The sequence below is a fragment of the Misgurnus anguillicaudatus genome, chromosome 5 (assembly GCF_027580225.2).
Source record: "Misgurnus anguillicaudatus chromosome 5, ASM2758022v2, whole genome shotgun sequence".
NCBI classification, from domain to species: domain Eukaryota; kingdom Metazoa; phylum Chordata; class Actinopteri; order Cypriniformes; family Cobitidae; genus Misgurnus; species Misgurnus anguillicaudatus.
Genome location: NC_073341.2, coordinates 19,314,505 through 19,448,307, shown reverse-complemented (window position 1 = coordinate 19,448,307; position 133,803 = coordinate 19,314,505). Strand labels below are relative to the sequence as shown.

The 133,803-nt window shown below is 37.8% G+C and overlaps 5 protein-coding genes across 6 annotated transcripts; 4 read left to right on the top strand and 1 right to left on the bottom strand.

The window, feature by feature from the left end:
• The first annotated feature begins 12,397 nt into the window (after positions 1 to 12,397).
• On the top strand, positions 12,398 to 68,174 carry LOC129413541 (uncharacterized). 2 transcript variants are annotated; one of them, XM_055167241.2, is made up of 13 exons: positions 12,398 to 12,723; positions 21,104 to 21,197; positions 22,139 to 23,456; positions 24,552 to 24,630; positions 26,321 to 29,491; positions 29,619 to 29,741; positions 53,740 to 53,855; positions 63,727 to 63,880; positions 64,045 to 64,216; positions 64,359 to 64,498; positions 64,837 to 64,970; positions 65,176 to 65,261; positions 66,638 to 68,174. In XM_055167241.2, the coding sequence occupies exons 3-12, from the start codon at positions 22,147 to 22,149 to the stop codon at positions 65,255 to 65,257; spliced, it is 5,481 nt and encodes a 1,826-aa protein (XP_055023216.2). In that variant the 5' UTR covers positions 12,398 to 12,723; positions 21,104 to 21,197; positions 22,139 to 22,146; the 3' UTR covers positions 65,258 to 65,261; positions 66,638 to 68,174. The 2 variants fall into 2 exon arrangements, with proteins under 2 accessions (XP_055023216.2, XP_055023215.2); XM_055167240.2 differs by having other exon boundaries at positions 65,176 to 65,265.
• Positions 68,175 to 69,776: 1,602 nt separating this feature from the next.
• LOC129415073 (GTPase IMAP family member 8-like) lies at positions 69,777 to 77,027 on the top strand. Its single transcript, XM_055169245.2, has 5 exons — positions 69,777 to 70,034; positions 71,456 to 72,157; positions 74,062 to 74,757; positions 74,834 to 75,511; positions 75,634 to 77,027. Exons 1-5 carry the CDS (start codon positions 69,998 to 70,000, stop codon positions 75,843 to 75,845), a joined length of 2,325 nt encoding a protein of 774 aa, XP_055025220.2. The 5' UTR covers positions 69,777 to 69,997; the 3' UTR covers positions 75,846 to 77,027.
• A 1,728-nt stretch (positions 77,028 to 78,755) lies between these two features.
• Positions 78,756 to 80,045, bottom strand: crybb2 (crystallin, beta B2). Its single transcript, XM_055168590.2, has 5 exons — positions 79,891 to 80,045; positions 79,694 to 79,812; positions 79,426 to 79,558; positions 79,173 to 79,315; positions 78,756 to 79,063 (listed from the first exon to the last, which is right to left on the bottom strand). The coding sequence occupies exons 1-5, from the start codon at positions 80,002 to 80,004 to the stop codon at positions 78,895 to 78,897; spliced, it is 678 nt and encodes a 225-aa protein (XP_055024565.2). The 5' UTR covers positions 80,005 to 80,045; the 3' UTR covers positions 78,756 to 78,894.
• Positions 80,046 to 81,983: 1,938 nt separating this feature from the next.
• On the top strand, positions 81,984 to 86,845 carry kazald3 (Kazal-type serine peptidase inhibitor domain 3). The gene is made up of 4 exons (XM_055169250.2): positions 81,984 to 83,012; positions 84,914 to 85,074; positions 85,294 to 85,441; positions 85,537 to 86,845. Exons 1-4 carry the CDS (start codon positions 82,517 to 82,519, stop codon positions 85,620 to 85,622), a joined length of 891 nt encoding a protein of 296 aa, XP_055025225.2. The 5' UTR covers positions 81,984 to 82,516; the 3' UTR covers positions 85,623 to 86,845.
• Positions 86,846 to 92,909: 6,064 nt separating this feature from the next.
• Positions 92,910 to 120,316, top strand: dok2 (docking protein 2). The gene is made up of 6 exons (XM_073867680.1): positions 92,910 to 93,068; positions 98,101 to 98,232; positions 98,731 to 98,898; positions 105,218 to 105,323; positions 115,578 to 115,756; positions 117,629 to 120,316. The coding sequence occupies exons 1-6, from the start codon at positions 93,009 to 93,011 to the stop codon at positions 118,631 to 118,633; spliced, it is 1,650 nt and encodes a 549-aa protein (XP_073723781.1). The 5' UTR covers positions 92,910 to 93,008; the 3' UTR covers positions 118,634 to 120,316.
• Positions 120,317 to 133,803: the final 13,487 nt, after the last annotated feature.

The window sequence follows — 133,803 nt, the reverse complement described above, 5'->3', positions numbered from 1 at the left end:
TTTACAACTTTTGTGCAACTTAGTTGTGTCTGTCATTGTACTTCATGACAAACATGCATTCACTTTTATGCATTACAAGAATTTAGATTTTTTTTACAATTTCTGAAGAAACTGTTAGTAATAAGACGACACACTATGCTATTGTAAAAAGTGACAAATTGGATCAACCTATAAAATTACTTCAAATGGTAACACTTAAATAATTTTGATTTATTAAAATTAAATTAAAGTTTGACTTACTTAAGGTGAAGGTGAAGTGTTTACCAATTCAAGTACATTTTTAAGTTGATCCAACTTTTTACTTTTTAAAGTTTACAGTACTTTTTAAAATACTATATCAAATATATGTTAAACATATTAATTAAACACAAATATCAGAGGTCAGAGGAGAATGGCCAGACCGATTTCAGCTAAAAGAAAAGCAGCAGTAACCCTAACCTATTGGGCCAAAGCACTACACCTGATGAGGCTATAGTTGGCATAGGCTTACAATCTGATTTCCTGAATTACTGATCTGATTCTCAATTTCTATACTGCAACATTAAAATGATAGTGTCAAAATGTACACGTTGAGTGGCCTAAAGTTCCTCATAGGTCTGCACTGCCTAAAGACGAGGAGGAGGTTCACTTCCAAGTGCTCCCTCTGCTGGCTACAGGAAGTATTTTCTGCTCACAGTATATCTTGATATGTAGTAGATAATATTTGCATGTAGATGCATGCAGGTTTGTTGTTCTTTATTAGACTTACACAAAGTTGGTGGTACACAAATACTGTACATTACAGGAACACTTATAACATTATAATCTTAATTGCTAGAATAAGAAAATATAGCAGAATTAAATAAAATTCTACTTCTCAGCATGTTGTAACATTTCTTATTAACAGGGTCTCAAATGCTCAAAAGTGTAATAAATTAGTCGTCAGAATGCTTCAAAGTTTTCTGTGTAAAATTTACTTGTATTTACAATTATAAACACAAATTTCTAGTAAATCTAAATGTTAATTATTAGGACCTTTTTTGTACAATGTTTTGTTTTCATGTTTGTGTTGCAACTATAACTTCACTCTCATCCTCAAACAGCTGTTCCTTAATTTCACAGGAAAAACTTGTTGTGCTTCTTTTGGAATCATAACCTGAGTCAAATGATGTGAAAGATGATTTTCGTACTGTGAATAAAAGATAAAAACAGATTAAACTTTGGCTTGGAAAACTGAAAAATTAGGAAACTGTAAAGTTACAGCAACAAAATTAAATAAATAGAGCATAAAATAAAAAAGAAATGAAATGTATCAAACCCCATGAACCCATGATGTGGTATATACTGTCTGGCTTATATTTGGTTCTCATTAATGTTATGTGATGTGTTTGATGTCAGTTAAATACTCACATGTATCACACTTCCATTCTGCTCTGTATTTCTCTTGCCCTCCTATTTGGTCTTCATTAAGAATCTCTGTGTGGATAATGTTGATGATTGTCACTATGGACCACAAAAATATCACTGTGCAAAATCTGAAAATATTCATTGCTAGAATTATTTTTTTTAAATACATTTTTTTACGTTTTAATGTCCTTTCCTTTTAACATTTTATTGCATTTGAAATAAGAAGATAACTTACGAAATAAACCATTACAATGTGTACAATTTGTATCACAAGTAAATGTAAAGAATTGTTCTGTCATGCTGCACAGAATTGTATGTTTTATAGGCTCAATTTTGTTTGATTAATATTTGTATATATCCATTAAATCTAATATGACAATACATTTAAATACAAACAAACAGAGCAGATTTTATTCTAAAGAACAAATAAACTAAACATTTAATTATGTCATACGCACCACAGTCACATCCTAAATATTTAGTATATAATCTCAGATCTTCTTTCGTGATAATGGGTCCTGTAAAAGGCAATGATGTGCTCTTTGCTTTTACTAGAAAAAAAGAGAGACACAGGACTTTTTTCTTTGGTTTTGTTTTTACCAACCCGTCTATGTCATCTAATATATAATGATTTTAATTTTAATTTTTAGGTTTTGGCATTTTAAAGTTTGATATATTATATCAGATCTTGTAATATTTTGAGATTTTTGATCTTAACTGATTTCTCATCCACTCTGTGAATGATATAATAGATGTGATCATCAAAAGAAATGACACAGAAGTCTACTTTCCAGCCAGAAGAAAATTAACGTGAAATCTGTTACAGTGGACAACAGATAGTGAAGATTCTTCAGCATTTATGGAAATATATAAACAACATTCATAAATATATGTATAGTGAGCCACATACAAGGGTTTATCCTGCTTTACAACTGTTTGTATTTAATTATCAAACTATAAAACTACCTAATTTCAGTATGCAACACGCTACACGTGGTTTGAAATCCTCATTAATCCCATGATGGTCCAGAGTGGGCCAGCTCATTCGGGCCCAGAGCAACTTTGGACCTTTGGGCCCATGCAGGTTTTGTGTTGGCAGCCCGTTCTGTTTGGCCGCTTTTGAAAATTTTATGTAAAATTCAATACAACCTTATAACTCTGCAAAAAATTAATTCATTTTTTGTGCATAAAATTGTGTCTACAAGACAATGCATAATTCCTTTAAAAACCATAAACAGGTTGCTCTTTGAGACAGAGTGCACTCTTTCACTGGATGATTCAGTATTCAAATGCATTTAGATATGGGAGAGAAAATATATTTATTATATAATTTTATATAGTTCATAAATTACAAGAAGAGAAATTTTACAGTACTTTAAAAAAAAATTAAGAATAATTGCAAATAGGACATTTTTAGTATTTTCCTTCCTGTTAGACTGCCTATCCAGGAATCATTGGTGGGTGTTAAGTTGCCACTAGGACATGGATGTCTAAACTTGCTCCTGGAGGACCAGAGTTTTGCTCCAACCCTAATCGTTTAAGGTCTTCCTTCCTTTAAGTTAGGTTGAGGGAAAGTTTCAGTTAAACTCTGCAGCACATCGGCCCTCCAGGACCAAGTTTGGACATCTCTGCTGTAAGACAATGCTCCTTTCAGCCAAAGTACTCCTGATTCTGAAGTTTAGAGTGAGATAAAGGTGTAGTTGTGGAATTCAAGACTGACCGGGTGGAGGAAAGGAGTGTTACCACCATCTGTTTAGTTTAGAGACCTCGAGGGAAGAGTGACCTCTGTTAAAAATATGTCAAAACATAAAAATATGTTTTGGTGTTCTAAAGTATTCACTGGCAAAGCTTATTTTTTGTTAATTTGTATTATTTTATATTTGTATAGATAATTTGTAGTCCCTTTCAGGGTGTTAAAATTTAATTAAATTAAATTACTTTTTTTGTTTCGTATTTAATAAATCCATTGGTATACCTAAAAATTAGAGGCAGGTGTGTTGGAGTGAGGACTGCCTGTGCTGGGTCTGTGTGGGCCTGGTGAAGGCTTTCTGGGGACTAAGTGAGGGATGCCCATGCCGGGCCTGTGTGGGCCTGGTGAGGGCTTTCTGGGGGCTAAGTGAGAGCTGTGCAGGGCCTGTGTGGGCCTGGGGAGGGCTTTCTGGGGGCTAAGTGAGGGCTCCCTGTGCAGGGCCAGTGCTAAGGGGCCAACGTTTTGCCGATGAGCGAAATCTCAGGGGCCATGCACTGTCAGCCTGCTGGGGGCTCTAAGTTGGCCAATAATAGGCCATCATAGGCTTGCTTGACGGGCAAGCTCCTAATTGGTTAACGTGGTACGATTTTCCGCCAAAATTAAAATTTTTCAACTCGTGTGATTTCCGCAGCAACACTCAATTCGTGAAATTCTCGCGAAATAGACGCGCGGATGAGGCGGATTCACTTCTACTGGGCTAAACGCCTCATTTACACCACGAGACCTCCAGACGCGCATATACGCATCTTTACATAGACTTAACATTGAAATCACTCGCGTTTGACGACTCTACCGCGGTTGGTGTGAACACAGCATGAGAGTGTGAACAAGGTCTTAGTCTTGATAGAGAAGATGCAAATAGCAGGGAACATGAGTAGGTTGTAAGCTAATATTTCATAATAAATGTCCACAGACTTATACTGGAAAAAAAATTATCAGATTGCTGTATCCACTTGTGCTGGATTTTGAAATCAGATCAAGTTGGATCCTGACGTGGGATCAACGTTGGATTTTGACATTAGGCCAAAGTTCGGTCGTGACATCAGGCCATGTTTGGATTTTCACGTCAATACCCAATGTTGGGCAGATGTCAAGGTGAATTAAGACCGGGGCCAATCCTACCCAGTTTCCTGAGGATGCGTATAAATAGCACGAAGTGTAAAACTTGTGCAATACATATGCCAAATTCCACTTTGGCATGCATATGATACGCCAGTCCTTCCCATTCACTTAAACGGTGCATCTTTTTTTGTCATTTTATTTATTGGTTTCTCAATTTTTTTCTCTTTTTTAACCCATTTTTGCTTGGGTTTAGGGTTAGATTTCAGATTTGCTTAATGAGGTTATTTAATATACAGGTTTCTCCATGTTTTTGTCCATATTTAAGCCATGGTCACTTGGAGTTGGGGTTAGAGTTAGGATGTCATTTTTATATAACAAAAAGTTGTTCTAAGTGAATGGAAAGGACTGGCATATCATATGCACGCCAAAGTGGAATTTGGCATATGTATTGCACGAGTTTTACACTTCGTGCTATTTATACGCATCTAAAGGAGACTGGGCTGGCCGTGCACAGAGATTTTGAGGGGCAGTGGTCCAAAAAAATGAAAAGGACACTAATAACCATAATTAATATGGTTTTAATTAAATGTGATTATTTTTATAGATTACTAGTAGCAACTAATACAAGTGATTATAATATACTTAATAACAAGAATTAAAGTGTGACCAACTGCTAAATATTTTATATGATTTATCTGCTGGCTTGTTGGAGCTTTGAATCCATGTTTGCAATGTTGAACTGCCTTTAGCAGCCATCCTTTCCACCCTGTCTTCTTTTTAGTGAAGGCATTTGTTTTTGTATTTTTTTGTCTACAAAGTGTGCCAACAATCACAAATTTTGTGATATTTATGATTGTGTATTTTAATTTGACAAGACAAGCATGTAATGTAATTCTAAGAATGTGAATATATTGTTGTTAGTAGCACACATACATCTCGGATATGTCTATTTGATGTCTGCATTTACATCTGCAAAATGTAGTTTTCTGATTGTTTGCTCATCTGCAATTTGTCTTATCTGCATTTTCTGGATCAGATTCGGCTCGTATTGATAAGGTAGTAAAGACGATATTAACTCCTGTCAGTATTGCATTGGGAGTTGATCTTCCAAACATGGTAAGGACCGTCACATTTTGGGTGACGACAGAGGTATTCAGGCCAATCACAATATTCTGGTTATCTGGCCAATTAGAGGACACTTCATTTTTCAGAACAATGAGCTTTGTTCAAAATCCGTTTCAGGGAGGCAGGGCATAGAGAAGCAACAACAATGTATGTTATGTGGACAATAATGTGTGTTTTTAACCATAAACCACGTGAACACATGAATAACACCAAATACACAAAATAAAGTTGAATTACACCAAATAAACAAAATAATGTTGTTTTTAGCAACGTAATAGGTGCTCTTTAAAACCATATTTTTTCCCAGTTAAACTGTAGTTTTGTCAACCATGTTATGAAATATATTAACCAAAATAAACCCCAACTTTAATATGATGTGCCATATTGTTTGGCTTACACTTGGAGTTTATTGTGATCATGTGTTTCATGTAAGTTGAATACTCACCCATATCAAACATCCATACTGCTCTGTGTTTCTCTTTCTCTTGTATTTGGTTTTTATTTAAAGTCTCTGTGTAGAAAATGTTGATTATTGCCAATTTGGACCACAAAGATGTCACTCAATGTGATTTTTAAAATATTCACTGGTAGAATATATATTTTTAAATAATTAAAAATATATTTTAATGCCCTTTCAAGATAACTTAAGAAAAACATCAAATCACTATACATAACCAACGGAAGCTAATGTTAACAGTTTCACAGAATTGTGTCTATTATGGCTAATATGGCAATACATTTAAATACAGTACAAACAAATACAGCAGGTTTTTAATAAACATAATATTGGATTTCCTAATGTCATACACACCACAGTCACATCTTGAATATTGAGCATATAATATACAATCTTCTTTTGTGATAATGGCTCCTGTTATGGGCAGCGATGTGCTCTCTGCTTTTACTAGAAATGAAGAGACACAGCACTGATAAAAATAATATATTACACATTACTATAGTATAAGATTATAGACTGTTGTCACGGTGAGGCAGGCAAGATAAGGCAGCCGATCCAAATGCAGTAAAGTTAATAAAATCCAAAAGCTATACAAACTAGAACAGGACAAAGATTGGAACACAGGACACAAAAACACATGACAGCAAACAATACTCGACAAAGGACAATTGAAACACAGGGGCAATATATACATGTGGGTAAACGAGAAAACAAGACACACTTGAGAAACAATCAAGAACAAGGACCAATGAACAAAAGTAAAAACTACAAATATGAATGACAGAACAGAACTTCAACATAAGAGACTAAGACAGGGGAACACAAGGACAAGACTGTGACAACTGTACTGTTATCAATCAGTGAAAACAAACAAAACAAATGTAAAAAACAAAGAAAGCAGATTGGTTAAAAATAAAAAGAAATGAAATGATATGATATTCGATATTCGATTGTCATACGCACCATATTCAGTTCTAGAATTTGTACTATGATATTTGACCTATGATATTTATGCATTTGGCAGACGCTTTTATCCAAAGCGTCTTACAGTGCATTACAAGCTGTACATTTTTATCTGTATTTATAATAATAACAAAGTTTTCGTTTTTGGGTGAACTATCCCTTATTTATTGCATGACTCACCATCAAAATCAGTGTCCATGCTTTTTGGGATTTTGGCTTCTGTTATTGGCAATGGTGTGCTCTTTGCCATTACTAGAAAAGGAGAGAGACAGCACTGATGAACAACATTATATCACACATGAATATATTAAATGATTACATTTGTGATTAAAGCCTACACGCAGTAACTGTTATTTATTGTATGACTCACCTGCAAAAGGATTGTCCATGCTCTTTCTCATTTGTGTTTTTGTTTGTACCAGCCCAGCTATGTCATCTAATATATAATGAAGAAATCATAAAGTTACATTTTTATTTTTAGGTTTTGACATTTTAAGGTTTGATATATTGTATCAGGTCTTGTAATATTTTGAGATTTCTGATCTTAACTGATTTCTCATCCATTAACTCTGTGAATGATATATAATAGATGTGATTATCACATTATAAAAGGAATGACACAGTAGTCTAAATTCCAGCCAGAAGAAAATGAACATGTGAAATCTGTTACAAGTGGACAACAGATAAAGATTATTCAGCATTTAATGTATAAACAACATCCATAAATATATGTTTAGTATTTATTTGTTTAATTATTGGTTAGCCAGGAGTTCTGTGTCAATTTTACATTTAGCAGATGCTTTTATGTAAAGCTACAGGGCATATTGCTTTAAATTTCATCAATCCATATGTTATGTGGGAATTTATCTCATAAACCCATATTGCCAGTGTTAGCGCCATTAAAGACAATTTGAGGTAGAGGACCAACAGAAAAATTATCTTAATTTAAATTAAACTTCCCATCCACAACATTACATATTGACCAAATAGTTGATATCAACTTAAACGTTTGCAGGACCTGTACAGAAAATTCATAAGATTATCTAATCTACTACATGAAATTAGATCTTGTTTTGGGACACTCGCACCTTCTATGGGCTGTGATGCGTTCTCTGCCATTAATAGAAAAAGAGAGACACAGCACTTATGAAAAAAGATTTCACACATAATGTACTTGCTGTAATGAATATATTGCATACGCTGCTTAAATTTGTCAAGAAACCCTTATAGCAATGTTTCAAGATCCAAGTATAATAAAAAAATGGATGATTTGGATAACACATAATGCATTATTTCTGTTCAAGCCCATGGTGAAACTTGACTTGGGCTTGAGTTTTTACAGCCCAGTCTCACAGAGTTGCGTATAAATAGCATGAAGTGTGAAAATCGTGCAATTCATACAGCAAATTCCACTTTGGCGTGCATATGATACACCAGTCCTTCCCATTCACTTAAACGGTGCATCTTTTTTTGACGTTTTATTTATTGGTTTCTCAATTTTTTTGCTATTTTTTTACCATTTTCGTTGGGTTTAGGGTTAGAACAACTTTTTGTTATATAAAAATTAAATCCTAACCCATACCCCAACTCTAACCCCAACTGCAAGTGACCATGGCTTAAATATTAACAAAAACATGGAGAAACCTGTATATTAAATAACCTCATTAAAGGATTAGTCCATTTTCTTAAAAGAAAAATCCAGATAATTTACTCACCACCATGTCATCCAAAATGTTGATGTCTTTCTTTGTTCAGTCGAGAAGAAATTATGTTTTTTGAAGAAAACATTGCAGAATTTTTCTCATTTTAATGGACTTTAATAGAACCCAACATTTAATACTTAACTTAACACTTAACAGTTTTTTTCAACGGAGTTTCAAAGGACTATAAACAATCCCAAACGAGGCATAAGGGTCTTATCTAGCGAAACGATTGTCATTTTTGACAAGAAAAATAAAAAATATATACTTTTAAACCACAACTTTTCGTCGTGTAGATCCGGTCGTGATGGGCCAGCTGACCCCACTACGTCACCGCAATACGTCATGACGTCAAGAGGTCACAGAGGACGAACACGAAACTCCGCCCCAGTGTTTACAAGCGTCTTGAAAGAGGACCGTTCCGACGTTGTTGTATGTCAACTGATACTAATTAATGTCTTTGTGGCAGTTTATTGTTCAAAATGGTCCGCAAATGTGCGTTTTATATATCTAACACGTGACCTCCCTACGTCATGCATTTACGTTAGGTCTCGCTGGACCGGACCTTGACGAAAATTTGTGGTTTAAAAGTATATATTTTTTATTTTTCTTGTCAAAAATGACAATCGTTTCGCTAGATAAGACCCTTATGCCTCGTTTGGGATTGTTTATAGTCCTTTGAAACTCCGTTGAAAAAAACTGTTAAGTGTTAAGTATTACATGTTGGGCTCTATTAAAGTCCATTAAAATTAGAAAAATTCTGCAATGTTTTCTTAAAAACCTTATTTCTTCTGGACTGAACAAAAAAGACATCAACATTTTGGATGACATGGGGGTGAGTAAATTATCTGGATTTTTCTTTTAAGAAAATGGAATATTCCTTTAAGCAAATCTAAAATCTAAGCCTAAACCCAAGAGAAATAAAACTATTATTTTTTAGTTCTGAGAGAATAAATAGTGTCAACCAATTTAAAACTATACAAATCACATATAGATGTTTAGTTCCTTTTATATAACTGGCAGTGCAGGTTTACATGAACTTGAGACTAGTTATTATCATGATCATTATCAGAACAACACTAATGCACACATATTTTACATGTCAAGTAAGCATCTGTACAATGGTTCTAAACTAAAAGAATAAAGTTTGAATTCTTACCAAACTTTTAAAAGGCAAATCACTCTGAGTAGAGATGTATTTTGATCCAACAACAAACTAGAAGGAAATGAAAATTACTTGCTCATATGACCGGTTCAACTGGATAAACAAACTATAAGGATTTTTTTTCTGTAAATGACAGTGGTAATGTTTCAGGAACTAGAATATATAGACAGCTCCAAAGTTCATGTTGTTGAATAATATATGTTTTGATTTAATATAAATTAAGGAATGGTCAAGTGTGTTTGAACCTCCAGCTGACCAAAACATGGTTTTGGCATGTTATTTTACACAAAAGCTGATGGACGGGAAAGAGTAATGGTCACTAACAAAGTTGTGTAACAGAACTGCATTTACTAAAACATGTACACATAAAATATTGGAAAACTATTTTTAATAAAATTAAAACATATTTTTAATCAAGTATAACATGATACTGTATGTGTTGAATCAGGAAAATTATGCATTTGTTTACGTGTTTAAATGTGATATAAACTATAAACTATATATAACTTTTTTCCTCCTAATAAAATGTGTTTTTTCAACCCCTAGGCCCTAGGGAGTCAGCCGACGTTGGCTTAAAAGGGACGTTTCACAAAGCTTTTTTTTAATGCAAAATAATTTTTTTGTGTCCCCATGTGAAGTATGTGAAGTTCTAGCTCAAAATATTAAATAGATAATTTATTATAGTATGTTAAAATTGCCACTTTGCAGGTGTGAGCAAAAATGTGCTGTTTTGGGGTGTGTCCTTTTAAATGCAAATGAGTTGATCTCTGTACTAAATGGCAGTGCCTTTGTTGGATCGTGCAGATTAAGGGCCGGTATTATTGTTAGGAACGACAAAGGACAGAAAGATTCCAATGCAGAGGTAATTTATTGAATCAATGAACAGAGAGAGAGATGAGTAATGTCAGCCGCCAGATGAGGATATTCCCCAACAGAGCGAGCGCTGTTCTGACGTCACCAAGAGGGGCATCCCAGCGATAGAATGGCAGGGTGACAGTCTGTGATGTAGATACGCCGTGGAGAATTTAACCAGCAGTGCTGGACCACGGCAGACGACCCCAATGGATATGCTGGACAGCGCTACAGGCACCAATGCAGCTGGAGCTGCGGCAGAGAGAGAGAGAGAACAGGAGTTAATGGGAAGCCCAGGCAACGGACAATCTGTGGGGAGAAACCCCAGAGCTCCTAGTCCACTCGATGGAGAGCTGGTGACAAAATAGTAAATCCACAATGTAGGCAAAGTCTTATAGAAAATACAGATAATCCACAATGCAGGCAAAGTCTTTGGGGAAAATACAAATAATCCTCAATGCAGGTAAAGTCTCAGACTGGAAACTGGGAAACTGGAAACAGCAGATAGCACAGACAAAAATATACTTTCTCAAAAAATCGGATAACTAGACAAGACAAGACTAGGCGACGAGGTACAAAGACAAACTCGCACAGAACAGAAAACTGAGGGAACTTAAATAGCAAACCGATTGGGCGATCAACGAGGATCAGCTGTGAGATGACGTGAGTGAGAAATCAACAAGCAAAAGGACTCACCTGTGGCGCAAACGTGACCTGTCAACAAAACACAACAAACACAGGAAAAGCAGAGTATACGGCAGCCGGTAAGACAGAAATCATGACAATTATTCCCTTATGACATCACAAGGGGAGCCAAATTTCAATGACCTATTTTTTCACATACTTGCAGAGAATGGTTTACCAAATCTAAGTTACTGGGTTGTTATTTTTCACATTTTCTATGTTGATAGAAGCACTGGGGACCCAATTATAGCATTACGACATGGAAAAAGTCTGATTTTCATAATATGTCCCCTTTAACACGGAACACTCTTCTATACGTTACATTATTACTATGCTCGCTAGTACGGTTTAATCTTAACCACTGTCATATCCTACTTTTGTTGTCCACTGATTTTTCAGTTTTTTCTTCTTCTTGCTTTTATTGTTGTAAACATGCTTTGAAACAAATAAACAATTGTGAAAAGTACCTTATAAATAAAATTGAATTGAATATAAATGTACACATAATATAGCTGTTTAAAGGTGCAGTGTGTAAATTTTAGTGGCATCTAGTGGTGAGGTTGCGAATTGCAACCAATGGGTCAGTCCACTGCTCTTCCCTCGCTTTTAAAACGCATAGAGAAGCTACGGTAGCCACCACCAAAAAATATCATCGACGCAGACAAATTAGTAAAAAAAACGTTTGTCCGTTAAGGCCTTTTGTAGAATAGAAACATGGCGGCACAAAATGGCGACTTCCACATAATGGGACCCTTGTGTATGTAGATAAAAACGTCTCATTCTAAGGTAATAAAAACATAACGGTTCATCATAAAAAGGTCTTTATACACCCCTGATAATATAGTTTTGTATATTATTTTGCATTTCTGTCAAAAATTACACACTGCACCTTTAATCATTTAATTTAGAAAGTTGCAACACTTTGTAGATTACAAATAGTTGAATACTGTTTATGCATTTTGTAAAGTTTAACTAGATTAATCTAGATAGCTTTGATGGGATATAATCAAAACATGGAAACTGATATCTAATAAAAACAGTAAACAATGCTTATACTGTATAAAACAGTGTTACTTTGAAGCATTGGTAGAGCACTGCGTTTGCAATGGGTCATCATGGGTTCAACCAAATCAGTCTGTCTTTTTAATATTGTATCATCCTCCACAAGAGGGCGCAGTCACACTCACTATCCCTCCACACTGTCCCAGACTGGCGTACCAAAACAAATCCTCCATCCTTCCGTGCAATGTGATCCCACACACCACCTTCCGGCTCCCTCAGCAAGTTTGTGTGAGACGGGCTACGATATTGTTTACAGAGAGACCGCACTTTTGCCAAAAGACCCGCCAGGATAAGCGTTCAGCTTTAAGGAATAACATCTCACTGGGAATTATGCGGGATAAAGCGCCCAAACAACCAACGATCCCCCCGCAGTGAAGACAATCATTAACCCGCGATCAACACAACTTGCTTCGGTCTATCCGAAACACAGTAACGTTAGCGGAGTTTGGTTGCGCTCTGATCCCAAACAGCACACACAGGTGGGATAGCCAGACGACTAGTTGAAATACTCAAAAAGGTGGGTAAAAACAGATTTTACATAGTGCCGTTCTGCTATTGTGAATCAACAAGGTTTTAAGATTGGTGATCGCAGTTAAAGCAGGCTAATCAGCTAACAAAGAAACTTAAATGGCGAACTCTTTACTTTTCTTTCCACAACATTATTTACCATGGTTACCTCAGTTTCCGCCAAAATCAAAATTAAAGATTCAATTTATTACAGTTAACGTATATTACTTTATTTAAACTGGTAACGTTAAGTTTTCATAGGAAGCATATGATTGTATCAATAAAATGCTAGCGCTGACAACAACGTTGATTATTATAATGTTGATTAATTTTTAATTACATCAAAATAAGATTGTGTAAACTTCAACACTTTCATCTTTATATTTTAAAATTTTAAATGGATTTTTCAGTGGGAAAAAGCTGTAGTAACTGTGGTATCTTGGATGATGGTTACCATGGTAATACTTTCTTAGGGTCTGCGTCTTCATTAAAAAGCCTAAAATGGTATTGTTTCTACAGTAAATAACAGGTGAGTCTTAGCTGTGTGTTTCTGGTTGGTGTTATTCATTCAAACATTTCCGTACTGTACATTATATGGTCTTTAAAGTCCCCATGAAATCAAAATAGAAGTTTTTGACTTAATACAAATATGTTAGCAGGGCTCAACATTTAAGGGTTAGTTCATCCAAAAATGAAAATTATGTCATTAATGAATCACCCTCATGTCGTTCCAAACCCGTAAGACCTCCGTTCATTTTCGGAACACAGTTTAAGATGTTTTAGATTTAGTCCGAGAGCTTTCTGACCCTCCATTGAAAATGTATGTACGGTATACTGTCCATGTCTAGAAACATCATCAAAGTAGTCCATGTGGCATCAGTGGGTGACATAGAATTTATTAATGCATTGAAAATACATTTTTGTCCAAAAAAATAACAAAAAAATAAGACTTTATTCAGAATAGTCTTCTCTTCCCGCTTTGTTGTGAACCGCGTTAACTATACTGCAGTGACGCTGCTGACGTACGACGCTGCTGACGTGTTATCTGGTGCGCCCGGGCTTCGTTTACAGTGTGAGGGATTAGGACATCTGCGACATGCACACTTATGCACCATTTAAAAAATACCAAATACAAACAATGTAGAATAGCTTGAATACATCATGCATCAAAAATAAGTAACATATTTATATATATAACAACATGTAAGTGAAAACATAACTCCCCAGTCATATGAGAGGCATAGCAAATAGTATGTTTGTTGGCTAATGATGATTTTCTACAAGATGATAATGATAATGAGGTGGTGTTATTTCTTAGGTTAATTTCTGGTTAATGAGTACAAGAGTACACAATGGATTTATTAAACTGATTTGGCAATTAATGATTCAGTATTAATGAGATATTAGTCGGTATAGTGGTAATAGGTAAAGTTGTTTCAGTTTTTAGTGTATTTAGGTTTCTTTCTCTTGCGCAAACTCGCTCTGTTTTGCGCACACACATTTTGTCTCTTTTTCGCTCTTGCACGCACAGACTCTGACCTTTTTCTAGCATTTTGTCTCCCTCTCTTGCGCAAACAGACTCTGTCTCTTTCGTGCATTTTGTCTCTTTCGCGTGCACAGACTCTGTCTCTTTCGCGAATTCGATTCACATTTGTTCACAACCGCGACTCATAGTTATGAGGGAGAGGGAGGTGTCCGCCCCCCACTATCTGATTGGTTTAGACCACAATGTGTCGTGTGTATCTGTTGTTGAACCAGAAGAAGACTATCGAGTTGTGGAGACTTTTTTCACTTGAACAGCTGGTCGCACTGGTGCAACCTCAGATTTTTTTAAAGTCACACCATTGAAAAACTAGATCGCATGTACGACCAAATTGGTCGTACTTTTGAGCCCTGTGAAATGACTTGTGGATTAAACTAAAAACATTTTTTATCTTAACGTGGTCTTAAAATGGTTCTGACGCTCATGCACAAATCCAATGTTAAATTGCATATCAACATATTTTTTCATTGCATCTTACTGACATCGTGTTGAACCGAATCGAAATTGGACTGCAGTGCATCGTAATGAGGTGTAGCATCGGTAACTGCTTTATATGTAACTTTAATGCATTAAATTCCATTTTTTTATCTTTTAAAATTTGTTCTCATGCTAGATCTGTTTCCTCCAGACCACCACTAGTAGGTGCAAACCATATGTTTTTTGCCATCTCCAACAGTTTGCAGTTTTTAAAGATGATTGATGAAGCGGGGTCGAGTGCAATGTTTTAAGGACATTTCATTGTGTGATGGCATAAATGAAAAAATGAATGACAATACATTATAAATACAAATATATATGAAGAGTTTGGTTCCAAAACGAGATAACTCATGTCTATTAACATGTTTATTATTATGTTTTATTATTACTACTATATCATGTTTTTATTGTGTTTTATTGTGCTACTAAGTTGTATATTTTAGTTATGAAGACAGTAAAAAAGTATTTATATACAATTTCAAAAGAGTAAGCCATGTTAAAAGAACAGTAGTATTCAGGAAAGTTTGATTGAATGTTTGTTGATTTTTGGTGATAAATTAATCGTTTAGAATAATCGATTTATCAATACATTTGTCAATAGATTAGTTGATATAAAAATAGTCATTAATAGCAGCCCTAAATATGTCCCGCCTTAAGGGCTCATTGTAGTCGTGCGCAGGTCCTACGGTGTAGCCGCGACGGCGTAGGTTCCGCGTCGGTTTTTCATTTATACTTTGCGTCGTCATCCGCGTCGACGTGCAAACACACGCGCAAGCCGCTGGTAGGCAGTATCCACGCGTGTAACCACAGTAGCAGCGCGACCGTCAGAGAAGAAGCAGCTTGGCAAGTTAACCCACAAACGAAGAAGAAACAGCAACTTGTTGTATATGATTTGAGAAGACCAGTAATGATGGAAGTAAATAAACAGTTACTTTTGTTGCAGTTTGAGTTAAATCACTCCTCAACTTGGCTCATCTTTGGTTTCACCGTCGCAAACGGAAATACCTATGACGCAGTTTTTTTACCTGACGGGAGGGGTTCTGGTGGACCAATCACAGCGCTTGCATTCCACGTGGAACTGACTCGCTGTTAAAATTTTTGTAAGGTGCACTACGGATAGCCTACACCGTAGCTACGCCGTGGAACTTACGCACGACTATGAATCGGGCTTTAGCTTCTTGTGTCAGTGGAAATTACGTTAACACATCAAACAGAGCTGTGCATTTCAAGGATCTTCAGTGGGTATTTACATGGGATGGTTCATATATGCATTTACGATTTAACATTTTGTTCAAAGTGACTCTATATAAAATATATTTCAAACTTTTTAAGTCAGTGTATGTGTTCTACAAATTGAGCTACAGAAACGCAGTGTTAAATAATTTGATAAATAGATACAAGGAGCTGTATCTCAGTTCTTTGTGGAAGTTGTTGTCGGTCTTGTGATGCACGAAAAATGTCCCCAAACCCATTAGTATTTCCTTTACTGGCACAGTCACAGCATAAATGGTGTTTTACTGTCAGGTAATTTACACATAATGTTTGTTTAAAGAATAAGGTGAGCTGTGCGTTCATGAGCAGGTGATGGCTCACACTAGATCATTTCCTGTGTGTGTACTGAAGCATTGCTTTTGTTCTTGCTTCAGGTAGAGCATGGAAACTATTTTCCTTCAGCAAAACTGGCTGAACCAGAGTGTCAGTGGCGCACATGCATGCAAACTGAAAACGGACAGAATCACGTTGGAGTAAAAAACCTTTAGGCCAATCAGCTAGTTCTTGCTTATCTAGGTTTTAGTTGACAGTTTAGTTGTGGAAAAGCTGAAATAGTAACATTCTTACTGTCCAAATCCTATTATTTTACTTTTCTTTGTGTAATTCACTTGTATTGTTACTTATTATTAATTAAGTTTAAATAGTAGGCCTATTAATGTAGGTGTTTTTAATGTGTACTCTAATATTTCTGACAAGCAGTTTGGCTTGTTCTCCATTGTATTTCAGTTTGGATGGCACAGATTTTCTTTACACAATGACGTGGAAAGAGGGTGAGGTCAGTGTTTTTGTTGTCTCCTATTAGAATCTTTTGCATCCAGCAACTGGTGTGTTACTGTACTTAAGATCTGGCTGGTATTACTATTTAAAGTGCACTTATGGTCTGAATCATGATTTTACATTTCCTTTGGTGTGTAAGTGTGTATTAATACATAAAGTTACAAATCACTCACGAGTTATCGTTTCCAACATAAATAAAATTTTTTGGACTACAACAAACACACGGATTGCAGGCAACAGTTTACTTCCTGGGCCTGTTGACGTGAACAAGACCGACATTATCATAATTCCTCCCGCTTTGGTCTTAGCCTGTAAGTTAACTCCTGTTAGCATTGCATTGTGAACGAATCTTTCAAACATGTTAAGGAGCGTCACATTTCCAGCTGACGTCAGCGGTATTCAGACCAATCACAACGTACAAATTAGCTGGCCAATCAGAGACAGTGCTTTTCAGATCGATGAGCTTTGTACAAAATCAGTGCGTTTCAGGAAGACAGGGATATCTGGACAACAAAAATGTTGTAAATAATGTGTTTTTGAACCATAAACCAAGCGAACACATTGTATTATACCAAATAGATAAAATAACGTTGTTTTTTAGCAGGTACATTATGTCATATGCATTGCATACACAATGTGAGCATGTGTGTCTGTTTGTGTGATTTCAGTTGCTCTTTTTCTGCCACTCCTTGTTAAGGAACATTTTAACATCCCAATGCATGAGTCACTCCTCTTATGGTCCTTATGAAAGTTGTTTTTGGATGGAAAGCTAATACAGTGCCTCAGATTGATTTTTTTTTTCTTTGACTTTGAACCCAACTTTGATCCATTGATTTTATTACATTAATTTATGTTTCTATCGGTAGTTAAGGTTTAGTTCAAAATGTTAACATTAATTAATCTCCCACACCCGAAAGACCTTTGTTCATCTTTATTTCATGAAGTGACAAGAATAGTTTTGTGCTCATAAAGTCAGTCTCTGATGCGTATTCACGAAAGCTCCGCATGCACCCTAAACATTTTAATTCGATTAAAATTTTAGTTTACATTTACATTCTAATCCGAATCGAACATCTGCGCACGCGTACAGCCATGGTTGCCAGATTTGCGTAACAAAACCATCCCAATGAACCTTTAAAACTTTCCCAAAAGCATCCGAATGACTATTCACAGCCCAAATACCAATAACTAATCAATGAAATCCTTTCATTTTTAACCAGTAGAAAAAAACTACCTGTGGAGACAGTTTAAGCTGTAGTACAAATCTGAACTCGAAAAAGCAGAGGACTTGGCAACGCCACCCAGCGCACAGCATCTCTTGTCGAGTTCACGTTTTATCTTGGATAAATGTACAAACAAAGTTGAGTTGGAGAAAGTTTTTCTTAAGAAGTTTTCAGATATAGGCAATGAAAATAATTTTCACAAAAGGCACAACGCTATTTTATTGCTTTATGTAGCCTAATGTTTAAAAAGTATACATGAACACTGCAGAATGTACAGTGTGTGACAGCGCGTGTGCCATACGTGTTGCAATTATTGCATGTTTCTGTGACGTGTACAGTAGGGTTGTAAAGGTATGAGATTTCCGCGGTATGATAATCATTTTAGAAACTTTCACGGTTTGGCTGTATTAAACAATTTAAATAAAAAACAAATAGGGTTTTTGGGTTGAACATATGGTTTATTATGTCAAACTAAAAAAAATAAAAATAAACTTTGATTCTTAATTTATTACTATTTTTAATTTTATTCTTTTAAATAAAATAATTAAATACTCATTAAATTCTTTCAGAGCTGCTCTGGATATATTCATTTGTTTACATCATCAAATAGTTTTTATTATATATCAACTATAATTAAGTATAATCAACTTAAATTGATCTGTAATATAAATCACTGAAATGGGCTTTAGTGACTCTTTTTGCAGCCGCTCTTCGTCCACATTTCTTGCAAACTGGATATCCATCTTCAAGGACAACCCTGCATTCGTTTTTGGATAGCCAAAGTATTCCTATACTGCAGATTTTGACATTTTCTCTGGTATAAACGAGTGGAGTCTAGCAGTCACGCCGAATGAAGTTGCATGTGCGCAGTAGCGCAGGTGAGATCTGCTTTATTATTTTTTCCTCAAAACCGTGGATAAGCAAATGTTTACGGTATGATAATTGTGAAAGTTAATATCATGATATACCGCCATACTGGTATACTGTTACAACCCTACGTGAATTATGTGATCAGTGTTTCCCATACATTGATTTATTTGTGGTGGCCCACCACAGAATCAACACTGGCCCCCACAAATAGAATTTTCATGATTCCCATTTAAATTTTTATTTCACCATTTAAAACAGCTTAAAGGAATAGTCTACTTATTTTCAATGTTAAAATGTGTTATTATTACCTTGGCTGGGAATTGTTGGTGCATCCCTCTGTCGTCTGTGTGTGTGCGCGTGGGCGCTGGAGCGCGCTGCGACGCTTCGATGGCATTTAGCTTAGCCCCATTCATTCAATGCTACCATTTAGAGATAAAGTTAGAAGTGACCAAACACATCAACGTTTTTCCTATTTAAGACGAGTAGTTATACGAGCAAGTTTGGTGGTAGAAAATAAAACGTAGCGCTTTTCTAAGCGGATTTAAAAGAGGAACTATATTTTATGGCGCAATAGCACCCTTGGGAGTACCCCGACTCGCCTGAAAAGTCGAAAAGTCCGCTCCCCTTCTCACTCTCATAATGGGAGAGGGAGGGTGTTACTGCGCCGAGTCGAAGTACTCCCAAAAGTGCTATTACTGCTATTAATTAAAGTGTTTACATGAAGGCTTTTCAATACGATTGAACCATCAGTACGATTACAAATGAATTATTTGTTTGCATTTAAACATAGCTAATGTTTAACGCATGCATTTGCTGTTTTCATGAATACGCATTAAAGACTGAGGGCGAGAAAATTAAGAAAAGGTGAACTAATGCTTTAAGGTGCTAGTTTTGCTTTCAGGTTGGGAATTGCACACATCTTGGAGGTGTAACACCTCAGTGGTCTTTATTTAATTTCCTCTGTATATAACTCTCACATCATACAAAGAAATGTCTGGGTACTATACAAATCAAAAGAAAAACAATAGTAATGAAACTATAACTTATAGACCATTTCAAAAAACGTAAACAACACTGGTCCAGAAGCACTTCCTGTTTCAGTTTTTTAACACTATAAACATTGGGATGAAATATGTCCAACAGAACACATAGAACTGAATCAAAAAGTTAAAGAAACATCTTAAAGATAATGATATATGTGAAATGAATAAAAAACAGTCACAAACTGAAACAGGAGGTGTTTCTGGACCAGTGTTGTTTACATCTTTTGAAATGGTCTATATGAAAAATATCTGTAACATATTAACAATATTTTCACCCAGACACAATCACTGTCACTGTTTGCAAAAATCATAATGATCGTTAAAAGGGCTTTATTTCCTTTATGCAAAATATGTATTCATTGTGAACCATGACTGAGTTTCAGACATGTTTTGGAAAGTTTTTGTGAGATAAGCCTTGATTTCTCTCTGCCAAGATGTATAAATCGGCATCTTTGCAATTTTGCAATGTAATGTCATGTGCAGTAAGGGCTAATGTATATTCAGGAATGTAATGTTAATGGCTAGATAGTGTTCATCTGTAAATGTTTTCCTACGGGATGTCAGAGCTACTTCCCTAAACACTCTGGGTTTGAAGCCTTAGATTTTAAACATTCCAGCTGCATTGGCGTTTCCTGTCAACAAGCAGTCCACTAACTCTGACCAAGATCCTCCTTCTCTCCTTCCTACAGCGTCTTTGTCCTTTTTTCACCCTGGTTATCTGTTTGCCGTTCCCTCCTTCCGTGTCACTACTTTTGTCCCCTTTACGCAACCACACAGCTAAGATTTCACTAACACGGCCATATCAAATGTGTTGAAGCGTTTGGTACAACCTATAGATGTAGGTCAATGCACTGGTAAATATCTTGCTCTTCGGTTTGCTCCCTGTGTTGTTCATTTGTTTGTTGAGTAGGCAGATCAAGTCTTTTTGCATGTTGCATAAAATGCGTTGCATTCGGATACCGTTTGCATCTGCGCTGTGCCTGTGTGTGCGTTTTTTTTCTCTCAAAAGTATTTGTTTACAATTTTGGTCCAGTTATGATGTTTAGCAAGTCCATCAAGCTGTGATCTACCCTTCGGGCAACACATGTTTGTTTAAGTATGTGTGTTGAGGCTTTGTAATAATTTCTAAGGACACTATTTGTGCAGAAGTAGCTGTGTCTAACCATGCTGTGTTCCCTGCAACAGAGTCTGGCTCCGCCTCCTCTCCATATGATATGACATCACTCTGCGGTTACCACAGAAACCAGGGCTCCACTGCAGACGGCTGACAGCCAGGCAGGTGAGTTATTGTTGTGGTATCGGAAAACTGCATACAAAGCACTATTTGATAACAACATTGGGACGCATGCCGTATACATGTGCATTTACACAGGTATGTGATTGTGTTTTGAAGCACGTTTTTGTATTGTGTGTTAACTGTGCTTTTCGAAAAAGTCTGCGTGCCCATCTGAGTGTGAACACGTGTGTGTTAGCGCGGGGCTTCAAAGAGCAACATTTGTATTGCGTTATCGCTTATGGCTCAGTGGATACTCCTGTGAATAATTTTTCTTTGATGTGTATTTGTAGTTGCAGACTCATGCAGAATTTTTACGCTCAATGCACTCTTAATTCAGAAAATTGATCCCTCCCTCCTGGGCAATGTCCAATCATGCTGATTTAATACACCCACAGACACGCACACACGGAGACACTGTGTCTGATTAATGGTGTGTCAGTAAAGCGCTGGATGTGCTCCTGTGAGCTTTGTATCTGCCAAGGCAAAGTCCACGGTAGTGAAGAAGAAGAGGGTTAGAGAGCATTTTTCTTTGGGTTTATAGACACACCCAAGTACAATAGGATTTGAATACTCTTGATTTTTTACTTTGATGTGATGGTGTAGGAATTATCAGAAATGTAAGGGGTGTATTTTTACAAATATTAATTTGTTAATGTTGTGTTCGCTTAGTAATCGTAACTATGTTTTTTGAAAAGCACTGAAGTGGTTGGAAGCTTTCGTGTACATACGTAAGTTGGCGTGCCAATGCAACTGGTTGGCAGAAATAAACTACTCTAAAAGAACTCTGTTGTTATTGATTTGTTGTGGATGTTTACCGGAAGTAACGTGTGTTCCACAAACGCCGTTTGTTTATGTTGTTACTGCTGATACCGTCTATAGCACTGAAATTGTATTGCTGTAACTCAATATGATCTAACATCATTCATGAATTTTTTTTGTCCTAGGTGGTGTGATGGCTGCCCAGGTGGAGGTTGACGCTGGGCGGCCAAGTATAGTCGGGGCTCGCTTGCACCTCAGCCCTCTCATTGACTCTAGCAACAAGGGCTTGATGGAGGGTTCTGGTGGCCCCCAGGGGCCACTTATTATTCCCTCAGAACCTAACAAGCCTGTCCCAAGCCCCAAGCCCAGACTGACTCCAAAACCTTTCGCTGTGGAGAGAAATCCTACTATACGCCCAATTCTTGCCCCTAAACCACAGCCGAAACCTAGACCTGAATCCATACAAACAGCTTCCTACAAGCCAGACCCACCCAGCGCACCTAAACCACAGCCAACCAGCAAACCCAATTTACCGTCCACAAATTCAAATCGGCCTGAATCCACTGTTTTTAAAACTGCCCCAAAGCTCACTGCAGGACAAACAAACAAACCAGTGGCACAGCCCTTTAAACCAGCACCTACCGTTGCCTCTACTGATATCAACAAGTCTAGACCGACCCAAAGTGGAGATGTACCAAGAAGAACAAGTTCTGGATACACGCCGACTCGACCCAAGACTGATTCAGTTCAGTTCTCGACTCCTGGTGCTGACTGGCCCGTTGGGTCACGAAATAAACAATCTGGCACGTCAATCGCTCGTGCTAAATCAATGGGCTTCCTAACAGAGATCGGGCGGAATTCCGAGAACACAAAAGAGGATTCTGGTGCCAAGGATGAGAGTTCTCCTGTTGTTCTTCGGCCCCATTCTAAAGGTTCGAAACCCCGTCCTGTTTCAGCTGTCTTTCCAAACCCTATTCAATCTGAGTCTCAGGGTGAGTCCCCTCGTTGGGCAGAAAGGCGTCCGCTTTCCTCTGACCTTACTTCAAGGTTTGAGTCAATTGGACTGTACTTACACCGTCGACCTCTTAAGGAGGAGAGCAAAGAAAACACTCCTGAACTAACAAAGGATGTTGGAGCTGTTAGTCCACGAGAGAAAGAAAATGTTACAGAAAAGGCCGAAGGCTGGAACAAGCCCCCTGTGCCTGAGAAAAGAAGTCAAAAGACAGAAATTAAAGACCTGGACTCTAAACCTGAGGATACAGGAGGAAGCAGTATAAAGAGGCGCATCAGCCTGCTCTTGGACTCTTCATCCTTTTCGGTAGCGCGTGTGGATACACAAGGGGCAGAGCCTCATTCACCGGTGCTGGCGGTCTCTGATACTGATGGAGGTGTGGGGGTAAAACAGCGAATCAAAGAACTTACTGAAGAAGTGCCTACAGCGCTGTCACCACCCCAGAAGCCACAATATAGGCCACGCTACCTAGTATCTGACCGTACTAAAAGGTAAGGTTTGGTAGTTTTGCAGATTTAAGGGCTGTTATGTATGTTATAGTTGATCATAAAGTGTAAATTTCACATTTTTATAAGTGTGTGATGAAAATTGATTTTGTGGGAAGTTCTTATTTGTGAGTATTCATAATTGCAATGTGTGCATACTTTTTTATGGTCAGAATAATAGGGAATGTGCATTAGGTGTGAAAATAAAGCTGTTTACTGTTAATTAGATAAATATAATTGGCTGTGCAAGTCATTTTAACTTGCTATTTTAATTTGACTACACTACACTACACCCAAAATTGAAAATTCTGTCATGATTTACTCACCCTCAAGTTGTTACGTACTTGTATACATTTTTTTGTTCCTTTGTGTTTAGAAAAACTACGAAATTTATACTGGTTTAGAACAATTTTACGGGGAATAAAAGACAGAATTTTCATTTTTGTGTGTGCTACCCTTTATATTTATTAGATTAAGTTAAGCAATTTTATTTTGTTTGTATGAGTTGCTTTTAAAACAAGTTGAAATTGCATAACCTAATAAGGTAAAGTGTAGTCTTTGAATTTAGAATAGTAAGTTTAAATGACGTGTACAGCCAAACTTTCAAATTTAAGGCAGCTACATTTTTTGCAGTGCATGCATTTTATTATTCTTGTACTGCCATAGTAAATGATGAAAAATGTAGTTTTGTTGTCACATAAACTGACTAAATGAGTAGTGTTCTCTGGCAAACTTTCTCATTCTTCATCAAAAGTACATTGCCAATGTGCAAGGAATAATTGATGACAGGCTGTTGAATGCAAAACGACACGAACCTCAGTCAGTTTGGTCCACTTATACCACGGTTACCACAGAAATTGCTCTGGTGGTTATTTTGAGATATTTGACCGCTTTAGGTGTGCATTTATTGAAAAATAATGCATACCCGTGGAGCATCTCTCAACCAATCAGAAAAAAGCATTCAACGGCCCAGTGGTATAAATACTATTAATGTGCACAGCTTAATTGTGAATTCAGCATTCTGGCTTCATGTGAGTTCATCTTGTACATGCATTCTTTCTGACATGATTTGATGGCAGCATTTGTTGACTTTGTTTTCAGATTTGAGGCAGACCATGACAGCCTTAGTTCCAGTGAGTCCAAAAGTCCCCAAGAGGTTGAGGAAGATCCCAACAAAAAGGTATAGGATATAAACAATGCAATTAATCATTCTGCTGGAAAAAGCATCCTTACAGCATGTAGTAAGCCATACCTTACGTACTTGGGACTTTCAGAGTACAGCAAGTCAAAGTCACATTTAAATGTTTGATTATATTACAAATAACAGCACAGTATGCACAATTGCCTATCAAACTAGATAAACTAATTGTAATTAATTTGTATGCCATTAACTGTTACATTTTTGACCAATAACCCTTTGTAACAGATTAAATAAGACATGGTGTGTATTAAAAGGCTTTATGTCCAGCTGCACTACTTCCTGAACTTCAGCCAGCTCCTTGTTTCCTGTCTGCCATTATTGGACAAACTGATTAATCCAGGTGTGCCTGACCTTAGTAGTCACAAACAAACTGATTAATCCAGGTGTGCCTGACCTCAGTAGTCACAACAACAATAATCAGACACACCTGGATTAATCAGTTTGTCCAATAATGGCAGACAGGAAACAAGAAGCTGGCTGAAGTTCAGGAAGTAGTGCAGCTGGGCATAAAGCCTGTTGTACTCCAAAACGTTTGGTATGTACTTATGTGCTGTTATCCAAGTACAGTTGTTCTTATTATAGTCAATAATTGTTTTAATTATTGGAAAATCCTCTTGAAAAATTCACGCAGACTTTTAGAATATTCCAGCACTTGAAAACTATTATTTTGTCAGTCAGAGCCAAAAATGGACTTTAAAAATAAAGAGATATTTTACTGTGACACAAAGAGGTAGGACAAACAAATGAGGTTGAAAAAGGCACTTCTGATGTCACGGGAGGAGTGGCACTCCAAATATGCGTGTAACCTGAGTTAGTCATATTGTGATTATAAAACATGCACTCTACCAAGGAAGGGGGTGGGAAAGGTCAATTTGTCGCTTTGATTATGGTCCCTTCATGCCTCACCCTGCTTTATGAGCTTTGACAAAGAGCATACAGATCCCATTTCACTGTTCTCAGACACAAATTGTCCATCTCCTATCCCTTTTCATTTGTGTTTAATGTTTGTCTCTATCTTTTCTGTAGTTTCTCAGTTTATCATATTCTTTCATATATAGTCATTTGTGTTACAGTTTCCATTTGGCTTTTTATCTAAGCTTCCACCTCTTCTGTTATCATTTTAGTTCTCTTCTCTGTAAAACCACTTGGAGGCAAGATTTCATACTTCATCTACTTGTTTATTTGAATTAGTCTATATTGCATTCCAACTCCACTTTTTTATTTTTGCTATGCACATTTTCTCTGCTTCTCTGTCTCTCTGGTTGCATTTAAACTCATCTTCTCACTAGATCAGAAGCTTCCTACATTCTCTCCTTTGGTTTGGTTCCAGGTCATCTTTGCAGTATTAGCTTCACAGACACAGACGCCCTACTGTAATGGTAGCTCATATCTGAGCAAAGAAAATGTTACCTTTGAATGCCACACCAGTCAGTAAAAGCCATAATTACATGCAGGGGTTATCAAAGGCTGTTTCTTTAAGGATCAGACTGAGTTGTAGACAGAGCTCACCTTGTGCGAAAGTTAATCTCAAGTATAGATTCTTTCCTACTCTAACATTAAGGAATATGGACAGAAGAGAATCTGAAATAAATTCCAAGTTTGTTATTTATTTAGGATTGTTTTTATCATCAAACAGTATGTTACAAATGTACTGTATTTTATCTTATAGCACTTCAGTATTGAAGGACAAACCGGAAACAAACAGGAAAACAAAAAGGTATCGTCACATGTTATTCAAGATTTGCCCTCCAACTCCTCTTTTAATAGTGATGCCGTTCAAACGGTACGAGCTGCTGTGTTTGACCATGTGGTGGAGAGGCATAGTGTTCAAATGGTGGAGGATATCATCTCACAAGGTCCAAGAGGACAGGAGGAAAGCACAGTTAAACCCATGCCCAGACGCAACCATTCTTTGCGAGTTCAGAACAGTCCTTTTAAAGCTCTTGAAGATGAAGATCCTGGTAGTTTAGTCAAAGCAAGCTATAGAGAGCAAATTGTACCTCCTAGCCCTGTACGTGTAGAGCATGTCTTTGACACTGTGGCTATGGTTGGAGAAAACTGTGCTGTTAGTGAATCTGTACCATCTGCTCAGCTGGAGGACAAAGCTTTAACTCTACGTTCACGTCGATCAGCTCCTCAGGAGAATGTGGACAGACCCACCCCTGAGATGAGTAATCTTATTAAGGATGAAGACCACACATCAGCTGCCTCTTTAATGGATCCACGCATTCCTCGTTACCTCCGAGTGGGGGCGCTACAGCAATTTGCTGTCACAGACGTGGACAGAGAGATTAAAACTGAGAAGGAGCGACAAAGGGAGATGGTAAGAATGATGGAAGAAGAGATACAAAAGCAGATGGAAGTGCATATGTCTGCGGCAGCAGCTTTGGAGGAAGAAGAAGAAGAGAGTGAAACAGAAAAGATGAAAGCGATAGAAGCACAAAGAGAAAAGGAGAGGGAACGAGAGGAAGTCGCAGCTCCAAAACGGCCTAAGATGCTGGACACAGATGAGCAAATGAACAAACCTAGAGCTACATACTTTGCTCTCACTGGTCAGATTCACGAGGCCTTGCACCTAGGTGAGAGAGTAACTGAAGATGAGATATCTGGGAGAAGCAAGCAGGCAATGGTGGGTAGAGTGGACAGAGGGGTAAAGGAGGTGCCATGGGCTTCTCAGAATCCTGTTGCTTCATTTAAAAGAAATCCTTCATTGGATGCTGCCATGCAGAGAAACTTGGATGAGGAACTTTATTTTTTTGACGCTGCACATAGACCTGATTACAGATTACAAGACAGGGAACGAAACAAAGCAGTGAAGGAGATGGAAGCAGAGAAACAAAGATTAGCAGAGTTTGAAAGGATGAAACAATTGGAAAGGCTGCAAGAAATAAAACAAAGAGATATGGAGATTGAGAAACAAAAGGAAATTGAAAAAGACAAAAGGAGACAGATGGAGATACAGAAAGACAAAGAGAGACAAAAGGAGTTAGAAAGACAACAAGAGCAAGAGAGGGTAAGACAGAGGGAGCTAGAGAGGCAAAGGGAAATTGAACGACAGAAACGAGAAAAGGAGCGACAAAAACAAATTGAATACGAGAGAATGAAGGCTGCGGAAAAAGAGCTTGAGCGCCAGAGAGAGTTTGAGAGACAACGTCAAAAAGAATTTGAACGAGAGAAGGAGAGAATGCTTGACCAGGAGAGGCTACGGCTTCGAGAATTTGAAAAACAGAAGGAGATGGAAAGAGAAAGAGAAAGACAGATGGAATTAGAGAGACAGAGGGAAATTGAGAGACAGAAGCAGAGGGAACTTGAAAAGCAAAGAGAGATTGAGAGGCAGAAGGAGTTAGAAAGACAAAGGGAATTGGAGAGACAAAGAGAACAGGAGAAACAGCGAGAGCTTGAAAAGGAAAGATTGAGACACTTAGAAAGGCAAAGAGAACTGGACAGGCAAAGGGAGCTTGAAAGGCAGCAGGAACGAGAAAGACAACTGGAGATTGAAAGACAGAGGGAAATGGAGAGGCAGAAGGAATTAGCAAAACAGAAACAGAGAGAGTCTGAGATTGAGATGTGGAAACAACAGCAAGCAGAGGACAGGGAAAGCAGAAAAAATCAGGATGAGCTTGAGAGGATCAAGGAGCTTGAGAGACAACAGCTTCTTGATTTTGAGCTGCAGAAATATCGTGAGAGGCAACTCCAGCAAGAGCAAAGGAGACATAAAGGAAAAGGTACATATGAAGAAGAGAACGCACAACAGCAGCCTGAACGACAGAGAGGAGCGGAACGTCAGTGGACCGAAGTAGAGCAAGAGAGGAGAACCTCTACGTCTCCACTTCGGCCCAAAGTTCTAGATCTGGACTCTGTCTCTTTGGGTATTCGGACTGGTTCGAGTAATCTTGATAATAGCCCGACAGCCAGATGGAAGCAGCCCTCACTTCGTCCTGATGAGCTTTACAAACCAGCAATCTTAGACATTGACTCGTTCAGGAATCAAACCCAACCTGATTCCTTACCCCTAACAGGCTTAAGAGGTTTAGAGTCAGGAGGTGTCAGTTCAATGACTTATGCTCGTCCACAACCCACACAGACAAGTCCTCTACAGGCTCAAACAGGACCTCAAGGTCAGTCTCTTCCACAGCCACAAATCTCCCCTCAGTCCCAAGCATTCTTCCAGCCCTCCCCAGCAGAACGCATGAGAACTCAGCTTCCCCCACCTTTGCAACCTCAAATTCTGCACCAAACCCAACCAAATTCACTGCCCTTTGTTACAGAAAGATCTAAGCCACAACCTCAATCATTGTCTGAGAGCTCAGATTGGGCCTTTTATGCTCGGCAGCCCAGCTCAGCTTTGCCTCAACCCCAAACTAATCTTTGGGGACAGACAGAGTTGGCGGTAGATGAGCCTCTGTGGTTGGAAGGTTCCAGAAGACCTATTAGCACCAGACCCGCCAGCCTTGAGCAACAGCTTTTTTCTCCAGAGGCAAGAGGATTAGGTACCATTTTAACACAAAATTCAACTGCTACCATGCCACCTGTCTTTACTCCTGTACAGCACACCTCGCTTGTAGCCCCCTTGGTTTCCATTCAGACTCCTTCACCAACTGTACAATCAAATTTTGGGCCCTCTGTTACCCCTGTTCTAACCCCAGAGAAATCCTGGACCTCCTCACCTAGTGGGTCTTTGGCGCCTTCTGCAACACCATTAGTTAAGAAAGACACCTTGGTGCCCACTAGTCAAACTGTGACCTCATCTGTGACTGATCCTAAATGGAGCCCAAACCGGGAGCAGGTACCACAGGGTCAAAGAGAGAACCGAGCACTACGAAGGGACAAGGTTCAACAGGTAAGAAAACATGCCCTCTTGCATGCATACACACAAATGATTCCACTTTGTTTTTATTATTTTTTTGTGCTGTATACAAACCTTGTCTGTAAATGTACTAAAGTGCTCCTTCTGTCTGTTTGTGTAGAAACGTTCAAGGAGTATGTGTCGGAAGTCTGCACCCTCAGAAAGTTCTGAGGATAGCTCCCTTGTCCATGCAAGAACTCGTAGGAGTCGCAGTGCACACAGGGATAAAAGTGAAGAGAGACCGGTAAGAGCATGCTTAGATATACTATACTTGACTTCTACTGGAAGAGACCATTCAAAGCTGAGCAACATGTCTGGCTCTTTCTATAGAATATGTATAGGCTTTATATGATCTACGAAAAGGCTAACTTAACAGGATAGTTCACCCAAAAATGAAAATTCTTGTCTCGCCCTTATGTTATTACAAACCTGTATAAATTTCTTTGTTCTGCTGGACATAAAAAAGATATTTGTAACAAGCAGGAAACATAAGTACCATTGACCTTCATAGTAGGAAAAAAACTGCTATGGAAGTCAGTCAATCCTGTTCAAAAACGCTTTGGTTACAAACATTAGTCAAATATGTTCCATTGTGTTTATCTGAACAAAGAAATTAATACAGGTTTGTAACAACATGAGGGTGAGTAAACAATGACAGAATTTTTTTTTTTTGGGTGAACCATACCTTTAATTTTCAAATTCCAAAAAGTGCACAAACATTTCAGAACAATAAACATTTCATATACACTGTTTTCATGGTACATTTAAACAAATTGAGTATTTCTCAATGTTTGATGCAAATTTGGACAAAGGGCTGTAAAAATACAGATTTCATTTCTCGCTTGTATTACTTGGGTCCTAAGTTTTGCACACGGACCAGCGTACATCTTACATAAGAGTTCTTCTCCTTGTTCTAATAGAAATGGTACAAAACAAGAAAGCGATTGCTTGGTGGTTATGGTGATGTCATGAGCTTTCAGAGTCCAGATGTTGGAGCAGCTCTTTACAATGTGAAAAACAGCTGTCATGTGACCCTTTCTGATACGCAGCTCTTATACTGATGTTTACTAGGCTTTATCTGATGGTGTTCTAGGCTCGTATAAGATCATATTGAAATCTTGGTAGATGTTTTGGAGATGTTTGTATTTGTTTTCATTTTTTTTAACTGTCGGGTATGAAAGCTGAGCCAAGCTTATGTTTTTATGCATGTGAGAGAGTGGGTGGTGCAGGAATGCAGTCAGAAAACAGAAAAGGCGTGCCTCAAAAGTTACTGTGTAATAGCTGAGCTATTCTAAACCCTTTCTTTCAGAATGATGACGGATAGAAGTAGATATAAGAATGTGTAACAGACAAAACAGACTTGATTAATGTTCGTGTAACAAGTCTCAGGTCAGGTTCATATTTAAAGGTGGGGTTACCCTACAGTTTCTGCATTGTGTACTAAGGATAAAAATAACTTTATTGATCTGGTTGACTTTGTAGAAATCAGGTTAATGATAAAGATTGTAAGGCGTTAGCTTGAAGAAGAAAGTGTTTCTACGTACTGATTTATTTTCCAAGGCAGTTGTTGTGGTTTGTAAGGTTTTTCTGTGTGTGTATATATATTGCCATCTACTGTATGAATGGCGTTATTACAGCCATGATTATAAAATTCACTGACCCGGTAGTTGGTATATCCTCTTTCCTTTGATTCTGTTTTAAATAGAAATCTCTCAATACAGGGAATACAGTCGTTTTATTATATTATAGTAGTTTTTTTGTCATGTAAAAATGAATATAGTTAATTGTGGTAGCTTTTTTGGGTCTGTGATCAAATAAGAGCTTGTTTGTTTACACATTAGCTTTTTTGGACCGTTTACGTGGGTATGTGCATTTGGTCTTGAAGAGGAAGCTTGTTTTTTCTCTCTCTCGCGCTCTCATCTTCTCTAAGTATTGGTCATCGTATAAAGAGAGTCATTTTGCCATCACTATGTGCTCATGGGTACAGGAAGAGATTTATAACTATCGAGAGAGGTTGAGAAGAACACTCGCATGAACATCTCAAATGTGAAAGGATATATTCTGTGCAATATACTATTGGGCTAACAAAGTAGGAAGATCTGCTTTAAAAAATGTCTTATCACATCCTTCCTGATTGCTGTTGGTGGCTGTGGGTAAGCATACTTTATGGTAATACCATTACAAACTAACCACATGTTTCCAGGAGGCACATATATATATATAGTAGGCGGAAAGCTTTGACTTCTGAGTCTTTTAACCTTAATCAATGACTGTGGGACAGTATAGACAATGCATTAATCCTTTATCCCATGTTTCTGATGTTATTTATATAAGTGCATTATAGCTTTTATGTGAATGGATTGGTGAAGTTGCTTCTTCCTCATGGATATGAGTATTTTGTTCAATTCTTTTATCTTTTTATGACTAAGGTGAGGCCACTGCGGGGGCTTTCCGTGTCAGACTAAATGTAACCTGCCTTCAAAAACCCATTTTTTGTGATTTAAACTAATTCATCCTACATAATGCAAAGAACATTCTGTGAAAATGATATCTTCATCATTGACTGAGTAAGGTCATGTCAAAGATTGAAATCAATGACTGAAGTCAAACTTTGGATTATGAGACTTTAGCCTGGATTGTGTGATTGACAGGGCCAGACTAAATCTGCAGACTTTTTTGCTTTTTCTGTGGAATTTTTTTTTGGAAAAATCTGCTGAATGATTTTAAATGTTTTTAAAGATATTAGAGAATTTAAGCTATAGATATTACAAAATTGCATCTAAAATAATTACTTTTTAAAGGCTTCCAATGAAAATGAATACAGTCCTCTGAATTAAATTGGACCAACATAAACCAGATAATGTGCATGTCAAGATAGAGTTATATATTTTGTATATAAAATTACATATATATTATTGTTTATAGTGTTATATATTATAACAGAATAAAAAAGCTTGTGTTAATACTTTCTTATGAAGATAATTTTATAAAATTTTTACAATGCAATGGTAACTTTATATTAAACGTAACAAGAGCATTTGTCTTGTAAATGTAATGAAATGATCATGTGTTGACTGTCGTGCGTCACATAGACGACAGAGTGAAGTGAGATCTGCTTAACTCAGCGATAAGTTTTATTTCATCTCAAATATCAAATGGTTCGTGCTCTCTATCATTAAAAACAATCACAGTAAACAGCACACGCTAGGTTTATGTACTTGTGTACTTGTAAAAAAAGTGATCTCTGTAGACAGCCCATGCTCCACAAACTGCAATAAAAACAAAGTGGCCAAACCTACAACCACAAAACATAACAAAGTGTTCCAGCCAATAAACGACAAGAAGGATTTGGGGGTGGGGGTTGGGCGCGTTCATGAAAGCATGGAAGGGAGGTGGAGGAGGAGGAGTTAGCTACGCTCCATTTGTTTGAAAACAGTTCAAACATCAAGAAAAAGTGACGTCACACAGATTCGCTTAGAGCGCCTTTAAAGAGCTTGACCCATACATACAGTCTATAGCTCAAATAGTTCAAGACTCACTAAGGGGCTAATCACACCAAACGCATTTTAATCGCCTGCAAATGCAGTGCAGCGTGACTTTTTATATTGCTAGGCAACTACCGAGGCTGCTGTCCTGTCAATCAAATATTGAATCGTGAGCGTTCTTTTGCTGTTAACTGTCATATTAGCGGAAACTTTAAAAAGAGGACGCTTGCGCTGACCTTGATCGAAGGTGAGAGGTGCACAAACACGCAGGAGAGAGTGAGTGAATGCAGTCCGGTTGTTCCAAACAACTTCCGTCACTACAACGGAAGGCCTGATGGAAAGACGCGAATGACGTCGGGCGCTTTTCCGCTCTCAGCGCTGTGCCAGGAGACAAAAAATGTATTCGGCATGCATAAACAGCACGCATAACACTCACTGCCCATAGAAAATCATTTCAAAAAGGTGCCTGCAACTCCCAAAAACGTGTTTGGTGTGATCAACCCCTAATGCAGCTTTAGCAGCTTTTGAGTACATATGTACATACATATTTTAGGTTGTTCTGTTTACAATGTGCTCGTAATATCTAATAAATGCACACTCTAAAAACGGACGTGTTAAAACAACATCAGTTTTATTTTTGTGACAACACTAAATGCACACTATTACATCTCTAACACATTTTATGTTACTTTTAACACAATTAGTGTTGTAACTTTTATTTATCTTAACACAAAATGACTGTGTTAGAATGTGTTAAATAACATAACACAAAACGTGTAAAAAAAAGTACACATGCTTTTTAAAGTGTAAATTGGTATACCCTAGATAGCTTATAAATATTAAACACTAGTGAATTTAAAATGTCTACACATTTTTTTCAAAACTAAACACGTGTATTCAAACAAAAATAAGCACATTTTGAGTTAAGAAATCTGTTTCTTAAACACTCAGCTTTGCTTTTGCTGTGTCAGAGGAGCAGTCAGTTATAGCACTATGAGTCAGAATACAAGAATAATATAAAGCAATGTCACTATGTCATCTTTGGTCATCAGCTTACTCAATAATATTGTTAAAATATGATCACACAGCCAGATTGTGTTGTTGTTTCTTCAAGCCTGAATGTTGTAATGGTATGAGCAACATTTTAATTAAAGCGTGTGAAGGTTTGACCAAGAGGAAGTAGTGTCAGGCACTATTAGTCTTCCTGTATGGGCCACATGTGGTTTTCAGGGGTACATTAGAACTTTCAGACTACTTATTCCGTTTTGTTGTTTGAATTGCTCTTTGTTATACTAATATTGTTTGCACAGCAATGCCTGCTAGCGTTATAATGTGATGTGGTACAACCCTTTCAAATGTAACTGGTACATGAAACCTTTGCAGTTTGATGAAACTTTTTAAGGTTAGGTTCAAGGCTACACAGACATACAAAACATATACATGTCTATCATAATGCAGATATCTGATATGTATATCTGATATGATTATTTTCTAAAAAACAAAAATCAAGATTAAACTATTTCACATATTTGAGAAGTTCATTTTTTAAAATAAAATCTACTATTTTTACTTAAATTATCTAAAATTAAATCTAATTCAACAGTATCATTTAACGACATATGGGGGCTTGTGTGAGCTCATAGTAACATTAGCTCTTTATGAGGAAGTGTTTACAGCTACCTATAATGTATGAACACTTCCTCTTATGGTCATTATGAACTTATCACACTGCATTAATGGTGTAAGAGGTCTAATATCCCATCTGTGATAAATCAAATTTGAGTTTAACTATTATTGATTTAAAACTGAGCATGTGACTTAAACAGTCATGGGAGGAATCCTGGAATCTGCAGATCTCGGTTCCTCAGCTCACTTTACCGTTAGGCAGATGGCAGTGTCATGACTCATGAAGGAGTCATTTCACATGCTAATATGATAGTGTTCACTGTCATCATTTGACCACTCAGCAGAGTTTATATTGTGTCTACATTTGGATAAATTACCCAGATTTTTCTCAAATTAGAGATTTTTTATATAGGTTTCTTCTGATTTTCTTCTACTATGCTGACATTGTCTGATGTGATGTATTGTTTGTCACACAGGAAGGACAGTAGATTCGATACAACTCTTTCTTTGTCTATACAAGGAACAGAAAACAATTTACTATTGATTGTCTTTTGACATTTATAAGACTCTCTTGACTTGATGTTCCTTAATCTAATCTTAACGTGATATTTGTTTTGTGTGCCATCTGTACCTCTGAAACTGGAGCATTTAATTTGACTTTTAAGCAGAAAGCTGATATTGCCTGTTACAAATGTATGCTGTATGATCAATACAAATACAATGGAGTCCAGAAGTTTGAGATTTTTTGCATTTCTATTTATCTCAATTAATAATTTTTTATCACAGATAGCATCACAATTTGAGTGAGTTTAATAATGCATGCATTAAAGGGCCAATATTATGCCCATTTTACAAGATGTGGTATAAGTGTCAGGTGTGCCTAGAATGTGTCTGTGAAGTTTCAGCTCAAAATATCCTACAGATCATTTGTTATAGCCCATATTTGGACAGGATCAAAAAGTGCTGTTTTCACAAGTGTACCTTTAAAAGCAAATTGCCCTCACTCCCTTACCAACAGACAGTAAGTGCTTTTGGTTAAAAATAGATCTGATTTCTGTGATAAAGTCTGGGACAATAGTATCTTTAGCCACATTAGTGCTACAATGTGCTAAAAACACATCTAGAAAAGCTTTTGAGTAAAGTTTTGGATAAAGTAAACCAGTCAGACAGTTGCTGTGGGGGGCTTTGTCAGTGTGACATCACATTAACAAGATGATTCAAACAGCATGTCTAATGAAATTGTAAAAAAAAGGAGTGCACTGCAATCTTACTTAGTATTTTTGTCTTTTTTTCAATAAAAATATAAAACATTCTTAAATTAAGATGTATTTTCTTGAACAAAATGACCTAGGAAAATAAGTCTAATTTTTAGACAATAAATATAAAATGTAAGCGAATTTGTGCTTAAAACAAGCCAAAGTGTCTGCCAATGGGGTAAGAAAATTTTTCTTGAATAAACTGTTTAAGAAAAAAGTAAACTTATTTCAAGAGTTTTTCTTACACCATTGTGTAGACTTATCTAGTCATTTTGTTCATCAAGAAAATACATCTTAATTTAAGAATTTTTAGATATTTTGTACTGTGTACTGTGTAATTATTATGTATATTTAACCACAAACAGATTTGTTATTTATATATAATTTTTTTAAATGTATATATCATATAGAATAAATATAAATAAATATATAAACATGTAAATGTTTCTTAAATACATACAGGAATGTGTGTGTATTTATATGAATAATAATAATTACACATGGCACACACTCATTATACATTATGCAAAAAAATCACTTTTATTTTGTATGCGATTAATCGCTATTAATCTTTGTCTAGTACTTATTTTTTACTGAAAACTAGACAAAACTACTAAGTAAAAAAAGTCATTTTTTGCAGTGTGGGTGGAGTTTTATCATTGTAGGGTGTTTGTGTTCACACACTGCTAACACATATGTATGTCCAAACACTTTGTAAAAGTGGATTTTGCATAAAATGGGCCCTTAAAAGTCTTAATTGAATGTGTTTGATATGTCTGATTTAATGACAGTATGCACAGTTTACACTCAACCTAACATGGACTCTATACATTAGTGTGTGAAACCTGATGGTCCACGTTATCCCCAAATAATTTGACTGTGTAAGTTTAAAGTGCAGTGTGCCTCAATGAAAACAAGAAATCTTTATCTTTTGTTACAAAATAGTTTAGTGGCCTGTGTTTTTAACATTCTCAGATTAGATGAATTATGTATGGGATTAGAAAACGCTCCTAGTTATACTGTTTATTTATTTCTTTTGTATTAACATGTTACAATACAATGCACTTTCAGTCCATTAGGGGGCGCTGAAATACCGCTCAACAGGCTCTGTCCTCTCATTCTTGCTTACCGGACAAATAAATTAAGAACAAATAATACATCCACTAATCTGTAATATACAGTACATACATTTAAAGTTGTAATGTTCATTTCACTTTGTTTATGAACAATGTAAAAATTCATAGCATAAGTGATATGAAAAGCATGACAAGGACAGGACAGCAAGGTTTGGTTAGTCTTTAGTGATGTTTGCATGACAGGGGTGTCAATTTGCAAAGCAAACTCAGTCATAGTACCATGTGCTCCTGTCTCTTCGTCTGTTTAATGCCAGAGCGGCTCTCTGTAATATACACATGTATTTTTCCTAGTATTTATTTGTTTCTATTGAGTATTTCTTTCTGCCATCTTTTTTGTTTCCTTTAATCAAACACTCTTTTTTTCACTCAGCAAATGAGCTGCTGACAGTATTGCATAACAAATGCACCCCCCTCTCTCTTTTCTTTCATCTGTAAGCTGAACACTGCAGTGCATATATCTTTCTCTCTGTCTCTCTCTCTTGCTCTCTCTCACTCGCTCATATCACTGGCTTCCCTCACCCCTCCCATCTCACTCTCCCTTTGCTTTCGTTTTTCTCCTCCCTCGGTTTTCTCCTTGAGCACAAGTCCTGTAGCACAGGGGAACAGCAGCAAGGAAAGCTGACGCATTTCTGTTCTACCTGCCAGTACCTGCAGGAACGTATATTAGGGAACAATGGAACCAAAGGAAGAGACAACCTCAAAATAGTGTTCGGACATCCGCGAAACCAACTGGATACTTTCTGCTTCAATAACTTTACGTGTACAGACTTTCGACCTGGACCCCTGTGTACTGCATGTTCTTAAAGCGAAGCAAGGTGTCTGACCTTACGCCTGAGGTTGTAGATGCTTCATGAACTGACAGGTGGACGGCGTTTTCAATCTGTGCGTCAAAGGTTTTCGGACGTGTGATCTGCAGTTCTGAGACGCGACTGGGAAAGTGTGCGCGTGTTTGTGACAGCTCTGATTCATGGGTTGTCTAGCGTTTGTTTGAATATATACGACTCTGCTGACAGATCCACTCAAAGACCCCTGGACGAATATTTATGTAGGAGTTCACTTCCAGTTTAGGACTGACGCAGCTGACAGCAGCTAGGAGTTATTTCTCTATGAAATGTAAATTAGATTGCTGGTCGTTCATTGAGGCAAGTGCAAGATGCCGATATGCTTAGCTTTTCGTATCAGACGTAAATACAGAGGAACATGATTTGGGAAATGCAATTGTTAAGGTGAATGGTGCTTTTATGACATTGCGCTGTTTTGGGATGTGATTGCTGGTGGTTCTGTGGTTACATAATTGCAATAACTTGCTGTTGTTTTGCCGTTGAGGCATGACTGCTGTGGATAGCACTATGACCTATTGGAAAACCCGGTGTCGTGTATTTCCGCTCTTTCTGTGATATCTTGGAAAATTGTTGAATAATGACGTATGTGAGCCTGATAGGAAAGCCCCATGCAATTTCATTGTGCTGCTTAATCCCTGAGATCATGCATACTATACATCTTTGTTGATGTTAAATTTAGGTACACTACTTGAGCTACTGTAGATTCATACTAAGCATGGTGGAGAGTTGAACGTCAGATGGTGCTTCGCCTCTTGCTGCAGTGCAGAAACATCTGTCCTGCCTTTGCTCTGAAAACACAGCGTACCAGAATGACGATTTAGTCCCTGGACAGAGCTAACGTGAAGGTCCTCTATGCCATAAACTTTCTTTAAATAGGCAATGACTGCTCTGCTTAGTGGTACACAAGCATGGAGTTTAAACGCAGATGTGCTTTTAACTTCCTCAAAAGTGGAATTTAAACTTCGAGACTCGTCTCTATGTGAGGGATTTGTTTTGGATGTCACTGGGCGTCTCCAGCTAAACTGACCCTATTGAAAAAACTTCATAAGAGCATACACAAAGATTACTCGCTCCTAGGGATGGAGTATCTGGGTGACAAGTTGACGGTGGCCCACTCTCACGTGTCGGGCTGGATGGGAAACGTACGTCGTTCTTTCCAAGGCGCCGTCAGCATGGTGTCCAACAGCGTGGAGAGAAGAACTGGTCGAGGTGGTGAAGAGGAAGGAGGTGACTTTAAAAGGGCCGCTTCCCTGCGCAGCCTTGCCAATCGCAGTCGAGAATCCTTTCGCAGATTCAGCCTGCGCAGCCAACAGCGCTTCTCCGTGCGGAGACGAACAACCTCGTTGGCTTCACCGAGCACGCCGTCCTCTGTAAGAGAAACTATACACAATCTCTCCATACACTAACATCATCATCTCATGAACGGCCACATCGCAGACCACAAATACATAGTAGTGCATGTACTGGTATATTTAACTTGGCATGCTGTCTTAGAAACGCAATGCTTCAAAAAATAACATGAGACATTGTGGCCAAAGCAAGTACAAATGTATATTATGAATTATGCATTATGCCAGCAAAAGCAGAGTTATAAAAGAAAGACTTTAGCTGTAGATGCTTTAAAGAGGTTGAATTTAGAGACACAACTTCTCAGACAGGGTTTAAGAGTAGAGGCGTTATACAGGTTTTAGTGTACTGACAGCTATAACTGTCAGCATGCAAAACCCTTTCGTAGAAGTTGCGTCTGTAAGTTGCATCCCTTTAAAAATAAACTGCACAAGGGGGGAGAAAATTAGAAAAAAATAGACAAACTGTTCTTACCCTTGTTAATTTTGTTTGGTTTGCTAGTGTTCACTGCTGAAAAACATATAGTCAAGACCTTTTTGACTGTTTGCCAACATTTGTTGGATTAAGGTGGTCTCTCAGTCTGGCCAAGCTGATTTTTTTATTTAGGGCGCACTCATATTATACTTAAAGGCGGGGTGCATGATAGTTGAAAGCCAATGTTGATATTTGAAATCACCTAAACAAACACGCCCCTACCTCAATAGAATCTGGACCTTCTTTTCATAGACCCGCCCCACACATATGCAACCCAGGCAACGGTGTCAGTTAGTAGACACGCCCCTTACTGCTGATTGGCTACAAGTGTGTTTTGGTACTCGGCCCGACTCACAAATCACGCACCCCACCTTTAACCGGACCAAACAGTGCTCGTATGTGATTGTCCCCCTGCCACACTCCCAAACAGGCTTGCATTTACACTGTACTTCTATCCATCTGTGCCCGAGCATGCTTTCGTCACTAGGATGCGATTTTTTTAAAGAAATGGGAAGTGATGCACTCTCTCAACACTGGAGCCCATTGTAATGTTATGTTTGTGGCTGCTATTTTTTATTGTTTGAGACGCAATGACAAACAACCCTGTCACCATGCATGATTTGCACTCACACTGCTTTCCGAGGCCACCTCTGCAAACGCGTCAGGCTGCGATTAACCAAACTGAACCCAGGCACTGTACAAAGCAATCATACTAGTCAAACAAACCAGGTTTTGGGGGCGCAGTTTAGTTTAAAAAGTGTGAGTACGCTCTTACCTGGTTGGCTGATTAGCTGTGCCCTGAACCCTTTTAAAATCAACAAAGTCCACCAGCCAGACCAGGCTCAGAAACTAGCCAATACCTGCAATTTAACTAACTTTTTGTTTAAAGTATCTTTAGAACAGATAGACAATCCAGACAAAATAATCTTAGTAACAAAGACAGTCTTAAAGGCGGGGTGCATGATCTCTGAAAGCCAATGTTGACATTTGAAATCACCTAAACAAACACGCCCCTACCTCAATACGCAACCCAGGCAACGATGTCAGTTATTAGACACGCCCCTTACTGCTGATTGGCTACAAGTATGTTTTGGTAGTCGGCCCGACTGCCTTTTCCAAAGTGTTTTTCAAAAATCACTTATACTGTCCAAACCAAACCATGCCCCAACGCGATTGTCCCCCCTCCCTACTCCCCCAGAAGCACGCACTCACACTGTACTTTTACAATCTAAGCCCGGGTGCGCTTTTTAACGCACGCTTTTTTAGTGCTCTCTTAAAGGAATATTCCATTTTCTTAAAAGAAAAATCCAGATAATTTACTCAACCACCATGTCATCCAAAATGTTGATGTCTTTGTATGTTCGGTCGAGAGGAAATTGTGTTTTTTGAGGAGAGCATTGCAGGATTTTTCTCATTTTAAATGGACTTTGATAGAGCCCAACATTTAATACTTGGCTCAACACTTAACAGTTTTTTTCAACGGAGTTTCAAAGGACTATAAACGATCCCAAATGAGGCATAAGGGTCTTATCTAGCGAAACGATTATTTTTGATTTTTGACAAGAAAAATAAAAAATATACACTTTTGGACCACAACTGCTCGTCTAGATCCGGTCGTGATGCGCCAGCATGACCCCACGCAATACGTCATGACGTTAAGAGGTCACAGAGGACGAACACGAAACTCCGCCCCAGTGTTTACAAGTGTGTTGGAAGTGGACCGTTCCTACGTTGTTGTATGCCAACTGATACTAATTAATGTCTTTGTGTCAGTTTATTGCTTAAAATGGTCCACAAACGTGCGTTTCATATATGTAACACGTGACCTCCCTACGTCACCACGCATTTACCTTAGGTCGCGCTGGGCCGGACCTAGACGAAAAGTTGTGGTTTAAAAGAGCATATTTTTTATTTTTCTTGTCAAAAATGACAATCGTTTCGTTAGATAAGACCCTTATGCCTCGTTTGGGATAGTTTATAGTCCTTTGAAACTCTGTTGAAAAAAACTGTTAAGTGTTAAGTATTAAATGTTGGGCTCTTTTAAAGTCCATTAAAATGAGAAAAATCCTGCAATGTTTTCCTCAAAAAACATAATTTCTTCTCGACTGAACAAAGAAAGACATCAACATTTTGGATGACATGGTGGTGAGTAAATTATCTGGATTTTTCTTTTAAGAAAATGGAATATTCCTTTAACACTGGAACCCATCGTAATGTTAAGTCTGTGTTTTTTATTCAAAGTCGTTTGGTGCACAATGACACACAGCCCTCTCACATGCCATAATGTTGCTTAGATGATCTGACGCGTGTGCAGCTCGGACATTCACGTAACCCTGCTGCGTGCATCATAAGGTTTTTAATAAGGCAGGTGAAGGTGAGTGGTCGCGCAATTGACGTCTCTCCTTTTGCAACGCGCTCTGGTGCGATTAGTGATCACACTGCACCTAAGCCCAAGTGAACCGTGCTCCAGCCCACCTCAGCAAGCCGGCCAGGGCGCGGTTTGGTTTGAATAGTGTGAGTGCACCCTAAGTCCAAAGTTCCAGCAGCCGTAAGGTTTTATAGACTTGTGGTCTTTGCATCTTTATGTATTTTTTGTTTGCTGGTGATCTGACCTTCAACAGTGTTAGTAGAGAAGCTACTATGTTGGATTCTCAGTGAGCTTAGAAGTGCATTCTGCGAAACTGAATGGGTACCTTAGAAACGTCGTACCAAAAACTCCTTTAGTTTTTTCTGTGGAGGTATTCGTCCACGTATATTTTAAAGCTCATTCTTGATGTTTAGGCGTGTGCAGGCCAAGGGCAAGGGGTGTTGTCCTATGTGTGCCTATCAAAACAACAGTAAGTAATCTTAAAAGCTGTTTGTTTGAGACAGTGATATGGCGTGAAAGAAGGGAATGCTGGTGGGCAGGTTTCTAACTCTGTTGTATTCCCACTGATAGCTAAATTTTAGTCACGTCACATCTAATAATAATCATTCATTCAGCTCTGTCAATCATAGGCCTCTCCTCCGTCACTCACTCACTGTATGTGTCAAAAATAGTGAACCAAAGTACACACACACACCACATATGGTTCTACACAGCACTATGCGGTTCTTCACAGGTGCTTCACAGGTGCTATATGGCACTAAAAATGGTTCTTCTATGATTACGAGCAAAGAACCACTTTTGGTGCTATATAGCACCGTTTGTTTTTAGAGTGTAAGAACTGTCCTATAGATTTGTCCAATGTTTCTTTGTCACAGGAAGCGATCTAAAATGGGTATATAATAATAGTAACAGAATTAACTGTCCATAACGCGTCGTTTCCTGTGTCCTTCGGCTGTTGGCACTCTCATGGTGAAACACAAAGGCACACTGCTTCATCTCCCCTTTAACCGTATTATATATTAGCATACATGAGCAAGCTTTAACATGTATTCCTAACTGGTATAGAAACTTGCCCTTGGGATTACAGGTTTAGAATTGTGTGCGTCACATGCCTAAATGTCAGTGTATAGATAGACAACACATCAGATATTATAATCTTTGTGGACAGAAGCTCCGGCGAACAAAACTGCATGACCTGCAATTAGGCATGGACCGGTTACCGATTTCAAGGTATAAAGAGCACCTATGGTCCGATTTGCGATTTTAAATTTTCTTTGGTGTGTAAGTGTGTATTAGTACATGTTAATGATATTCAAAAGGTGCAAACCCCAAAGTAAATAATGACGCTAGTTATCGTCTCCAACATTAATTTCTTTTTTTGGACTACAACAAACACACGGATTGTAGGCAACAGTTTACTTCCTGGGATTAGTGATGTTGAGAAGACCGACATTATCATAATTCCTCCCGCTTGGACTCAGCCTGTAAGTTAACTCCTGTTAGCATTGCATGGTGCGCGAATCTTTCAAAAAATGGTAAGGAGCGTCACATTTCTGGCTGACGTCAGAGCTATGCAGGCCAATCACAACATACAGATTAGCTGGCCAATCAGGGACACAGCACTTTTCAAATCTGTGTGTTTCAGGAAAAGAGCTACAAAAATATTTGGTATGTGGAAAAAAATGTGTTTTTAACCATAAACCATGCAAACACATTGTATTACACCAAATACACAAAAAACATTGTTTTTAGCAATGAAATAGGTGCTCTTTAAGGGGCGATTCAAATTTCACGCTTTTGCACGCTCAAGTTTGTTATTTCAAATGTAGGCACGCAGTATGTGCGCTCATGTTCGCTACAATGGAAGTGACACAGTCGCGACGCGCACACTGTAGGACAGGGCTATTCAATTGGCGTCCCGTGAGCCAAACCCGGCCCCCCAGGTAATTTGATCCGGCCCTTTATATTGTCTGTAAAAAGACATCTCTAGAATAAATTTAGTAAGTTAGACAACGGGCCCTACAGTTCCGAGTTGATGCGCGTGCGTCTGTTTCATACAGCATGAGCTGCAGAGCGCGAGTCACGTGACTGGTGCGAGCAGCTGTGTCATGTGTTTATATTCGCACTTGGTCCACAGGTTCAACGCGATCGCCTCCCCCGCTCGCGCCCGCGTCTCAAGATGCAATAGCTGACAGTGGTGAGTTAAAGGAATAGTCTACTCATTTTCAATATTAAAATATGTTATTACCTTAACTAAGAATTGTTGATACATCCCTCTATCATCTATGTGCGTGCACGTAAGCACTGGAGCGCGCTGCGACGCTTCGATAGCATTTAGCTTAGCCCCATTCATTCAATGGTACCATTTAGAGGTAAAGTTAGAAGTGACCAAACACATCAACGTTTTTCCTATTTAAGACGAGTAGTTATACGAGCAAGTTTGGTGGTACAAAATAAAACGTAGCGGTTTTCTAAGCAGATTTAAAAGAGGAACTATATTTTATGGCGTAATAGCACTTTTGGGAGTACTTCGACTCGCCTGAAAAGTCCGCTCCCCTTCTCCCTCTCATAATGGGAGAGGGAGGGTGTTACTGCGCCGAGTCGAAGTACTCCCAAAAGTGCTATTACGCCATAAAATGTAGCTCCTCTTTTAAATCCGCTTAGAAAAGCGCTCTAAAATTCAAAGCAAACGAAATGCTCAAATATTATGCGAGTCATCGTTCTCAAAATATAACATTAGTATGTTTAAATGTAGGAACATTTATATCTCCGGCCCCTCATTTGTGATGCTTTTCATGAACTGGCCCCCACGACAAACTAATTGAATAGCCCTGCTGTAGGACATGCTTGTTTTTTCCAGCCGTGTCCGCACTGCATCAAGTTAAAAAGATTTTAACTTTCTAGAATGCTGCAAGCGCACCGCAAGTCATGTGACAAGAACGAAAAGACAGTAGCGTTTTCCGCGCGGATTTAGACGCGAAATGTGAACCGCCCCTAAAGAGTCTTTTCAAAAGAGTTTTAGAACCACCAATCTGTGTTTACACAAAATTAATTAAGTCATGTAATTGATTTGATATTTACATTTAATATATATATATATTGCTTTATTTTTACGCAGACCACCAGTGCTGTGATTGGTCTGCTGTAAAAAAACTGCTATATATCATTGCATTTTCTTATACGCTTTTCGCTTGCGTCAGTGAAAAAAGATTGACCAAGCTAAGGAGAGATATTTAACAACTCCGGCTGTTACAAAAGTTGCTGTTTATGTGAATAGTTTATGTGACGCATAGTCTAGGGCGTAGAGGGTACGGTGTAGGTCTGATGCAGAAGTATAAATCAGGCTTTAGAGGCATATCAGTTAAAAGTTCAAATTGATAAGAGATTATGATTAAATCTGTATTGATCATCTTCAATTGTAGGTAAATGCTGTAAGATTGTATGCATTTAGTGTTTTTTGATAAAGAATAGCAATAATATATGTTACTTATTTAGGTGATTCATGAAGCAAACTACTTCTGCAACAAACCTTATTTACCATCACTGTCTGTAAAAGCATGAATGGTCAATCGAAGTCAAGATCAAATCCATAAAACATCTAATGTTCATCGCTGGTTCTGGACTTTTTAGTACAACATGACTTTGCATCAGCCTGAGTTTCAATCTTTACAACAGATTCTGAGCTGTAACTATGGTATCCTACAAAGCTGACTCTGTGATGTGTAGACATGTAGAGATAGGCCTGGTTGTCTCAAATTTGATAAGCTTTCAGTCTTTTATATTTAAGGCGTCCTACTCGGCTCCATCATAACGCAAGCAGTCAGTTGTTAATGTTTGATGTTCCCTAAGGAGTATGTAGCCACGCCTTTGGTGGAATGTGGTGAGAATGCAAGATGAAAATGTATGTATGCGCACACACTACTAAAAACGTACGTGTGGTAATGAAAAAAGATCGATATTTACTAGCATAGAGTATTACATTGACACTTATAGTAGTAGATTTGAAGTTGTGGAGATGAAACATGCACAAACACCAACTTTTGTTTGCGGTCACAAGCCAACATCAGTTGTGTTAAAGTCATGACTACCCTTCTTCTCATCCTTTCTTTCCATCCGTTTATTGTTCCTTCGCTTCCCCTGACGCACTCTTCCTGTTCATGGCGAGAAACTCTCTCTCTCTCTTACACACACACATATGCTGTGTGTGTGTGTGTGTTATTCCCACACTGAATGCTTTAGATAAGAGTGTTCTTATCCACAGTATTGCCCTTTAAATAAAATAGTGTTATTTCTGCGGCCTACACCCTTACATTGTCAATGTGGCCCTCTAGCAACTATAACTAATGTTACCTCACCTATAAGTGTGTGTGTGTGTGTGTGTGTGTGTGTGTGTGTGTGTGTGTGTGTGTGTGTGTGTGTGTGTGTCTTTGGCAGGAACCGAACAAAATTTGCTCTCCATGGACTAGCCAACCAGGCCTTTCAAGGTGTGTCCTCCTGTGAAATGCTTCGCTGTTAATATCAAGCTTCGTTTATAAGACTTTAACCTGACATAAACCTGAATTGTCTACGTAACCAAAACCTAATGCACTTTTAGCCAACCACACCCATTTGATGACATTTTAAGAAAGGATATATGCAAAGATTTGCAAAACTTCACACAAATACTCTGCTGATGCAATGTTTGCACTCATAGCTGATGCAAATGAGTTTGTGCTGAAGCTTTAGGTTATTAAGGCACCAGCTGTTTGTGGCATTCCTCTCGGCTTTCCTGGTCAAGCGCCTAACATCAACAGCATAATTTAATCTCGTGTTTTGAATTAATTCACATTTAAAACCTGCTGTTCTTTAAGGGGGCGTGCACACCAAAGCTTTTACACCCGCGGCGGGCGTATGTCTTCAATTGTTTCTAATGGAAACACGGCATTTTTCAAAAAAGCTAGCAGCTAGCATTTGTTCTGCATTGAAAGCCTGCGCTCGGCGTTTTTTCCGAAACTTCACGCTGAGCGCCGAGAGTTAAAAAATATTACACTTTTGATGAAAAGCTCAGCTTGTCAATATCAGTTCTCCAATCACAGTGGAGGAGGGGCGGGACAAATATCACAACAACCAACCGGTGCATCGTACAACAAAGTGGAAGTATCAATAAAATTCAATTCAATTTTATTTATATAGCGCTTTTCACAATACTTAATTGTTTCAAAGCAGCTTTACACTAATAGAAGCAGTAAAAGCACAGAAAACGACAGATAGCACAACATAATACACGATAGCATAAGCAGTCAAATTTGCTGCGGCTATGACTCGAACATTATAAGCGAGCGTATTACTAATGTAACGTCTAGAAGAGGAAGCTAAGTTAAGCCCAAGAAGGCTGCTTCCCCGGGGTAAAAAACCCCTAGGATAAAAAAACCCCGGGCTGTTTAGCCGAGGAAATAAAAAAAAGTCCTAGGAGGGAAAAACCCTTGGGAGATATATATGTATTTACACACATATAAACGGATAAGGAGATTAAGCGGGTTCTGCCGGTGATCGTTGGTCAGGCATCAGCTGGGCATCACGTTGAAGGACGACCAGTAGATCAGAGGTGTGCTGACTTTCACATCTACCGGAACTGGGTCTGTTTGTCCCGTTGTCCTCGGGGTCGAGGACGAGACAGGGAGAGAAAAACAAAAAACAAGTATCATAGCAACCAAAGCGCTCAGCTGGCATTCGGCGTCCTCCAGGCGTTTTCAGCCGCGTTTAAAAGCTTCTGTGTGCACACCCCCTAACTTTGGACAAAGATAAAAGGGAAATCTTAAAACGTATTTATTGGTTGATCTTAATACTTTTGTCCTTCAAAAATATCCATTGTTTTTGGCAAATCTATGGTACCGTTTTATGCAGTCTACTTCAGCGTCCTGTCATCTTATTGAATGTATTAATTGATAGTGGTGACTTATATTTAGTTACTTTAGTTGTGTCGTTGTTCCAATAATTTAGTCTAGCAGTCATTATTTTAAAGCTGTCTGAGCCATTGTGCTCCTTAGTTTTTGACCTGTGTGCCACACCGATATCTTTCACACACAGACTCCATTGCTGTTTCTTTGTCTACTCCAGTTTGTGCTTATAACAAGTGGTCTTTTTTTAATGGCCGGTAGCAGGAGTGATATCTACATAGCGAGCAGGTCCGCACAGTACTGCGTTAAAACTTCCTCCTAACATTCAGAGTATCAAAAGTATTGAACCCGTCACCTTTTTTTAGTAAATTTATTCCTAAAGGTGCTATAGACGTGAGATTACACCAGATGTTGGTAACAACTCATGCAATCATCACATGCAAAAGAATTGGACCCCTAAAGCAAAGGAGGTGTATACGGCATGGAAATCCAAGACAGTCAGAAATAAACAGCAATCCTGCCCTTTTGTCAAGGCAAATAATATTAGCTGGTTCAGTCCCAAATGATGGCCTATAAAATAGTGTATCAATGCTTAAATGATTGCAACATTATCAAAATCCCTAATGCATGGTTATATCCTTGTCGATATGTACTTAATGCAATTTAATATGGCAAATGAGATAAACACAGAATTGTTGAAATGGAAAACTGTAATTGTGTATCCATTTATAATACTGATTCAATTAATTTGTCTGGACGATAAGTCAGTATTTCATTACCTGTTATAGAGTAATTGTGAGTGTGTGACTGTCAGTTTAAGTAGATGTGTCAGATATGTATAGATTGTGTTTCACTGTTTTCTGTTGCCTGTTACTTTTCCTGACAGGAAAGGCAGAGCTGATGAATGACATCCTGTGTTGTGTTGTCTAATGCAAACAACCTCTACACACACTTTCCTCACACCCACCAACAAACAAACACTGTCATTATCTTAATGCTCAGGTTAAAGCTCATCATTTTAGAAAAATAGTTCACCTACTAAATATGAAAATATTTACTCACCCCCATGCCATCCGTGATGTAGGCCTATATGACACAAACATTTTATATTAAAATGCTTTTATGTTATCTTCTCATAGGGGTCAACATGGTGAAGCTCCAGAAAGCACATTAATCTAGTATATGTGTGTTGCATTTAGATAATCGACACCAGAACAAATGGGAATCTCTGTTATCAACGTGCCGCCATATTTGACATTATGTTGCCATTAATACATGACGTATCATCCGCTTATATTAATAGTTTCTCTGTGTCTAACACAGACCCCTATTCCCTACATTAGTTTGCAAATGTAGTCCACTGGAATAAGTGAATAAAAACCAGTGAGTGAATTCAGACATTGGGGGAAGCACCGCAGACGCCATCTTGTGTCAATACGCTGGAGTTCATTTATAGCTCACATAACACACACTGCATTTCTGATGTTAATCTGGAGTACCTATAGAGTAGTATTACATCCCTTATATCTCCGAAGAGTCTTTAGTTTAATCAGATCTATAAAAGAAAGATTAGCTTTACCGATTCTTTCCGATAACGGACGAAAATATGAAGAAGGAGGAGTTACTACCGCGGGAGGAGCGAGTACGAGTCATGCAACACTATAAAACACTGTTTAACTTATGATTCACTACATGTTCCTCTCATTTATATAATATGCACGTGCCTAATTCCAACATAAGGCAGAAGTCTTACTTACAGCATGCAACTCATGACCCGGTTGGGACTTTTCAATGAAATCCAGCGTTAAACAAACACACACGCAAAACTCCGCTGCTACCCCGGATAATAAACTATATCCATTGTTTCCATACGGCTGACTTTCTTCTCCTTACATCCAAAAACACACTTCTTATTTTGTGCCATTGTTGAGTTTTGAAATAAACAAAGCTGTGTCGCGTGATGTGATGTTTGTAAGTTCTAGCATCTCCCACTGATTGACGGGCATGCGGGGTTTTCCGGGGGAAGTGCCCATAAAAATAAGTGATGCTTATAGAAAACCCCTAAAATGTCAGCTGGACCCGTAACTGGAAAAAACTTTCCAAAACTTGTACGAACCCTGCCGAAGTGCATTCGGCACAGAAATACTCTGTAACACACCCAACTGCTTTTTTGACACTTTACCTACGTTTAGCACGAGGAAACAACTCTATAACTGTGTTAATAAGTCAGAATGCATGAAATACCATTGAACCACCCCTTTAAAGCGGTGGTAAATCTGTCATTTATACTGTTGTCTGAGGTCTGCTTATGACGGTTGCGTGTTTTTTTACATTCTTAACCATTAAAAGCAAAAAGTAATAGGCTGTTTTGTACCCTGCTTTTGAGGCTGGCTCGAGTAACTTTCTTTCCGAATCCAATTTGAAGGAATAGCATTGCTTTTTAATTGCAGTCTCTTAAAAATAAACTTCAACCACGCATTCCTAATATCAGATTGCAAGGGAAGGTTATGCAGTGACTGTGTTTTTGCTTTCACAACAACTTTTGCTTTTGCAGTCTTCAACAACCTGTTTGTTGGATGGACTTTCCAGTTTGTGCGATCCAGTGGGCGGAGCTTCTGAAGTAGACATTAAGTGGAGGCGGTGTTTAAATGATTGACTACGTCACAGATAGGGACATTCCAGAACCTTGGGTTTTTCTGGGCTTGGTGTTCATAACAGTTGACCGTAACAATAACAAGGACGTTTCCAGTTCTGAAACTTACAGGATGTTTGTTCAAATACCATGACCTCATATATATATATATATATATATATATAACAAAAGCTCAAGTTAAAATTGATTCCTCGATTCACCGCTCCTTAAACACATGCTTCACAGTGAAGGAGTAGAGGCTTGCCATCGAGTGTACATTGGTTGCGATGCATCATGGGATTGAATAAGTGCACTCGATAATGTCCACTATAATTTCGGACACCACTACAAATTGCTGTCCCCCCTAATAGTTAAGGGTGTAGGAAGAAATTTGGAATACAAACATTGTATCATTGCTTTTAGTCCCACTAGATTCATTTAGATTACTTCAGTGTTGTATGTATGTGCTTTTCGGCCCTTTACCATGTTGACTTCTAGATAAGAATTTTTGTGTATAACCGAAAAAAGGAAGTCATATATGATGGCATGAGGGTGAGTAAACAACAATTTTCATATTTGAATGAACTATTTCTTCAAACAGACACGCTTTGTTTCAAAACTGACTTGCTGCCTAAGTAAGCTGCTTATAAAGATAACATCATGGTCATTATTGACAGATTTGGACCGCTCTGCATAGACAGCATCTCGCTGCTCCACACAAATAGTGCTTAGCATGGCAGACTTGATTTACAGTTAAGTTTATTGTTAGCATGTTGCTAAGCTAGCCATGTTGTACTCCAGTATGCAGAAATGTAAATAGCACACACAACTATTTTGTAAAATAGATTGTTTTTAATCGAACACTGAACTATTCATATTTCAAGAGGTTATTATTTTCAGAGCTGAATGAAAAAATCCTTTCACACTCTCATAATAAAAGATAGAAGAAGGTACAAAGTTGCCACTGGCTCTGTACATTTTCAAAAAGTGCACTTTTGTACATAAAAGGTGGATATTGGTAGCTTAGAGGTACAGTACATAGAGGTAAAGGTACACATCTGTACCTAAATGGTACATATTCAGTTTTCAAATTGACAGGGGGGGCTGGGGTGGTCCCGGACCTCCTATAAGGCACAAAAATATAAATTGGGGGGTCCCCTGGTTTTTATCTAAAATTAAAATACTACATGAATTTAAAATTATTTTGTGTGCTGCCACAATGCGATAGTGTCCATTATTTGTCCCAATTTCACAATATACTAATCCCAAAAAATTCTGTCGGAAATAAATGTAAACTCTCAAGTGTGCCTCACACTGTTTTCTGGAGGAATTGACAGATTGTTAGATTTATATTTAAAGAGCACCTATGATCCGTTTCACGATTTTACATTTCCTTTGTTATGCAAGTGTGTATTAGTACATGTTAGCAGTATGTAAAAGGTACAAACACCAAAGTAAACGATGACGCGAGTTATCGTCTCCAATGTAAATCTCCTTTATTGGACTACAACAAACACACGGATTGTAGGCAACAGTTTACTTCCTGGGATTGGTGATGCACTAAAGACCGACATTATCATAATTCCTCCCGCTTCGGAATCACAGACTGTAAGTTAACTCCTGTTAGCATTGCATTGTGAGCGAATCTTTCAAACATGGTAAGGAGCGTCACATTTCCGGCTAACGGCAGAGGTATTCAGGGCAATCACAACGTACAGATTAGCTGGCCAATCAGGCACACAGAGCTTTTCAAATCGATGAGTTTTGTACAAAATCGGTGCGTTTCAGAAAGACGGCAAAAGAGCTACAAAAATTTACCGTATGTGGAAAATAATCGTAAACACATTGTATATACCAAATACACAAAATAAAGGGGTTTCGTTGATTAAAACGCTGATCCAGGACCAACAAAATATCCAGGATCACATCTTACTTGTGAAATCACAGTGACCCTGTAATGACGGGGGCTTAGCCGGGGGGCTTAGCTAGTGGACCCCCATAATCTTTGACATAATTTGAACAATGTACATATTAGGACTTTTTAGAAAAATTACTGTCCCAGTGACAACCTTTGTACCTTTTTTCTGAGAGTGATAATTCAGGCCATAATCTTCAATTTAGCATTACAGTGAATTCTGGGATTGGTTTACTACAAAGGACACTTGTGATACTGCCTTCAAATTGGGTTAAAACGGTGCATTTTACATATCCTATTAAGTTTTTGAACAGAGCAACAGTCACATAGTGCATAGTCAGTAATGTACATTTGTAAACTAAGTTTTGCATGTGATCAACGAGTTGATAACTTCTTGTTTCCGTGCGGTACACTGTACTCTCTGTAGTCTCCTCATTAAAAGTGCCACGGCTGAATGAACACCAGTTCAACCAGTATTTTTCTATGAGGTCATCCCAGTACTTTCACTGGAACTTACTGTCTTTTTGCTAGCATCTTCCCGTTATTTTTTTCCAGTCATTCATTTTTTCACACCAACAGTTTATCACAGATTCTGCTTTACTTGCAAGTCATTTGCACATTACTTATTTCATGCCTCATATAACAGACATTTTCCAAAACCATATCATTGGTTTAATGCTGACTCTAAATCAGTTTCAGTTGACTGGTGTTTTCAGGCCAGTTCGTTAAAATGTGGTCAGGGTTTAATGGCTCTAATGGGTTTTGTTCTGCTTTTTCTGTTCTCAATGACACACGCCTGCGAGAAAAGGTTTATGCTCCCATGGGCAGGTTGCATCTCTATACTCCATGATTGGCTAAAGTCCAGCTCTGGTCACACCCAAAGGGAGTGGCTGAGATATGACAATAATTTGTTCCTTGAGTGTATTCAGCTCCACCTGGTGGTTGTGTTACATTGCATAATAAGTCAATTGCAGCTTAAAATCACATATCTGGAATCTTAATGATATATAGTTGTGTATTTGTATTAAATGTTGTGACAGAAATCACTAATTTACATGGCCTGAATAAATTTGTGGAAACTATAACTAGCTGTGGTCACTGGCTCTCAGTTCAGGGAATTTTACAAACAAATGCATATTAGCTCAGGTTTTAAACCTTTAAATCTTGTTGGATGCTAAACGAAAGCTTACACCTAAAATGGACTTTTATGTTTTTTGTCACATCTCAAGTTATCACATCTCAGGTTATCAAATGAGATTAAATGTTTTCTTCTTCCTCCCTACAGGAACTGGTAAAGCGGAGTGTAATCGGACGCGATGAGAATAAAGACACAGACAATCTGGTGCAGGAGACAGACAGCCAGTATGGCACATGGGAGACAGGCCTTCGCACAGATGATAGGTGAATACACACAAACACACACGCACACCCCTCCTAAACAAATCATGAATCAAGCGAGAGTCTCTGTGCATTACGTTCAATGTGCTTTAATATTAAGCAGTTGTCTGTTAGATCAGCCCATTCCATAAGTTATCATTTGGGGGGAGTGTCTTTATGCCTTGTGCTACAGTACAAAAATTAGGCTTGCTCTTCAACAGCAATCTATATATATGTGTCTATATGATTAATACATCCAAAAGTGGTGCCTTGTGACCAAGAAATAAAATTTTAACTTTATTAAAAAAGCTAATTTTAAGACAAAACTGCATACGATAAAAACATCATGCTTTAACTGGGTCACCTTGGTGATATTCATTCAGAAGTGCTGTGAAGCTGCTATATTTTGCTGATCCTTTGTGCTTAAATGCACTTGCACTATATACTGTACACTGCACCAGCAACTTCTGATCCTCTGATACTGTTTGTAACTCTACACCAGAATCAATAGCATCTGTTGAGAGTCTCATCTTTACCCAAGCTTTTTCTTTTGTGGCTTTGACCTTACCAGATCCAAGCAGACGTATCTATTATAGACCAGACTGGGCTTGTCAGAAAGGTTTTTGTTACTGCAATAGAGATTTAATTAAAAATAAGATTGGAGCTGCTGTAAGTGTATCACCGGGTGGATGGACTGTATATTGCTACTTTTCCGTGCTTTAAAATGACATTTGGACGACCACAGGTTGGGTTAGGCATTACTTGTACTGTTAGGAAAAACATCACCACCATGTGGCCACAGTGTGGTTTGCAGTAAATGTTTCTGAAAACTAGTTAGTGATGATTATTCATGATTTATTTTCCGTATGTCATCCCAAACTTGATATTTTGAAGACAAAATCTTGAGGCTGTCAATCATTAACTTTCTGCATAGCAAAAATATGACTGTTGCTTGTACTTCGTGTAAAAGTTTTGTTCAGATCTTTAACCAGCTCATGATCATATAAACATAACAGACTAAAATGTTTCTGGACTGTTCAACCATAGACTGTTAAAAAGATGGACGACAAGTCTCCATAGACTTCCATTGTAAAAAAAAAAGTGGAGACAAAATATCTTAGAAATGGCAGTGATCGTGAGGTTGACCTGCATGTTTCAAGGCCCGCCCATTTTCCATTTGACCTCAATCACAAACATACAAATCAGGTCATTACACCTCTTTTTAATAGCATCATAATGGCAGGCTTATGGTTAGAGAGCCGGGCTTGTAACCCTAGAGTTGCCAGTTTGAATCTCAAGGCAGACAGCTCGCCACTGTGGAGCCCTTGAGCAAGGCACCTTAACCCTAATTGCTACCCAGGCACTGTAGGGATAGCTGCCCACTGCTCCAGCTGTGTGTGTGTTCACTACTCACTGAGATGGGTTAAATGCAGAGGTCACATTTCAAATATGCGTTGCGTACTTGACAAGCATGTCATCTAAAAACTAGGTTTTCCCAAATTGGGGTTATCAGAGGAATTTCAAGGGGTTCGTAAGTTGAGGAAAAATTATTAATTACAATTAAATCATAAAACAATAAAATAAAAATCCAAATAAAACACTGCATGTCATGTGACCATTACAAAAAACCACAATATATCACAAAACTATGAACTCATGCTAAATGGACAGGTGTGTTTTATGCCCCAATAAAAGAAAATTACCATATAAAGTTCCAACAACATTTAATTATAACAATAATTATGAACAATTCTTCTGATAAAAAATAGTGCTGGGCAAAGATTAATCACGATTAATATATAAATAAATATACCGTACTGTGTAAAAGTCTTAGGCCACCATGCCACAATTAGATTTGTTGTTTTTGAAATGTTATAGTAATCATATATAATTATTTCTTAATAATAATTATTTCTCTAATATACAACCTGAAAATACAGGAAATGTGTATGTAGTATTAAATACTGTATAAAAGTATAAGCTGATGTGTGAAGTTTTCTACTTGAGCAATAGCAGGAAACTGCAGGATCTCTTAAACCTAAATAAAATGAAATCCTAATTTCTAATTTTAAAGAAATTAATCTTTGTACTCAAGTGGTCAACATGTGTTTAGTGCCAAGAGAGGTCACGCTAAACACAGACGATGCCTAAAAAAGACATTTTGGGGCGGTTTCCCGGACAGGGATTAGACTAGTCCTAGACTAAAACATTTTTAAGAGCTGTCCAAACTGAAAACAACTTGAACTGACATACCTTAAAATACATCAGTGCCCTTTGTTCTGCCTCAAAATCCACACAAGTAGGGCCCTATAAAATCCGTTTTATTTTTTCCCAAATTCCGTTTTATTTTTTCCCAAATTCCGTTTTCTCCGTTTTAATTTTTGCAAATTCCGTTTTATCCGTTTTAATTTTTGGCAATTATATTTTTTACCCTTTACTTTTATTTTAGTCATAAAAAGAGTGTGCCTTTTAATGTTGATGATTAAAATGTAAATGATTTGGGGGAAAAACTGGATAACAGGATTACTTTTAATGACTATAAAAGATGCATTTACACACGCACATGCACACGCGCGTGCACGCGCACACACAACTCAATTCAATGCATTGTTTTTTTTAGTGTTGTTGCAGGAGGAGGCTACAACAAGGTGTCAACGCAGTGGTGCCTTCAGAAGTGCCTTAAACACATCAATCCAGCGGAACGCGATCCATATTTTATACACAATCGCTTGAAATGCATATAACTCTACAAACATACACAGGATCTGACTTAGGACAGCATGAGCGCGCGGCTCTTTGCACGAGCGAAAGAGAGACAGAGAGCGGCGCCATGATGCAGATGATTATATTTTAAATGCGAGGGATAGTTAGTTTGCCTCAGCTCGCTTGAAATGCATAAAACTGAACAAACATACACAGGATGGTGATCTGACTTAGGACAGCATGAGCGGGCAGCTATTTGCACGTGCGAGCGAAAGAGAGACAGAGAGCGGCGCCATGATGTAGATGATTATATTTTAAATGCGAGGGATAGTTAGTTTGCCTCAGCTCGCTTGAAATGCATAAAACTGAACAAATACATGAGGATTTGTGTTCGCACTTCGGACAGATGGGTGAGCGCGTGCATGTGAGAGAGGTACAGTGAGACAGACATGGATGAGAGAGTGCATGTATCTTTGCGCTCACCGTGAACAGAGTGTTGACTAAACTTCCAAACTAACAGTTCTCCGGTCACATAAAAGTCATGTGAGACCTGCTCGGAACTAAGTGCTTAGCGTCGAATTTCTTATTTTTTTCGCTGACGAAAGCAGAGTCGTGGAGAGCCGCTTCGCCATGGTTTCAGTGTTTTGGAGGAGGTCGAAACGACGGGAGGGGGCGTGTCGCCCAGATTTACTTCCCCCGGTCTGCATTTCCCACAGACATACGTTCGTCTCCCACACAAAAACATAATTTTATTCAAAATATGTAAAATTCCGCGAAGTTCCGCGTTTATACTAGATTCCGTGTTAATTAGCCAATTCCGCGATTCCGTCCGCGATTCCGTGATCGCGGAAATTATAGACATCGCCAGTGTGTCGTCATCATGACGTATTCCCAGTGGTGAACGCAAAGCATTTTGGGAATCCGCGGCACGAACGTACAGTCGCCAGACTTCTTTGCATGGAGGAAAGGACGCAGTGTTCAAAATGCCGTCTATACTTGCTGTGTTATAAACTGGAATAGTCGTTCTCATGATACGTGCCATAAAGCTTTAAAACGGAAAATCCTTTTATCGTTTTCAAACGTGGAAAAATATTACTACAAGCCATGTTTCAGAGGTGACAAAAAGGCGACGAATGGCATGGATAGCAGCAGTAAGGAGACCCAAGATAAAATATTTTTTATTAATAAAGGCAAAGAACCAGAGTATTTGTAGTGCATTGACGACAATTGTGTATACTTGTTTAATAATTAAATTAATAAAAAGACTGAGATGTTTGGTAATTGTATCTGAACGAAATTTAAATTAATTTGGTATATTTCATATCAATATATTTGTTTCCCTTAACATTTTAAAAAACACTAACTTTATTCTCATCTTAATTATAAAAATATATTTCTGTATAAAATAATAATACCAATTAAAATACATTTGAGAGAGAGTTTTTGGTTAAGTTACAGTTTGACAAGTTTACAGTTTGACAAAAGCACAATGTTGTGTTGAGTGTACAAATATGTGTAAACACTTTGCAGTTTGAATGATGTCCTGACTCCTGTATAACCAAAATTACGGAGTATGTTACGTTTCCTGTTCGATCGCGACCGTGCCTCTCTCTCTCTCTCTCTCTCTCTCTCTCTCCTCCTCTTCTTCTTCTTCTTCTTCTTCCTTTATTTCTTAACGCCATTCCAGCATGTACGGCTATATTCATGGCGAGAACCAGGTAATCCATACACAAGTTTTATTCAGACAAGTTGATTCATACAAAAGTTGGGGGAGGGACAATTTGCCTAACTTGCGTGTTTTTGGCATGTGGGAGGAAACCGGAGTAAACCCACGCTCACGCTGACACAGGGAGAACATGCAGAAACTTCACACAGAAAGGCCACCTGCCCCAGCCGGGGCTCGAACCGAGAATCTTCTTGCTACCCTCTCTCTCACTCACATATCTCGTCTTTGTATTAGGATTTAGTTTTAGGCGGTATGGTGTGAACAATGTTTTCTTTAGCCTGCTACATTTTGTAGGATTATATTCTGTTTTTCACGCTAATTTTTCGTAATTTTCATGCCAGAACACTAGCCTGCTATGCCAGTCCATGTAAACTGGCCAAACATACCCATAATTCTTTGCGTTCTGATGACGTTGCCGCCCAGATTGTCACGTGTCTTAGCGAGGTCTATAGGGCCCTACACAAGTAATGTTTTTAGTAAGTCATGTTTGTTAAAACTAGTTATATTTCCTATTTAAACTAAGGCCTAGTCCTGGATTAAGCTAATCCATGTCCGGGAAACCGCCCCTTTATGCTGAAAAAATAAATATAGACCATTTCAAAAGATGTAAACAACACTGGTCCAGAAGCACTTCCTGTTTCTGTTTTTTAACACTAGATAAACGTTGGGATAAAATAAACCAACAGAACATATAAACCTGAATTAACTTAAGTTAAACAAACATCTTAAAGATAATGATATATGTAAAAATAAAAAAATAACTATCACAAACTGTAACAGGAAGTGTTTCTGGACCAGTGTTGTTTACATCATTTGAAATGGTCTATATATATATATATATATATATATATATATATATATATATATATATAATATATATATATATATATATATATAGGGGAGAGTGGGGTAAAGTGAGACATCGGGTAAAGTGAGACACCCCCTGTATCTAGGCAACGGAACACATTTGTGGTCCTATGACTATTATGTTTTTAAGCCCCTCAAATTTCCCCTTGGCCATGAAGGACAGGACCTCATGCTGCTGTGGTTAGCATGTTTTTTTTACAAAAATATATTTTTTACTTGTAAAAGTAAATTTTCTTGCTGTCAACTTAATCAACTGTTGGGCCAAAGCAAATTGATTCAGGTAGAAAAACTTATATCACACATGTTTATGAACTACCAACATATAAAACCTTGTGTTGATGCTAGCTGAAGATTAGCCTGAATTTCCAAGAGAGAGAGTTTTTTTCCAAAATGTGGCGGTGGGGTAAAGTGAGACAAATGCTGTGGGGTAAAGTGAGACATGAGGCACAAGTTCAGTTTAGTCTAAAACATATTTTTATGTAATATTACATCACATATGTTTTATTTTTAATGTTATAAACATTGCAGAAAAACCATTATGCCTAGTCAATACACCAGGAAGACAGCCTGGGGAAAAACACCCCTTGAGGGGATGGAGAGTGCAGCTGCTTAGGTCAAGGAAGGAAATAAGTCTCTAATGCTTCGTACACACCAAACGCGAGGCATCATGGTACTTTGGGTTCACACCAGACACAAGTTCAACAATTTGCGCAAGTAGATTACATACAAAGTCAATGCAAAGACGCAATCAGACACGTCCTCGTGTGTGGCGATGCGAATGACGTGATATGGGTGGCGCGTTTGCCACGAAAACACGCGCTATTCGCCGCAAACACGTCTTCGCCCAATTTGAAAATATTCAACTCGAGCGAAAAATTCGCATGACACAATGTTAAATCCTGCAATAGTTAAATCTAGTAATCTAGATCAAGTAACGCGATACCCCACATTTGGTGTTTACGTAGCATTACTCACTCTAGATTACTCACGGGATTTAACATTGTGTCATGCAAATTTTTCGCTCGAGATAAATATTTTCAACTTGGGTGAAGACATGTTTGAGGTGAATAGTGCGTGTTTTCGCGGCAAATGCTCTGCTCATATGGCGTCATTCGCATCGCCCCGGGCGAGGATGCGTCTGATCGTGTCTTTGCATTAACTTTGAATGTAATCTACTTGCACAAATCGTTGAACTCATGTCTGGTGTGAACCCACAGTAAGAGCAGCTGCAAGGGATAGAAATATTGATAGATGGTTCTGATTGTCTTTTGCGCTGACTCGCAGACACTAGCTGGCTCTAAGGGTCCTTTGTTCTGACCCCCAGACTGCGTTCTAATCTAACTGGTTCTATATGTCATTTGAATGTTAATTTAAAAAATTTGAATTGTCGGAGCCAATGGTGTATAGTGGGCAGCGCTCCGACATGTGGTGCTTTCACATTTTCTGGGACCCGAGTTCGATTCCCGACTCGTGGTCATTTGCCGATCCAATACCCTTCTCTCCTCCCTGTCCTTTCCTGCCCTCTCCAAAACTCACTGTTCAATAAAGGCAAAAACTGGCCAAAAAATATAACTTTTGAATTATATTATGTTGTATTTGATTTTAGTTCAGTGTTACTGTACTTTCAAGTGTTTAGAAAAATAATGTTCTTAATTGACCAATCCCCTTGATTCTTTTACTAGTCCAACATTAGTTCTGGAATGTGTGGTTGTCAAGCTAGCCGTCAGGATTTTATCTGTTACAATATGTGCTGTTATGGTAGTTTCAGAGTGGAAAAAGTAAGTGGATCAGTTTACCCCGATCTGGTTCACTTTACCCCCTTGATTTTTCTGGTCTGTCTCAGTTTACCCCTAAGCTGGGGTAAAGTGAGACACAAGACCACGTTTTTTAAAACAATCATATTTTCACTGCTCTTTGTCCTGAATACATTCTGGTAATTTCCATAGCTAGGAAACATCCTGAATTAATGGGAAATGTGTAAATTTTACTGATATATCGTTTTAGTTCACTTAGAGGGGAGCAAATGTAAAAAATGTCTCACTTTACCCCACTCTCCCCTATATATATATGAAGAGTTTGGTTCCAAAACGCAATAAATCCATTTTGACAAATTTTGGTAAAAATGTGTTTTCTATACCAAGAAAGTGACAAGATGAAAACAACTATTTTCTGTTACAAACTTTCACATAGCATCTTTAGGTTATAAAAACATAAAAAATTCAAACGCATAAGTTGATTTTCAAAGATTTATTATAAAAACGGATTATTTTTTCCACAAAATGCAATAAATCCATGACAAGTTTTTATTCAAAATGTTATAAATCTATTGAACCAATAGCCTATATAAATGTGCATTCATCTTTGCCATGTTATATTCATTTAGTTGACTAGTTGTACACACTAATTAAAAATATAAACATTAATGTTATTAATCAAAACACTTACTTTGTCATATTAAGAACCCTGTCATTGCGGTTACTTGACGTCTTCGCTTAACGTCTTTCACAGCGATCAGCTGTAAAATGTTTTTGGTCCTGCTTGATTTTCGTTGACTTTGAGTAAAATTATGTAAAGTTTTTCAGAAGATCCTCTGGGGTCAATGTGTTAGCATGAGAAGCTTGATGCTGTCGGGAGAACAAGCACCCGTCTCCCGAGTGCCTTTCAGGGAAATTATTAGATGTTGATGGCTTACGCTTCTTTCCCATCACAGAAAACCATCACAGGTTTATCAATGCAATTAAAGTATTATTTTGTTTTGTTTGTTGATCACAAAGTACAAAGTAGATGAGGAAAACTAGGACTCCGTGTACTCACCGCGCCGCCATGTTTGTTTACATTGCGTGAATGGTGCGCTGTGGGATTTATTGCGGTCTGTAAAAAAGGGGGAGTGGCGTTTATCGCATTTTGGGAAAAAGGGAGAAAAGATGACAGAATAACACGGCGGATATTGGATTTTGCGTAAAATTAAGAATTTACTTTTAACTACTGACCTGATATAATGCTGATTTTGGCAGTAACTCATTTTTTTTTTTAAATGGCGTTTATTGCGTTTTGGAACCAAACTCTTCATATATATATATATATATTGTACATATTTCCTGTTTGTATCTTAATAAAATAGATTGAAAAATAAATATGGATGGAAACTTCTAAAACAACAAGTCTGGTGGTGGTGGCCTGAGACTTTTACACAGTGCTGTATATACACATGTAAATGTTTCTCAAATATATACGTGAAAGTGTGTGTATTCATATATACATAATAATAACACACAGCAAACACTCATATATTATGCAAAAATTACCTTTATTTTGTATCCGATTAATTGCAATTAATCTTTGCCCATCACTAATAAAAACTTTAACCTGATAAGGAACACTGTGTCGTACACGGCACACCCCCTCCCTTGCACGTGAGGCTGCATAAACGTCATTGCATTAAATCTTCAAAATATACGGTCATGCGGCACATCGTTTGAAAGCTTAGACTTTCGTGATTCCATTAAGCGCACACACAAAGCATCATATGATTTATAGCAGTCATAAAACTGTAATCAAGTTGTTAGTTACCTGAACCGGGCGGTGCCGATTTAGGATATTTACTTACCTTCAAAAGCTTTCCTTTATCCGCTTCGGTGAATATGTCCAAAACAAATTGTTCATAAATCCCCAAAAGTCCAAGGAAATGGAATATCCAAAACTATTTGTTCATCTCACAATCTTGACGATTCTGACCGAATTACGATATAAATAGTGTATTCAATTAGTTCACTAACGGACATTCCTTCGAATCTCACTTTTCATTCACGATTTATAATAAATATATTCAGATGTCACGTTTATTGTGCAACGTCTGAGGAACAAATACGCCCCCTTGTGGAATTTCAGCCGTTCCATAAGAGGCTACAACAAATAAAAAATAAATGTTTTTAAAAATACACATGCAAATGTGCTATTAAATTATTTTAATATTAACTGGTGGTACTTCAAGTAAATCATTTAGGCCAAGGGGGTTCGGCTGACAAAAAAATTGAAAACCTCTAACTAAACCAAACTTATTGGAAAAACGAACACAACATCATCAACATGATAAGAAATAATAATTGGGATTTTTTTAAGTAATTTGTTTTTAGATTTGGCCCCATTTGTTTACATGGAGAGGGGGGTGTTTATCTAAATGTTTTGGCTTTTCTTTCAGGATGTGTGTGGAACCCTTGTATTCAACACGTTTATGTGTAATAGCAGTAATAATACTGGACACTTTATAATGCCAACAATATCACTTTTGCAACTGGTCACTTTTTTTGTCTTTTGCAGCAATTATTAGTTATTTTTTTGTAATTCTTTTTATTGCACACTGTACATATGACAACAAATTTGACTTTGAACCCTAATTTTTATGCTTTGTCCCACAACTCGTATAACCTTAGCAACCGCACAATGCACAGTAACAGCCAGATGGCAACAGGGTAACAATTAACCACAATATCTTAGCATCCGCAAGTTTGGCACAGGCACGTTAACTTTTTATGACTGAACAACTATCATGCCCGAACAATGTATATTAGTATTAAAAACACACATGTTTATTATCCTCAGCCTCACTCCAGCTACACCTTCATCTGAAGGCAACCTCACCCCATCTCCACGGAAACCCACCACACCCCAAATATCAGAACAGAACCTTCTCATTGACACAACAGACGACTCGTCCATCACTCCTCAAACACAGACGGAGCTCGCATTTCCAGAGGTCAGTCTTGACAAATCCCCCAATCTTAAAGGGGCAGTTCATCATTTTTTTACCTTGCAATTAAATGAATTAATAGAGAATAATTCTGGCACACAGTTTTATCAACATAATTATCAGATATCATAGCAAATAACCAAGCTTCATATGCCTCTCTATCTGTGTAGACACCTACGACACTATTAGACAATAGTGCGCAACGTGCAAAAGCCCAGTTGAGGAGTAAGAGCACTCGCAGAGCCCCGCCCTCTCGAGCCGCCCGTCACAGCGCCCTTTTATCACAAGTACCCGAAGGGACTGGAGTTGGAGCTGATGAATGGCGCTTCAGAGACACAACAGGTATCAAACACATCCTAACAGCATTTCCTACAGCTTTTTTATAGCATAAAGTGACTCAAATGTAATTGTCTCTAACCTGTATTGTAAGTTAAGTCAATATAATGCCCCACACTCACTCCAGTCTCTTTCTGCCTGTCTAAAGAGCACAAGACTGATTCCTCTAAGCAGGACGACTCCGACTCCGAGGAGCAGGCCAAGGGAATAGAGGTCCGCACTTCATCCATCTCTTCTCAGCCACAGAGAGTGGCTCTCTTCCCGGGCATGGATCCATCTGCTCTAAAGGTGAGGGAATGATTGTTTGAGTTTCATATCTTGCCGCCTGCGTGCACTACGAGATAAAGCAGGGTCACTTGTTTCATAAGTGTCAATGCATCAGATCACAGACCAAAATACAATGTGTGCACCGCAACAGAAGAGAGTATTTCATTGGCTGTATATTGCGACTCTCTTGCTTGTTGGGACAGCGCACACACCTGATCTGTGGTCGGACGGATTTCAGGCAGGTTTTTAAACAGGTTTGAAATCTGAATAGGAGACTTTTGATGTCAGGCACATGATGCAACCTGTGGGTGTTTGATTGAGTCTGGTAACGTAACATCGAGTACTGGTTGTTGTTTCAGGCCCAGCTAAAGAAGAGAGAGTCAGACAATCAGACAGACGGTCCATCGCCCTCTCAGCTCTCACGCTCGCCTAAATCCCCATTCTTGCCCCGAGCTGCTCGTGTGCTGCCTCCTGCTGGTGGAAAAGAAAATGGGTGAGTGCACATATGATAAGAGAACAAAGACCCCCTTCACATCTGGATAACATCTATCTCGGTTGATATGATCGCAAGTGTTAAATGCAGATGATAATGGGATCCAGAATGTTTTGTAGGCAGTGGGAACATGTTGATTTTGTCTGCCATTTAACACTGTGCTTGTTTTGCCTCTAAAACTTTTTTCTTCTACATCGCCCTTCAGAGAAGAATCCTCACCTCAGTGGCTGAAGGAACTAAAGACGAAAAAACGTTTTAGTCAGTATGAAAATGATAATACAGCCTGAACAGGCAGGTAAAGTGTCTCATGTTTGTTGCTATTACAAAATTATTACATATTAACTCTTTCACCGCCAGCGTTTTTAAAAAAAGTTGCCAGCCAGCGCCAGCGTTTTTCATGATTTTCACAAAAGTTTAATGCCTTCCAGAAAATGTTCTTCTTCAAATATATAAACATACAATATATCAAATGAAAGAACAGACCCTCTGCTTTCAAAAAAAAAAAACCCGTTTCATCCTACCTTCAGTAGTTTTTTTGTAATCAGCTTTTGAATATGGGTAGGTTTCTGCAAAAACACCACATTTTGACCAAAAAGCAGAGATAATTCCATTTTTGTGACGGACTTTTCATAGAGATCCCATTCAGAGCGATCTTTAAAACAGACACGGACATGCAGCAGCTTGTCATAGGGCAATACTTCCGGTTTTAAAAAGTTGCGGAAGGCCACCTAGTGGATAATAGTGGTGTTGCGGAAAGACGGAAATACTCGTCATTGGTGGGGAAGCGTTTTCTCTTGATTGACGAGATATCTCGTCAATGGCGGGGAAAGAGTTAAGACGTATATTGGTAACACTTTACTATAAGGATGTATAAGTTAAAGGGACACCACTTTTTTTTTAAGTGTGCTTATTTTCCAGCTCCCCTGGAGTTGAACATTTGATTTTTGCCATTTTGGAATCCATTCAGTTGATCTCCGGGTCTGGTGCTAGCACTTTTAGCATAGCTTAGCATAATCCATTGGGACTGATTGGACCATTGGCGTCGCGCTAAAAATGGCCAGGGAGTTTTGATATTTTTCCTATTTAAAACTTGACTCTTCTGTAACATGGCTGCAGCAGGCGTGGTGATGTTGCGCACTGCCCGAAAATAGTCCCCTGCTATTGAAAGTAACCAAGTGGACTCTTTTCGGACACTGCGTAGTATCACTGTGCCTCCAGCAGGCATGTTACATTAGCAAAGTCCTTTATTATTATTACGCCAGAATGAGAGTATAGTTCCTAGCCATATCTGCCTAGAATATCACAACTTTTAATTTCAGTCTTAGTACACGATGTAACTACAGAGGAGTCAAGTTTTAAATGGGAAAAATATCAAAACTCTTTGGTTAATTTTGGGCGTGGTGCTAATGGTCTAATCAGATTCAATGGATTATGCTAAGCTATGATAAAAGTGGTAGCGCCAGACCCGGAGATCAGCTGAATGGATTCCAAAACTGTAAAGATCAAATGTTTGACTCTGGGAGAGCTGGAAAATTAGCATATTTTCTAAAAAGAGTGGAGTGTCCCTTTAACTAATACCTTATTGTAAAGTGTTAGCCATATATTAAGTTTCTCATATAATAATGTAATAACTCAAACTGTGTGTGTGTTGTTCCTCAACATCCCAGGATGCCTTAAAACTGCAGTATCTGTAGCTGTAATTCATGACAGAAGCCTTAACATTTGAAGTGGAGATGACGGGAATTCTGCTGCTGCTGACTACGACATCATTTTGTTTTCGTTTGGTTTACTATCCTGTCGTGTACATGTGCATGGTGCCTTTCTAAGAGATTTCTGGCAAAGCAGAGATCTGTGTGCGGAAGTGTGTGTATGCGTTGGAAACGTTTCTCCGTTCAGTCCTTCGTCGTACAAGAGAATTATTTTTTCACGGAGCGAGAGATCACAAAGTGAGACTGATGTTTCCAGCTTGTGTTATTATTTCACCTGTGGGACCACACACACATCTACAGTAACCTGAAGTGCTTCATATAACTGGAGTATGGAGCGGTTATCGACATTATAGCATTATTTTTATACTAACACAGCTTTCACATTTCTTACTCTTTTTGTGCACTTGATGGTTATAGGTGTCAGTTGCACAAGCATCTCCATAGACATCATGATTTTCTTTCTGAACTTTAATAATCAACAAATCAATGCTGAGCTAGCTGACAAGCTGACTGTATAGAAAGTGTATTTTATAGTTACGACAAATGTTAATGTAATCACAAAACGGTATATTTGTATTAATGAAAAAGTCATTGACGGAGGAAAATGAGTTCTTCATTTAAGAAGACGCAAACGTGTGTGTTAGTTTGTGAATGAAAGAATAGAGGGGTTGAATCTGTTTGGTTGGGCCATTGAATGCGTTTAGTGTATAATTTGTTTGCACATGTTCACTCCTAATAACTCACTAGAAATTGGGGTTTTTAAACAAGCAAATGTCTTACTGTCACTTAATGGATGTTTATCTTTTAACATTCCATTTCTCATTTATACTAATATCATAAAAATGCAATTCAAGCGCATGTACAATCAATCATTCCCTATATTTCCATTTTTTTATTTCTATACTTGCTTTAATGATGGGCCAAAAATGAATATGAATAAATTGCAAGTCAATCTGTCCTGTAGACCAATCACCCAGTTTTAAATGTAACATAGTATGAATACAAAGGGAAAATGTTTATTTGTGTCTCTAACACATCTTGCTTATGATTTTTATTTACCGGTAGCTTAAGCAAAATTTGAAATGTCAACGTACTGTAAGCATTGTTCACATTACATTGCACATTTGTGGTCACTGTATTTTTGAAAAACACAGGGCCACGGTATCACTCCCACTTAAAGTAACAAGCACTTTTCACCTGTTAAAGAATATAGTACTGTTTAGTGGTCAGAACTGACAAGTAGTCACTTTTAGCGCATGAGTTGTCACCCGTGATGTGAATATTGTGATGTTGGTATGCTGAAGGTATGTGAGTTATGTGTCTTTTGTTTTTGTTTTTTTTCTAATATCAGCTTATTTTTTGCCTACAGTTATAGTTTGTTTAAGGGTAATTTGTCCTTTTTATTTTAAATTTGATTGTAAAGATGTTTATTGCACTGTCTTGTAATGCCAGTGTCCAGGACTGTAAATTCATAATAAAATTTACTATAAATTCACTTGCTTTATTATTCTTTCATGTAAGAGGTGGACTTGCCAAGAAAGCAGTCGACAAATCATTTTGTTGTACTTTTATAGCTTATATATACAGTTGTCGGGAAAAAGTATAATAAATGTTAGAGTGCAGTGGACTCAAACCGTTTAAAGGAAAGCACCACAGTTTTTCAATGTTTTGCTGTGTTCTTGCCTCGACTTGGACAAATTAATACATACCTATCTTTTTTCAATGTGTGCACTCAATCTTTGTACAGTGCATCATGAATGTGTTAGCATTTATCCAAGCCCCATTCATTCTATAGGATCCAAACAGGGATGAATTTAGAAGCCACCAAACACTTACATGTTTTCCCTATTTAAAGACTGTTACATGAGTAGTTACACGAGTAAGTATGGTGGCACAAAATAAAACTTGGCCATTTTTTTAAGTTAATAAAAATGAGAACTAAATTCATCCCTGTTTGGATCCTAAGGAATGAATGGGGCTAGGCTAAATGCTAACAAATTCACGATGCGCGGTACAAAGATTAAGGGCGCACTCACATTATCCAAACCAAACCAAACCATGCCCCAGCGCGAATGTCACCCCTCCCTTCTCCCCCATGGTGCACGCACTCACACTGTATTTTCATCGATCCGAGTCCGGGCGCACTTTCGTCATTAAGATGCGTTTGTTTTGAAAAAAGCAGGAAGTAAAGCTCTCCCTTAACACTGGAACCCACCGTAATGATAAGTCTGTGTTTTTTACCCGGAGTCGTTTGGTGCGCGATTACAGACAGCCCTCTCACATGTCATCATATTGCTTAGTTGATCTGTCACGTATGCAGCTCGGACATTCACGTAACCCCGCTGCGCGCATCAAAAGGTTTTTACGGCGGCAGATGAAGGTGAGTGTCGCGCAGCTGACGTCTTCACCTTTTGAATCGCGCTCAGGCGCGAATGCGCTCACACCACAGCCTTCCGCGCCTGAGCCAAAGTGAACCTCGCTCCGGCCCACCTCTGCAACCCGGCCGTGGCGCGATTAACCAATCCGCGCCCGGGCGCGGAACAGAGCGATCACACTTGTCAAACAAACCAGGCTTTGGGGGTCAAACGCGCCCGAGCGCGGTTTGGTTTGGATAGTGTGAGTGCGCCCTAAGTGGACGCATTGAAAAAAGATGGGTATGTATTCATTAATCTAAATTGAAGTAAGAACATAGTAAAATATTGAAAAACTGTGGTGTTTTCCTTTAAGTGTGAGACCGCCTATATGTAGAGTTCCTCGTTTGTGACCCCCTTTCAAAAAACTGATTACACAATCTCATGGGGATTTGACTATATGTATATTTGCTGAACAGGGGTCGAATATGCAGAAAATGCTGGAAACCAGAAAAGTCCCCCAGGTCCTACACAATCTTTAAAGACCATTGGACAGTTTATCAAACAAAAGACACAAGGTGTATGTAAATTTATGACTACTGTACAACTGTATTTAATAAAATGTCATAAACGGCTCTTTGGCGCCATCTGGCGGCCTCCAGCTTAAGAACCAAAAGTAAGATACATACAGTACACGATTCAAGCACAATTACTTGTTGTTTTGTACAATTACTAGGTGCCTAATATTATGTGCGTGTGGAGATGGCATTGTTTTGTTTTGTCTTCACACGCCTTCCTCTTCCGTCTTCCTCATTTTTATCACGGTCGGCGGCGCGACAGTGGAGTAGTATGCACGTGAGAGATTCGTGTCATTTGACACATGATTTATAGCAGGGCTGTATGCATATTTAAAGTTGAATACAACAACGTATTCCCAGAAGCAGCATTATATTGTTAGTGATATAATATGGAGGAAGACTTTCATTTCGATAGCAACGTATCTGGTAAGAGCTTTCAGTAGATCTGCACACATTAAAGATGACACGTTTTATATTTGTCTCTGCTTTAAAATGTTAAATGACGTGACCTGCATTCCCAGGTGAACAAATATGTAGGCAGCCTTTGCGGCGTTACAGACAGCTCGGATTTAGGATATTTTCCTTTTTAAGGATACTTTAAAAACGTATCGATTAAGACACATTAGAAGTATTTACAAACGGTAAAACATTTATTTAGTAGGCTACATTAAAAGAGCTCCGTACAGACATTTCCGGATTGAGGTGGGAAAGATCCTAAATCTGAGTTGCTTGGAATGTAGAATAAAATAGTTACGCAATAGCTCTATATTGCATGCGCTATTTTCTTTAGTAATTCTTAAACTGTGTTATTTTGAGACACTTATTTCAATACACTAAAAATCAGTTTGTATTCAGTATAGGCTACTTTTTCAAGTTCACTTAAAGAAGTATACTATACTCTTAAGTTATACATTTGCAGTATGTAACTTTTACACATTTATTTAGTACAAAAAAAATCTACTACTTGCTGATATTGAAGTCTATTTTCAATACAGTGTACTTTATTTTTCTCTGGGTTGTGAAATTTATTTTACATTTATTAAATTCAGTTTTTTTTGTTAATCTTGTTTTTATATTGGAATTTATGTTACATTTAAGAGAATTTTTATTTTGTGACTAACACAACCATCACAACAATTCACAAGCTATAGGAGATTATTTTAAATTAAGTTGTTTTCCTTTGTTTACCTTTTGACTATATGCACACAAACAATAAAGGATATGGAGAGTTTCCATCATAAAAATATATTTTTAAAAACTGTTGCAAACAGTTGCATTTCTACTAGTCACAACTAAGTTAAGTAGAACTGAAATTTAAAATATATTTCATTAACATTACATAACATTTAAAGTTCCAGCATTTTGACCTATTGAAACTTAATTTCAAGATTATCAGATAACCTTGAACTGAAGTACAAGTTTTGACCAATGATCCCAGGACATTCCTATTATTAGCTAAACATTTTATCCTACATCCTACGACACGGAAACCAATCAAGCTCCACTATTTTGAAGGACATCTCAGTTCTTTAATTGCAGGAACGAGGAGTGAGGAGGATTTCTCATGAGCGTTTTATTTATTAAACACACATAAATCTCCTCCCTTTTCACATCGTTATATCTTTAAACATATTAAATGTTAGTATAAATCATTAAATGACTCATTTAAGACAGTATATTCAGACAGTGTACATGTATATACGTAACGTAGGGCCAGTCGGATGTTATCGCAAATAAATTCCTTTAGGGTAACATAAGACTACCTGATCAACCGGGATTTAATCCACGATAAAAGCCGACTGGCTGTACAATGTCCCTTACATATTAATCACACCGTAATCTTACAGGTGATGTGCACCGTACCACAGAACTGAGGATTTTACTGCTGGGCAATAAAGCATCTGGCAAGAGTTCATCTGGAAACACCATTCTGGGCAAACAAGAGTTTAGTGTTAAAAGCGCTCAATGTGTTAAACGATGTGGAGAAGTAGAAGGAAGGAGGGTAACTGTGGTTGAAGCTCCAGGCTGGTGGAGAAATTATCTTATCAAGGATACACCAGCACTACATACGGAAGAAATTGTACTTAGTCCATCTCTGTGTTCTCCTGGACCCCATGCAGTGCTGATAGTTGTGCGATTGGACTCAGACTTCACTGAAATAAATAGAAATGCTCTTGAGGAGCGCCTTCAACTTTTGGGTATGGAAATTTGGAATCACTGTATACTGCTGTTTACCCACGGGGACAGTCTGAAGGACACAAAAATCGAGGAGCACATTAAAAACGAAGGACGGCCTCTTGAATGGATCATTGCAAGTTGTAAGAAAAGATACCATATTTTTGACAATGAGAATAGAAGAGACAACATACAGGTGAAAGAGTTGCTGCAGAAAATTGAAGACATGGTGGCAAAAAACAGTGGTCGTCATTTTGAGGTAGAATATGGGATTTTATATGACATGCAGTGGAGGAGAAATGCAGAAGTTGACAGGGCAAAAGAAAGACTTATGGCTGTGAAAAAACACTGGGAAGACATTTCTTATCTTACAGGTAAATTAAAAATACCTTACAAAAATAAAATGTGTTAACTAAAGTAACGATACACTAAGTAAAAAAGTTAGTTTAACTTAAAAAAGTGTCCAGGTTGCTTTAAAATTATTAGTTGACATAACAATTTTTACACAACTTTTTAAATTAAAAGTGTAGCGGAGGATTTTCTCGAATTTTAGAAAAGAACCGCCTTCTCCACTTTTTAAAAAGATGCAATTGCGCAACACTCCTGATTGACAACTAGGAGGACCAATAGTCTTGATGATCCACCCAGAAAAAGAAAATCCTCCGCAATACCTTTCACTAATATTTTTAAGCTGAATTAACTCAATTTTAAGGCATTCAGGGGCCTTATTTATAAAATGCTGCGTAGAAACTGGCCTAAATTTGATCACACAATAATTTTTCAAAAGTGCGTAGGTGTGATTCATAAAACAAACATGCACACATAGATGTGAAATGCAGAATATAGATGTGACTTCTTTTTCGAGGGCGCACGATGCGAAGCTTGTCCCAACTCGCAACATGTATGTAGCCCGTCATGTGTGTGGCTCGTCATTTTAAAATAAGTGTTTTGCACGTCTTGTAAACTTATGTGCAACACGCCCGATGTCAAAATACGAGCCTGCTGCAGACACTTTAAAGTTTATGATAAAAAGAGACGCCCTCGTTTGCCAGATGTTCGTTTAATCTCATGTGTAATAGTTTAGTGTTAAGTTAGTCTTGCGAGTATATTGTGAACACGAGCGTCTCTTTTATCATGAACTTGTTCGCCACGTGTGCAGCAGGCACATATTTTGACAAAACACATGATGCACATGGTTCGCGTGATGCCATGAACATTACATTACATTTTGAAATATATAGCAACTCACACGACGCGCTGAACACGTGTTTTGAGTTCCCGCCCTTCGGAGGAGAAGTCATCGGCCACCACTGGTGAAATCTATAAATTGCAAATGATCTTGAAATTGTGCGCTGCTAAATTGTTTAAAATCTCCGTATTTAAACAATAATTAATGTCATTGACACATAAAAGAGCATCTGTCAATGTTTAAATCCTATACGAGCAGCAAGAAAAATTTATTTTCCAAAAACCTACAGAAATCGTACAAGCAGAAGTGCGTACTGACATGGCGCTAAGCACTTTTTCATGTCAAAGACACTTTTTATAAATATGGACTTTGCCGTGGATTTTTGTGTATGCGCACATAAATTCAAATAAAAAATATTAATTAAATCAAAACATTTTGTAAAATATGTTGTGTCAACTAGTATTTTTAAGTTGAATAACTAAAAATTTTAAGGCAAGCAGGCAATAATTGTTTTTCAGGTTGAACCACAGTGGCGGCTCGTGGCTGCTTATCCGAGGGGCGGAAATTCAAAATATTTGTTCGGAGTGTCATGTTGCTATTGATCTCAAAATATGTGTTTGTTGCATCATGTGAACCATGTGCATCACACGTTTTGTCAAAATAAGTGCTTGCTGCACACTTGTCATAACCGTTTATGATAAAAGAGACGCTCATGTTCACAAAATACACGCAAGACACTACCTTGACAGTAAACTCTGATTACGCATGAGATTATGTGAGTATCTGGCAAACGCAAGCTTCTCTTTTATCATAAACCCTTTAGACACGTCTGCAGCAGGCACTTATTTTAAAAAGGCACGTGATGCACACAGGATCATTGACACAGAACACATATTTTGAAATAACGAACCACACAGGTGAAGAACTACATTCATGTTGTGACGAGCTTCGCATCATGCGCCCTTGAAAAAAAGAAGTCACCGGCCGCCAATGTTGAACCAACTTTCACAGTGTAATAGTGAAACCATAGCAAGTCATTCATTACTACAAATATAAGCATACTAAAGTGTTCTGCTATTTCTCCGACAGGTCAAATACAATCAGAATTGAGAATTGTTCTTGTAGGCCACAGATATTCAGGAAAGAGCACAGCAGGAAATACAATCTTGGGCAGACAGGAGTTTGATTTAGTCAGAAGTTCTCAGGGTGTGTTAAGGCATGGACAAGTGGCTGGGAGGCGGGTCACGGTTGTGGAGGCCCCAGGCTGGTGGAACAATTATCTCCTTCAGGATTCACCTGAACTGTACAAACAAGAATTTGTGTTAAGTGTGTCTCTATGTCCACCAGGACCCCATGTTTTTCTTGTGGTCATAAGAGTAGATGGCTCTTTTACAACAAGAAATGGAAGAGCTATTAAGGAACACCTTGAGCTTCTTACCGAAAGAGTCTGGAACCACACAATGGTGTTGTTTACTTATGGAGACTGGCTTGGAGACACCACAATTGAGCAGCACATTGAAAGTGAGGGGCAAGCTCTGAAGCGTCTTTTAGATAACTGTGACAATCGATATCACCTTCTCAATAGTAATGACACGAGTAACGACTCTCAGGTCACAGAGTTGCTAGAAAAGATTGAGAAGATGGCGTCCAGAAATGGTGGCCTTCATTACAAGTTCGATCAAGCGTTTCTAAAACAGATAGAGGAGAAAAAGAGACAAACTCAAGAATGCGCAAAGCAACGAATGATAAAAGCAAAAATCGAGGCAGAAACTCAAGTTTTGATGGGTGAGATTAAACATTTTCTTGTTGTTTTAGCCATATCTTGAAAAGAGTATGACATCAGCATTTTCACTCCATTTAGGTGATGCGCATTTTCTCCCGGAACTGAGAATTTTGCTGCTGGGGCTTCTATATTCTGGGAAGAGTTCAGCGGGAAATACAATATTAGGCCATGAGGAGTTTGTTGCAATACCAAGTGTACAGTGTGTCACACAGAGATCGGTAGGAAAGAGACACGTGACACTGGTTGAAGCTCCAGGATGGTGGATAGCGGCTACATTAAATAAAAAGGAGATTGTGCACAGTGTGAAGTTATGTTCTCCGGGTCCCCATGCCTTGCTTCTGGTCATACAAGCAGACACCTCATTCACAGAAGAAAAAAAACGTGTTATCGACCAGCACATGGCAAATCTGGGTGAAAGTGTGTGGAATTACACCATTGTGTTGTTCACGTGTGGAGACTGGTTGGGTGACATTAACATCGAGCAGCACATTGAAAGTGAAGGCAAGGCCCTTCGGTGTCTGTTGGAGACATGTAGGAACAGGTATCATGTTTTTAATAACATGATAAAAGGTGAAGACACTCAGGTCATAGAGTTGCTGGTGAAGATAGAGGAGATGGTAAACGAGAACGGCGGCCATTTCCCCCACATTCCAGACCACACCAGGGACTTTTCTAAATCATGTGTATATAGGAACACTTTGTGGAGACCTGATATTTATATCCGGGACAATGAAAGTATGCATCACCCACCAACAAGTAAGAAAACACAAACTCAACTTTAATGCTCCTCATTTCATAATTAGGTTATGAGATGTTAGACAGGCAATTCGTTTTTTGTGCATTTATATATTTATGTTTTATCATTTGCTTTTCCACAGTTGGTGCCGACAGATCTTTACCTAGCTCAGATTATGACTCGTTCTCACGTTCTGGATTCAGTCACAGTGGATTACTATCCTTATCACTGAGCTCTGGGATTGGTTCACTAAGAGAGCGACGGCTCAAAGCTTATCAGAATAAGAGAGCAGAAGAAGACAGATGCATTATACCTTCAAAAACAAGTAGAGAGGAAGTAGATGAACAAATTTGATACTGTTATTGAAACTGGCCTGGGAACCGTAAGGATAGATTAAAGGGACACTAAGTAGAATTTACCCCCATCTAGTGGTGAAATTGTATTTTGCATTCAAACGAATAGTGCTCTCTAGCGCCTCGCTTTTCCAAATGCGTGTTGCAAGTACGGTAGCCGTTATGTACTCACTGATCTGCTTGTCCGTTTCAGCTAGTTCACGGGTTCTGAATGAAAACGCGTTGTGGAAACGCGTCGGTAAGCTAGTGCTTTTTGTCCCTCTCTATTTAATAAAATAACTCCGCTATTTTATTTTATCAATACGGCAGAACGACATGGAAGCTTCCTTGGATTCACCCGTTCAATGTAATCAAAGAGAAGAAATTACAAGCTTACAAAGAAAAGTCAGATCACTGGCAGAGGTCATTGGACACCAGTGTGTTTATTTATGAATAAAGACATTGATTTTGAATAATAAAACACTTAAAATCCTTACAGTCCATTTAAAGAGGAAAAAATGAAAATTCTGTCATTATGAACTATCCCTTTAATGTGGCTTAAAGAGTTTTGATCTGGGTCTATCTGTGTGTTTTAAAGATTTTTCTACACAAGAACTACAATGGTTATTGGATATGGTAAAAATTAAGTAATTAAAAAAATGTTAACAGCCTTTATTTTTTTTGCATATAAATTTACATTGTGAATTTATGCTTTGGTAAAGATTAATATGTCAGTTTTACAAGTATTGTGCTTCTGATATTTTTTTGTTTTGTTTGATGTGTTGCATACTGTGTTGTAAAAAAGGGATTTCAATATGGAATATTTTGGATGTTAATTTTATCGAATCATGGCTTTATGTTTGGGAAACATTTACATTTTTATAATTGAAGAGTTTCGTTGCAAAACGAGATAACCACCGTTTTTTTAATTGTTCAGAAATCGCGTTTTTTGGTTGTGCGTTCCAATTAACTTCAATGCAACTGCAGTTGGTTTGTTTTGATTTAAAACCTTCATAACTTAAAAAATACAGTTAAGTAGCACCATAAAACAAAATAATAACATGATAACATAATAATAAACATGTTTTGACAAAAATGTTAAAAAATGGATTTATCTCGTTTTGCAACGAAACTCTTCAAATTGTTGTTATAAAATTAATGTTATTGCATTATTTTTATTTCTTTATTTATCACCTCCAGACATTTCAGTGATAAACCTTAAATTGTATTCTTAAATAAAATGAGGCTTTTAGACCAAAAATTCCAGTTATATTCATTTGAAGCTGCACATCAACTTTTCACCCCTTACTCCTTACTGTTTTTTTTTTGTTGTTGTTACAATAAGGTCACACGCATACTTGCAAAACAGTGACACAAACCAGTTTAACTAGCTTTATATCTACAAGAAAACATGAATGTATTCTGTCTGTCTTCTAACTTGTAACGCTGTAAAAATTCCTTGTTGCACTTAAATTTGAAATTACAAATAATTTGTACACTTTCTTGACTGGTGAGGTGTTGTGTAATGAATAATTAAAAAATAAAGTGCTAATACAACTTTATTTTTATAAATTATAGGAACTCCTTACTAGTCAAAAAGCTGAAATGAATTGATTGAATTGAAAAGTTGATTAAACTTTAACATTTAAGTGCAACAAGGAAGATGAAATTCCTGATCCTCTTTTGTTAAAATATTATTCCTGTGTAACTGTCGGTAAGATTTATACCAGGGTCATGTTTTCATTTCTTCTGAACTGATTTGTAATTGAATAAAAACATCAATGTAATATTTCTTAAATATTATAAAAAGTTTTTCTTTTTCCTGATTTAGGGATTGAGTAAAGTACTGAGGTATGCAATGAGAATACCTCTCAACCCTCCTGTTTTTGTCTGGATTCACCTGTATTTCACTATTCTTTCCTGCCATCATTTCGTTTAAATAATTGCTCGTATTTCTCCCATATCTATAAAATTATCTGCTGTTTGTGCTTTTATACTAAGAAGGTGTTAAGGAATGAAACATCTGCAACCTATGTATATAACAATGATACAAGATATACTCTGCAAAAAATATTTTCTTAGTATTTTTGTCTTGTTTTTAGTTTCTAAAATTTCTTAAATCAATATGCATTTTCTTAATGATAAGAAAATAAGTTTAGTTGTTTGACCAAAAATATTACTTTTAAGTGAATTTTTGCTTAAAACAAGCAAAAAAAAATTTAAAATGATTTTCAAGAAAAAAAGTTTCTTAGTATTTTTGTATTGTTTTCAGTAAAAATATCTAATATCTAAAAATTCTTACATTAAGATGCTTTTTCTTGATAAGCAAAACGACCCAAGAAAATTTGTCTAGTTTCTAGACCAAAAATATCAAATTTAAGTGATTTTGTCCATAAAACAAGCAAAAAATCTGCCAATGGGGTAAGCAAAAAAATCTTAAAATGTTTCTTAAACACTAAATTCAAGAAAAATTCAAGAAAAATTTGCTTACCCAATTGGCAGATATTTTTGCTGAAAACAAGACAAAAATACTAAGAAAATGTTTTCTTGAAAATCATTTTTTGCAGTGCAATAGCAGAGTTGACATTATTTTTTTCTTGAATTAAGTGTTTAAGAAAAAAGTAAACTTATTTGAATTTTTTTTACCCCATTGGCAGACTTTTTTTGCTTGTTGTAAGCACAAATTCACTTAAATTTGATTTTTTTTGTCTGTTGTTTTTTGCTCATCAAGAAAATTGATCTTAAGAATTGTTGTACTGAAACAAGACAAAAATACTAAGTAAGAAAGTTCATTGTTTTTTTTGTTTTTTTTTTGCAGTGTACCCATCTATTCCCTTGCATAGTAATAAAAAAAAGGGGGGGGGGGTTGTTAGGTTTAGAAAAGCTAGAAAATCAAGTATTTCAAAAAGATTTCATAAGACAGAGTCAGCCATAACGCAAAATCAGTTATTTATTACTCTGCAGTAGCAAATGAAATCACTGACACAACTGAAAGAGGCATGAAAGATCAGCATTCAGAGATGAAGAGTAGGGTAAAAGTGTCAGATGCTGAAGGGTGATGTGCTGATCGATTAGTTAGAGGCGTGGAAAGCCCCTCTTTGGTGCCATTGCATGTCACGAATGCGCCTCACGGATTGAATCTGTGGCAGCACAGCCCCGAACTCAGAACACTCCTTATACTCTCCTTTCTCGAACAAGTACTGATAGCCTCTGTATCCTGGGTACTGATAACCCACCCAGCTGTTATGAAGACATACAGAAGAATATAAAGACAAATATTTACTGCAATGTCTGCATTAAATATCAGAATCGAGACTAAAGAGTCACTTGTTTGCAAGGTTTTACTCACGTGCCACTCTGCACACGAACTGATGAGACTTTCTCATGGTATCCATGAGCATGGAAGCTGGGGACGTCATCATCTATGATCTCAATCTTCTTCCCAGCGAAGCTTGGGTTCTCATACAGCATGATCTTGTGTTCCTGGCTGTCCTGCAGGGGTGCAGAGGAGATGATATATTAGAATAGTCAAAAGCATAGTTTGGTACATTGGTAGTGTATATATAAAACAAGCACTTTACAGGGCTATAGTAAGTAGTTACCACTTTAATGGGGCGGAAGGCGAAGATGCAGTCACTGCGTCTGCTGTTGGTCCAGGCATCCCAGCGAGGATACTCACCCTTCTCGAACACATACTGTTCCCCTTTACAGCCGGGCTGCTCATATCCCACCCACCTACACACAAATTGCACATCTTTATCATATTACCTACAATTTATCTCTGAGTCACAGCTAGTCTCTCCTAGACATAGTGTCTCGGTTACTTTCTCTGACCTTCATTATAAGTAATTTGTTTTTAGAAACACCCACGGTCCACACAGAACCAGTATTGAGCCCACTTTCTCCATGCCCGCCTCTTGGAGGTTGTTACAGGGCCCAGTCAGCTCATGACAGCGGCCTTGGAAGTTTTCCTGCTCGTAGATTACCAACTGTGGGGCGAGAGAAAGTGGAAAACAGGATTATATAGGAACGCGAAAGGCACAAAATCTGTAAGAATGTGTTTGTACCTTGAATGCACTGGCCACTGGTTGCTTTTGCTTGGTTGCAGGGTTCTGGTGATCAGTTGCCATAGTGAACCAGGATGGGTGTGATGAGCTTTGTCGAGAGGTGACGTTGTACATATAAGAAATAAATAGTACATAATTTAATGTAGCACAAAAAAGTGTGTACAGATAAGATGGTTTTAAAAAATAGCAATAATAAAGAATGCACAATTAAATATGCAGTGTTAACTTACCAGATCCGGGATGCCAGTCGCTGTGGGGTGGCATCACGGGCTTAATATATACTGTAAGCTCAGGGGTGGAAACTCTGCCAAAACTTTTCTATGACCTGAACGCATTCATAGACAGTTCCCAATAGGCTGGCTGGCTGGCACTGGGAGGGCAGAAGAAATACCAGCCAAACACACACACATCACCATCCTCATCCTCTCTATTCTACCCTCCCTTTTCTTTTGATGCCCCACAAAGTTATTTCATTAGTTGTCAGTTTCGCCCAGCCGTGCTTTGTTTCATATCCCATGATTCAGCACAGCCTGTGCCAAGAGTCCAGCACCTACAACAAGACTAACAGACTCTGAATGTCCAACTAAAGGAGAGAGAGAGAGAGAGATCTTTGCTTTTTTAATTTACGGTTGTGAAAATATTGTTAGCATAAAAACATTTTGTTGAGATATAATATCCTATTTTTGGTGGTAAAAGTGGATTTTGACTTTTCATCATGGACATAGTTTTTGGGGATATAACCTTCCTAATATTTATACAGCGAGTAATGAAAACAGTATATTAAAGTTTACACTTTAACCACCAAACATTTAAGCCAAATATAAGCAATGTTTTTATAAGTTTAAAGAATCACGGCATGTCTTTGGGCCAAAAGTTTTAAGCAAATCTATGTTTTTAATAGGTGCAAAAACACATGACTATGTCCAGGTGGGCATTGCACTACATTGACCCCAAGATGTTACAAATTTATAACCCAAAATTATAATCTGTTTTTTTTTCCTCATGTAGTAACTAAATTAATTGCTACACTTTGTTGCTCTAGTATTTTACATTATTAACTTTAGTGAATTTTTATATACAATAGTATACTATTTAAAAATAAATTTTAGATATATAATATATAAACTACAGTTCTTAGGAATTGTGTAGCTGTTTAGTAAATGGGTCAATGACATGACGTTAATTATTTTGTGTCTGTATGGTTCAATTAAATGTAAAATGGTTAAAATTTCGAAACAGATTTGCAGATTACTTGCATACGTTCTCTTTTTTGAGGACCAAGTATAAAATTTCTGGTTTTATTTAATTTTGAAAGAATATTTGGGGGATAATTGCAAAAATGTCAATTGGTGTAACTAGTATTTTTTAAATGAAAATATAAATGTATTCATAAAAGAATTGGAATAAAATATAATAATCTAGTTTAGTGTAATTTGATTTTTTTACACACATTTTACATAATTTGTCAAAGATTATTTAGAACAAAGCTGTTTTCACCATATGTCAGGACAAATATTACAAAAACATATAGAAATAACTAATAAAATGATAAATATATCTTTTTTTTGATGATTACGTTTACATGACATCAAGGTGGATAAAATGTTTAATATTTATATTTCTTTGGCGCAATTGGTTACACCATTTTACATTTTCAGGTCCATTCAGTCTTAACTTTCATAAAAAAGGTGCAAATGTAATTTTTATTGGATAAAATTAACATAAATACCATATATGCATTGAAATAAACTTGATGCATGCTTTTTAAAAGTTTTAAAGTTTTTTTAAATCATTTTTTCATGAAAATTTTTTAAACATATTTTTAAATACTGTAAAAATGGATGGAAATTTTTAATATAAACCAAATAACGAGTTTACATTTGTCTTACAAAATGATAGACAATAAGAACATACTATCAAATATATGTAAAGACTGAATAATGTCAGACTGGTTTAGTTTTTAGTAAACTACACAATTAACCAACAAGTAATAGAAAATAACAAACCACTAATCTAGTTTGAAGTTTAGAGTGAAAATACCGCCACCTGCTGGCTCGCGTTATTCTTTACCGATTATGATAAGTAACGTTTGCCAGCTGTCAATACACTCGTTGCTTAATCTAGATATCGTTTGCTAAACCAGTATTAAAAACCAAACATTCACCATAAATTTTTGTGCACCCCTGGCATCCAATAGGACAAATGTGGAAAGGGCGTGAGTGGGGGAGGACTGTATCTATTTTCCGCCAGACACAGATGGTTTTACAGACGCAGAAACACAGTCGGGGATGCACGGGGGCACAGCTCTTGCTCTTAAAATATCAAAACTCGCATTTTGTCATCTCATTTATTTTGGAAATATGTTTTTTCTTCAAATACCAAGTTGAGGTTGACATTCATCTGTGGGGATTTTAAGATTTATTTATTTTTTGTACTTCTTTTCCAAGTTGACCTTCATTGAAGTCGCCTTTAAATCAAATGTCTGCGCGTGCTTGGAGAGCATGATGAAGACCATTTTTCAAACCAGCAGAGTTCATGCTGTTTAACTTTGGAAAGAAAAACAGAATTTGCGCGAAAAGAGTATTTATTGCTTGCACGTCTTGGGCGCCGGACACAAGCCCTGATAATGTTAGTGTATGTGATCGCATCTGCTGTGTTGTTAGTCGTAAGCGTGAGACCTGCTGAGGGTTTTCCCAATTACAAATATGATTACATGGACGAGGACTTGGCCACCTTCGACTACTACAAAGTTGTGGATGAGTTTGACGACAGGAACGGGACGGAGGGGTGCGACACGTGCGTGCCGGAGCTGTGTCCCCCCGCGCGTGGCTGCAGAGCGGGGCTCGTGAAGGACAGATGCGCCTGTTGCTCGGAATGCGGCAACTTGGAGGGACAAACCTGTGACCTCGGACACAGAAATGTCTATTATGGGCTGTGTGGAGAAAACTTGGAGTGCCAACTGGACAGACTGGACGGCGAGGAGGATGAACCGCAGTGTGTGTGTTTGTCTCAACAAACTCTGTGTGGATCAGACGGACAAACATACAAGAATATCTGTCAGTTCAAAGAAGCGGCGTTTATAAACCCACAACTTAATATGACAGAGGGACCGTGCAAGACAGGTATTAATAATAACACACAAAACATAATACGAAAAATGGTTTTCAAGACTGTATTTCTATTTTTAAAATGAAAGTTTCTTTCTTTTTTCTTTTCTTTGTGAATTTCTATTTTTCCGTAAGAGTGTATTAAAAGAAAAAGAAATCCTTCTTTCTTTCTTACTTCTAAGACTGTATATTTATTATTTCTCCATTCTATCTATCTATCTATCTATCTATCTATCTATCTGTCTGTCTGTCTGTCTGTCTGTCTGTCTGTCTGTCTGTCTGTCTGTATGTCTGTCTGTCCGTCTGTACATCCATCCATCCTTTCTTCCTTCCTTCCTATGTTCTATCTATCTATCTGTCCATCTATTCGTCCATCCTTTCTTCCTACGTTCTATCTATCTTTCTATCTATCTATCTGTCTGTCTGTCTGCCCATCCGTCCTTTCTTCCTTCTTTATTCCTTCCTTCCTTCTTTCTTCATTCCTTGTTTCATTCTTTCTTTCTACTAAGACTATGTATCTATACTTTCTCCATAAGATTATTTATTTTTTCCTTCCTTCTATCTATCTATCTATCTATCTATCTGTCTGTCTGTCTGTGCGTCCATTTATCTATCCATCCTTTCTTCCTATCTATCTATCTATCTATCTATCTATCTATCTATCTATCTATCTATCTATCTATCTATCTATCTATCCATCCATCCATCCATCCATCCATCCATCCATCCATCCATCCATCCATCCATCCATCCATCCATCCATCCATCCATCCATCCATCCATCCACCCTTTCTTCCTTCCTTCCTACGTTCTATCTATAGAAAAGTATATATCTATCTCTCTGTCTGCCCATCCGTCCTTTCTTCCTCCTTTCTTTATTTTTTACTTCTTTCTTTCTTCATTCCTTGTTTCATACTTTCTACTAAGACTATATATCTATTCTTTCTGCATACGATTCTTTCTTTATTCCTTCTATCTATCTGTCTGTCTGTCTGTCTGTCTGTCTGTCTGTCTGTCTGTCTGTCTGTCTGTCCGTCCGTCCGTCCGTCCGTCCGTCCGTCCGTCCGTCCGTCCGTCCGTCCGATCTATATGTCTATCTATCTATATGTCTATCTGTCTGTCCATACTTCCTTCTTTCTTTCTTTCTTTCTTTCTTTCCTTCCTTCATTCTTTCATTCTCCATAAGATTCTTTTTTTTCTATCTATCTATCTATCTGTCTGTCTGTCTGTCTGTCTGTCTGTCTGTCTGTCCTTCCTTCTTTCTTTCTTTCTTTCTTTCTTTCTTTCTTTCCTTCCTTCATTCTTTCTTTCTCCATAAGATTCTTTATTTTTTCCTTCCTTCTATTTCTAAGATTATATATCTATTCTTTCTGCATACGATTATTTCTTTATTCCTTCCTTCTATCTATCTATCTATCTATCTATCTGTCTGTCTGTCTGTCTGTCTGTCTGTCTGTCTGTCTGTCTGTCTGTCCGTCCGTCCGTCCGTCCGTCCGTCCGTCCGTCCGTCCCTCCTTCTTTCTTTCCTTCCTTCATTCTTTCTTTCTACTAAGACTATATCTATTGTTTCTCCATAAGAGTGTTAGAAGAAAAGTATCTAGCCATCCATCCATCCATCCTTCCTTCTTTCTTTCTTACATTGTTTTTTTACATTTGAAAAAAATGTATTTTATTTATTCTCAATAAGTGTATTAGAAGAAACTCTTTCTTTTTCTTTCTTTCTCTTAAAAACTGTTTTCCCCTGCCTCCTGCATGCTTTTGGGAGTTTTAACTTGACCCCTATATAACTTAAAGAGAGGATTTATGACCTTTAAACAGATCTTTAAGTTGTCTCAACACAGGAAGTCTATTTAAAATATGATTCCTGATATGACCTTTCTCCTCCGCCGGTCTCTTCCTGTGTTTTTTCCTCACAGTCCCAAACATCAAAGTGCCGCCACATAATCAGGTTAATGTAACCGGGAGCAGTGTGGCATTTATGTGTGAGGTGTCTGCATTTCCCATGGCACTGGTGGAGTGGAGGAAAGATGGAAAGGAGGTCATTTTACCTGGCGATGATCCCCACATATCAATTCAGGTAAAATAAGAGCTGTTTGAAACCGAAACTTTGCGAATTCATAAACCGCCTTGATTTATACCACGATCTTCTAAACGTGTTTATAGCCTAGAGATTTAGAGGACATTCCAAGTTGTATGTCTCAATGAACATGCCAAGGACTTCAGAAGTTATATACAGATGTCAGCCTACCTGAGAAAGTAGGCGGCTCTGGTTTTCATTTCTCTATTTTTCCTCCAGTCTCGAGGTGGCCCTCAGAAGTATATGCTCTCTAGCTGGCTGCAGATTGAAGTGTCCAGTCCGGCGGATTCTGGCACGTACAGGTGCATCGCTCGAAATGAGCTCGGCCAAGTTTCAGCTACTGCAATTTTAGGGGTGTTGCCGCCAGGTATAAAATATAGCTTGAGCTCCAGTATCTCACAATAATACTTCTGGTTATATAAACTGTATGTATAACTGTTTCCTCACTTCTTTTTGGATTAGATGAGATGGCTGCTTATTTGGAACAAAATGTAAATGCAGTGATGGACTATGACCAAATACAGGACTACGACAGGGATTATTACTAAACTTCAGATCCAAACACCCTGAAGACAAACATTCTTACTGACTAAGCCTTGGCAAAATAACAACCAGGCAACGATTGTATATTCACCCGTAAAGAATACAAAAAACAACCCCTCCGGAATTTATGGAACATCTGGGTAGTCACACGCATGGAGACGGATGGTGAGGTCAAGTCAATTCCCAATAGTACCGGCCTCCGAGACGGATGAAAAACACAAAAGTGAAGAGAATTAAGTGGAGCAGCTACCATAGATGGCTGGATATAGAAAGTGGTGCGGATCAATGTCTTTTTTGTTTTTCTAATGCTGTTTTTTAAAGCCCTTGTGACCAGTTGGATAACAAAACACATGGAGTGAGGAGACATAAGAAACTCAAAACTGAATTCTGAGTGCCTTCCAAGTCATGCCTTTGCATAATCAAATCTATGAGGGAAACACTATTGCCTGCTTTTGCGTTCAGGTGCCAAGTAGACTCCATCAAATTCAAAGCAGATTGCAGATCAGATTTTAAGTTTGTGTACTGTATGTTCCCACATATGGCATCATTGTGTGTCATTCGTGACCCAGTCATTTTTTGTAATTTACTGTTTGTACATAAAATCATCTTACGTGATGTAAAGAAAATACAACATTGATATCTATAAGGTAATGTCAACGATGTGAAATCAAACTTTGATGCTTTGCATATCATAATTAGATTATTTAGTCTGGATTTCACATATTTGGTTGAGCCAGTCTGAGCATGTGCACAGCTGGCTTCAATGCATTTTTACGATCTCCTGTCTAAGGACATAAATGCGGTTGTTTTATTCTAATGTAAGCTTGTGTAGGTTGCACTTACAGGTCTTCTTTAATGAAACGCCATATGGGAGACACCATAAGGCTGGATATTGAGACCAAAACATCTTGACTCTGTAATTTCACCTCTGCTAAGTCGACTGGAGACCTATAGTTAAGGACACGGATACGGCTTTTTTAACTCGTCTGCTCTCCTCCGTCCTGCCCTTTCATAAAGTTCTCTGGTTACTTAAAATAATTATGGTAACAGCTATGCATGTAATTTTAGGTTAGGTTTTGCCTACCACATTATTTAAAGAATGCAAAAGTTTAACGTATCGACACCTTGAATTAGAGGATCTGTGAAACTTTTGCATAAATGTACTGTTATATACTACACCATTCTTTCCTTTCGAAAACATTTTTTTGTGTAATAAACCAAATGTAACAACAAATGGTTTCAGAGTCCATTTGCACGACTTCCACTCAGCAGTCAGCTGTTAAAGCAATAAGCCTGAAGTCAGATCTAAATCATTCCTTACTGCAAGCACCCGGGGACATGACTATTTCCTTTCATCTGAAACAACCAAACATTGCAAAGTTCAGGAAAGTGCTGGTGCTAAAACAGACTTCTTTTGGTGTATCAAATTTAACTAGACACGTTCAAGATTTTAAGGATGTGTTAGGATGGTATATACAATGTAGGGGTGTAGGACTCCCACACCTAGGCCCAATAAATAAGCTTTACCATAGAGGCTCCTAACATGCCTTGAGCCCACCTCCTTGTTTAGGGTCCAGGCTTATTGAACAGTTTTCCTATACCAAACCCCACATTCCTTCATGACAGTTCTCATCCAAAAAGTGCATATCTTGTTTCCACCAATCAAGCAAAAAAAGGTTGGTTTTTCATAGGGAGTTCTTTACTTTCCATTTTCTTTGGAAAAATTGGGGGAACAGTCAGGGGATTGTGAAAATTCAGAGCTGGGAGTGAGGGGCTTCCCATCTTTGCCCAAGTATCCGCTAATATCCTGTCGTGAAAAGACATTACTGGCACAGAGAAGAAGACCAAAAACAGACGAGGTCCAGATACTTAGAGCTAAAATCCATGTGCGTATCCACAAATTCAAATAAACTCTGAGAAATGCATGGGACCACCACATAGATTCCTCTTTTTGTGTAAAGACATTTAGAGGAATTTATGTAGCTAACCAGACATAGTTCATGCTGGATGAAAACCAATTAGAAAAATATAAATAACTAAACGTGGTCATTAATTTTCCCCATTTTGGTCTCCATCAGCTAACAAAGTCACCACAGGCACTTCAGATTCCCTGCAGAATTGACAGCGTGGCTAATGTTAAACCATGACAGACGTTTACAAACGTTTCTACGATCTCCCACAGTCTCATTTAAATAAAGACAAACAGTTCCAGACTCACTTGTCTTAAACAAGTCATTTCCATGCTTGTGTTTTCTTTCCAATTTTGAGACAAATGAGATCCATGTGCTGTAAGATCATAGCTCTTATAAGTGGATTTATTGCAGACGGTACAATGAAATGAGAGCACAACAGAGAGAATTGATGCTCATGGCTGGGGATAAAATAACAGACAAAGGAGGAACAGTAAAAATAAAAATAAGTCAGGTGAACTTAAGTCTTAATTCTAATTCTGGTACACTGTCAGATAAAATGGTCCAAAAGTGGTCCCTAGTGTCATTGGAACAGTGCCCTTTTAAGAGGTCTTAATATGTACCATTTAGGAAAAGTATGTATACATTTGGTACCAATGCAAACCAATGAGTTACTAATATTTATTTTCATTATTCTCTGACAGTTTTCCAACATGATCTCACGGCAAGTCGTGTTATAGTCCTGAAAATTTTTATTAATTTATTTATGTCCATGGCACGAAATTCAGCCTTTTCAGCCAACTCAGCACAAATTTCTATAAATAGTTTTTCATGTCTGCGACACGACTTTCTTTTTCGTGTCTTTTTATGTATTGTTTTCTCATTTTTTTCCTCCTATTTTTAACTCATTGTCGCTTGGGGTTGGGGTTAGAGTTGGGGTTTGGGACATATTGGTTTCTACATGTTTTTCTTCACGTAAAAGTTGTGCAATGGACACGAAAAACGATTTATGGAAATGAGTGACACGAAAAAGACATTTGTTTTCAAAACACAAAAAAGCTGCATTTCGTGCCATTTACACAAATATATTAATAAAATTTTGCGTGACTATAACATGACTTTCTGTGAGATCAGTCTGGTTTTCAGACAGTGTACTGCAGAGGTTCCCAAACCTTTCATTTTGCGATCCATAATGGGCACACCGGGCATAATCCAAGACCCACCAACATATTTTTAAGTGTAAATATAAGGACAATAAAAATATTCTTGTTTATAATGAAGTCGTTTTTATTATCCTTGTCATTTTATAAATAAAATGTAAGTTTACAATAATAATAACTTATGGTATATCAAAGTCATTGTAGCCTAGCGTCTTTGTGCAAACCACCTTATCAAGTGGGTCCCGACCCAAAGTTTAAAAACCCCTGGTGTACTATATATTCTTAAGTAATTAGAGGTTAAAGAGTTTACATATTAAAGGCGGGGTGCGTGATCTCTGAAAGCCAATGTTAACATTTGAAATCATCTAAAAAAAACATGCCGCTACCCCAATAGAATCTGGACCTTATTTTGATAGACCCACCCCACACATATGCAACTTAGGCAACAATGTTGGTTAGTAGACACGCCCCCTACTGCTGATTGGCTACAAATGTGTTTTGGTACTTGGCCAGACTCCATTTTCCAAAGTGTTTTTCAAAAATCATGCACCCCCATTTAAAGATGGACTGGTGATTCATCAGGTAATTCAAAAAGATTCACTCAGTGGAGCAAAACAACAACATGAGTGCTCATGATTACATTCTGACCTGCTTTGAATAAATTCGAAACATCAAATAGCCTAGATGTGTACTCTTTCTCTCACGAACACACGCATAGCCAAATGTTAACATATGAACTCTAATGGTTACCAGTGGCTTATCTTACATGAACAACCTAAACCCATAAATGATAAAATGTGACAAGGTCAGTGTTATTTTTTAATTTCCCACCCCATCTGTAAAGAATTACCTACTGTATACATGAATGGTGTTAATGACATGTAATTGTGTCACAAAGACAGTAGAAGTGCAGGTGTGGGAATGCTGGCCGACCATTACGTATACGGAATCGTCCCATATTTAAGACATCAGAGCAATGTTTTGTATATAAGGAACGCAGTTTGTCCTTTATCAGGCTGCATGTTCATAGAGAGCTGTACATGTACATAAATGTGCAGGTGGTAATGAATATACAGTTATTAGATTAAAGGTGCAACGTGTAACTTTTGGAAGAATCTCTTGACAGAAATGCAATATAATGTACATAACTAAATTGTCAGTGGTGTATAAAGACTTTACATAATGAACTGTATTGTTTTAATTACCTTAGAATGAGCCGTTTTTATCTACATACACCATGGGTCTGCTTACATGGAAGTTGCCGTCATGTTTCTACGACGACATGTTTGTCCCGTGGCAGCTACCGTGGCTTCTCATTGTGTTTCAAATTGAGGTTGGTTGCAATTCGCCATCTCACAGCTAGATGCCGCTTAAAACCATACTGTGCCTTTAAAGATTAAGTTTCTGTGTGTGCGTGCGTGATGTATATCTTCATATATGTTAAAACAAACCATTTAAACATTTAATGTAACATTTCTCCTGTCTACATTTACATACATATCTACATCAGCTGTTATGTTTATAAAAAAGTTGAGATTATCAATGATATTACGCACTGCCCGAAAATAGTCCCCTGCCATTGAAAGTTACTAAGGGGACTATTTTCGGCTGCTGCGTAATATTGCGCCTCCTGCAGCCATGTTACGACAGCAACGTCCTTGATTATTATGCCAGAATGAGAGTTTAGTTCCTAGCCATATCTGCCTAAAAAACACAACTTTTAATTTTTCGTCTGTCTTAGTACACAATGTAACTACAGAAGAGTCAAGTTTTAAATAGGAAAAATATCCAAACTCTTTGGTTATGTTTTTAGGCGCGGCGCTAATGAACTAATCAGATTCAATGGATTGTGCTAAGCTATGCTAAAAGTGGTAGCGCCAGACCTGGAGATCAGCTGAATGGATTCCAAAACGGTAAGAATCAAATCTTTAACTCTAGCGGAGCTGGAAAATTAGCATGTTTTCAAAAAAAGTGGAGTGTCCCTTTAAAGTAGGCCTACTTTAAATTTAAAATGACAACATGCTCTTAAAAGATCATCATCATCATCTATTTTTGCAGTCACAATTCTATAGTGGTACAGTTTACTGGAAGTGTTTTTTTGTTGTTGTGTGTGTGACATTTAAATATGACATAGTTCATTTTAGAATTAAACACTACATAAATAGGTTAAGGCAAACAAATATTTACATATTCATTTTAATATTTAATTCATGCTAAAAGTTTTTTTTTCACTAACCTAACTACAGAAATTATATAAACTACGTTGTACAGTACAAGTATTTTGAGTGTCCCTTATTTTCCTTTGCTAAAGTTGGCATCCCTACGGTAGGTGTGGGTGACTGATCATGTGCAGTAGCTGTTTTGCAACTCCAGAGGGCAGTGAGAATACACAACATGGATTTTCTATGCATTGGAGTTTTGTAAATGATGCTAAAGTAAGAATAAGGCCTGTCCAAATACCCACATATGCGGTCTTTGCACTTGACCACTTATCTACTTACATGACGTATTTCCTGTTATTGGTGTACAAGTCGGCGTGAAGACATTGCATTTGTGTAAAACCTTTGATTACACAATGGGGCACACAAAAATTGCACAATTTTTATTTTGCAATAAAAGCTTTATTTAGTCCCGTAACATCGTTTAGTAACTGTGGTGTTTTTAATTAAAGCCAAAAGTCAGTTGCAAATAAAATACAGATAGGCTATTCATCTTCGCAACACTATGTTTTACAATTAAACTTTATATAATATCTACAGTAGTTTAATTTAACTCACACTGGAATGTTTTCCATTCCATCTTACAATTTTAGGGCATGTAACAAGATGCATGATGGGATACATTTAGCTTCGAGTAAGAGGTATTAAAGGTTCAGCGTGTGGATTTACTGTAGTGTGCATTACTACAGTACAAGCACTGAACTTCAGCTGCAGTCTTGGGACAGTCTTGCGCACTTACTTCCTCTTGCGTTCACATGCTTTCAAGTGTGGGTATTTGGGCAGGCCTAGTGATTACTGTTACTGTTGCCCATATTTAGAAGCATACAGTATTGAAGAAGCATATGAAGAAGTATTAAACCTTGCCACATACTGTAGATCATCTGATCTGTCACCATTTATCTATAAATGCTTCCTCAAATCATGTGGAAGCATGTTCTGTTATTTTTCCACGAGGCGTACAGTTTTCACATCGTACTGTAAATGATAGAAAAGGCAAACATATTCTGCAGACTTACATTGATAAAATAAGTCAAACTTTTGCTTTCGGATGGACTGTCTTAAGAGTTAGCCACTACTGCCCTATAGGAACCATAAACATGCTTTCAATTCCTCAACATAGTTTAGCAACCCTATAGCAAGCCCGACATCCACAACACCATTCATATCGTGCATGGTGATTTGGAGCTGGCATGCACCACTTCATAAAATGTGGCTATGGAGTTAAATAACGGGTTATTTTTAGACCTTGGGTCAACTATTAAATACTAACTTTCCTGGTAAAATGATTTGTTGTGGTATTGGTTTGACAGCCGCACTGCATAAGGTTGCAAGACAACAGGCAGAGGCAGAAAAGAGTGAATAAGAGATGGCAGGCTTTGGGTCATTGCAGTAATTAAACTGTATATAGCACATCATAAGCTTTCTCTTTCTGCCCGTCTTCAGATTAGCTAAACTTAACAGACTAGCACGAACCTCAGCTCAAGCACTACAAATATATAAAAGAGCTGAACTTTAATGATAACAATCATGTGATTAACTGTGTGTGTGTGTTTGTGTGTGTGTGAGATGGAAACTTGACACACCGTAGAAAAGGAAGTTAGCAGTTGACCACAGACCAAAAAAAAACGTAAACCTTAGATCTTTAAATAGCTATAATGTGACAAATATAAATCAGTGAGGGTCATGCATCTATATACAATTACCAGTTATTAACAACAACAACAACTAACTATTAACGTCGTTTGTAACATGCATCATGAAAGAAATCCTCATCTGACCCTAAAAACATTTACTTTATTAAGCAAGCATACATTGGTGGACTTTAAATGAGTTTGTGATGTTTCAAACTTGCAACATAGTATTTGGGTACATTTATGATCTTGGGTAATAATTGCGGTTTTAGGCACATTGCATTAACACACATTCACACAAGATGCCTCTTGCAGAGTTCTGCAACAGAAGTGTAAACTTTAGGGCTATACAGGAAGTAGATAGAGCGGAACTTGAAGAGTTTTTGTTTTCGTCACAAGCACCTTCAGCAGAAGTATGATACACTAGATGTAACGGTCTCTTGGGAGTCGATTCGGTGAAATATACGTAAAATGGAAGGGGACATCAGAAAGCGAGGTATCCTGTACTTACAGCAACAGAGGTTTGGAAAGGTAGGGCATGTTAAGTACGCAAGAGATGATGTTAACTCTCGTGTGGTGCTCATAGTTGTGTTACTCAGGCGATGTTTGCGGGTCTAGTGGACCTACAGCATTATTTGTTTTTTTTAAATCAATGCAACCAAACAAATGTATGTAATATTCTTTACAAATGTTTACTTTAACCTTGTTACAAAGCCAGTAGACAGAATTTACGCTTAATATTTGTAATTTACCTCTGTTAGATCATAATTATAAATTGAAGTGCTATTCGTTTTGTTATAAAAGGAGAAAAATCTATTCTGATTCAGATATAAGAGGAAAACATGTTTATGTTAAAGAACCAATTATGTTTATTGTTTAAGAATGGGTTATAGTAACACAGAATAGAAAAATCCCAGCATGCAATAGCCTTCATCATACCATCTAGGTACCCAAAATAGTCCAGCTATGAGTGACCCACTTCTAGCCAAAATAAAAATGTCATTTTGTCAAAATCATTTGTAAGATGTATGATATTCTATTATGTAAGCAAAGTCAGCAGTGATTACAAGTTGTTTCATTTCATTTATTTATTTTACGTCTATTAAATTTTCATTGACAGCCCAAATTCTTTCTTGTTTTAGTTGAGATGTCTTTGCTGTGTCTGCCAGCTATTAGACGTCTTTTAAACGCAAAATTGCTTGCTGGGGTATGGCAGTGCTATAAGCAGAGGGTCAAAATCAATTGGCCTCACTATAGGACGTAGACACTCCATTACATAAATGACTATAAAATAATGAAATCCATAAATAATGCAAACGACTGGAATGTATTTTGGATGTGTGAATAAAAACTTTCGTTTTTGGTTTATATGGTGTCACAATGTTGTGCTACTTGGTAAAATTGCAGCACAAATCATATTGCAGACGAGCTTGGTCTTACTGTTAATATTAAAACATTACTTTCAAAAACATATTTTTGTACGTTATAAATAGATGCTGAAGCGTACAATGCAGGGCTCCATACTAACTTTTTTCACTAGGAGCACAGTGGCACCCAACTGAAAATATTAGGGGCGCAACATGGAAATTTAGGGGCACATACCGTAAATCAACATGCTAACCAAATATTCACATTTCTACTAAGTAATACACTGTATTACTAATAAATATTATGTTAGATGCAGAAAGTACAATGTGTTGTTTTAAATTCAGTGTCACATCACAAAACAAAGTCAAAATTACTGGTCGCACATGTGCGACTGGATGTAAAATTCAGTGGCACACTCTCAAATTTTGGTGGCAGTCTGGAGCCATGCAATGTAGACGTATTTGCTACATTTAAAGTTTTTAAAGTTACAAAACGTAAAATATTTACAGATCTTTCATACTATAAAATTTTTAATAATGTTACCACTTAAACCCTTTTTATACCAAAACATAACAATATAGCATTTAAAAGATATTAAGACGTTAATACAATCCTTCTCAAAACAGTTTATTAAAATCATGTACTGTAAGAAATAAAAAGCATAACAGATAGACAAGGCTAATCACAATAATATATTTATTGCAAAGCTGTACCAAAAGTAGTTAAAATGAAGATGTGCTGCAGCCACGGTCCTCTCTGGAGTATATGAAGTACAGACGAGTACTAAAGTTATTAATCCACGATAACATTAATCCGGCTTCTCTCTGTAAAGGCGCGCATTTCAAATTTTAAACGTACATCGACTGAAAGACAGCAATGTTGCAAATCTGTGAAGTAGTACGCAGGAGCCAATCAGCGTTTGATATCACTGCCGTAAAGCAATGTGTCGAAAAGCTTCTTGAGGTGCAATATTTGAATTCATACGTTGTAATGTTTACGGCCACTGATGAGAACTGGAATCAAGAATGCTGGATGAAGGGCTGATTTTGGATCGTTCCTCACAATCTTATGAATTATTAAGATGTGGATTACAACGAATGAATAAAATGAACAGCAGCGGTAGGTGACTTCTTTTTCGAGGGTGCACGATGCGAAGCTCATCATGTGTGTGGCTCGTCATTTCAAAATATGTGTTTGGCGCGTCATGTAAACTTATGTGCATCATGTGTGATGTCAAAATACAAGCCTGCTGCAGATGCGTTTAAAGGGTTTATGATAAAAGAGACATTTGCGGTTGCCAGATGCTCACTTAATCTCATGTGTACATGTACACAGTTTACTGTTAAGGGAGTGTCTTGCGTGTATTTTGTGAATGTGAGCGTCTCTTTAATCATAAACCCTTTTATCGCGTGTGGAGCAGGCTCGTATTTTGTCAAGAGGCATGATGCACATGATTCACATGATGCAACAAACACATATTTTGACATGATGAGCAACACACATGATGACACTCCGAACACTCCGACACTCCGATGACACACGGCCGCCACTGAAAATTAACATCTTCTGCAAATGTATTGTGTTTTGGTGTAATTACGGTGTAAATGCCTTTTGTGTGTCATGGGAAAGGAAGTAAATGTTGCAAAATGGTTAAATGATTACAGAAATGTAATAATTTTTTCTAGTTTTGTTTAATATTATGTAATTCTCTGAAAGTCATGAACATTAGAGTAAACTGTTTTAAATAAATGATTCAGAAAATTAATTAATTAATATGACAAAGAAAAGCCAATGCCAGCTATTTTAATAATTATGAATAGAAAAACATACAAATCTGTATGTATATAAAGCTGTTAAACTGTAAATAATTAACGTATTAGTCCTGTCAACACAACCACACATACATTCTCAAGATAACACGTTGTGCAGACACATAGATAGAATAAATAAATAAAAAAAGTCAAAAACAACAACAACAATGTACTCTTGATGTTGACCAGTACTGTGAGGCAGGCATACTGGGAAAAATATTGGATTGGTTATTGGCCCTATTTGCAGTTGCAAAATCAATGACTGATATGGATTGTGAAATGAGCCATTACGGTGTCCTTGTCTGTGTAGGGGTGTAAAGTGTGTGTTTGTGTGCCTTGTTTTATTGCAGTTCACTCACGAATAATATTAAGAAAATAAATATGTCATCGAAAGATGACTTCTGCATTATAAACTGGTGTGGAGCTTGTTAAGCCCGGCCTATAAATTTCAATTAGCAGCTTTCACTTTGCTTAATTTGAGCCACATGTTATTTGGCAAATACTGTATTCCTATAGCAATTACAATACGAGAGATTTATGCATCATTTAAAGTTTGCTGGCAGTGTCGTGAAAAACTTTCTGAACTACGAACGCGATCCGGTTATGTTCAGATTCTCATCTAAAACCATTTTGGCTTCATTTTGATTAATGCCACTGATAATATTGTTGGTCCCGCCATATGGGATTGCAGTAGAAAATTGGCCCATTGGCATAATTTAGAGGACTTATGCACTACCGGAGTCCATTAAAATGAGCAATAGGATCAAGACTGTCTCTTTACAAACCACAAAATGTGTGCTTCATCTGTAATACAGTAGATCATGTAGTGTTTAAAGGCATGAATTTTACTTTAAATTTATTTTATTTTAAATTATACCTAATGCTCGTACCACAGAAGCACTCCACCGTAAACAAAACCCTTCTTATTGTGCTATTCTTACATCTGACAAAAACTCACACCTTAAATACCACATCAATTGATGCTATTCTAATCCAACCAGTTTATTTGCACACAAGACATTTTAACAAATGTTAAAGGTCTAATTATTATAATAAATAATCAATATGGGTTGTATTGATCATGCACAAGTTTGGACAAAGGATATCAGAAATCCAAATCTTTTTCAAAATGTTTATTGGTGTATTAGTATATTTTTATGTTTGTAAACATTGCAACGTCTCCGGGTGGGCGGGGCTTAGCAGGAAGCAAAAAAATAGCCGCGGACGTTGACAAGCGTTAAGCTAGCACGTTTTAGGAAGGATTTATTAAGCATGGAAGATTCGGAACTGTCCGAATATGTACAGTCACTGATTCTGCGGGACCGTGACAGCTATTTTTGTAAATTAACTCTGGCAATTTTAATCAGGTTTTGGATATTTCCTAGACAACATATGAATTAGCATTACTTTCGGGTGGTTTGGGGAATTTTGTGAAGGCTTTGTCTTATGTAACCTATCGCTGGGCTAACTATGATTAGCAATGTGGATTATTTCAAGAGACCATTGAAAGGATGGCACACACATCGATCGCTGTATGTTTGGTATTTAAGCTAACGTAACGTTATACAATAGCGCTGAGGTTGGCGACCTTTCACCTATAAAACAGAAACTTGCTGATTTGTACTAGATAAAACCAACACAACAGTGCATAATGCATAGATTATTTTACCTGATATGAAGTGTGCACTGCAAACACGAACATTATTTATGATCGTCTCCGTCCAGTCTGACCGCCGTATGTATTGGATTCAACCACAATTTGTCGTCTTGATTTCTGTGAAGGAATGTCTGCCGGTATCCGTTAAAAGTTTAATTTTGAACCAAAAGTGCTGTTCCTTCTATTCTGGCAGCCAAAAACGATGACATTTTAAAGGCAAAACATCAAACTTTTAGCGCGCCTGCTATTAATTCCTACTTATGTTTTGCCTCCAGCTAGAGTGGTGACGTCACAGTGACGTAGGGGATTAAATGGGTCTATATTTGTACAGTATGTGAAAATGTAAAAATGACACCCAGAGTATTTTTGCAACTGACCACTTCCTACAAAAAAAGACAAGCTAACCATTTGACCAACAACACTGACATTATAAAACTAAACTCTGCTGTGTCACTGTAAAAAAGTTAAAACAACTTGGTTTTGCAAGTCAATTCAACTTTCTATTTTAAGTTTTGTCTTGGGAGAAGTTCACAAATTAAGTTAGCAAATGAAAAACGTGTTTTTATTAGATAAGTAACATAAAAATACATGTTGACTTGATGTCATTTTTTACAGTGCAGTGCATTAACAAACTTTAAAAAATTTAAAAAATCGTTTTCCTCTCAACCTTTGTAACACTACATCAAACCTTTTCCATTCATTTATGTTTTTTTTCTCTCTGTTTCAGAAATGGCGAAAGGTCTGGTCCGTGTTGTACAGAGAAAGCTCCTGCTCCATCTCTCGTCTCGAGTTTTTTGAGGTTAAAGATGGAAGTGGGAACACGCTGGAAAAAGCCAACCGCAAACAAGAAAACAAAAAGGTGCTAGCGTAAGAAATAAGATCTAGCATGATGAAATCTTTTGATCTGTCACTGAAATCCAACTCAACGGGGGGTCGGATGCAAATGAAAGGCTTATGTGTGGGCACACGGGCACAGATAATTCACACGAAGTGTTATTTAATTTCTTCCCATTACAGCTAGTATGGAAAAGACATCCAAAAAAGAAATATACAAAAGGACAATTTTAGAAATTAATGCATGCGTATCAGCTAAAAAACATGTTTAAATGTCAGCTCACCCACCCAAATGACAAATCTGGATCATCTCAAAGAATGTTTTAAAAGAACAGTAAGGTTCCGGTATGGTTTTTAAAACCGGGTAACCTCATTAAAATATTGGAGTGTTTTTTATATAGTAAAACTAAGTTTGGAGGGTGCTCAAAAAAAGTTTAAATTAAAGCATCTGTTGACCACTTCTTGAGAAATGATCAAAACAAAACATCCGTGAAACAAATTCTTGGGTTTAATGTTTTTGCAGGTAATAAAGTTGAACGACTGTATTCGAGTATCAGAAGCTGAAGGTGAAGGATGTCCACGGGACTGTGGATCGTTTTTGGTGGAGACGACTGAAAAGACGTTTGTTTTTGCCGTCGAGAACGCTGAACTGGAGGATTGGATGCAGAAGCTATGTGAAATCGCCTTTCCGGTAATTGATACCTTAAGCTGAGTGACTGTCAGATACCTATTTCTGCTTTTAGTCTTACTACACAGATCACCAGGCAATGACGTTCCTGTTAAAAATAGTGCATGTTTGTTGAGCTCGTTCTCACACGATATATTTTTGGCACCACTAGCATAGCCCCACGTGAAAAAATACTGTAGTATACTTTAGTATTTACTATAGTAAACTGTAGTAAATTATAGTATTTACAACACATACCATAGTATTATTAACTATAGTAAACTGATAAACTAAGTACCATAGTATACTTAAGTTCTTACTACAGTAAACTATAGTGTGTTGTAGTATACTATAGGTAGGATATTATAGTATTTACTAGAGAAATTGTACATATCCTATAGTAAGTTTACCATAAATTGCTATAGTATTTTAATACAGTTTACTTTATTATGAAATGGGTAAAATACTATAGTATTTGCTAGAGTAATTTTACTTCATTTCCTATAGTTAGTTTACTATAAATTACTACAGTATTTTAATACAGTTTACTGTAGTATCTTTATTGTAGAATAGTTCAAAACACTATAGTATTTACTAGAGTAATTTTACTTCATTTCCTATAGATTACCATAAATTACTATAGTACTTTTAATACAGTTTACTGTAGTACATTTCCTATAGTATGGTTCAAAAACACTATACTGTAGTATTTACCAGAGTAATTTTATATATAATCATTTTACTATAATATACTATTTTTTCATTTGGGGTTAGCCAAACATAAACAATCGTAAAGCTATTTTATATGAAATTTTTTTCCAATACGTTCAAGGTACTTTACTCTGTAAAATAAATAATGACAGTATATCCTCGGTTTCACAAGCAAGGTTGGTCCTAGACTAAAACACAAGACCCAAGGGGGCGGTTTCCCAGACAGGGTTTAAGCCTAGTCCCAGACTAACTTAAATGTTAGTGTTGTCTTGACCGAAAACAACTTGCTCTGACATATCTTAAAATATATCAGTGCGAGTGTTGTGTCTGAAGATGCACACCAGAAATAGTTTATTTATAAATTATGCTTTTTAAAATGACTTAAATTTAACTAAGGACTAGTCCTGGCTTAAGCTAATCCCTGTCCGGGAAACTGCCCCAAGTTGTCTTAACTGAAAATAACTTGCACAGACAGATCTTTAAGGTCCTGCTCTCTGAAGCTTTGATTGTGTTTACAGTGCGCAATATAACATGTGTTCATATTTCACGTGTAAAAACATTGAATTTTTAGCACAATTTATTTATCTCTATAGCGCTGCTTTCATTGTCTTTCTTGTTCTATGAAGTCCCTCCTTCAGAGATACGCATCGAGTTTTGATTGTGTAGTTTGTTTAATGTGTTGTGATTCGACAGCAGCTTAGCTTAGCAGAGCCGTTTGAGCTTAGCTGGCGACTGACTTATTCCTGAGGGCGGAGTTTAGTCAAAAACTCTTTTATTGACATCATTCAATCGGGAAGTAGAGGGCTGTAATCCAAACCGGCCGTTCGCTGTAGGCTTTGAAAGGGGAATTCTATTAAAGAAAATATATCACCTGGCAGTGAACTTTGAGCTTTGTCATTTTACAGGTATTATTTATGCTCTAACAGCAACATTACACACTAACTAAAGTTTGAAAAATGGCATAAGGAAGAACGTGACCTTTAAAATATGCCAGTGTCATTGATTTGGCTCAAGATAGTATACACATCAGTAACGTCTTTTCTAAAGCATGTTTATAAAAGATGCATACGCATTTTAATTTAGCTTGTCTGTGAAACAGCCCTATTTGTGTTTGTCAATGTTCTGCTTAATAATAATCTGGAAAAAAATGTGTTAAAATGACCTTGCACCTTGTAAGCTGAATCCATGAGCTCATTTTTGTGGTTACTGAAACATTTGAATATCCTGTTAAAATATTTTTACTTAGCTCATGTGAACTTTCCTCTCATGATATGCACCCTCATGATATGCACCCTAAATTTTACTATAATTATAGGCCACAAATATTTCCTTTTTTATTATGTTGGCCTAACAGCTCACCAGACACTTCATTCCAACAGTCTAAAGTTTCGAAAGTGTCAAAGTTTCACGCAATCATGGCACCGTTGGGTTTGCAGTCTTGTTGCATGGCAGTGTGATGATGAGTATGATGTTATTTTACTTCTGCCCTCTGCTAGAACTGTAAAGACCGCCTGTCAGCCGCATACATTTTTTTGTAAAGTAAAGGATTCAAATGACTGTGACTTTCCAGGGTTTTTTGTCACATCAGCAGTTGTAAATGTCCTTTGAGGCTGATCAGAAACCTGCACGTATTTGTACTTCGATGCTCTGACTGTGGAGCTTTTTTAGCTGACATGAACACAGAGTAAAACGTATATTTCTTGTAGTCTCATCAATTTGCATAATAACATGACTCAAAATTGGGCAATATGTTCGCCAAAGTCCAATTTTGCATGTATACGATACGCCAGTCCTTCCTCTTCACTTTGGTGGAGAGCAGGTGCGTACAAATAGCACGGATCTTTTCGTGACATTTTATGTATTGGTTTATATTTTTTACGATTGTAGTATTGGATTGGGGTTTCATGCGTATCATATGCACACAAAATTGGGGGCATGCACTGCACGATTTTGAAAAGTTGTGTTATTTACATGCAAAAATCGACGAGACTGGGTAGCTATTTACAATGAATTTCATCAAAAAAATATTATGTATATACGTAGAGAATCATGTGGGGATGTTTAAATCTGATTAATCTAACGTCATTTTGCAATGTGTTTGTAATAATTTAAAGGAAAACACCACCGTTTTTAAATATTTTACTAGTTCTTACATCAACTTAGACAAATAAATACATACCTATCTTTTTTCAACTTGTACACTTTTAATCTTTGTACAGCGTCTCGTGAATATGTTAGCATTTAGCCTAGCCCCATTCATTCCTATGGCTCCAAACAGGGACGAATTTAGAAGCCAACAAACACTTCCATGTTTTCCCTATTTAAAGTCTGTTATGAGTAGTTACACGAGGAAGTATGGTGGCACAAAATAAAACTTTTGTTTGGAGCCATAGGAATGAATGGGGCTAGGCTAAATGCTAACACATTCACGAAGCGCTGTACAAAGATTAAAATGCATGCATTGAAAAAGATAGGTATGTATTAATTAATCTAAGTTGAGGTAAAAACATAGTAAAATATTGCAAAACGGTGGTGTTTTCCTTTAAATAAAGAAAGTAAAGAATTAAAGGAATAGTCCATTTTCTTAATCAGGTTATCAGGATGTACTGAAGAAAAATCCAGATAATTTACTCACCACCATGTCATCCAAAATGTTGATGTCTTTCTTTGTTCAGTCGAGAAGAAATTATGTTTTTTAAGGAAAACCTTGCAGGATTTTTCTCATTTTAATGGACTTTAATGGACACCAACACTTAACACTTAACTCAACACGTAACAGTTTTTTTCAACGGAGTTCCAAAGGACTATAAACGATCCCAAACGAGTCACAAGGGTCTTATCTAGCGAAACGATTGTCATTTTTGACAAGAAAAAAAAAATGCACTTTTAAACCACAATTTTTCGTCTAGGTCCAGTCCAGCGCGACCTAACGTAAATGCGTAGTGACGTAGGGAGGTCACGTGTTACATATATAAAACGCACATTTGCGGACCATTTTAAACAATAAACTGACACAAAGACATTAATTAGTATCATTCAACATTCAACAACGTCGGACCGGTCCTCTTTCAACACACTTGTAAACACTGGGGCGGAGTTTTGCGTTCGTCTTCTGTGACCTCTTGACGTCATGACGTATTGCGTTGGGTCACGTTGACGCTTTCAGGACCGGAGGAATATGAGAAGTTGTAGTTTAAAAGTGCATATTTTTTATTTTTCTTGTCAAAAATGAACAATCATTTCGCTAAATAAGACCCTTCTGCCTCGTTTGGGATCGTTTATAGTCCTTTGACACTCAGTTGAAAAAAAAACTGTTACATGTTGAGTTAAGTGTTAAGTGTTGTTGTCCATTAAAGTCAATTAAAATGAGAAAAATCCTGCAATGTTTTCCTCAAAAAACATAATTTCTTCTGGACTGAACAAAGAAAGACATCAACATTTTGGATGACATGGTGGTGAGTAAATTATCTGGATTTTTCTTTTAAGAAAATGGACTAATCCTTTAACACAACATAAATGGATGCTAGTGATGGAATTAAAATTTCATCTGACAGTCCTCGGTCCTACTCAGCTCTTGCCATGAGTTAAAGTAAATGCATTGTGACATTGCATGAGATAGAAGTATGCTATGCTAGTGACTAGATTGTTTTTGTATGGTAGGGGGTGATCTGCAGTGCTGGTTTACCCCTGCGGGCAAAGGAAAATGAACATGAAAATGAAATTTATGTGACAACAGAACATTCCCGTGTAAGAAATACAGACTTCTTTTAGAGTGTGGACTTTTTTTAACCTGCCGTTGAACATGTGTTTTCATTCGGTTGTGCACTGAGAAGATGACAGCGAGTGGCAACCAGCGAGTAAAGTTAGCCAGGTGCATTTCCAGATACAGGATTTTTTTCTCTGCATTTTCACCATGATGAAATAAACATTGAAGATATTTCGGTTTAAGTCGGTAAGCCTAGGAGATAAAACCTGGACATGTAGACATTTTACACTGTGTGAAACTGAGAACGTCCTAGATAAATCGTAATATCTGGTCACTTTTAGTAAAAGGGACCTGCACCCAAATCGACTGACTGCTATGACTTACATTTGTTTTACCTATAAACTGGTCCATGTCTGTTTTAGTATTGCAAGTTGGTTCCTTGCAAGATTTCAACTCTTAAGTCTATATGATGTTGTACTCACTTGATGTGGCTTTTAATGTCAGTTAATAAAATGTTTTATCACCTGTTTTTCATCTGCCTTGCGAAAATTATGCATCCATAATAGCACACATTTACGGTCCATTTTTATCCAAAGCGACTTACAGTGCATTTAAAGCTTTACATGTTATTTCATTAGGATATTCAGGGGCTGTCCACACGGAGACGCGAATCACTGTATACGCATAAATTTGTTATCGTATTGGCGTTTCATCCACACGGATCCGGCGATTTCAGAGAGTGAAACCGCTATTTTTTGAAACCTGGTCCTAAAGTGGATAAATCTGAAACCGACACCCTTGCGGTTTCGTCTGTACAGCCAATCCGTATATTTTGTGAAGCGAAAACGTCATCACATCACGTGTCGGAAGCGTCACACGTAACAGCAACAACAATAACAGCGTACTATGTGATTGTGTTCATGCTACAGAAGCAACTAAAGCCTACTAGCTTTATTACAGCAAACTCTATTGCTTCTATGCAATTGTGGTGACCAACAAGCGATCATCGACAGCACCATACGTTGGTTATGCGCATGCTCAAAGTCTTCTTCTCCGTGTATAGTGTATATCTGTAGCAGATTTACAGCGCCCCATACTGGTCCGGCATATATACTACACCGCTTTCAGTCAGTTTCAGTGGTTTCGTGTTTACGGATTATTTTTTTAGAGCAAGGAAAAAAAATGATCGGATAGGGAATGCACCGGCTTCGTGTGGATATAGCCTCAGTGTATTCCCTGGGAAACAAACCCACAACCTTTGCATTACTGATGCAATGTTTAAAGGAAAACACCACCGTTTTTTAATATTTTACTATGTTCTTACCTCAACTTAGACAAATTAATACATCCCTATCTTTTTTCAATGCATGCACTTAATCTTTGCACAGCGCATCGTGAATGTGTTAGCATTTAGCCTTGCCCCATTTATTCCTTAGGATCCAAACAGGGATTATTTAGAAGCCACCATACATGAGTAGTTACACGAGTAAATATGGTGGCACAAAATAAACCGTGATGACTTTTTAACCTTTAAATAGGGAAAACATGGAAGTGTTTTGTGGCTTCTAAATTCATCCCTGTTTGGATCCTAAGGAATGAATGGAGCTAGGCTAAAGACTAACACATTCACAACGCGCTGTACAAAGATTAAGTGCACGTATTGAAAAGAGATAGATATGTATTAAGTTGTCTAAGTTGAGGTAAGAACATAGTAAAATATTTAGAAAACGGTGTTGTTTTCCTTTAACACCACATCTTATCAACAATCCGATTTCATGTAACCTTAATGTTAACTCAGGCAGAGCTCTTGCTAGGTTCTGTGTTCAGATCTTATATAGGTTCATTTGAAGAAAACCTAAATGTGAGCGTGTTTCAGATGTAATTTGTGTGTATAATAATCTGCATTGTGTTTATATGTTGCTGCAGATGAGCTGGACAGAAAGGGGAGCGGTGAGAGGAAACAGTATACACGCTGAATCTGATGAAGTCACGATGTCCGACAACACCCTTTACTGCACCAGAGAAACCTCTAAGTTTGTTTGTGTGTGTATGTGTACAAAAACAACGAGACGACACATAGCTCACAAATTAAATGTGCAGAATTTGTTGGGTTAGTTTGTATGTATAAATGATCGGATAAAGTACATTAAAGCGGTCACAAAGACCTCTCAATGTACCCGTTTCTGTAGGAACACATATATACGGAAAGTCAAGACTATAGTTGCTTGACACTTAATACCACATAGTGCTTTTAATGCTTATCAGTGTTGTTAACATAGACTAAAACTTCTTCATTTTGCTACTACGTAGTGGAAACTTGTGGCCCGTCATTGCGTTCTTGTGGTGGAAAAAATATCACACGAGTGTCCGCCTTGTGAGAAGATTGACCACCTATCTGCATAATGCGCAATATCCTGTTGTTCTTAAGGATAGTTTTAGCAACCACTTTGACCTCCTTAACATCCATCTCTTCCTTTCACAAAACATGCTTGTCAATACCTGTGAGAATGCCTCTTTTCACATTAAGTGTGGGATGAATCGGCTAAATGCTTTGAGACAAATTACCTAAACAGGTCATTTCACAGTATTTCAGTCCAAAAACCTGCATGTGAGTCACTAACCTCTTAATGCATTTTTAAAGGCACTATCTGCACTGCTATAGACAGTTTTATCGGATGCACCCGTGTTGTCATGGTCACACGCCTGCGCCGAAGTTAACTTCCGGTCTGTGTTTGTTTATTGGTTTGGATAGTGGCTAAACTGACATCACCCAAACTATTCTTGTTTGATTATTGTGCTTGCTTTGTGCTGTAAAAAATAGTTTGTGCTGCTTTTTTTTTTTTTTTTTTAGATATTTAAAGAACATTTATAGGTCGTACTGAGGTCACGTAGCCCCCCACATGCTTTAAATTCACCCAAAATAAACGTTTGTGCTTCGTCTGTGCTGTTAAATGTTCATTTGTGCTTCGGTTTTTATAATATTTGACACTGAGTTAAGGCGATGATGTCACTCAGCCCTCCCACATGCTTTAAGTTTACCCAAACTATTCTTGTTTATTTGTGCTCCGATTGTGCTGGTTTGTGCAATAATTTTTTTTTTTTGCTGCTTTGGGTTTTTTGATCAGTTCAGCTTTGCTTTATCCGGATTTATCTGACCTTTTACATGAAAGCGTGTTTATTCAGCTTATTGTATTTGTAACATGTACACGGTTTGTCATTTTCAGAGTGTCATGTTGACTGTATAATTAATGTCAATTGATTTGTTTATTATGGATCATTTATGGTTCTGTATGAAATAAATAAAAAAATGTTTAGGTAAATAATATTCACACAATTTTTAGCTACGTCTAAGAAACATTTTTGTAACAGTGGTGCCTCGTGACTGCTCTTCGGCGCAAATTCAAAATATGTGTTCGAAGTGTCATGTGTGTTGCTCGTGTTTTCAAGATATGTGTTTGTTGCGTCATGTGAATCATGTGCATCGGGTGTTTTGTCAAAATAAGTGCCTGCTGCCCACGCATCAAAACTGTTCATGATAAAAGAGACGCTCACATTCACAAAATACACGCAAGACACTAACTTAACAGTTAACTCTGATTATGATTATGCGAGTATCTGGCAAATGCGAGCGTCTCTTTTATCATAAAGCCTTTAGACGTGTCTGCAGCAGGCACTTATTTTGACAAGACATGTGATGCACATAGGTTCACTCATATTTTGAAATTACGAACCACACACATGATGGGCTACATACACGTTGTGACGAACTTCGCATCGTGCGTCCTCGAAAAAAGAAGTCATCGACCACCACTGATTAGTAATAATCATATACACTTTTCGTATTGTTAATTTCAATAATTGGAGTATTTCACAAAAACAGATTGGAAAAGAAGTCAGGTGTTATTATTTTTTTTTTTTTTGCTTTACAAGTGTAAAGATTTAAACAGTAAGACTTTAACCGTTTCTGAAGACTTAGAAATACTATGCATCTGATTTCTGAATCTTTAAATCATTTTCTTATAAGAAAGCTGTTAAATAGAGGCACAATCATGACGAAAAGTGGGCATGCATAAGCAGAATTTTTAATCGCACAAACCTGCACGAATTACAGTGCCTATCTTTTTAAGGGTGAATTTAGCATATGAAGCCTAGTGACGTTATCGCCTATAATTCAATTTCTAATATTTTAAAATTGTAAGAGCAGCACAAACAAAAATTTAACAGGCACAAACGAAGCACAAACAAGCGAGAATAGTTTGGGTGAACTTGAAGCATGTGGGAGGGCTGTGACGTCATCATGCTTAATTTAATGTCAAATATTATAAAAACCGAAGCAGCACAAACAAAATTTTAGTGACACAAACGAAGCACAAACGTTTATGCTATTTTGGGTGAATTTGGAGCATGTGGGGGGCTACGTGACCTCAGTACTGACCTATAAATGTTCTTTTAATATCTAAAAAAACTAAGCAGCACAAACGAAAATTTTAACGGCACAAACGGAGCACAAACGATTGAGCATATTTTGCCGACGTTTTGCGTTGGGTGGGGGGCCAACTTCACGCAACACCAGTACAGTCAAAGTTTAGTCCTCATTTAGAGTAGACCCTTCTAACACTGTTGTATACATAAAAGCCAAGAAAAATACATACTTTACAGGAATTACATACGAAGAGTTTCGTTGCAAAACAAGATTAATCCATTTTTTAACATTTTTGTCAAAACATTATAACGTTTATTATTATGTTATCATGTTATTATTTTGTTTTATGGTGCTACTTAGCTGTATTTTTTAAGTTATGAAGGTGTAAATCAAAACAAACCAACTGCAGTTGAATTGATATTAATTGGAATGCACAACCAAAAAAATTGATTTCTGAAAAAAAAAACGGAGTTATCTCGTTTTGCAACGAAACTCTTCATATATATATATATATATATCTGATATATTATATGATGTTTCTTAGGTGCTCTATAGGGCATTTGAATACAACCCTATGATTATGTTACTATATATACACACATTCAGAAATAGCATTTAAAGCGATCTCATTACACTAATTAACTCATTTCTATCTGCAAAAAGATTGAGCCATATGTCTGCGTCACCTCTAACATTCTGTTTTTCCCTCTTTCCTCTCTGGAGTGTGTCAAGATACGGAGATTTCACATTTAGACAGTTTACCAAATCCATCTGTTTCAATTTAAATATCAGAAGGCCTTGTACTGTCAAGCCACAGCAAATGTAACGAGGGAGAATATAAATCTAGATCTGTATTTATATGTAAACATTTCGAAATGTTAATGGTTGACTTCAGGCTTCTACAGTTTCACAACAACCACTGAAGACATTTTAAATCACTGAAACAAACTCGATTAAAAGTATCTGAAACCTCATGCCATATAGCATCTGCAGTATATAAACCAGGCTCTAATTATAGTAAACTACCAATGAGAATGTAGTCCACGGTTTCACTATGATAATTTATTGCTAACCCCATAACCTTCAGTGTAGTAAAATATATATAATGCATTAAAGTTATTTATTATACAAATTTTATGGGTTACTCATGGCTGGACCATATTGGTTTTACAGTTATACCTAGACGGTGAAATAACATCTCGATTGCTTGCTGGGTAACTTCCTGCTAGCAAATCTGACTATAGATATGACTGCTATCTCATCTCATCTGATATAGTAACTGTACCAGTGGCGGCCGGCGATGCGAAGCTCGACACAACATTTATGTAGCCCGTCATGTGTGTGGTTCGTCATTTCAAAATATGTGTTCGGCACGTCATGTGAATCATGTGTGTCATGCGTCTTGTCAAAATAAGTGCCTGCTACAGACGCGTCTAAAGCGTTTATGATAAAAGTGACGCTCGCGTTTGCCAGAAACTCTCTTAACAATCTTATGTGTATTCAGTGTTTACTGATAAGTGAGTGTCTTGCGAGTATTTTGTAAACGTGAGCATCTCTTTTATCACGCGTGTGCAGCAGACACTTATTTTGAAAAGATGCATGATGCACATGGTTCACATGACCCGCCGAACACATATTTTGGAATAACGAGCAACACACATGACACTCCGAAACATATTTTGAAGTTACCCCCGCCACTGAACTGTACATATCTCGGCTACTGTTGTTTCTAAAGGTTTATGAAAACCGCTTACAGAGGTTAAAATTATTACAAGTTGTTAAAATTATCCCCATTTACATGGATGCATTAAAACAACTAACATTGCTGTATTGTGCATGCCGGGTCAGTAGTTGGCAATGTTACATGATGTCTGAATACTTAACATGCATGCACCTGACGTCACTGTTTTCACAATTTTGTGTTTTTGTAGTATTATTTTGAAAAAAAACTTGCACTTTAAAATCCATTTTCAGAGTGTTAACTCGTAAATAAACAGCCAAAACGAATAAAAGGTTTTCTGCTTACAATGATACTGTGTAAATGGCCCCTCAGTCAACATGTCTCTGAATCTGATAAAAGGATCATAACGTAAACATTCAGGGCCTTCGAGGTTTCATGTGCCGGACACCACCTCGCATTGTCCAGATGATGATATACAGGTCAAACAAATGGCACTACACATCATCATAATACCACAAACCAGTGGGCATCTATTGACTGTGTACATCTTAATCTGATGAGGCAATTGCTTTACAGAGTTTGCTCATCTGACTCATTATCTAAAAGAGAACAACATCCAGTAGATGTTTTTGAAATTCATGATTTAGACCGAAGATGTTTGTGCACAGTCAGTGGTGTAGTGGTGCCTGAAGAAGTGGGTATACTCTAAATTTTGCCCCCAATTTTCTTAAAGCGTCCCAGCAATAGATGAATAGATATGCCAAACCTGAATAAACTGCATAAAATTAATGATAAAAAATAAATTTGTGATGTGCCATCAGTTGTGGTCTTGACCGGTCTTGAAATAAAAATTTGAGTCCTCTTTGTCTGAGACCGAGACGAGACAGAGTAAAAAAGCGGTTCCAAGACGAGACCAAGACCTTTAAAAAGTGGTCTTGAGACCGCAAAAGAGGTGTAGATATTTCAGGAAATGGGCCTACTGGCTCACAGACAATAGGAATAGACAAGTACACTTTTTTTAGTCTGTTCACACATTAAAATTAGACAATTATCTCACCTTGCACACAGTCTGGTCTAGTAGTTTCTCTTGAAAATTATCTTTTGAAACAGCTGATTTGCAACAGATAGTGTAGGCCAGAGTATGCCAACATTATATACTTAGGGGGACATTTTGCAAATATTACAGGTAGGCCTAATACATTAATAAAATATATATTAATACTATATTCTAAAACATATGAGGGAAGCATGGTCTTTTAAGAGATTAGTTCATAGTTATTAGTTATAGTTCTAACAAACTTTAATATACTGTATACTTTTGCACTGTAAGTCACTTTGGATAAAAGCCTCAATATTTTCATAAAATATAAAAATAACAGTATTTATTCTGTATTTAAATATATTTTACAACATATGACATTCTTAACCCCATGCAGGGTTTCTAAATTGATGCTTATAAAGGGACTGTAAGTAGGATTTTAAGTGTTTTATTAATCAAAGTCAATGTCTTTATTCATAAATATGTCCTTGTTGGTGTCAAATGACCTCTGCCAGTGATCTGACTTTTCTTTGTAAGCTTAGAATTTCTTCTCTTTACTTACATTGAACGGGTAAGTCCAAGGAGGCATCCATATCGTTCCGCCGTATTGATAAACTATAATAGCAGAGAGGGACAAAAAGCACTAACCTACCAACGCGTTTCCACAATATGTTTTCATTCAGAACACTTCAACTAGCTGCAACAGACAAGGAGATCAGCGATTACATAACAGCTATCGTAGTTGCAACACGCATTTGGAAAGGGGAGGCGCTAGAGAGCACTATTCGTTTGAATGCAAAATACAATTCCACCACTAGATGGGGGTATATCCTACTTATTGCCCCTTTAAGTTAAGGAACCTAATGTCAAGTACTGTATGACATAACAAATAACATCATATTTCAAAGGAATCCGGTGCCTTGGTTCTCCTTATGCCATAAGTAACTTATTTTACTGAGTGTTTTAGGGTATATTTGCGTTTATTCACATAATGCGATTGGATTGACTACAAGAGAAGTTGAATTACGGCGTATACCGGCGTATACCCGCACTAAATCACTGTTTAGAAGTGGGTATATGCAAATCCGACTGAAAAAGAAGTGGGTATACGAATGTCCTGGCTCTTCCAAGCTTTATAACGGTAAAAAACAGGGCCCATAACTTTCAAGCAATCCACACGACTCTAGGGGATTATTAAAGGTCCCGTTCTTTCTGTGTTTCTGAAGCTTTGATTGTGTTTACAGTGCACAATATAACATGTGTTCATGTTTCACGTGTAAAAACCCACTGTATTTTTCACACAATTTACTTATCTGTACAGCGCTGTTTTCACTGTCATAAAAACGGGCTGATGTCTTCCTTGTGTTTATGAAGTCCCTCCTTTAGAAATACATAACGAGTTCTGATTGTGTAATGTGTTATGATTCGACAGCAACTTAGCTTAGCAGAGCCGTTTGAGCCAAAGCTGGCAACTGACGTATTCAACCTGATTTCCGTGAAATAGTCACGCATTGTTTTTCTCAGTTTTTCGTGGCATTGTCACGTATTTTCACCATTTTACGTGCCCATGCCACGCATTTCTTTTCCGTGTCAGTTTCACGTATTGGTTACTCAACAGTTTTTCCTATTTTTAAACAATTGTCGCTTCGGCTTGCGTAGTGACGTAGTGCCATAGTGATGTAGTGCCATAGTGACGTAGTGTCATAGTGACATAGTGATGAACGGCAGTTACAAATAAGTACTATATAAGACAAGAGGATATTGAGTTATCCATATCTGTAGCTAAAACTACTCACAACGTACAGTTCTTGTGAGAGTCTCACACATCGTATGCTACGCATAATGCACATTGGCCGCTACTGGAAGCTAGTTATTATAGTTTATACGTTTTAAATATGGATATTTTTCTCACAAAATCACATCGATTACCTTCAGAAGGCTTTATTTACTCCCTGGAGCCGTGTGGATTATTTCTGTGAAAGATGGATGCACTTTTTTAAGTTTGGACCCTGTTTTCAACCGTTATAATGCTTGAAAAATCCAGGGTGTTTTCTAAAATAATGTGTTTGTTTGAAAATTGATGGACATATATATCTCGGATGGCTTGAGGGTGAGTAAATCATGGGGCAATTTTTATTTTTCACTGAACTATCACTTTAAGAGCTGCTTTCTGTGTATTGTGTAAATAGCATTAGCATGGCTATACATTAATATTATTATTATTATACATTTTCACTGGGGGTATCTGACCTTTGGTCTATATATGTATTTAAACAAACTATTTAGTCCAAATGCACCCTTATGATTTGAAAAGAGAAAAAACTTCTTACAACTTCAACACAGCACGCACCTGGATGGGAGAACGAGAGGAAGAGAGTGAGAGAATGTTATGCAAATGAGGTCATGTGGAAAATAATGTGGTGTAAAAAAAGAGGGGGGGCAAATCAAAACCACAAAACAGTTGCTGTGAATTTGGGGTGCTGACAATGCGATCCGAATCAAGACTCAAAACGCATCCAGTTCTTGCTCTGTAACATTAGATTGTACTGTAAATGCAGAATCGCATGGTGACTCTTGTTACATTTCACACTAGTCTATCTATATTGTGGCTTTTGCGTTGAGTTGCAGGAAGGAACTGTGTCATTCTTTCATTCGTGGAGTGTTTGCTTCTGTTTTAACAGCTGCAAACAGAAGCAAGCATTATCTTTGCGAAGGCACACTTCCTCTTAGAGAAGCTTGACTGCGGCGGGAGTAGCCACTTGTTTTAAACGGAAAAGATACCTCCAAACCACTTGGTCCTCTATTTATTTGTCTGTCTCGTTTTTTTCTTTGTAGTATGTTATTGAACTTTAACAGATTTGTGGTACTGTAGTGGCATAAAGTGGTATGTGTAGACTTGCACTTAATCAAACAGCGACGACCGTCCTAGGATGCTGGCACAAATAAGTGAAGAAATGAGTGGCCCTTAAATGTACATATATTATTTTGTTTTTAATAACACTGTATTCATACAGTTTAGGTGTATTTATATAGTTATATTCAATTCGATTCAAACTTATTTATGTTGCACTTTTCACAATTGTTCACTGTAAAAGTGGCTTTGCATGAATCAGAAACAAAACATTTTAGAATACAAATTATAATGGAGTACATGCACTGTAAAAAAAAAGATTTGTTGACTCAACCTAATAAAGTAAGCCACCTGGTCGCCCTAAAACCCAGAGTCAACACGATCCAAAACAAAAGCAAGCACAAGGAGACACACTTGTATTGAACCAACAATCTATTTCCTAATAGAATATTGTAATAAGTAATAGTAATGTGAAGTTGTGAAATCTTTAAGAATGTAATTGGACGAAGGCATTATTAGATTCATGTGCAAATATAGGCCTTAAGTTAAGCTAATGTCAGCAATCTCATAGTAAGCAAGAAAACAGTGCGACAGTGGTCAATATGTTGAACCTTTGTAAGAAAACCAAGCTTAGCTGGAAGGTCTGGTTTCCATCTGACACGTGCAGCTGCAATCCATATAGCTTTTGTGGATAAAATCAAGTTAAAGAAAGTTGTATAAAAATTATAAAAGTTGCAAAACTTTTTAATTATTTTAAATTAACATTTTTATTTTAGAAGCTTTTATTTTATTTTGGTTTGTTTTTAAAATTGTTTTATATGAAACATCCACAATTGCTATACAGTTGGGCAAAGCTTAATTTGGGCAAAGCAGAACCCGCAGTGTTAAAGTCTTATGAGGTTATTGGAGTGCAGTGACTGTTTTTAACATCCAAGAAAATGATTTGAATTTGATCAGTCAGTGTATAAAAACACAACACTAAGGCTGCGTCCGAAACCGCATACTGTATAGTAGGTACGGAATGAGATGAAGTACCTACTTACCGTTAAAACAGTAGGTAGTGTATAGTATGAATCCTGGTAGTATGAATGAGATTCGGACGTACTACATTCGCCTTGTTGCTACATCACTTGACATATGTCGTTATTACGTCATGTCATTCAGCCTATGCGTCGTCTTCTTCGTTGGTTAACTCCTCTCCCGGTGCATCATGGGATAGTGAAGTGTCCATCGTATGCACACTGCAAAAACTAACCGGAAGTAGTAGGTCATCCGCGTACTTTTCGCATACTGTTTTTCGAATACTATTCGGACATACTACTCGCCTCGCCTACTGCTTTTCGCGTACATAGTATGGAAGTAGGCATTTCGCAGCATATCTCATGGCGATTAGTATGTTTTTTACAAGGTGGACATATTTCATATGACCACATTCATACATTTTTTATGATCTGCCTTGACCCCTGTGACGTTGCGATTAGGGGTGGGTTTCGTTATTGTTTTTGTTTTTTATATAATCTCAATTAACTTCGTACAACCTCATACACTGTAAAAAATCTTTGCTGCCTCACATTTTTTGTGGAATCAACTCAGATTTGCAAGTCATGTTGACTTAATATTATTTATCTTGACAAGAGATGAGTTGCTACAATTTATAAAAGTTAAAGTTGACTTTTTTCTCTCATTTGTAGTTATTACAACTCATCTCTAGTCAAGATAAACAATAGTGAGTTATTCTTATGAGATCACGAAGGAAAATGTGCATAACAAACCCTTGAACGTAAAAACCTACAGAGTTCTGTAGTTCAGCACTTATGAATGGGGTCTTTACCTTTCCACACGGAGAACTAATGAGATGTTTTTTTTGCTCAGAAGTGTTTGTGCAAATGTGTACACTTTAGGGAAGTACCAGTGTGCACAACTTAATTAAAAATGAAATCTGATGCGAGTCATTCTACATATGTGAGAATGTAACCTCTGATACAATCCATCTGCTCTGTTGAAAAAGCTGGTTAAAAACAATATGCTCATTCTTAGAGTAAAAACAACATTTTACAATTATTATTGCTAGCAAATTGTTTTAACCACTGATATGCAATTCATAATACAATATATAAAATAACATCTATACCACAAGAGGACTCATAAGCTCACATGTGTGCAGAATACACTGTTCTTTTATCATTTGTGAACATTTTGGACCAATTGTTAAGCTGAGTAATGTAGTCGTCTGTTTGTTTATTTAAACCAAATTGTAAATGTAATGCTTTTGCTCTGTGTTGCCTTCAGCTACAGGTATGATAGACTTCAAGGTGTCAGTGAGGCGCACAGAGGCTTCTGAGAGATGTGGCCTGAAAGGATCGCTGTTGTTACGGACTGATTTTGATAGCCTCCTTCTGAAAGACCCTAAAACGGGAGAGGTTTTGTATTCCTGGCCTTACAGATTCCTCCGCAGGTTCGGACGTGACAAGGTATGGCTTATGATCTCTAGCCAATGATTTTATTCCTCTAATGTACAGTTTATTGCTGATAGCAAAATGAAAAAAAAAGCTTTTGTGTTGTTTTGTGACCTCTAGCAGAGAAAATGATATATAGGGCCTTTAAATATACACCGCAAAATCCCCAGTGTTAAAATTAACACTGCTCTGTGTCTGTATGGGTCCACTCTACAGAGTGTTAACAGTAACATTGTAACTTTCACCTTTCTATCACTATCTCTAAACTAGTCATCCATGTTAAAAAAAAATAACCAGCAAGTTGCAATTTTAACCTTTAATCAATATCACATTTTTAACAAACCACAATTATGGTGATCAGTGTTTGCTTTAGTTGGCTGTTTGAACTATGTTTTAAAATGCATCTGTTGTTCCAAAGAAAACTAAGAGGCTGTTTACACTTGGCATTAACATGCGTTTTCGTTGATTGGATCACAAGTGGACGACGTTAATGCCAGGTGTAAATGGTGTTCAAAACGTTTTGAGCTCTTCCACTTTCGACCACTTTCAACCACATTCAGGTTTAGTCGAAGACCCTTTCGATCGGATTGCTTTTGTAGTGTAAACAGACATGTGGTTGAATGTGTTCGAACAGCCACACGGACCGCCTTCTGTCCGCCCATTTATCTGAGGTACTGAGCACAATGTTTTATGTCTTTTCTGACTTCTGGCACGAACACACAGTGAACAGCGCTATTTATAGCCTTTCATTGATAAAACTAAAGTGGCTGATCTCCGCAGTTTCATTTTGCAAGCTTGTGAAAGAACTTATTTCATCAATTGCGCTGAAAATTCAGAGAAAGCTGAACATATACATGTACAAAACACTGTGCAGCATTTTAACTTACTACACAAGCAGCATACTCCGACATAATATTGGTTCACATCCATATAAACTGATCATTATTCCTGCTCGCGTTTAAAAGACAGCGGAGAGACTTGCCCACCGTCTCGACAGACCACCCCCTCACAGTATTTAGGACAGAAGTGGTCGAAAGTGGACAAAAGAGACGGATTTAAATACCAGGTGTAAACGTAATGTGTCTCTCTCATCCAGTTGTGATCCGATTGACGAAAACACATCTTAATACCAAGTGTAAACAGCCCTTAAGATCTAATGGGATCAGATGACTTAATCATTGCGAGTTTATCTAAATAAGAGTGTGTTGTGTTAATAAAGTGTAAATATTATGTGATAGTACAGTGTTAGATGCAGCAGTGTTATGGCGTATATCTACTTATGAATAATAAAAAAACTCAAAGAAACTTATACCACTCAATCTCTGACATCATGTAGCAGTGTATGGGACTTAACAATTGTGGCAGTCAACAGAAGTAAGCTTCATGGATGCTGGGTATCAACATAGTACTAAACTCATCCATGACTCCCAGCATGCATTGCAGTTGATCGGATAATCTGAATTAGTTTGATGATTGTCACCATTGCTGAGGTTTGTGGGATTAGTGATAATTTTATCACAGTGCATTAGTAAAACAGAACATTTATAACAGTCATAAAAAGATCAACAACTTCATATAGACATATGTTATTTCAGCTTGACACCTGTCATAAAAAGCAACCGACCAGAAACTAACTTTGAACATTATCTTTCTTTATTAGTGCACATGTGTTTTTATAAAAACACGTAGAAGTAGTTACAAAAATGTACATTTAAATTCAATGGCCCAGCTAAAGCAAACTTTGATCACCACAATGATTGTTTGTTGAAATGTCTATCTTTTTTAACGTTAATAGAGGGAGCAAAAGTGTTATAGATTGAATGCATTTAACATTGACAAATCATTTTTTTATTTAACACACTTTTATCATTTCTCACCAACAAACAGGCAACATTCTCTTTCGAGGCTGGCCGAAGATGCGACTCTGGGGAGGGCAACTTTGAGTTTGACACAAAGCAGGGAAACGTTATTTTCCAGTCTGTCGAGGCTGCCATCAATGTACAAAGATCCAGTTTACCTCAAAAGCAGGTATCGCTTGGGGAGCGAGAGCCTGCGCAGGGGGTTCCCAGCTCGAAACCTCCAGTGGACGACTCTAGCGTCTACAGCATGGTGTCTGAACATCCAATCAGGGAGGGGCCCAAACAACAACCGAACCCTCAGCCCTCCAGACTCGAAACCCCGACTGAGAAGCTACTGACTGGGGTCAAGAGTCTGAACCTGGACGCCAGACCTCCACCACGTAAAAGCCAGGTCAAGAACTTCAGAAGTTGTCCATTGGCCAACACTGAAGATGCGACCTACTCCCGTGCTATGGCACCAGCACCAGCTCCGGATCGAGGGGGAAGTCCGGGGGAGAAGAGAGAACTAAAGGACAGACGTTCCACCTGCTCCAACCCTGAGGAATCCGACTACTCTTTGCCCTTTGACTCGATTGCTAAGAATGTCATGGTAGATATTTTGGCCACATCTAACCCACCGCCCACTTTAGTTGAGCCCAGTTGTGAAAATAATAATAAAAGTGCTGTAGAAAGCCCAGAACCTCTGTATGACAGTATAGATGAGAGTGCCATTAGAAATCGTTTCTCAAATAGAGGAAAATCACAAACGACCCCTTACAAAAGAGTGGAGCACATCTACGATGAACCCGAGGGTTGTGCCGTGCCCCCAGCCATACTTCCTTCACTCTATGATGAACCAGAGGAGGTCAAAGGTCATGCCTGGAAGATGCTAGGTACAGTAATGGATCCAAGTGGTCATGAGTACCCCTACAATGCTTCTGCGGATGATTACGCGGTTCCTAAACCTCCCAGGAGAGCTTTACTGCCAGAGCAGAAGGACAGTCACGAAGAGGACAACTCACCATATGACAATATCATGGTAAAAAATAATTAAGGACTGTTTCTGTACATGAAATGATATATATGAGGGTGTGAGTGAATGCATGAAATATTTAATAGTTAATTAGTAGAATGGACAATACTGCTTCACTGTTCTTTAACATCTGTGACCTAAATCTGGATTGAAAATCATATAAGAACATGAAGAATTCACTAAACAGTTGTGTCGACTGATTTCCACATGCATTATTTCAGTCCAAAAAACTTTGTCTTATTCTCCAAACATTTGCAATTCAAACTATGCCAACTGTATTTAAATTAAGTAAAAAAGTCATTTTTGAACTATGTTTATGTAGATTATATTTTATTATCATTATTATATGGCTCATTATACAGTACATTTTGTCTTCAGCACTGTTTGCCTTTAAGGGCACCTCGACTATGAAGCCTTGTATGATTTAATAATGTGTATATCTAGTACTAAAATCCATAGAAACACATTAAATATTGCATTACTTGAAAAAAATAAGTTGTGAAGGCCGCCATTATGTTTCGCACATAAAGCATTCTGGGTTGATGATGTGTAATGGTTGTCGTGAAATATTACTATACTAAATACTATGGTATCTACTGTAGTTTATCAAGCGGTTATGTTGTACTCCCCACTGCTACTTACCTCGCCTTTTATTTTGATCATCTTTCATTTGTATTGTTCATCATTTATATTCTGAACAGAACCCTGCTAAAAAAAAAACAATAGAAACCATCACAGAAATTTTATTGGATGTAATGGTTTAAATGGGAATTTTATTGGTTGTAATGGAAACTATAATGGTCTCTGTGGGTCTCTACTGGTATGTGTTAAGTTGTCTTGGTGGGACCATTAAATCCTACTGAAATATGTCCCAAAAAACACTACCAAAGGATTTTTGACGTCATGCGTTGTGATGTGGGCATAATGGCGGCCTCCGATAGAAAATATTTTTTTAAAACTATGACATTTGTATTGTTTATGTAATTTCACATATCATAAACCCCATACATGTGTTTATAGTCGGGCACCTTTTGAACAGTGGATTATTATTGGCTGCTGAAAAATGCAGTGTGCATTTTTTATTGCTCATGGCAGCAGTTATATAAAATAATGTATGTGAATCAATGATAGTGAAGTGCATTAAAACCAGAAAAATATTCAGACGCACATAATTTGTATGGTATCTTTAGTGAATAGGTCACTGTGTGTGGGCACACTTCATTCTTAGTAAATTTTCCCACGTGTCCAAATGGCAACTGAGTGTATCTACTATGACCTTTACTATCTACAAAGTCAAAGTTGATTTTATCAGGTTGTAAACTGAATGGTAATTTGTATTCAGTTGAAAACAGGCCTTACTTTCCATTCTTGTATTTTATTTGTCCTCATTTAAAAAATATGGTGAAGGGAGATCACACATGTAATTAAAGTCCTGCCGATCTCTCGCACAATGGATGATGGCCGTCACTTAATCCTCTGCTTGCTAATTGTGAAGAATGGAGATCCGCAGAGTGCCGTGGTCTTATCCAGGGCAAACTCTGACTTTTCCCTTACAGGCTTCCTATTTTGAGGAACACATGAATAATAATAACTTGACTTGCAGAGTTAAACTGGGGCACTGTTAGGATGCTGCCGGGCTTCCTGCCTGCCACGGTTCATGAATCCCACACAGTCTTAAGTCTGAAAAAACTCTACAGTTCTCAACCGTTCAGCTTCTGTTTCTATTTTTTTTATTTGTGAACATGTCTGTCAAATCCAGACTCATAATTCTTTACAAACTGTAAATCACCAAAAATACTTTAGCTGGGTTTTCACAGGCAGGGTCACGTGTAATTTAACATCACATTAATTATTTTTTTCTTTTACTGTACCTGCTCATTTCATGATGTTATTTATAGTAGAATCAAATGGTGACCATGCACTAAAGGAAGTTAATTAAGGAATGATTATATGTGAATAAGGAATTACATTTCAGTTTTGTCTTTACATAAACCTGCCATATGTCTTCAGATGATTTGGTGTATAAAGTATGATCTTTGTGTTTCTTTCCATTGTGCTTTTTAGAGCATTATAGCCTCTGGTCCCCATCCACTTTCAACATATTGAATAAAAAAAATCTCTTTTTATAATTAATGAAATAAATGAGTCACACTGGTTAGAAGCGACACGAGGATAAGTAAATAAGTCAGAATTGGATAAACTGTTTCTAGGCCCATGAATGCACACACTTTTGCTAAATTTGCAATTACTGTACACTACATTTATGCATTTGGCAGTAACTGTTATCCAAAATGATTCACAGATCATTCAATCATTACAGCACATGTTTTACCAATATGTGTGTTTCTGGGGATCAAACCCATGACCTTTGGATTTCTAATGTAGTTCTTCACCAACTGAGCTACAGAATTACACCACATACACTCACCTAAAGGATTATTTGGAACACCTGTTCAATTTCTCATTAATGCAATTATCTTATTAACCAATCACATGGCAGTTGCTTCAATGCGTTTAGGGGTTTGGTCCTGGTCAAGACAATCTCCTGAACTCCAAACTAAATGTCAGAATGGGAAAGAAAGGTGATTTAAGCAATTTTTACCGTGACCAGTCCGGTCTGAGTATTTCACAATCTGCTCAGTTACTGGGATTTTCACGCACAATCATTTCTAGGGTTTACAAAGAATGGTGTGAAAAGGGAAAACATCCAGTATGCAGCAGTCCTGTGGGCGAAAATGCCTTGTTGATGCTAGAGGTCAGAGGAGAATGGGCCGACTGATTCAAGCTGATAGAAAAGCAACTTTGACTGAAATAACCACTCGTTAAAACCAAGGTATGCAGCAAAGCATTTCTGAAGCCACAACACGCACAACCTTGAGGTGGATGGGCTACAACAGCAGAAGACCCCACAGGGTACCACTTTTTTTTTCACAATTTGCACAAGCTCACCAAAATTGGACAGTTGAAGACTGGAAATATGTTGTCTGGTCTGATGAGTCTCGAATTATGTTGAGACATTCAGATGGTAGAGTCAGAATTTGGCGTAAACAGAATGAAAACATGGATCAATCATGCCTTGTTACCACTGTGGTGGTGTAATGGTGTGGGGGATGTTTTCTTGGCAAACTTTAGTGCCAATTGGGCATCGTTTAAATGCCATGGCCTACCTGAGCATTGTTTCTGACCATGTCCATCCCTTTATGACCACCATGTACCCATACATCATGTCACAAAGCTTGAATCATTTCAAACTGGTTTCTTGAACATGACAATGAGTTCACTGTGATAAAATGGCCCCCACAGTCACCAGATCTCCACCCAATAGAGCATTTTTGGGATGTGGTGGAACGGAAGCATCGTGCCCTGGATGTGCATCCCACAAATCTCCACCAACTGCAAAATGCTGTCCTATCAATATGGGCCAATATTTCTAAAGAATGCTTTCAGCACCTTGTTGAATCAATGCCATATAGAATTAAGGCAGTTCTGAAGGCGAAAGGGGGTCAAACACAGAATTAGTATGGTGTTCCTAATAATCCTTTAGGTGAGTGTATAGATCAAAACACACATTAAGTTATTTCCCAACATCAGACTGCAAAGGGGAGTGGAGTGCATACAGTACAGAGAGTCAGTCCGCTCCTGGAGCAGTTTCTCACACAGTTGTGCAACTCATCAACTTTGAGTAAACTGGTGCAGACTTCAGACGTCACACAGTGCACGCTGATGCACTTATTCCAGCTTTGGGAGTCTGGTGTGAGATGAGCTCTTTGCTGAAACGCTGAAAAAGATGAAAGCTCTGCTGAGTACAGATTCTATGGCCTAGTTCCTGATTGTGTAAAATAGGTTTTTAAACACCGGGGGGCACTGTTTCTCCTCAACAGGGAACCTGTGTGATACCGCAGGGTTGGATTGATGGCATGCATAGTTGTGAGTAAGAGTGAAAAGCATCAGGGGTGTTGATTTTTTTGTGTAAAATAAAATCATATTTTCACTCTTATTGTTGCACAGAAATGGAGTTGAAGTATTCAATGATATGTTTCAAATTATTAATAGAAAAAAACTCCTGAAATGTGCCCGCTGTGCTTTGCTGAATAAATATGAGCGCTGCAAGCTTATTTTAGGTGGAAATCATGAACCTTATGTCACGTTATGTTTCATGCCCACAATCCCTCCGAAGCAAACTTGACAGTAAGTCAGCGTGAACCTAATCTGTGCTTTCTGATAGCAGCCATTACTGATACATAACCTCTTCCAGCCATTCCGGTCTATATTTGCTGTTTGTTTTTGTCAAGTTAAGTTTTTTTCAGATGTGATGCCGCAGGTACAACACCCTTAAAGGGCTAGTTCACACAAAATGACTACTTATCTCATGTTGCTCTGTAAGTAAATGCTGACCATGCTGTTCCTGTTCTCCATCCACTTTTGATTTATAACCCTGCCTTGAAAACCCAGTTAAAGTCATATTTTTGTGATTTACACAAATTTTATGGTTTCCTACATAACATATCCTGCACATTGTAAATGTAGAGCCACCCACTTGGCCCAACGATGGAATCCAAATGGAGTGCTGAAGGGATCTCGTGTGCTCACTTTTCTATATAACAAAATTATTTAAAGTTGTATTTTAATCTGACTCCAGTTTATATTGATATACCTGTACAGTACTGGGCAAAAGTTTTAGGCCACCACAACCAGACTTCTTGTTTTAGAAGTTTTAATGTCCAACCATATTTCATTTTCAATCTATTTTATTAAGATACAAACAGAAAAAACATGAAAAAAAAATAATAAAAATAATAATTTTTCAGGATTAAATGTCTTCTTTAGGCATTGTCATTGTTTAGTGTGACCTCTTTTGGCACTTAACACATCTTGAGCATTTTTAGCCGAAAAATGAGAAATTAGGATTTAATTATATTTAGGTTTAAGAGATCCTGCAGTTTCCTGCTATTCCTCAAGTGAAAGGGGAGTTTACCCTAAATACTTGACACATCAGTTTACAGTTTTATACAGTTTTTAATACTATATACACATTTCCTGTTTTTTCTGGATGTATTCTATTAAAGAGACTGAGAAACAATTATATATGATCACTATAACATTGCAAAAACAAAAAAAGGAATTCTGCCATGGTGGCTTAATACTTTTGCACAGTACTGTACATTTAATGCTAACACATTTACGACGCGCTGTACAAAGATTAAGTGCATGCATTGAACAAAAAGATAGGGATGTATTTATTCATCTAAGTTGAGGTAAGAACACAGTAAAATATTGAAAAACTGTGGTGTTTTCTTAAAACTTATAGAAATTAGACCTTTTTACCCACCACACCATGACCTACAATCATAAAGATGAAACCTAAGTAGCATCACAACATACAATGTGCATAGATTCAAAAGACCTTCAGTGATCTGGAATTCCACAAGCAAACCCAATTCTGATCACTTGAACAGCTGTCTTACATGTAAAAATATAACCTTGATATCTTTTAAGCGGCAGTTGTAGCCTAGTGGTTAAAGAGTCTGGCTTGTAACCCGAGAGTTGCCGGTTAGACGGCGGGTTGCAACTGTGGTGCCCTTGAGCAAGGCACCTTAACCCCAATTGCTCCCCGGACACTGTAGGGATAGCTGCCCACTGCTTCGAGTGTGTGTTCATGACTTGCCGTGCGTGTGTTCAATACTCACTAGGATGGGTAAAATGCAGAGGTCACATTTCGAGTAAGCGTTGCATGTCACTTTTGTCATGTGAATCATGTGTCATTTTAAAATACATGCCTGATGCACAGGCGTTAAAGGGTTTATGATAAAAGAGACGCTCATGTTGACAAAATACACGCAAGACACTTAACACTAAACTTTGATTACACATGAGATTAAGCGAGTATCTGGCAACCATGAACGTCTCTTTTAGTGTCTGCAGCAGGATTGTATTTTGACATGACACGTAATGCACACAAGTTTACATTACGTGCCAAACACATGACGAGCCACACACATGATGGGCTACCTCACATCATGCGCCCTCGAAAAGGAAGTCACCGGCCGCCACTGTAGCTGAGTAAGGTCAAACTAGATTTCGAGAGATTACCCTGGATTTCACAGACAGGGTCACATTTTTAGAAAAAAAAGTAAATTAGACATTCTGCTACATATCTCACAGAATGGTATACTAGAGGCATACTGTGCTGTTCAAGCGTAAGTAAGAAATACAAGGTACCTATAAAATCAAAGATGTTTCTTTCTCTTAAGAATCCCCCCAGAGCCATGTGGAAAATCAAACAGAATTATCCAATAAAAATATGTGGTTGTGCTCAGATATGGATATCATACAGTAGTTGTTTTCCTAGCCTGAGGATTTGAACTGCCAACATAAAGGTTGCATGTTCAACCCCAGTGATGCAACAGGGACTATTTACAGTCCTGTTTAATCATTATTGTGCCCTTCAGCTAACCCATCACCCCGGGTTATCCCACGGGCACTCTGCTCACAATTAGTGCACTGTAAGCTACCCTGGAAGAAAAGTATCTACTAAAATAATAATAATAAACAAGTTGCTACAATTCGCCAAAATAACACACTTAGCGCACGCGTTGTTGAAGTGGATTTTCGAGCGGCGTGCCTTACAACACTGATGACTCCACTTTACAGCAATTGCTTCTGATCAATAAATACATGAGATTGTGCACCGTTCAATGTCTTGGAGTGGTTAATTGGCTCCAGTGGATCCAATTTACCACTGGCACTTCTAATGATAAGCAACTCATAACAGAATAGACCCAACTTAATATCCAGGAGCCATAGCTATTAAATTTCAATTCATCAACAGTGATTACACTAATGGCAGTATCTAAAGATTTTTATGCACATGGTTTGAACCTGATATTGCGTTCAACTTATCGGACTGCACGTTCAAAGCAAAGCAAAGCAAAGCACAGCACCGATATTTCAATCTGACTCCCGCAATGGATTCTGATTGGTGCAGCGCCATCAGAAAATTTCTTTCCCAGCGCCCTGCCACAGAGCTATGCTGTTCTGACAGCTTAATGTATGGCATTCAAAGCCATTTCTACAAAGGCACTTCTACCTCCTGTGTGGCTGTGCGTCAGACGGGGTGACAGCGAAGCAGGGGTCGCCGCCACTTTAAAGCTGTATCAGGACGCATTTACATAATTGTAAAAATAATAATAATACAAATCCACATGTTCTCATGTGATGCTGGTATTTAGTAAGGGAGATTGGAATTAGATGCCTTACTGGGAGGTTGTCACCATCCGTATATAAAGAATACACAACAATGCTTGTTTTCTCTAGCAGTGGTTTTCTATGTTGGTTTTAGAAAAAATATTTGTAAATTCAAACTAAAATTACAATGTGGTCATATTTTTTACTAAAGCTTGATGAAATAATCAATAGCCTTCTTGTGGTCAAGACTATAAGTGGAAACAATCCTTTTGACTGAAGTACAGTAATACTCAAATGCTACAGAAAAACCTGTGACAAAATTTTATTCAACTAACACAATCTACACTAGTCAACATTTGAAGTGGATCAAAACCTTTCCTAAAAGTTTTCTTAAAACCAATATCCAATACCCGTTCTTGTTTTAGGACAAATTTGATGAATGTTTTTGATCCACTTCAAATGTTGACTACTATAGTTGCTGTTCTACTGCAGCTTTGCATTTCTTGACATCATAAAGAGATCTAAGTGCACAACAGATTGAATGCGTTCGAACAGCCAACAAAAGAGAGAAACCTTGCTTTGTGCAGTCTTTAAAGTTATATAGTGATTAATGATATAGCTAAATGGCTACATCCCATAAGATATAAATATCACAGATGCGATCTCTTTAATATCTCAATTTTTATTCTACACAATGAGATTGAATGAAGCAAATTAAACTGTTGGAAGCCTTTTGCGTCTCAGATATTTCTTCTGTGAAATCTCACAAATGTCTCAGAAGAGATCTCAACACTGAGAAAAAAAATACCTGGCTCCCTTTAAAATTTTAAGTAAATTCAACTTAAAAATATAAATTATTATAATATTAAATATTAATTTTGTTAATATTAACAAAAAAAATTACAGATATATTTTTTAAGTGAACTATTATTTTTAAGTTGAATTAAAGGTGCAGTGTGTAATTTTTAGAAGAATCTCTTGACAGAAATGCTAAATAATATACACAACTATATTGTGAGGGGTGTATGAACCGTGAAAAGCATTTTGTGCCGTCATGTTTTTACAGATCCCTTAACGGACAAACTTTTTTACTAAGTTGTCTCCGACGATGACATGTTTGTCCGGTGGCGGCTACCGTAGCTTCTTTATGCGTTTCAAAAGCCAGGGGTGATCAGTGAACTGAGCCATTGGTTGCAATTCACAACATCACCACTAGATGCTGCTCAATTTTACACACTGCACCTTTAACTCAAAATTTTAAGGCAAACAGGTAACTTATTGAACCAAAAAATATATTTTTTTACTCTTTCCCCGCCATTGATAAGTTAACTCATCAATTAAGAGAAAAAGCTTCCCTGCCAATGAAGAGTATTTCCGGCTTTCCGTAATATCGCTATTATCCACCAGGTGGTGCTCTTCTGCAACTTATAAAACCTGAAAGTATTGTCCTAGAGCAAACAGCTGTATGTCCGTGTAAGTTCCCTTTCAGTCGGTCACTAGGATGTCACGTTGTGACCGACGAATTGGGAACTCGCTTAGAGGGACCAATCTGCTTCGATAACTACTAAAACGGCAATGAACTTGGCATTGAGATATTTACATAATGCTGGCGCCGCTCCGCCAGGTGCGTATATAAGCAGCAGGTGCAAATATGGAAATTAGCTTTTTCGCATCGAAAGCCGGCAGTATCTGCTACTGAGAAGCTACTTTACTCTGTTGGGATCGATTGCTGAAGTTGGTTGGACTAGCAGTACCACAGTGGACGCTCCACAGTATTCCACAGCTCTGCATCTTTTTTGTTTTGAGTTTAGTGTGTGCGTTGCCTTTCCCTGTGCGCATCATCAACTGAGCATCTGAGTGAATTTCCCTAAAAGAGTGATACGGAGAGCTTTGTGCCTTGTTAAAGGCAGCCACTCTCTCGTATATCTGGAGATCAGCGTCCTTTTCAGGATGGCTTTTCGTCCATGCGATCTTAGGTGCGGAAAGTACATGGGTCCGAAGGACGGTCACGAGCGTTGTCTCTCGTGCTTGGACATTGAGCACGCGGAGGCAGCGTTTGCTGAGGGTGAGTGTTCTCACTGCGAGAACATGTCCCTTGTGGATTTGCGGAGACGGTTGTCTTTCCTCCAGGAAAAACGCAACCCGCATCCTGCGAGTGTCGAGCGTCGCCACGGTGCGGCTGTGAGGCTCTTAAAGGATGACCTCCGAATCACTGTGCTGAACTGGCCAGGGGATTCGTCCTCCGGCTCTCAGCCTCCTCGTCCACAGCCGGTAGAGGTTCCAATGGAGACTGCAGCGTCGTGTTCTACGATGTCTGTAGAATCTGTTGTGCCTCCCTCCAGGTCCACAGCATCCGCAACATCCGAGGGTGGGCCCCCTCCCTCTAAAGTGGATCCCGATGTCCTTCCTCCCTCTGGTCGGGTTGCGACACCAGAGTTCGATCCTGAGATGGTGGCATGCTATCTCGAGCGGCGTAGACCGTAGGGTTGGAGTGGGTTAACCCCCCTCAGCCGGAACTGTCCTGTCTGGATGATTGGTTCTTCCGTTTGGAGCTAGGGTGTCACCCCCCACCATTAAAGTTGATATTGCCGCTATATCTGCTCATCACTCGCTTATCAACGGCAGATCGGTCGGCCAGCATGACTTAGTTATTAGGTTTTTAAGAGGCGCTCGAAGGCTGAACCCTTCGCGCCCTCCCTCTATTCCTCCCTGGGACCTGTCCATGGTGCTGAAAGCCCTGCAGGGACCCCCGTTCAAGCCTTTGCAGTCTGTGAGTCTTAAGTTTCTGTCAATGAAAACTCTGACCCTGCTAGCATTGGCCTCTGTGAAGAGAGTTAGGGGACCTACATGAATTCTCCGTTGACGATTCGTGCCTTCAGTTTGGTCCTGCTGTCTCGAGCGTAACACTCAGACCCAGACCAGGCTACGTGCCCTTCAGAGATCAGGTGGTGAGCTTGCAAGCGCTGCCCCCAGAGGAGGCAGACCCAACCATGGCTTTGTTGTGCCCCGTACACGCACTGCAACTCTCCGTGGATCGCACGCAAAGCCTCAGGACCTCAGGCCAGCTCTTTGTCTGTTATGGTGGTCAGCAGAAAGGGAAAGCTGTCACTAAGCAGAGGATGTCTCATTGGATAGTTAATACTATCGCCCTGGCTTATAATCTACAGGGTATTCCTTGCCCATTTAATTTGAGAGCGCACTCCACACAGAGTGTTGCCTCATCTTGGGCTCTCGCTCGTGGTTCCTCGCTAACAGACCTCTGCAGAGCTGCTGGTTGGGCGACACCTAATACGTTCATTAGATTTTACAGTGTTCGTATCAAGCCTGTATCCTCTCGTGTTCTTTCCTCATCAGGGGGAGCACGGAGAGCAGACTCGCATGTCGGCTTGCAGCCTCCGACTGATGCTTCACAATAGTGTCAGTATGGAAGGCCTTCAGAACAAAAATGCGTAATGGTTTGAATTGTTCTTCCTCCGCTGCCTTGGCAGCCTATGTTGCGAAGCATTGGCTGTCAGCCTCTCACTAGGTGTATCCTCGCAAACCTACGTGTCTGGCTTGGGCTCCACATTGCGTCCCCTAAGCGGGGTTCCTTTGTGAGTATTTCCGTGGGGTTAATCCTACCAGCCCACGTTTCCCTCAGCAGAGCACTGCTTTGCTTACACAGCCACGGCTGTCCTTTATCAACTTAAGTTGTCTTTCGCCCACCATTAGCCCTTCAGAGGGGCGGTGGCTTCCGCAGCGCCCCTATCCCGCTCAGATAGAGCGCTTCCCAGTCGCTGGCACTACTGTGGGGTTAAAGGAACATCTAGTGCCCGGCCTTCTGCCCTATCCTATTTCTCCATATCCTTAAGTGGAATCGGAGGGCTTTTTGCAGACACTGGAAGAGGTCAGCCCCTAATGGCGTTTTGGTAGGGATTCCCAATTCGTCGGTCACAATTGGGACGTGACGTCTCCGTTCCCTCCTTCAGGGAACGAGGGTTACATCCGTAACCAAGACGTTCCTTTCAGTCGGTCACTACAACGTCACGTCCCGTCGCCACAGGTGCTGCTCCCTGCTGTCACGGCCGGTCACATTCTTCCGGCTTTCTCAGCGAAAATAAGCTAATTTCCATATTTGCACCTGCTGCTTATATATGCACCTGGCGGGGCGACACCAGCATTATGCAAATATCTCAATGCCAAGTTCATTGGCGTTTTAGTAGTTATCGAAGCAGATTGATCCCTCTAAGCGAGTTCCCAATTCGTCGGTCACGACGTGACGTCTCCGTTCCCTCATTCAGGGAACGAGGGTTACATCCGTAACCGAGACGTTTTGTGGATCGCTCTGCATCTGAGCTCTATCAAAAGTCCTTCACAAAAATTTTATTATTTCAGCTTTTTGCTCTAAATTTGGTGTTTTTGAAGAACCTTACCAATATTTGAGAGGTGATAAAAGAAAACAAATGAAGGTAGGATGAAATTTTTTTTTTTTAAAGCAGAGGGTCTGTTCTTTCATTTGATATATTGTATGTTTATATATTTTAAGAAGAACTTTTTCTGGAAGGCATTAACTTTTGTGAAAATCATGAAAAATGCTGTCGCTGGCTGGCAGCTTAAAAAAAAAACGCTGGCAGGGAAAGAGTTAACTGAGCCTAGATTTACCAAGTCTGCAATTAAAAGTCAATATTATTGAAGATTTCAATATGAATTCAAACATTTCTCATCAATTTTCCCTATATCCTGATTATTTTACATGTACAGTTTACATTTATTTTACAGCTCAAATCTCCTAATGCATTTTAACAATCGTCTTAATTGTTTTCATTTCTATTTTCCCCCAAGCACTTTTAGGAGAAACATCTGAGATGTTGCGAAAGACACACCATCATATCTCCCAAGCTAAGAAAGAGCAACACCTGAAAAATGACATTTTCCTCTGGGATGTATGTTACATTTCAAAGCTGGGTTAACAAAGTTGGAATGGTGTTAGTGCTTTAAAAAATATTGTGTCTTCACATTCGGCACAGTATGTTTATAGTCTAATGGTGAGATCACACATTAAAGTTAGAAAGGGAACAGGATGTTCTTGGGGAATTGAAGATCTCAACCCAATTAATGCAACTTTTTTAGACTATACATTATTTAAAGTTCAAATAAACAATAGACTGGACCAGATGACAGACTGGGGGGAGATGACCAAGGCTCTCATTTTTAAAGCGTGCGCAAGCACAAAACGTGGCTAGAAACATGCGTACACCACTTTCCACGCAAAGGTTATGATAAAAAAAAAAAAAACTTGACAGAAGGGATTTGAGACAGATAGTGAGGTGGTGAACTGAAGTCAAATTGAAAAAAGTAAATGTAAGAAGAACGATTATACGTATTGATGCCACACACAAATTTATTTTCACACGGTTGATCAACGTTTTCATAAAGATGAAATTTAGTAGTGTAATTTGTGCTTGTACGGAGTTATAATTATTTCATATACATCTTCTTGTAAATTCCAATCTTGAATTAAAATTAATTTTAAATATTAAATCAGCATATTACACTAAAATAAATATTTAATCACACATGTGCAAGTTATTAATAAATAAAATAAGGATATTGCTAAACTAATGTAAAGGAAATTACAATTTATGTATTTAAATAAAAATTCTACACATTTTTATATGACTGCTCTTTGTAGAGCAGAGGAGAATGCTTGTGCTGCATATATCAGATGCTGCACTAAAGGAGCAGAAAATATACATTTTATTTTAGTGATAACAACTAAATCATGTTGTGATGTTGGCAAGGTGTTAACAGTTAGTCTAACTGCTGTAAATATATTTTGTGTTTTGTCAAAATAAGTGCCTGCTGTAGATGCGTCTAAAGGGTTTATGATAAAAGAGACGCTCGCATTTGCCAGATACTCTCATAATCTCATCCGTAATCAAAGTTCACTGTTAACCGAAGTATTATCCAAACATTAATGCCAAGAAAAACCTCCTTATATAAGCGGCAATGCAAAGGTATTTATTGGAGGTAATAGTTCATTATTGGCAATATTGGCAAGGAAAGCATCTTTTACTTGGGAGCAGACACGTACTGAGGTGCAAATAAATGTTTTCATTGCAGTTTTGCAAAATGAACCATTTCCAAATTGCCTGTAAAACCACCTCATGCTAGCAAAAACCTTGTTTGCGATATATGGGCGTTTTTGCAAAATTGAAGTGTTGACGTGTTTTCAATTCTCAATGTCAATTTGCCCACTTTTAAAAGTAATGGACACACAATTACTGACATTACAGTGGCCAGTCCTACAAGTTTACATGATTTGGCTGTTGATTTTATTTTTATTTTATTTGTTTCTCTGATACGGAGCCCCTAAGGGGACATGGGGCAAAAATTAAATAAAGTTTAGTTTCGCGTGCGCACGTGAAACTATCGCGTTTAGTTTCGCGTGCGCACAGGATTGTTTCACCTGTGCACGCGATAGATTCATGTGCGCACATGAAACTAAACGCGATAGTTTCACGTGCGCACGCAAAACTAAACTTTATTTATTTTTTGCCCCATGTCCCCTTAGGGGCTCCGTATCAGAGAAACAAATAAAATAAAAATAAAAAATAAAAAACTATCATGATAGTTTCACGTGCGCATGTGATAGTTTCACGTGCGCATGTGATAGTTTCACGTGCGCATGTGATAGTTTCACGTGCGCACGTGATAGTTTCACGTGCGCATGTGATAGTTTCACGTGAGCATGCGAAACTAAACTTTAAACAAAAAATCTGCACATGAAGGTTTCACATGAGCACATTAAAGTTTCACGTGAGCACATGGAACTAAACTTTACATTTTTTTTACTCCAATGTCACCTTAGGGGCTCGGTACTCTGATGCCTGTTGCGTTTAACATACTCAGAGTTGAGGTGTAAAGCCATGCTCAGACTATGGAAGATTTTTAATCATACACAATTGAAATCTGGTTGCATTCTTGACAGATCAAATCTCAAAAACGTTCACACTACAGGATTTCAAAATCTTGTCACATCACCAATGTTGGGGAAAATTACTTTTAAAAGTAATGTATTACAATAATAAGTTACTCCCCAAAAAAGTAACTAATTGCGTTAGTTACTTTTCATGGAAATGAATGCTTACGTTACTTTTGCATTACTTTTTCTTACTTGGCTGAGGCTTGATCTCTTTCAGGCCTTGCATGTGTTTTTATGATCGCAAAAAATGTCAAGCTCTGGCCTGCCATCTCCGTTTCTGACTCAAATCGTTCCCGCTCAGAGTGCGTAATTCTATGTTAATATGTTCAGTTTAATTCAGTACATTATTTTATTTTTAAACTAAAATTAATTAAACTGAAAAGTAACTCGCATTACTTTTTTAAAAAGTAACTCAAATATTAATGTGTACATTTATAAAGTAATGCGTTATTTTACTCGTTACTTCAGAAAAGTAATATGATTACGTAATGCACGTTACTTGTAATGTGTTACCCCCAACACTGCCCATCACTGCAAGCAGTGTGTGATCTCACGGGGAAGTGGACATAAACAAAATGAAGATTGTAATGCATGTATTACAGTGGCGGTTGGTGACTTCTTTTTTTGAAGCGCACGATGCGAAGTTCATCACAACATGTATGTAGCTTGTCATGTGTGTGGTCGTCATTTCAAAATAAGTGCCTGCTGCCTTGAACTTGAAAAGAGATGCCCGCGTTTGCCAGATACTCGCATAATCTCATGCGTAATCAGAGTTTACTATTAAGGGAGTGTATTGCGTGTATTTAGTGAACGTGAGCGTCTCTTTTATCATAAACGGTTTTGACGCGTCTGTAGCAGGCACTTATTTTGACAAAACACATGATGCACACAGGATCTCTCCACACGCAGGACACATATTTTGGAAAAGGGAACCACACACGTCACAATCCGAACACTTATTTTGAATTAGCGCATCCTCGGAAGAGCAGTCACGAGCCGCCACTGATGTATTATTGTTCTTTATTATTATATTAATGTTTAC

What these genes read in the sequence shown, in the direction of transcription:
- kazald3 (XM_055169250.2), top strand. Translation starts at nt 82,517, where the DNA reads ATGTTAGTGTATGTGATCGCATCTGCTGTGTTGTTAGTCGTAAGCGTG. An exon ending in AGAGGGACCGTGCAAGACAG is followed by an intron (nt 83,013 to 84,913) that starts GTATTAATAATA and finishes TTTTCCTCACAG; the next exon opens with TCCCAAACATCAAAGTGCCG. An exon ending in ATCCCCACATATCAATTCAG is followed by an intron (nt 85,075 to 85,293) that starts GTAAAATAAGAG and finishes TTTTTCCTCCAG; the next exon opens with TCTCGAGGTGGCCCTCAGAA.
- crybb2 (XM_055168590.2), bottom strand. Translation starts at nt 80,004, where the DNA reads ATGTACAACGTCACCTCTCGACAAAGCTCATCACACCCATCCTGGTTC. An exon ending in CAGTGGCCAGTGCATTCAAG is followed by an intron (nt 79,813 to 79,890) that starts GTACAAACACAT and finishes CTCGCCCCACAG; the next exon opens with TTGGTAATCTACGAGCAGGA. An exon ending in CCTTCCGCCCCATTAAAGTG is followed by an intron (nt 79,316 to 79,425) that starts GTAACTACTTAC and finishes GCACCCCTGCAG; the next exon opens with GACAGCCAGGAACACAAGAT.
- LOC129415073 (XM_055169245.2), top strand. Translation starts at nt 69,998, where the DNA reads ATGGAGGAAGACTTTCATTTCGATAGCAACGTATCTG. An exon ending in TTTCGATAGCAACGTATCTG is followed by an intron (nt 70,035 to 71,455) that starts GTAAGAGCTTTC and finishes GTAATCTTACAG; the next exon opens with GTGATGTGCACCGTACCACA. An exon ending in TATGCATCACCCACCAACAA is followed by an intron (nt 75,512 to 75,633) that starts GTAAGAAAACAC and finishes GCTTTTCCACAG; the next exon opens with TTGGTGCCGACAGATCTTTA.
- dok2 (XM_073867680.1), top strand. Translation starts at nt 93,009, where the DNA reads ATGGAAGGGGACATCAGAAAGCGAGGTATCCTGTACTTACAGCAACAG. An exon ending in AGCAACAGAGGTTTGGAAAG is followed by an intron (nt 93,069 to 98,100) that starts GTAGGGCATGTT and finishes TCTCTGTTTCAG; the next exon opens with AAATGGCGAAAGGTCTGGTC. An exon ending in TATGTGAAATCGCCTTTCCG is followed by an intron (nt 98,899 to 105,217) that starts GTAATTGATACC and finishes ATGTTGCTGCAG; the next exon opens with ATGAGCTGGACAGAAAGGGG.
- LOC129413541 (XM_055167241.2), top strand. Translation starts at nt 22,147, where the DNA reads ATGGCTGCCCAGGTGGAGGTTGACGCTGGGCGGCCAAGTATAGTCGGG. An exon ending in GTATCTGACCGTACTAAAAG is followed by an intron (nt 23,457 to 24,551) that starts GTAAGGTTTGGT and finishes CTTTGTTTTCAG; the next exon opens with ATTTGAGGCAGACCATGACA. An exon ending in GAAGGGACAAGGTTCAACAG is followed by an intron (nt 29,492 to 29,618) that starts GTAAGAAAACAT and finishes CTGTTTGTGTAG; the next exon opens with AAACGTTCAAGGAGTATGTG.